Here is a 144,179-nt window from a genome sequence, read left to right as displayed (position 1 = left end):
GCCAAGCAAGCGAAACTGGTACCACTAAGCGATTGTCTGGAAGAGTATACCATCCCCTCACCAAGCTGGCTTTCAAATCTCCTTCAGCTTTCTCCTTCTCTACCTGAGTATAGGTGGGATAAGATCTTTCAATGTAGGATTCAACTTCTTGTGCCATATAGAGATAATAATCATTCCTATCCAGAGGCCGGTGTGCTGCCAATTTGGCCTCTCTATCAGCAAATCGATTGCCTTGTGCAACGAGTGTGTCTGCTTTCTGATGCCCCGGACAATGAATGACAGCTAAGGATTTGGGAAGTTGTGCAGCAGAAATCAGTCTTTTAATTAAAGGGGCATGTTGAATTGGTTTGCCTGTAGAATCAGTGAAGCCCCTTTCCTTGTAAATAGCTGCATGTGCTTGAATAGTCAAAAAGGCATATTTACTGTCTGTGTACACATTAATAGTCTTTTCTGTGGCTAATTCTAATGCTCGGATGAGTCCCCACAATTCAGCTGCTTGAGCACTGGTACCCACTGGAAGAGAGGCACTTTCAATAACTGCGTGTTGGCTAACTATAGCATATCCTGCATAACGAGCTCCATTCTCCATAAAGCTTGAGCCATCAGTAAACCATGTAAGCTGAGCATTTGGAAGAGGGGTGTCAGTCAAATCTGGTCTACAGGAATACTGATGATCTAACACATGTAGACAGTTATGCAGCGGAAGGGATGCATCAGGAATTGGCATAAGGGTAGCTGGATTGATCGTAGCACATTGGTGAAGACTTATCTGGGGGTTTTCTAACAGCAGAGCCTGATATTTATGCAATCTCTGGTTACTTATCCACAAGTGTCCTTTGTTTTCTAGGATTGTTTGCAACGCATGGGATGTATAGACTGCTACTTCTGAGGTAAAAGTCAGTTTGTTTGTGTCTCTCATAAGTTCTGCCACAGCGGCCAAAATTTTAAGACAGTGTGGCCAGCCTTGAGCCGGGCTGTCCAATTGTTTGGATAAGTAAGCCACTGGCCGTTGCCATGATCCTTGCTGTTGAGTTAATACCCCTATTGCCACATTCTGACGGACATCCACATAAAGACGAAAGGATTTGGAAAGGTCTGGCAACCCTAAAGCTGGAGAGGATGTAAGTGCTTCTTTTAAATGACTTAATGCATTTGTTTGTTCTTTGCCCCATTCAAACGGGTCTGTTTCTGCTCCCCGGGTTGAAGCATACAGGGGTTTGGCAAGTAAGGCAAAATTAGGAATCCACAAGCGACAAAAGCCCATGACTCCCAAAATGCCTCGCAGTTCTTTTCGATTTTTCGGTGGGGGCAGCTGCAAGATTGCCTGTTTCCTAGGTAATCCTAAATTTCTCTGACCTTGAGATAGTGTGTATCCCAAATACGTGACCTCTTTCTTTACTAATTGAGCCTTTTTTCTTGAAGCTCTGTATCCACAGTCTTTCAGTAATTCAAGGAGGGTTTGGGTATTTTTGAAACAGTTCTCCTGAGTGGTTCCTGTTACTAACACATCATCTACATATTGAAGGAGACAGTCCCCTTCCTGAACAGGTTGGAAGTATTGCAAGTCCTGAGCCAAGGCGTGCCCAAAAAGGGTAGGAGAATTCTTAAAGCCTTGGGGTAATCTGGTCCAGGTATACTGGCAATGTCTACGCAATTTAGAGTCTTTCCATTCAAAGGCAAACAAGTCTTGGCTATCAGGATGTAAGGGTATCGTGAAGAAAGCGTCTTTTAGGTCTATGACAGAAAACCATGCGGCTGAAGGAGGGATGGTCCCCAGCAAAACGTAGGGATTAGGCACTATCGCGTGTAGCGTGACCACGGCGGCGTTAATTAGGCGAAGATCTTGTGCCGGTCTCCAGCCCCCATCTGGTTTTTTTATGGGCAAAATTGCTGTATTCCATGGGGATTGAGTTTGTCTGAGTATCCCAGCAGCTAAGTATTTGTCAATTAAAACTTGAATGGCTTCTGCCGCTTCTTGAGGAACATAATACTGAGGGACTCTGATGGGCTTGTATCCTAATTTCAGTTTAACTTCTACTGGGGAGGCAAATTTTGCTAGCCCAGGGGGGTTATCTTCTGCCCACAGAGTAGGAACATTAAATTCTTTCCATAAACTTTCCTGAGTTGAATCTTGCATTAACATTAATCGCCAAGTTTCTTCCACTGGATGTGACACTGTTAAATACTGTCCATTTTCATTAAAGGACATGGTGGCTCTTAATTTAAAAAGTAGATCTCTTCCTAATAGAGGAACTGGGCATTCAGGCATATACAAGAATTGGTGTTCTACTAGGCCGTTCCCAACCTTGCATTTAACTGGTTTCAGGAGGCTGTGTGTGGCTGGGGTGCCTGACACTCCTTGGACTCTGACTTTTTCCTTTGACAAAGGGGCTACTTGTTTATTAACTACTGATCGGCTGGCTCCGGTATCAATCATCATGCGGACTTGACGTCCTCCCACCCATAAATCCATCATGGGCTCCGGGGGTGGGTCCGTGGGGCCCTGGCCTCTTCAGTCATCCCATTCCATTTCAGCCAGGCCGATTACTTCCTCATTCTGGTGTGACTGGCTGGGTGGAATGAATTGCCTGCCAGCCCCCCTTCTTCCTCTGCAATCTCCTCTATTTCCTCTCATGCTTCGTCCTCGAAAGACACCTCTCTGATTTCCTCTCATCATCTGTGATCCACGCCCATAGGATTCTTCTCTGGATTCCCTTCTCCTACGGGGACATTGTCTTTGCCAATGCCCCTCTTCTTTACAAATTGCACATTGATTGGGTCCCAAAATGACCCCCTCGAGTGCCAGAGCTAACATCTCTGTCTTCTTTCTCTCTTTAGCAGCCTGTCTTTTTTCCTCTTCTTTCTCTCTGTTCAGGTATACCTTTCTAGCCACTTCTAAAAGCTCAGTCGTGTTCTTGCCTAGTGCTCCGTCCAAGCGCTGTAATTTCTTTCTAATGTCTGGAGCACTCTGGCTAATAAAACGTTCATTTAACATAAATCTATTTGCTGGATCTTCTATGGGTATTCCAGTATTTATTTTATAAGATTCTACTAATCTGGTTAGAAAACTTTCAGGACTTTCATCTCTTTCTTGAAATATTGTTGCAGTCTTAGCGTAATTAACAGGACCTTTTGCAGCTTCTCTTAAACTGTTTAAGCACAAGAGGCGGTAATCATGTAATTGAGTTAAATGCTGAGCATTGTTTGCGTCCCACTGGGGGTCATTCTCAGCCCTCGCTCTTGTCTTGTCAGCTGCCTGATTCATATCAGGAAACATACGAGTTAATACCTTTTCTTTAGCAATCTTGAATTTTTCTCTATCTTCCATGGAGAGTAAGGTATTTAACAGTTGTTGAATATCTCCCCAGGTGGGCTTATGAGTTTGCATAATGGTGTTAAAAAGGTCTATAATTTCATATGGCTTTCGGCTAAACGGCCCATATTGCTGCTTCCAGTTGAGCAGGTCCGTAGTTGTAAATGGCTGGTACTGGAAAAGTGACCGGATCGCAGGGGGGCCTTGACCATTCATTTCATGAGTTAACATCTCCCTTAAGGGGGCCAGCGTTTCTGCTTTCTTAAGACTGGTTTGACTTCTAGTTCTGGAGCTTATAGGTTGAGATTCTCCATCTGTTTCTTCCCCTTCACTTTTGACTTCTCTTTTGACTTGCAAATGACACTTTTGAGGTTGAATAGTTTTTGGCGTTTCATTTGCTGGCAGTGGTGGGGAAAGGTTTGGTCTTGGGGGTATGGGATGAGGGGGAGCATAAGGGGGAGGGCGACTAACTTCTTCTTCTTCCTCCTGACTGAAAACTTTGTTTTTAGATATCTTTCTGTGGGTTTTATTTTTCTCTTTCATCAGGCACACTTTCACACACTCCTGCTGACATTTCTTAAGCCATGGGGGAGCTGCCTTTTGAGCAATCTGCCACTGGTCTATGTATGGAAACTGGTCCCAATGGCCCTCCCGAGTAATGACCCGATGTGCCTTGGATATCACTATTGGGTCCACTGACCCTTCTTCTGACCACCCTATGCCAAGAGCTGGCCATGTTTCTTTACATAACATCTCCAAGGTTTCGGGATTACACTGGGAGTCACCATAAGTTCCACTGTAGGCACTTTTGAAATTGGCTAACATACACTGCAACGGTGTCCGTGGGACACGGCTGTTTACCACCCCCATCCTAACAACACTACCCCTGGCTCACGACGCTGGACGTTCCGACAGTCGTCTATGAGAACCGCAGAGGTTTAACCACCCACGCCAAAGAAATTCCTCACTGGGAGCTTTAGGACGACACCTTGCTCCCTGGGGGGTTAATCACGCCCCCCCTTCCACCCAAAAGGGGTAGGTAACCTTTTTACTTATACTTGCCTGATGCTTTTCTTGTCCTGGTGGCCACCTGTGGAAAGGTACGGATCTGGTCTGACCTGAGGATCCTTGACTGGTCTGCTTCTTCACAGCAGGGCTCACGGCGTCTTCTCAGCGAAAGATTCTCTTAGACTTCAATGGAGTCTTTGTGGCCGGCCTGTGAACGTTTCCCTGGAAAGGCGTCGAATCCTGCCGGGAGCAGCCGTCAGGCAGAACAAGTGTCTTTGTTCCTCAGTCCCTTCGTGGTAACGCCAGAAAATGTTGTAGAAATAAAGAACTGAAGGACATTCCTGGGTCAGACAGATCTGTTTATTTTTGCGCAAAGATTCAGGGCTTTGTTTGAAAGTTGCAACCTGAATGAAGATTGGTCATTTTTCTATTACTTAAATATGTTTTCAAGACAAAGAGTCCCATGAGCCTTTTCCGGCTTCCATATATGGTTACATTAAAAATACATTTCACTTACATTACACTTTACTAATTATCAAACCATTACATGCTACTTAATACAATTATTTTGGCTATACATTTTCACTACTTCATGATTTAACCATTATACCTTAACTAACCCATCACTTCATGTTTTACTACTGTTCTTTAAAAGCTGTAATGTGTAAATGCAGAAATTATGACTATACTTTTAAACAATAAATAACTTTTTGCATCCCCTGTATCCGTCCAGATGTTCACATTTGATTCTGTTAAGAAGATGTATAGAATCAGAGAGTTGGACACAGGGCCATAGGTCAAGTGATTATGGGGACATCCATGAACTAATTGCTCATTTCTATTCACCAAACTCCATTCTTAACTTTTCTGCTGGATGACAGCTGAGCCTTATCAGAAGATATATTTAACTAATAAGGCAGTCCAGCTGCTTTTAGCCAGCACGTATCTTTAAGTGAATAGATGAGCTCATTCAAAGGTTGCTTAAAGTTCATAGGATTTGATCTGACTTTATATACCTGACTTGGAATGATTATTTCTTTTATTCACCTTTTATCTTCTCTTATTTATCCTGATGCCATCTCACTTTAACAAAGAATTGGGGATTTGCGGTGAAGAGCAGGGACTCTTCACCTGCTGCTTTGTGCCGTCACTAATGCACTGTTTTCCCCGGAATTTCATGTCAAGCGCAGCTGCTCCACAAACAAATAATGGATTAAAATGCCTCATGCAATGCAACAAAAGGACTAAAAGCGCAAAAGCTGCTAATTAGAATAATTTAACAGGTTTGCCATGCTGCGGTATTTATATAAACAGGCAGTTGAAATCTTCTCTGTCTTATGGAATGATTAGTTCCTGAGCATCGGAAGGATGTTTCTTTCATCCCAGCTGTGCAATTGGCATGAAAATAAAGAGGGCAGGAGGCTGACTAGTTTACCAGGTAAATTAATTTCCCCCTACCCCCCTTTTTTAGATACAGATGTTTTTCTTAAAAAGTCAACGCTCTCTTGACAGCCATTCAGGAAAGATCTGATATAGTGGAGCGAATGGAAAAGGACTACACAGGTCTGCTTCTTCTTCTGCAGACTCCTCCAGGCAACCTGCTAACTGGGGGAGAGAAGATGCCACAGTTATATATTTCAAGAACATAAAGAGATGGCATTGCTTTTCACTTGACCCTAATCCTTCCATCTATATTAATTGCTTACCGGTGCCAGTTCTATAATGGGGTTTGCCTGTTGCTTCTAGCACAAACCCTGCTGGACAGTCTGTTTAGTCTTTACCACCAGTTCCCGTTGCGAACCGGTAGTAAAAGTAAGTAGAACCCACTCCTGCTTCAGATCCATACTTAGAAGACACCACTCTTAATTTTGTTGATATTTTGTATTCAAACTTTACTAAAGATCTGATATTCTGTGCATGGCAATATCTATTTCTCAATGCCTTCTCCTTTACGACTCATCTTCTATTTATTTTTTCAGCACAGTGTCCATATTTATTTTGAATCTTAGGAAATACAACTACTTCAATTCTTCAACATTATCTCTAATGTTCATAATGCTGTAATGTTCATGCCGGTTCAAAATTTTCCTTAATATTTAACATAAACCCAGCATTATAAATTTCCATTTTTATTTTCGTAATGAGCTTTTCTAGGTCTTGTTTACTTCTGGCTAACAAAGTGATGTTGTTTGTTTAGCTCAAGCAGTTTTATTCCAACTGTCATCTGTTCCAATCTTGCCAATTTTATAATATATTCACTATAGAGATTAAGCAGACTATGGGGACAAAATGCATTTTTATCTCTTTCCCTTTCATATTTTGAAGCTCTCTGTTTCTTAAATATTTCTTCTTAACAGAGTTTCTTTTATGGTAAAGAGTCCATAAAAGAATTATCAATTTCATGGCATATCTATTAACCTTAATAGATTCCACATTCTGGAATTATCTAACCAGTCAAATGCCTTACTGAGCTAGAAAAGTAGCATTTGTCCTCTGCTTTATTCGTATTATGTCAGCTATCTGATCTTGTGTCTGATCTTGTATACGTGGCATTTCTCTTCCCATGAATGGCTCTATTCTTTGTGAGATCTTAAACAGAAGTTTGCTTGTCTGAGCAATTAGTGTCTTAGTTCAAAAACGTGTACGTGCACTTACATCTACTTTCTGATATTGATCCTATGTGGATTACATAAAAGCTGATTTAAACTTGACTATGGGATTTTTATTTTATTTATTTATTTTTGCATAAAGGATAACATTTTAGGAAGAGGATAGCTATTTGGTGTTTTAGATGAGGTGGGCAGCATGCTTAAAAGAGTGAAGGGGAGCAATACAGCCTTGACAATGGCAAATGGAAATTCCAGCCCAAAACAATGTTTCCGTAGCATGGCTGGCTGGGAATGGAGGTTGACAAGCATTGATTTAGAGTATGACTTACATTAAAAAAACAACTTTCTAGCTTTTGGACCAGGAAAGGCTTTCTGGAACAGGGAATACTTGTACACATTCATCTTTTCCGATCTCGAAGCCACACAGACCTGTTCCATATTTGTTGAGATGGAGTTGTTCACACTTAAAACTGCTTCTTCTGCGGTTTTAAATAGTTTTACAGGATATTTTATTTGCCATTTCTTATTATACAATGTATTTGATTACAGTATTGTAATTCTGATGTATGTGTAGAATCTGCATTTATATCGCTTGAAATAATGTTGTTGGCAATAAACAAAGAACACTCTTTGCAAAAAAAAATAAATCAATCAATAAACCTGTTACAATATTGTGGTCACCCAATTCAAATCCCCTCACTTTTACTTTATCAGCCAGGGAGACTCTTCCATTCATTTATTTATTTATTTATTATTTATTATTGAATTTCTATACCGCCCTACTCCCGAAAGACTCAGGGCGGTGCACAGCCATGAAATAAAACACATAGATATACAAAATTTAAAATCGAATAAAATGAATTAAATAAATTTGGCTGAATTAATACCCATAATTTAAAATACCCATATTTTAAAATCCATTAAAATTTAGAATTTACACTTAAAAGGGAGAAGATTTAGGCGAGGCCAGCTTGATGAAATAAAAGCGTCTTCAACTCGCGGTGGAAGGTGCGCAGATCCGGAATCCTCCGTATCTCTGGGGGGAGCTCATTCCAGATCGTCGGTGCCCCCACAGAGAAGGCTCTCCCCCTAGGGGCCGACAGCTGACATTGTTTGGCCGACGGCACCTGGAGGAGCCCCTCTCTGTGGGAGCGTACTGGTCGGTGGGAGGCTGATGATGGTAGTAGGCGGTCCCGTAAGTAACCAGGTCCCAAGCCATGGAGCACTTTAAAGGTGGTAACCAGAACCTTGAAGCGCACCCGGAAGACCACCAGGAGCCAGTGCAGCTCGCGCAGGAGAGGTGTTACATGGGAGCTCCATGTTGCTCCCATAACCACCCGCGCGGCCGCACTCTGCGCCAGTTGGAGCCTCCGGGTGCACCTCAAGGGGAGCCCCATGTAGAGAGCATTACAATAGTCCAGACGAGAGGTGACGAGGGCATGAGTGACTGTGCGTAACGAGTCCCGATCTAGAAAGGGACGCAACTGGCGAATCAGGCGAACCTGATGAAAAATCCTCCCGGTCACGGCCGTCAAGTGCTCTTCTAAAGACAGCCGTGAGTCCAGGAGGACGCCCAAGTTACGAGCCCTTTCCGTGGGGGCCAATGATTCGCCCCCAATAGCCAGCGATGGCGCCAGCTGACTATATCGGGATGTCGGAAACCACAGCCACTCGGTCTTGGATGGGTTGAGCCTGAGCCCGTTTCTCCCCATCCAGATCCGTACGGCCTCCAGGCACTGGGACATCACTTCAAGGGCATCGTTGGGGTGGTCCGGGGTGGAGATGTACAACTGGGTGTCATCAGCGTACAGATGGTACTTCACCCCGAAACCACGGATGATCTCGCCCAGCGGCTTTACATAAATGTTGAACAGAAGGGGCGAGAGAACCAATCCCTGCGGCACCCCACATATAAGGGGCCTCGGGGTCGATCTCTGCCCCCCTGTCAACACAGACTGCGACCGGTCAGAGAGAAAGGAGGAGAACCACCGTAAAACGGTGCCTCCCACCCCCAACCCTTCCAGCCGGTGCAGCATGATACCATGGTCGATGGTATCAAAAGCCGCTGAGAGGTCTAACAGGACCAGGACAGAGGAACAACCCCTGTCCCGAGCCCTCCAGAGATCATCAACCAACGCGACCAATGCCGTTTCCGTGCTGTACCCAGGCCTGAAGCCCGACTGGAACGGATCTAGATACGACGCTTCATCCAGGTACTGGGGTAGCTGTCGCGCAACCACACTCTCAACAACCTTCGCAACGAAGCAAAGGTTGGAGACTGGACAATAATTAGCCAATACTGCCGGGTCCAGGGAAGGCTTCTTGAGGAGAGGCCTTACCACCGCCTCTTTCAAGGCGGCGGGAAAGACACCCTCACCCAACGAAGCATTTATAATCCCCTGGAGCCAGCCTCGCGTCACCTCCCGGGAAGCCAGCACTAACCAGGAGGGACACGGGTCCAACAAACATGTGGTCGCGTTCAATCTACCCAGAATCCTGTCCACGTCATCTGGGGTCACAGGTTCAAACTCATCCCAGATAACAGTCTCAAGACCTGTCTCCGTCACCCTCGCTGGATCTATCCCGTCAGAGTCCAGACCTGCCCGAATCTGAGTGATTTTGTCATACAGATACTGAACAAAATCCTCGGCTCTTCCCTCCAAGGGGTCCTCCCGCGCTTCCTGGTGGAGCAGGGAGCGGGTCACCCTAAACAGGTCATGTTGGGCTGACATTTCTTTCTGTTGGTATTTAGACTTATTTGGGCAATTGACCGTATTTTGTTATTTTCTCTGATTCTTTCTCTTCCATTCTGCTGTCTCGAGGTACAGCAACATCTGCTATCCAGCCTTTTTTTCTTTCTTTCTTATCAATAGCTGTTAAGTCTGGGGAATTACATGACAGGTTTGAATTTTAAAGTCCCAGAGCACTTTAGCTTGTTCATTTTCTATTACTCTTATCTATTTTGTGGTCCCAGCCCTTCTTGCTTGCAGGCAGAGGATATTTCTTGCAAATATTCCATTTTCTGTTGTTGCCAGTTTGCCATGCTATTGTTTGCAATTGGTCTGTGCAATTTTCTTGTAGCAGCTAACTAAGAGGTCCACTGTTTCTTCAGCTTCTTTGCAGAGGCAGCACTTGCTGCCTGTAGCTGTCTTCTCAATTCTTTTGTTCTAAAGCCTTGGTCTTGATCTAAGCCAAAATTAGCCCCTCGGTCTCTTTCTTTAACTTTTCTGCTTCTCAGCCATTGCCGGATCTTGTTATCTGTTTTGCCTGCTATTTTTAAAGGTACTGGCTGTGTAACATTTTGCCTTTCCGTGTCTCTTCATTTGGACTTTCTGGTAGACCAGTTAGATCTCTCCAAAACTCAGTAAGCTTTTCTGGCATACTAGATTCAGTGCATGTTCCTTCAGAAATTCTTCCAATGACCTTTTTTTCTTCTTCAACTGTCTTGTGTACTTTCAATAGTCTACACCCACGAATGTTCCTTACTAAGTAGAAACTGTCAGTGTCCCTGTGTGATGAAGGGCATGATTCATTGTCATATAAATCCACTATTTCAACCGTGTATGTAATGACTGCAATTGTCTAGGTGTCAATTGCCTTGGTGGTAATTAATGAATAAAAAATAAAACTAGAACAATAGTTTTGGGTTTTGCCTGGGAATATATATGCAATTATTGCCTGGGAGTATAGATACAATAGTAGTTTTGCCTGGGAATCCAATCCTTTCTTAGACTGATGGTTGGCTAATATTGCCTGCCTTATCACTTGATATTCTACAACAGGGGTGAGGAGCTATGGCCCTTTTATGATCTGTGGACTTCAACTCCCAGAATTCCTGAGCTATCATGGTTGGCTGGCTCAGGAATTCTGGGAGTTGAGGCCCACAAGTCATAAAGGGGCCATAGTTCCCCACCTCTGTTCTACAAGAACAAGAGGAGATGGGATTCTTTAAAAGAGCTCCCTAGATCAGTGATGGCTAACCTTTTTGCTGTTATGTGCCAAAAGCGGGGGGAGCGTGGGGGGTCGCGCACATGCGTGCCCACACCCATAATTCAATGTGCCTCACCCCCTACGCATGCACATGCAACCCCCTTCCGCGCGACCCCCGCTTTTGGCACACAATAGGACAGTGGCCCCAGTAGGCCTGTTTTTCATCCTCCCCAGGCTCCAGAGGCTTTCTTGGAGCCTGGGGAGGGCGAAAACGGCCTTCCACACACACACCCTGGAGGCCCTCTTGGAGGCTGGAAACGGCACAATTCCCGACTTCTGGTGGGACCGGAAGGCCCGAAAATCAGATGGCTGGTGTGCGCATGTGCACTGGAGCTAAGATAGGGCAATGCTCGTGTGCCCACATATATGGCTCCGCGTACCACCTGTGGCATGTGTGCCATAGGTTCGCCATCATGGCCCTAGATAGACACAGCTTTCATCTTCAGCCTTACCCATGGGGAAGTGGATTATTTTTCTGCTGACATTGCTGTCTATCAATTCAGAAAGTAACAAAACACAACTGACTCCTGTTGAATGATTCTCCTTGTGAATGTCATCATTGGAGGAAACCACTTGCTCAGTGAACCATATGAAAGGTATGTTTGGTGTAGGTGGCTGATGACTCCTTCCTTTGTGCTTTTATTTATTTTACTAGCTTTATTTTTTATTATACTAGATCAGGGGTCAGCAACCTGTGGCTCTGGAGCCACATGCGGCTCTTTGGGCCTTCTGCTGTGGCTCCCTGTCAGGTGATCCCACCACTGGCTGCCCCACCCCTCTCCCTCCCCTCCCAGTCACTCCTCACCTGGCCTGAGAAGGTAAGGGTGACGGTGGGGGATGGAGAAGCGGCCAGGGCAGAGACAGGGAGATACAGAGAGAAGGGGAGAGATAGAGACATAGAGAGATACAGAGAGAGGGGGAGAGGGGAGAGAGAGGGAGGGAGGGGAGAGAGATGTCAAAAGGATTTTGTGGTTCCTGGTGTTTTTTAACCACTGGTTCTCTGCCCTAATGACCAGCTGGGTAGGCGTGGCTGGGGGGGGTCATGTGACTGGTGGAAGTGAGTGACATCAAGTTGACCACGCCCACCCAGGTTTTGTGGCTCCTGGTGTTTTCTTTTCTGTGGGAAATGGGTCCAAATGGCTCTTTGAGTATTTAAGGTTGCAGACCCCTGGACTAGATGTTGGTGGATGGTATCAGCTACCACATCAGCTAGTAATTTGAACGTTGTTGGTTAGCAGGTAATTGGCCTGCAGTTGTCTCTTTTATTGGATTTTTCATTATCAGGTAGATTCTATCAGATATTAACTAATCTTCAATTTCAGTTTCTTGTGGTTTGTTAAACTGCTTGGCAATGAGTGGGGTGGACCAGTCAGATGTTTCAACCAAAAACTATATAGTTCATCTTACCTGTTGCTGACCAATTCTTGATCTTCCTTGTCTTTTTCTCCAGCATTTCCACTGTTACTATATTCCATTTCAGTTTCTCTTTTATTCTTAGCCACCTCCTTGATCCAAGCTGCATTCTTGTTTTATTCCTTTGGGTTGCTCCATAGCCACACCCAGAATTGCACTGCATCTTCTTTGTCCAGCATTAACTGGTTCACTACAGTCTTTTCATTGGTGGATTACTGATTTGACTGAAATTGAAGATTCTTTACTTTTCTTGTTCTTCGGATTCTTTTTTTTTTTTCCCATCTTTTCTTGGTTTTTTTTCTCTCCATTTGATCTGAGCATGCTGATCTTATTTTCCAACTTGGTCTTCCATTTTGGTGATGCAATGTTTGGCCTTTTTTTTTTCTTGTTGTCTCTGCAATCTGAGCTACTTCTGGCAAGGCTTCAACTTCTTTCCCCTGGGCAGACCTTTATGATTCTTCCAATTCTTTATTGGAATACAAATACTTTATTTCATATCATAAATCAAGCTGAGCTGCTAGCCTCTGTTCTGTTATTTCTCATTTGGGATGTTGCTTTTTCCAGAGATGGAACATTCTTTTTAGATATCCTCTTCACATTGGATTGGATTTGTAATAATAGATTATCATTTCTTTGTTTTCAGTCTTGGTGTATTTGCAACAGTAAACAATTATTCTTCCAGTAGTTTTGCAGCTGCTGGCCCGGGTTGCTCAGCCAACAGTCCATAGTCCTGTAACCTACTTGTCCAAGAACTCCAACACCTAGTCCAGTCTTTGTTGACCTGAGTGATGGCTGATCTGGTATAGATGTTCATAAGATACATTTCATCATATTGTTTATGAGAGAAAAACTCTTTGGCTCCTTTGAAATGCTATGTCCAGGATGGTTGAGCCACTGGCACAGCATTCATGCTCCTCAAAGCACACACATGCTATCATTACACGTGCATGTTACTACTCTGTTTGCTCTAGGTTACTATGTTCCAGCAAACCTAGAGGTGGTATTCAGCAGGTTCTGACAAGTTCTGGAGAACCAGTAGCCAGTAGAAATTTTGAGTAGTTCGGAGAACCGGTAAATACAACCTCTGACTGGTCCCGCCCCGATTTATTCTTTGCCTCCCGAGTCCCTGCTGATTGGGAGGAAATGGGGATTTTGCAGTAACCTTCCCCTGGAGTGGGGAGGGAATGGAGATTTTACAGTATCCTTCCCCTGCCACTACCACCAAGCCATGCCCACCAAGCCATGCCACGCCCACCAGAACAGGTAGTAAAAAAATTTGAATCCCACCACTGAGCAAATCCATTGTGTTTTTCTTTTGACATAACTTCATGTCCTTTATAATAGTGCAAATTTTATTTAAAAGTCTTGATAAAATTGGCCAAAGCAAATTTTATTGTTTTATTCAACATACAATAGATTAAAACAAATATTCTATATTTGCTGCAAAATAAAAGAGGATAGTGTGTACCATGCTTAAAAATATATCAAGTGATTCAGTCAGCATACTGAATAGAACAGAACAGAATCAGAAACAAAACAGAGTTGGAAGGGACCTTGGAGGTCTTCTAGTCCAACCCCTACTGAGGCAGGAAACCGTACACCATTCAGATGTTGGTTATCCAACATCTTCTTTAAAATTTCCAGTGTTGGAGTATTCACGACTTCTGGACACAAGTTGTTCCACTGATTAATTGTTCTAACTGTCAGGAAATTTCTCCTTAGTTCTAAGTTGCTTCTCTCTTTGATTAGTTTCCACCCATTGCTTCTTGTCCTACCCTCAGGTGCTTTGGAAAATAGGTTGACTCCCTCTTCTTTGTGGCAGCCCCTGAGATATTGGAACACTGCTATCATGTCTCCCCTTTATATTATTCCTTTTATAATAGAAGACTCAAGAAAACAGTAGATTGAGCTAAAAAATATTCAGATTCCGGTAAGAATTTAAACTTATCCTTTCTCTTCCAAGCAGACCTTCATACAAATGATCATGATAGCTATTGCTCATAAGTAATATGCCAAATATGGAGAAAAAGTATTCAAGATTTATTCCATACATTTCTCTTTAACTCCATTGACAACATATCCAGATTTCAGTAAAGGTTAAAACCATAGAATTCAAGCCATAGAGAAAGAAATATCTTTACAGAATAAAAAATATTCTTTAATAAAAACTCAGCATCTTGCAACTTAAGGCAAGTTGAACAAAAAGTGCTGTGGATTTCGTGGTGCCAGAGTGCAACATTACAAAATCAAAAGGTGATAGAGACTACAAATAGACCTCTCTCTCTCTCTTTTTGAAAAATTAATGACTTCAGTAATACAGCTTTACTTCCAAAAAGATACTATTTGCAATACATTATGATGAATCTATCTCAGAGCTAAAAGAAGTTCTGGACTTAAGATTCAGAGAAAAAAGAATTTGGTAATAATACTTGGCAATCTCTATGGCAGCAGGCGCATTCTTATTAGCAAATACATTTTAATTAATGTATATTGGTAGCATAAAATCCTGGTAAGAATCTCATATATATCTTCTAAATTTTAAATAGTCTGGCAAATTGGAGGGGAACTTTTGTCTCTAATGGGAATGCGATAGTTTTAGATTCTTGGAAGGAGGTATTAAATCACATAAAACTAGATAGAAGATTGAACTATCTCCAAAATTAGGCTTACTCTACATATTTTCCAGTTAGAACAATTAATTGCAAAATGATAAAAATAATAATTTTATATTTTTTGCACTCAAATTAATTGTTACTTAATAGAAATAATTTGATAAAATCTCAGTGGAGAGATGACATGGTAAAAACTCTCGAATAAATCCACTAGAATACAAACCAAGGAAGTAAATTATTGTTCTACAAGGAATGGTAAGATTTCATTATTTATATAAGAGGTAAGTATCTTGGTAAGAGCTTGTATTAATAATTATGGGCAGGTTAAAATGTAGCTGCACTAAATAAATGAATTAAAAATATACATTTTTAAAAAGCAAACATCCATAATTAAGCTCTCTAGTAACCATGTCTACCTTAACAACTATTATAATGGCAAATATCTAATTCACAATGAAAATGTCATACAGCATAACTCAATCTGATCCCTGATATTGCTTTCAAAGAGCATTTTGTTGGACTTGCCACATCCCTTAACTATTTCTAAGCAACAACGATTTTCTGAAAAACATGAACAAGAATTACTTTCCTTTTGTGTAACTTATGATGTGCCCCACAACATTTAATATTATTAATTTTAAAAAAGCAATAAACACCCTTAGAAATGAATTAGAAAATCTTAGGAATAAAATTAATTGTACACTAAATATATGCCAAGCCAAATGCTTTACATAAATTAATAGCTCAATTAATTTATTCCTAAAACCCAATTAATCAGTCTGCTCGTTGAACATTTTATTAGAAATGTGAAATATTTTCCTGCAGATCTACAATAACAGGAAGGGATAGAAGCTACTGTTAAATGAAACCACATATTGTATAGAACTATTTTAAAATATTTTTGTGCTTAGTAATGGTGTATTACAAAGACCTGGTTGGCAAGGGTGGCAGTGTCACCCTCTCTGAAATGTATGGATATGAATATACAAATGTATGAACCTCCCTAATATATATGAAGATACCTCTAATTTGGATTTCTACTGATCCTGGCTTCTTCATGAGGAGGGTATTGTTTGCAATAGTGGCAAACAGCTGTAGCTAGGGTGTAGGATGAAAGTGGAGATGCGTTCTCACAACTCTTGTGGGTTGGTTTCTGAACGTTTCATTACCAAACTAGGTAACATCTTCAATGGAATTTGGGGAATGTCATTGTTGGTGTTCTTCTGCTTATAAGGGCTTCGTGTGGTCAGTAGGTCTTGTGTTGGGAGGGTCACATCAGGTGACAGTATTGTGATGGGTCAGGTGTGGGTCACATCAGGTGATGGTGTAATGGGTCAGGTGTGGGTCACATCAGGTGATGATGTTGTGAGAGGTCAAGTATGGGTCACATCAGATGAGGGTCTGAACACCAACACTAACATGCCCTAAATTTCGCTGAAGATATTATCTAGCCTGGTAATGAAACATTCAGAAATCAACCCACAAGCTCAGAGAACAAATCTCCATCCTTAGAGTATTGTTTGTTGGACTACTTTCAGGAGAGTATTAATCAACACCTCAGGAGTGGAGATCCTGTGGTATCCTCCCCACTTAAGAAACTTATTCCATCGCTAACCTCCTTTTTTAAAAAAAAGAGAGAGAAAGAAAAGTTTTATTGAAATTCTGATAACTGGGCAGTTATAGAGCAACTTAGAAAAATAAATATATTTCACTCAGAGTTCAGGTTTGAGCATAGTTCATTAGCTTTGTTAGGACCTGAATGGAGGTAGTGTATGCCATCTTGTCCCAGCAGCCTTTGATTCCATGATCATGGACTCTTTTTGGACCTGGAGATTAAAGACACTGTTCTACAATAGTTCTGTTCCTTCTTTAGTGGACAGAGAAATGCAGGATTGTTGGACTAGAGACGTTAACTAGTCAGTTACTACTACATGGGATGCCACAGGTTTGCTTCCATCCATCTTGTTATCTAATATCTACACAAACCCTATAGTAGAGGCCAGTTTGAGGGGCAACTGATGTTCCTCAACTTTATGCCCCAGACCAGGGCAGGCTGAATATGCTGCCCACATATTGCCTTAGTGCCTGGAGGCTACTAAATGTCAAACCCGTCACACACCTCACATAAAGACCGCATGGTTTTCACAGGTTCAGAGTAGGCAGGTTATTATATAGGAATAGGAATAGGAATAGGAATAGGAATAGGAATAGGAATAGGAATAGGAATAGAATTCTTTATTGGCCAAGTGTGATTGGACATACAAGGAATTTGTCTTTGGTGTATATGCTCTCAGTGTACATAAGGAGAATAAAATACATTCATCAAGAATAAAAAGATACAACACTTAGTAATAGTCAAGGTTACTAATAGGTAAGCTATTAAATCATATTAGGAAACAAATAAAAACAATATAAATTGAAAGTTACAATCAACATGGTTATAGTAGTAAGTTGGAAGAGATAGATACTAGTAAGGAAGAGAAGAATAATAGTAATACAGTCTTAGTAAATTATTTTACAGTATTATAGGAATTAGTTGTTAAGCAGAGTGATGGCATTTGGGAAAAAAATGTCCTTGTGTCTAATTGTTCTGGTGTGCAGTGCCCTATATAGCGTCGTTTTGAGGGTAGAAGTTGAAACAATTTATGTCCAGGATGTGAGGGGTCTGTAGCAGTTGTGGGATTCAAAAAAAATTACTACCAGTTCTGTGGGCTTGGTTTGGTGGGTGTGGCATGGCTTGGTGGGCGTGGCAGGGGAAGGATACTGTAAAATCTCCATTCCCAACTCACTCCAGAGGAAGGATACTGTAAAATCTCCATTCCCTCCCCACTCCAGGGAAGGTTACTGCAAAATCCCCATTTCCTCCGGATCAGCTGGGACTCAGGAGGCAGAGAATAGACAGGAGCGGGACCAGTCAGAGGTGGTATTTACCGTTTCTCTGAACTACTCAAAATTTCCGCTACCGGTTCTCCAGAACTGGTCAGAACCTGCTGAATACTACCTCTAGTCTGAAGATACTTTCACAGCCCTCTTTTTGACTTGTGCAGTATATAGATCCTCAGTGGAAGGCAGGTTGGTAGCAATTGTTTTTTCTGCAGTTCTAATTATCCGCTGAAGTCTGTGTTTGTCTTGTATGGTTGCAGAGTCAAACCAGACAGTTATGGAGGTACTAATGACAGACTCAATAATTCCTCTGTAGAACTGGATCAGCAGCTCTTTTTGACAAAAAATATTGACAAACTGGTCAGGTTATGGAATTTGGGGAAATCGATATGAGTCTCTTTCCTCTCGTTTAATAATGACCGCATTAAGATAGAGTTTCCCTATTGCTTTTCATCTTCTTTCTAATTGAGTGTTAGATAGTAGGAAAGGATTGCTTTTTTGATCCCATAAAATATCCCTCTGTTCTTTTTTCTGTCTAGGGTTGCCAGGTCTACTTCCAAAAAATAGTGGACAAGCGGGGGGGGGGAGGGTTAAGTAGTAAAAAAATAAATAAATAAATTACAATTAAATTATATATTTTCTTACAAACATTTTAACACGTATTAAAATAATCACTTCAAAACTTTACTTAAAATTCAAAACATCAAATATATTATAATAATATGTAAAATATTAAATTACATTTTACTTTGCTGTCGTGTGTATTTTTTATTTGACTGCGCAGCTTTGATCAATTCTTTGTGTTTAAAGAATAATTCTTTAATTGCAGTACAACGTTGAGAAATATTAAAAAATATACAAAGTTCACTTCGAACTGATACAAGCAGTCGGTTACGTTCGTCAGTCCACAAATTTCCCATGATGCTGAAAATTTTGTTCAACGTTTGCATTGGATACCGGAATTGATGCACAATACTGGAACAGTTTCAGTAAACTTGGAGCTGGCTCTTTCTTGAAAAAGTACGTCCACTTATCAAGGGATGAATCGCCCTGCAGATGAACATAAACTTCTTCTAAGGCAGAAATTTCATCGAAGAGAGTGTTGGGTGGAAGTTCTTCTCGCCATGGTGATAATAACTAGATGTTCGTCATTTCTTCTAAAGTTGGATGATTATTGCGATCAATTAGATTGAAACAACTTAGCATCTCATATACTGAATCGGTGAAATTATACCACTTTTCTAGGTACGCAATGGCTCTTTGATACACGTTGATGGCTTCTTTCTTGAACTTTTGCACGGCATTCTCAGGCAAATGTTTTTTACGTAATGCAAATAAAACTTTCATTCCAAAAAACTGCTCATCGTATTTTTTTTGCAAAGAATCACACAGCTTACACATGATAATGTGAAGATCACATGCAAGAATTTTCTTGCTTTCCAGCTTCAGTAGGGTGTCTTGCATTATTGACATGAAGAAGTGCGTGAAATATAAATACAATTCTGAAATTGTTGGTTCATCATCCTTTGCGAGTTCATTTTCCTGATCTGAAATAAGGTTCCAGATAACCTTATGGCACTCATCAGATCCAAGAGAAATAAAATACGATTTTAGAAGTATCCAGTTTAAAAGAAGTCTTTTGACCGCTTTAAACAAACTTAACCAACGTGTTGGAACATGGCGCAAAACTTCATGGAATTCTGACTCGCAAAACTCAAAAAATGATTTCAACTCTTCTCGTTTCTTTGCAGAATTCGAAAATTCGGCAAAAACCTTCAGCACTACATTTTCGATATCAAAAGATAACTGCTTTAATGCATTTTTTGCGCTGTTGTGTAAAATGTGATTATTGCAATGAGCATTCATCTTTGTCTCATTCTAACTTATGAAAAAAAAGACAAAACACGATTCTCCTATCCTTATTCTCTTAGACTGTACAGCTTTAGATTACGTACCATTTCATCATAAAGCTTTTGAATAAAAAAAATGTCCACTATTTTGTGAAAAAAAATAGTGAACATAATGTGAAAAAAAGTGGACTGTCTGCTCAAATAGTGGACACCTGGCAACCCTATTTCTGTCATGTTTTGGAAACATCCATTTTTACATCCAGTGCCAGAGATTTCCTCTCACAAGGACTCAATTGGAACGAAGTTGAACCTCAGCAATGAATGTCTTCCCCCAGCTCTATCTGGTACACTAGTTGTAATTTTACCTGGGGTGGTAGGATTCCACAATAGTAATTCATGTTTTTACATATTGTGGCTAGACTACTGCTATGTGCTATCCATGGATCTGTCCTAGAGGACCACCTGGAAGTTTTAATTAATCTAAAATATAATGGCTCCTATAGAGTGGTAGCTGGCACTTGTTACCATGAAAATACATCATTGTTTTGAATCCTGCCCTGGTTTTCAGTTAGCTTCTGAATGTAATTCAGTGTGTTAGTTGTTAAAGCCTATATGGCTTAATACTAAAGTATATCCAGAGCCATGTGCTCCAATAAAATCAACCTGATGTATTTATTCTGGGAGAAACTGCTCCTGCTCCATAAGCTCCTGCTACATTTCTGTGGCAGTGTCTACACTTTGGAGTTTCTGGAAGGGATATTTTCCCTACTGTTTTAGCATTCCAGGAACTATTGAAAACAGAATTGTTCTGGGAGATTATGGTGATGCATAGCATCAACAATGGATAATTGTAACTATGGTTTTATGATTTTACAAATCTGTAATTTTTATCTTTACCCTGGGTGTTTTATTTTTTATGTTCTCATTACGAGAAACCGCCAAGAGTCTTGAGAACGCAGTGGGTAATCAATCCAATATATAAATAAATAAATAATATATATTAATTTTTAAAATGCTGCACTACCGTATTATTATGGCTATGTCTACGAAAACATACATAAAGGCAATTCTTATCTAGCATTCTGCTATATTAAAAAAAACAAAAAGAAAAAGCAAGTGGAATCATTTAAATGGCTTCCTGGACGCATGGGTCTAATTTGCCATTAGAAAGAAATTAGGAAAGGAAAAAAGAAAATATGTAGGTGTGACTGCACATGTGTACACCAAACATATTGCATTCAGGATGTCACCGATGTTTTTCATGACTGTTCAGAACCAGGATTTGTATCAGTTGGGTTTCTGGATCAGAGAAACTTGGAATGTTTCCAAGGATAGATGTTTAAAGTGGGGAATATCCCTGTTTTTCGTGTGCAATTGATAACTGCTAATAAATTTTTAAGTGGTTTTTGCTTTTCCTGCCTTAATCCTCATTATAGGCTGGAATTCCGCTTATTTATTGTCTTTAGCTTATGCTTCTCAAATATTTTTTTTTAAATCAGTTGTATGTTGGTTTTACAAACTGAAAAGCTACATATCTACAACTCTGAAAAACACATTGCCCAAAGAAATAGTACAATGGTATCTTCGTACTCAACTGCTTTGAAACTCATCAAATTTGGTACTCAATGCATTTTGACATGAACATTTTGTCCCAGTACTCATTGTTTGTTTGGTACTAATGCACAAGCTAGAGCTTGTCAGTATCAGCTGCCTTATTACTCGCTATATTATTCTTTATGGGAAAACTTTGTTTGGTACTCATCCAGTACCAATTAACGATGAGTACCAAGGTACCAGAGTAATGGAGGAGGAAAATTGTTTCACTGACAAATCCCATCCCAAGCTTCACTCCATATCCTGAAAAAAATTAGAAACATTAGCAAAAGTATTCTTATCAAGTGTCTATGGAGATTCTCAGTCATCCAGGTGACTTTCTGGTACCAGAAAGTCCAGTTGCCTCTTGAAAAAAATCACCTTTGGGATATATTTATCAAAAGGCAGATAGAGATGTTATCTTGTTTTTTAATTATAAGACTGGAGGGTGGCCAGTGATCCCAGTTGTTTCTTCTGCCCCAAGAACCCACAGAAAATGGACTCAAACCCCATGCGAGACAGTGATTTTTTTTTAATGCTCCCTGTTAGTCAATTTAAAATATTTTTATAGCAGGGCATCTTGAATCAATGATTTCTTAAATCCCATTAATCTATGCAGCCTACTCTTTAGTAGCCTAGTAACAGAGGATCTCTGGTGGGTTTAAATATAGAGCAAAATTGGAATTATGTTTAAGACATTGACATGAAATAAAGATCAACATTCAAACGCAACAAGAAATCAAAATGCATCACATTGCAAAACAGAGATCAAAGGAGCTAGAGCCATACTGGGCCAGGGGGTCCAAACCTTTCTTATGGTTGGCTAATATTGCCTACCTTATCAGTTGATATTCTACAAGGACAAGAGGAGATGGGAATCTCAAGAGAGTTCCCTAGATAGATTCAGCTCCCATCTTCATCCTTACCCATGAGGAAAGCTGATTTTTCTTTCTGCTGACATTGCTGTCCTTCCATTCAGAAAGTAATAGAACACAATTGGCTCCTACTGAGTGATTCTCCTTGTGAATCGTTATCATTGGAGGAAGGCATTTGCTAAGTGAACTACATGCAAGTCATGTTTGATGTGGGTGGTTGATGGCTCTTTGCTTTGCATGGCATTGCAAAATTGAGATATCAGTGTTTAGGCTTAATGGGAAGAGGCCTAACCATCTGATACAGCTGCTTTATGGGCTCTCGTTGATCAGAATGTGATTGTAGATCCAGAGTCACACCTCTGAAACATTCCTCCCATTAAGCGAAGTAACATCGTCATGTTACTTTTGAATGAAGCATACACGCTGAATTGTATGAGAAAAAGAAAAATCTCTCTTAATGACTTGCCATTCTCCTTTTAAAGTTGTAAGGGGCAGAGAATTTACCGAACATCCGAAAAATGCTCAATCAGCATTAATGTGTAAAGATTGACAGGATCTCCTTTTTTTGCCAGCTAAGAAGCATCCTGATTCAGATATCCAAAACTGGGCTGCAAAAAAGCTAGATGAGCAATAGAAAAAACAGAGAGAGGAGAGGAGAGGAGAGGGGAGGGGAGGGGAGGGGAGGGGAGAGGAGAGGAGAGGAGAGGAGAGGAGAAGAGAAGAGAAGAGAAGAGAAGAGAAGAGAAGAGAAGAGAAGAGAAGAGAAGAGAAGAGAAGAGAAGAGAAGAGAAGAAGAGAGAAGAGAAAAGAAGAAAAGAAAAGAAAAGAAAAGAAAAGAAAAGAAAAGAAAAGAAAAGAAAAGAAAAGAAAAGAAAAGAAAAGAAAAAAAGAAGGAAAAAAGACAAGAAAAGAAAACTCTCATTGTTTGTCACTAAGTGATAGGTTGACTCGGTTTTTGCAGTTTATATAATAATCTACTCTTTTAAAAATTCTTTATACAAGGGAGCCATGAAGTTTATCAAACTTTTTTTTTCCATTTGGGTTATATACACTGCTGTGTTATGAATTCCCAGGATAGCTTCAAGCCATTATTTATTTATTTAATTTTTATAACTGTTCGTCTCGAATATGGGACTCTGTCACCATTGCCATCATTTCAGTGTATTATGGTTGGTTGCACAGTCAGTCAGATGTTTAGATTGGATCTGACAATTTTGTCCAACTATCAAGCTTCCCAAGGACCTGGAATAGGTAGGTGGTGGTGTTTTCAGGGGTTAAAGATATTGTCATAAATCAGTTCTCATCGGCCCTATTAATACTTTCTTTCCAGAAGTATAAGAGCAAAGGAAATTGCCCAACCCATACTATGTTACTGAACTTCATTTTAAGGTTTATCTTTCCTGAGAGGAAATGTTCACAACTCCCACCCCCCGTTCAGATTTTACTACAAAACTCTTTTTAAGACCTTAATTAATTCAGAAACAGAATAAATGGAAACTGAATATAAAATGATAAAATGGGATAAAATGACTATGACAGATTTATTCCTGTCCTTTGCCGCCATCTTGCTCTTAGGCCAGGCCTTCCTTACTTGGAATTCTAGAGTTGTGGTCCTTTGCAAAACCATGGGGAAAGAAGTCTGGTCTGCTGGAAGAAACCATCTTAACCTAGTGAGTTCATTCAAAGCAGTTGTCTATTGTTACGACTCAGTGAGGTTTGTGGAATTTAATGCCACAATTTCTCAACGTCTTTCTCACATGATCTTCATAGGCTAATGCACCCATGCAAAGCAATGCATGCATTGGTTGGATGAGGGTTTTTTTAAAAAAAAAGCCCAAATGGGTAACACTTGTTTTCAATGTTTATAGTAGGTCAACATGTAGAAGAGAGCCTGTGGGAAATAATACGGATTGAACTGACAAGATTTATCCATTTATTTCTTAGAGCTGGAGATGAGTCCTAGCAAGTTCAGAGCAATGGGTGCAGCCTAGGATTGTTGGTCAGGGTAGCATTATTAAGCTCTGTCTGTCTGTCTGTCTGTCTGTGTGTGTAGAGACGATTTCCATCTGAGGATGGAAGAAGAAATTGAGAAATGTTCTTATTTATATACCAGTGGTGCCATATATTTTGGCTCTATACATTTTGACTTGAGAGAACAGGAACCATTTTTCTTAAGCATCTTGGCCAATTCTGTAAAGCAACTTTCTTAGAGACTGGCCCACCATCACATCCCATCTGTGACTTCTTTGATCAAAGGAGCGCACCGTCCATCAGACTTACACTAAAAGGACCATTCTCTTGCCTCCAAGCTTAAATTTGGGGGGCCTCTCTTCCCTGAGATTCGAATAATGGCATCACAAGTTTTCTATGCATATGCCTGTTTAGATGCTTCTTGTTCAATTGGGTAAATCAATCAGTTGCTTGGATTTGTTCCAAATCTTTTACTCCGAGGATTATGTCAGATGATTTGTCAGATGTTTGATTTGCCCTCCAGGATTGAAAAATTATTACCCAAAACTGACATAAAAGGAACAGGCGGAGATAGGGTGAAATTTATGCTGCTTTCATATGAATGTAAACTAAAATTAAAAGAAAGGACAATCACTCTCTAATGCCGTTTTCCAGAGTCACCTCAGACAGCAAGATGAATGACATATAAATTTAATCAGTGGTGGGTTCTAACCGGCTTTACTACCGGTTCTCTTTGTGCACGCGCTTTGCGTGCTGGGCTAAAAATAAAGAAATATAAGGTAGGAATAACGCGGGGCGGGCAGGTGGGCCCAACTCCCTGACAAAGAGAATCGGTTCGGTGACATCATATCATCACCGCTACTGGCTCAGCCAAAATGAGCCGAAACGGGAGCAACCCACCACTGAATTTAATAAATGAAAAGTAGTAAACAAAAAAAATATTCATATTAGATGAAGGCACACACACACACACAGAGAAAATGTGAAATCTCCTTCACTGGTATTAACAAAAGTTTTAGGAGTAATTGATGTGAAATTGTTATGTGGTCTAAGGAATAATCACAGATATAAAAACAAATCAAAATAAACTTGACAAAAGAAGAATAGCAAAATGGAAAATATTATAATGGACAGATCTATATACAGCATCCCCTGTTTATTATGAGGGGGATTTGACAAGGATGGAATTCAAGGAAATCTAAAAGAAGACACATTCATTAAAAGGAGAACTATCTATCTATCTAGTAAAGGAATGAAACCCAAACATATCTAATTTGTGTTGCTTCTCCAGCTCACCATATGAGAAGTAATATAATAAATTTTGTAAAAGTTAAAATCTGCTTGAGTGTTTTTATTAACTACTGGCCATGGTATGTGTGCTGACACCCTCTATAAGTGGCACAAAGCACCATAATTGAATTGTGACAGTGGGGCCCAAAAACAAACTATACAACATATAGTGATACAGTGCCGAAATAGAGCCTATAATCTAGACTTTACTGACTTCCTGGCTGTGACAAATGAAGCAAAAAAATTATATCTGTAAACTAAACGTACATTTATAATATTTTAGATTTCATATTTCATATTTTATATTTTTGTTCCTTGTTTTTTTTTTAAATCAAAATGTGATATGAATGTGCCACACAATCAATCAATCCATACAAACATATATACATACATATACATACATGCTGTCTATCCCTGAAACTATAAGAAAAGCGAAAAAGAGAAACATGTAACAAGTCCTGAAAATAAGCCACAGGAATCCATGGCCTAATTTCAAGATCATCACAAGATGCAAGAGAAGAGAGAAGGGAGAACTGAATGCCCAGATGTCTTTAACAGAGCAATTATTAGCTATTTCTGCTTGCATTACTGTTGCAAAGAAACAGTAGAAATTAGAGAAAGCTGAAGAACGTGTGTGGCTCAACACCTTGATAAGAGACTAGATAATGAATAGTCTGAAGGTCCCGCTGAGTTGGTGTCTATTGCCTCTATTTCAAGTCAATGCTGTCCCCAAACTGCTCCCCAAGTAATGGATAACAGAGGTTTTACACAGCATGGAAGGTGTTAGAAGCTGGTATAATTAAGGAAAATGTAGGCCTGGCTTGCTTGTGGGTGAGGGCAAGAACGAAAGATTAAAGACACATTAGAAAAATATACTACAGGCAGTCCTCGAGTTATGACCGTAATGGAGCCTGCTCATTACAGTTACAAGTCATAATGGTTGTTAAGTGAGGCACCCACTTGTTTGCCGTGCTTAATGACCCCCACCCCTTCTCTCCCCGATACGTTTTTTAAGCAATTGGGACACTAAGTGGGGCATGGAGTATGTCGGGGTTAAGAGAAGGCCTGGGAAGCCTAGCACAGGCCCAGGTTAAGCTGTCCAGGGCACCCCAAGGCTTCTGAGGCCTCCCATACTCTGTTTCCCATTCCACCGGGTGTTGATTCTTAAAACGACTTTAACTGAAGCCATATTCTTTTTTACTTTGTTTTTAGGTTGCCATACATGGGGGGGAGAGGGGCTACGGGGTGTGGGATGTTTTCCTCCCATGTGCCAGACATAACAGCGAAAAGGCCCGTGGGAATCAAGGTCGCCTCAACGAGAGCTCGTAACTCTCATTGTGGAGGGAGTAGCTGAGCAAACTGCCATCTACCTGGTTGGCTAATGTGACCTGTGACAATAGGGTGGGTGGGTGGGGTGTCTATTTCTTTTATTCTAACAAACTGCGGGAAATATTTAGAGTTGGTTTCACATGAACGTGCCGGTATGATGCACCCAATAAAATGGATCTTTGAGAAAAGCTGCAGCCTCAGAGTCCTGTATAGATTGGGACCATTACTTGGAACTATGACACCGGGTCTTTGCAGACCTTGAGCTTCCTTCCCACCCAACTACTCAGCCAGAAATATCCAGTGGAATAGCTCAGGGTCTTAATCTTTGTACAGAAGCCTGCAATTTTCTTTAGATGAATTCTGTAGATAGATGTCATGCCTTAATCAGTGAGAGGGGTGGCATATAAATTTAATACAGGTAGTCCTTGACTTACGACCACAATTGACCCCAAATTTTATGTTGCTTACAAGACATTTGTAAGGGAGTTTTGCCCTATTTTACAACCTTTCTTTCCACAGTTGTTAAGTGAATCATTGCAGTTGTTAAACTAGTAACATGGTTGCTAAGTGAATCTGGTTTTCCCATTGACTTTGCTTGTCAGAAAGTCGGAAAAGGTGATTGATCACATGCAACCATCATAAATATGAATCAGTTGCCAAATGTGTGAATTTTGATCATGTGACCAAAGGGATGCTGCAATGGTCATAAGTGTGAAAAAATGTTCATAAGTCACTTTTTTTCACTGAGGTAACTTTGATCAGTCACTAAATGAATTGTTGTAAGTTGATTTACTACCTGTAAATAAATAAAATAAAATAAAAATTTCTGTAGTAATTTCAAGTTCAGCTGTCAGTGCAGAATTGGCTCTATGTAGGAAAAGGTTCTGGGGCTTAAAATGACTGGAAATCACTTTTTTTTAAGCCAGAAGTTTTTTCTATTCCTCATACTTTTGGGCTGATTGATTTGAAAATTAAGTGATGAGGAAAAAGGAGATCAGGCCATGCTTAGGGTCATTTCTCTCCATCCGACCTGCAGAAAGAAAAGAAAAAAGTCTCATCTGAAAGATATTTGGGAAAAAAATATCTTTGCAAATCAGAGCTTTGACTCTCAGTTATTATCATATTTTCACAAAGATAAATTCTATAGCAGCTTTTCATTTCCAATTATATTAAGACAAGTCTAATTACAAACCAAGACCCGCTGAGTGGGAAAGCATTAGTTTAAAAGGCATCGTTTCAGTATTAAATTTGTTAAGCATTTAATTATCAGAGATTTCACAACCAATTCTGCTGATTAATTGTTCTGCCATTCAAGCGGATTATTGCCCCATTCATGAAGCCTGAGTTGCTCAAGTCCATTTACCTTAAAAGGAAAATTGCACTGCTGGGTAGGATGATATTCTCTATGTATTGTTAAACATTTCACAACCATCAAGTTTAATGTTTTAATTCTTATTCCTGACCATTTTTAATGTTTTTTATGGTTTAATATTGTGTTTTTATTACATTGTTAGCTGCCCAAAGTTTTCTGGTAGTAAGATGGGTGGCATATAAATTAAATAAATAAAGAAAACTATCAGAAAAATGTTGGTTGTGAACAGATAATAATAGTATTATGGGAACAACATAGGGAGGACATCCTATATCTTGACTAATTCCCAGAGATAGTGAATGTTTAACTGGGAAAGAAACTTATCAGTTCAACAACAAAATATTTTAACATTATGGAATGTTAAAATTAGAGGCTACGTTTCACAAACTCTGTGCGACCTCCTGTCAGATCTGGAAGCCATCTCTTACATCTTTTACTTCAGGCCTGCCACATTTTCTGTTGTGGGAAACTGGGAGGGGAGATTGTATGGAGTGTGGAGGATATATAGTCAAAATAACATTCTTTCTCAGAAAGTCAAGGCCGCCTTGCCCTGCAGCTGTGATGAGGTGACTGGGAGTTATCTCCAGGTTTTGGATGGTGCCTGATTGGATCATGTGATGGACATGTGGAGTGTTGGGCAGGGGCTTGAACTTTCTTTTGGGTGGGGAAAACCTGGAAGCTTTCAGATTCGGGTTTTCCCCGATGTGCCAATATGACATCTCTAATAAAATGGAACTTTGAGGAAGCTCAAGCCTCAGAGTCTTATTTAGTTGGGGGTGTTACTTGGAACCCTGACATTAACCTGAACCCTTACAGAACTGACTAATGATGATGTATTTAGCACTGCATTTTAAAAAGATCTCCTTAGCTGACAAACTGATCATTCTCACTCACTAATTTATAAAAACCCTCAGTTTTAATCAAAGGAAACTTTATCGTATCAGATATGCCAATAGGACGGGATATTTGCAGCTCAGGGTTGAAGTGTGGGGTCCTTGGTGCTCCCATAGTATCAGGGTTTAATTGCAGAGCAGATAAGTTGCATAATTAATTAAACCGGGAAGTCCTGGATAGTTCTAAAGTTCAATTTATTATGCAGTCCACTTACACCCATAAAGTGCACTCACAACAGCATTTGGACAGGAAGCCAGCTGTGCCAAAACACTTGGTGCCAACCTTTCTAGCATCAAGCGTTGGTGGAAAACAAAAAAAAACAAGATTCACCTTCTCACCTTTTTATTCCCAGTCCTCCGCTGTTCCTGCCTGCACTTTGTTTATTTGACATTTGCCTATAAGAGTGGCTGTAGAGAATACAAAAGCTTACCAGTATCATTTTAATATTATGGAGTCCTGGAAGAAAACTACTCTAATTTTATGGAATTAGAGCAAATTAAAATAAGAGATAAAATCCAATATTTTACATTCTAAAAGCCTGGGGCAGTAGAAAGATCTTCAGTTGCTATCTGTATGTATACAGAGATGGTGCTACGGGAGCTTTCTAAATACAATCTCTGAATAATCTTTTTCCAGGCAATTTCCATCTTTTAATAGAATAGAATAGAATAGAATAGAATAGAATAGAATAGAATAGAATAGAATAGAATAGAATAGAATAGAATAGAATTCTTTATTGGCCAAGTGTGATTGGACACACAAGGAATTTGTCTTGGTGCATACGCTCTCGGAGTACATAAAAGAAAAGATACATTTGTCAAGAATCATAAGGTACAACACTTAATGATAGTCATAGGGAAACAGTCAATATAAATCTTAAGGATATCAGCAACAAAGTTACAGTCATACAGTCATAGTGGAAGGAGATGGGTGATGGGAATGATGAGAACATTAATAGTAGTGCAGACTTAGTAACTAGTTTGACAGTGTTGAGGGAATTATTTGTTTAGCAGAGTGATGGCGTTTGGGAAAAAACTGTTCTTGTGTCTAGTTGTTCTGGTGTGCAGTGCTCTATAGCATCATTTTGAGGGTAGGAGCTGAAACAGTTTATGTCCAGGATGCGAGGGGTCTGTAAATATTTTCACAGCCCTCTTTTTGACTTGTGCAGTATGCAGGTTCTCAATGAAAGGTAGGTTGGTAGCAATTGTTTTTTCTGCAGTTCTAATTATCCTCTGAAGTCTGTGTCTGTCTTGTTGGGTTGCAGAACCAAACCAGACAGTTAGAGAGATGCAGATGACAGACTCAATAATTCCTCTGTAGAACTGTATCAGCAGCTCTTTAAAGAGAAAATTATTTCAATTGTTAACATTACTTACATCGATCATTTACAGAATTCTTTCAATGCCATTGGTTTTATGGGAAGTTCTCCTAATATCCACATTTTTTTCATATGCTCTGCCCCCAGTTGCTGTTTATTGTATTTCATACAATTAATTGGCTTTTTTAAAAAGTTTAAATCTTTCAATTTTTTATGTTGCTTTCTTCTGCACCTCTCCTTAAAGACAAAAATAGGAAATGCTACTAAAAAAAAGAAAGATTAAAGAGGATGGTGATAGATGTAAATTAAGGATAAGCTACTATATATGTATCAGGATACAAATGCTGAAATGCAGTACCATAATTGAAAAAGAAATACAATGCCTCTCACCATAGTAGCCAGCCTGTGACAAGGACCTCTATATTTATTGAGCATATTGTCCAGGTGCAAACCATTAATAGATAACTTTAAAGTCCTTTCCTAAGATCATTTAGCTTAAAAATCAGTTTGGGACTGGATAGCTCTTCAAAAAAAGACCTACCTCATGTAGAGTAGAAATCTATTATTGTTAAATGAAGGTATCATAAATCTTTTTTTGGTGTGCTTTTAGTTTGACGTTTGGCTTTTTGTTAGACAGCCAGTAGCTTTGTACAGCATAAAATAGGCTTTTAGAGAAAAACATTCAAGTTAGGAATATAATTTTTGTATGAAAATTTATTGGAGAATGATGAAGGTGTGAAAGAAAATAAGATTTAATTTAGGACATGTCCTGATGATAGAAAAGCCTAATTTAGTTAATCCAAGTAATTTAAGGTAAATTATTTAAAAGCCTGTTTTGTGATTCCTTCCTGTGTGGAAAAAGAGAAGTAAGGTAAATATCTGAGATCAGAGTCAGAAGAAAAAGATAAATGAGAAGAAAGAAAGAAGCAATGGAAGCACAGAAAATATTAAATAACCAGTAAGGAGTATGCAATGTGAAGAATTACAAAGTAAGTCTTTTAAATGAAAAATGCAAAATTCTTCTGCTAACTGCACATCTATTTCCCTTAGTTATCAATATTTTTAGAGGTACACAAAGTCAGGGCATGCAAAGAGGAAGTCCAATATTCTCCTTCTCAATAACTTGCATCCTAATTTCATATCATATAAAAATGCTTTCTCTTCTTCTGCAATTCATTCTACTGTCCTCCTTTTATGCCCTTTTAGTATACAAGCATTTGTCTTGGATCCAACTTTCTTATGCTTGCATTTGGTTTGGTCTCATTCTATAGCTCATACGAAGAAGATCTAAGTGGATAGCATTTCTTTCTCCTTCAGCATAATCTGTCCTTAGTTCCTGTCACTTGCAAAAGAAGTGATGAATCAAAACATGGTGAAATATGAATTATTCCAAGATTGACACGGTTAAGCTAAATTTGTCTGCTAGGTTCTTCTAATCTATCATACAAGGAATGCAATAAGATTAAGCTTGCCTACATGCTGTTAAATCAGGCCAACCAAAAATGAAAATTAGTTTCTCTTCCAAACTGTTTTGTGTCCTAATTTTTCTCACCTGTTACAGGTAGGAATAAGATCATCAGAACACTAGGCATCAAGGAGGCTACTTGAAACTATAGGCCTAAAGTGCCATTTAGTGGATAGGATTCCCTCATCCTGTGCTGATCAAAGTAAAAAAAAATAAAATAAAGGTAAAGAATAAGTAAAAACAAAATGCATGTTGTCAATTACATATTGTATGTCTGACTTTGTCAATAATCTTATGGTAACAGATAAGCCAAACTTTGGTTAGGGAAATGAGCACTTAGATCCTTCTAAAAAGGATATTCAGCTATGAAACTGAATGCTGGGATAATCTCTGGATTGTAATCCAAATTAAGAGAAAAAGTGAGTGTGTTGTTGGATACCTACTCTCAACTATTAGGCTGTAAGCATAAAATATTTTAAATTCTGTAATTGCCCTTGGTCCTAAATGTCTGTTTCATCAATGGGAAGGGTGTTCTTCAAATGATGTTCTAGTTAGTAAGATAGGTATGTATTCCTATCCATCATAATAGATCTCCATACTCGTCCTGGATTCCTTGGAACTGTATCTTTGCCATCTTGTGTCTTCCCAACAAAACATACTGTTTCGTAAAATGTGGAGGCTGAAGATATATTGCAACTCTCGTATGCCCTCACTAGATCCCAAGCTAAAGACACTCAAGGGTGACAATGTATTATGACAGCATAAATGCCACACTGATAGTATCCAGTTGGTGATCGTATTAAAGGTGAGAAAACATTGGAAGAGTATGGCTGACATAGTTGCTTGCATGGAGTGTCTGGACCAATTAAAGGACATCAGGAGTCTTGGACTTGCATGTTTACCTCTGTGGAAAATTTTATTTTTTTTTGCTGCAATATTGGCTAGGAACCTGTTCTCAGTGCAAAAGATGCTTTGCTTACTTTCATAAAGCGATGACTGTGCATGGAAATAATAGCAAAGGTCAACAGTGGGGACACCTATAAATTGTGATGCATAAGACCGCAACACTTAAGGCAAAAATTGGCAACTTCATACTCACTGGGCATCAATGTCAGCCAAATAACCACAATTGAATAACCAAAATCTTGCAGAAGAGTCAAGTCTCATGAGATCTTGCTGATTTAGGCATTGGACAGGATGGATCCACCAGAAATTATGGAACAAAAGAAGTGACAAGTATAGACAGAAAAGTTGCATAGGCGAGCAGAAAAGCACTGTTTAGAGATTTTTTTTTCATGGTTTCTCATTGGTGCAGTAATTAGAGCCGAACGAGTGAGAAGTTTCTGTCATCAAAGTTACAACTTCCAAATATTGTCTGGGGTATGCAATGTTCAAACACACACATTCACAACAAAGACACTCACACATATGACAGTAAACAAAATCGCATAATGTATAGAAAAAAAACCCCAGGCATTTTACTTAAGGAACTAGAGAAGAATAGGATGACTGATTGAACCTGGAGATTTATAGAAATGCAGTCAGGGACTACGGTATTTACTTACAGTAGAAGGAATTTACGTCTCCAGGCGCAGATTAATTGCATCCTAAGGGGCTGAAGGAATTAGAAGGTAGTAATGTATAGCTGAACTCTTATATGTTATTTTTGAGAAGTCTTTGAGAACAGATGAAGTGCCAGATGACTCGAGATGAGCAAATATTATCTCTAGGTTGCTTTCTCTCTCAAGGATTTGCTAAAATAATGAAGATACCCATACAGTTACAAATGAGGCTTGTATGCAAAACTTGAAAAAGTAAACTATGGTATGTTTTAACTGTGAGCTGTTGAAGAAATTGAATCTAGCCTGGTTCACACTAAAACTAAAAATCTGGAAAAACATGCTTTATAAGACTTGATGGCTAGGTACATACTATTTACAGTTTATTTTGCTGGCCAAATAGCCTAACTATTGTTTCTTAATACTTCCCCCACACCTCAGCATAGGCACTGTGCTCTTTTGTGCTGATGTTCATTTTAATTTCCACAGAAAAATTAAAATGAGGAAATGTGGAGCAAGTTGTGAAAAGCAAGAAAGGTTAAGAATAATACAAACGCTGAAAAACAGAACTCCAGTCACAAACCAGACAGTTTTCAAAGTTCTTGAATAACAGGAATCATTTCACAAGAGACTTACAAGAGATGTAACCACGTATGACTTTGTATGATAAAGTGCATATTCATTTCACCTATAGTACGCTGAAGCGTTTAGAACCTGTGGCAAAAATGATAAAATCCTGTGCCATTGCAAAAGTTAATAGTCACCTGGACTGTTGCTCTGATTGGGTTGGATAATGTCAAGTACTGGGGCAATCAGGAGATTCAGGCAGGTCAAATGAGTATGAAGATTTATTGCAAACTTAAGTTCTCTACAAGAATCTGACCAACTGTCGGTCAAGGGAAATGAGCGGGAAATAAGGCATTCAAGGTGGGCTGGACTCTTGCAGGTGCACAGGGACTCGTGATTTATGATGCATTTAATCTCTCCCTTGGGCTCAGCCTGATCATCTCCTATAGATAGTGTCACAGTAAAGAAAAATCTTCATATGATCCTGGAAGACAAAAGCAGATGCTTTTTCTTAAATCCCCCAATCCTCACAGAACTGCGCTGGGAGGACTGCAGGCCCGCTAAAATAGGGTGCGGAGCTGCAGAGATAAGGAAATAAATACACAAAACATACCAGACTGCTTTCTCATCCAATGGGATGTTTTTACTAATTTATTTATTTTTTTCTCCATCAACAGAAAGAATCCTTCAATTTGTAATTAAGCAATTCTAAATTTGGTGCATTATCCTATATAATAGATGGACCGGCTCCAAGACAGAATGTAGTAGTCTGATCAAATGCAATTGGACAGAAAACAATTGGTTTATACTGAGGGACTTAGAGAAACTACTCCTTGTATTAAGAATAAAAGACATTGTAAACTGTCTTTTATATTCCAAAATAAGACCTTGAAAACCAGCTTAAATTTCAACTCTCATTATTTTATTACTGTTTTGGCTACATTCTCTACAATTTCAGCAGCATTTTGAAGAGACAGTTAATGTATCCTTATGTACAACAAAAACAAAATGGCTTGCAACATCAGAAACAAGAGCCACATTTTAACTGTACAATATTAAATGAAAAACCTGTGGTAATACAGCCTCCCTTTCTGCGACATGGACAAAGTTACATACAAGTATTCAGCATTATGAATATGACAAGAGGAATCTTGTATGGAAGAGAGATACTGCATTTGGAAAAAGGAAAAAAAAAACCTTACCATACAAGGCAATTAGAAAATGTTTCACATTTTAAAATATCTGTACAAGCCACAAGAGACATCTCTTTAGAGGAACATCTTCCCACCTTGTAGACAGTACTTCCAGAAACCGAGAATAACCATAAACAACTTCTACATCTAGTATCCACGTGCTTCAGTTCAGGAAACTGACTTGAACTGTACTGTATAGTTCCAACACAGATCGGTTTGACATGCCTTGATTGTTAATGAATTATCTACTTCCAGTCTCTCTAGGACTTTCAGCTGACTTGCACCTTAAGGAGGTTGTTTTGATTTTTTTTTGTTTTTGTTTTTTGCAAAAGCAAAAGCAACATCATTTAGCAGCAATTAAAAGCGCCTTCAATGAGACTTAAAAAAAATACAATATCCAATTAGAAAAAGCCATACTTTTAAACATTTGTACAGAAATAAGTTGCTGAATTTTTTTTTTAAACTGAAAATATGACATCTGTACAATACATTTACAATAAAATTAGAAGGGAATTTGTCATTATCCTGCATAGAAACATTAAACATGACCAATTTGCTTTTGGTTACATACACGGCCTTGTAAATCCTCCACAAAAAGCCTGGATAGCAGATAATCGGTTGACAATTCTGCTAAGTATCAAAATGCCACTTAAATAGTTGAGCTAGTTTCAAACTAGATTTTGCTCCCTCACTGGAACTGTTATTTTTATCCCTTTGAAAATACAGTCATTCAATCAACAAACATATTTTTAAAAACTTCGCACCAGCCCTACCCCCACCCAACCCCGATATTAAATCCCTTCTATCCACTGAAATTAAGAAACAAAGCTGTGTCACTCAACTTGACTTTGGTTTTTGAAATGTTGACTTCTTGGGAAGAAAGATTCTTTTATTTAGCTTTTTTCTTTATCTTGTCCAGGCACTGAGTTGTTGTTCTGTGCTCCATTTTCTTCTTTATTGAAATAATGAAAACTACCCCTCTTTATAAGAACTCTCCAGTATCAACCAAAAGGTTTTTTTTTTAAAGTAAAAAGAATATTTACAGTATTCCCTCCCTAGAAGTCCAAACACACATTTTCTTCAGTCTTAATAACACAGTACATCTGGTTGGGAGGCAGCGGGCAATGCTGTCCTTCCAAGTTTTCAAAGTGAACATCTAAAGTAAAGGTACCCTTCTCAGGTCATGATCCAGTCTCCTCAGAGAAACGACTTTTCTTTGAAGGGCCACAGTATAAAGACACCATTGTTAAATTTGTCCTGCTGTGTAAACAACGCTAACAGGATGCTTTCAAATGAAAGTCCACTGCAGCTAAATATCATGAAGGTGTCAAGCGAACCATCTTGGTGAAGAAGCTTCAGTAAGGAATAATGCTTGATATAGGTGGTGTGGGAGAGGCTGCCAGTCCAGTCATATGCAAGTTTCCTGAAGAGTTTGATCTTCTCATGTGTGGAAGTAGGTAAGCATCATTAGCCAGCTGATGGACATCAAACCGATCCTCCTTACGGTATGCCAAGCAACGCCTGATAAAGGCCTAGAAGGGGGGGGGAGGGAAACAGACAGCATGGTGTGGAATTAAATGCAGTTTGCTGATGGAATGTCAACCAACAGAATGTATTCCTCCTTTTTCTTCTGTCTCCCAAATGTGTCCTAGAGGCTTAGAGACCTCAAGTTGAAGAATATGTAGGTTTCTAATAGAAATCCATTCATGTAAATGTTGTAGCATAATATCAAATTTGAAATCTCTGATTCAAATTTGAAATCTCCGATTCAAATTTCAGTTTACATTGAATTTAGCAAATGTTTTCAACAAGCCATGCTTGGCTAGATTTGTTCAGCACCTCCTAACAAATTCAAGACTTGTGTTTCATTTATAGTCAACTATAATATGTTAAGTAATCAGAGATGCTAATTATAAATAACATTTTCCCACTAAAGTATTATTATGAAAATACAAGCCGGCCATAAATGAATTGCTCAACAATGTTGTATTAGGTATTTTTAATAGCAACATTATAATAGTGGGAGTAACATTGTTCTAAAATCTACTGAGTTCTAATTATAAATCATTGTAAAGGGATGGGAAATCAAAATCAGTTACTGATGTACATAATATTACATTGCCAATTAATTTTTAAAAACTTTTAATTCTGTGCCATTTCTCCCCGTTTTTTCCTTTTAAATGTTTTAATCTTGTTATTGGAAATATGTAGATAATGCTCAACAAGGCAGAAATTACTTACTTCTCCCAATCATCATTTACATAATAATCTTCAATAAAAATATAGAAAGCAAATTCAGAATAGCAATAAAGACTGTAAGAAAAATGTGTATATTATGTGTATATTAGTGTGCATGTAAGTTGGAAATTTAACCAAAATGGGCTCCCGAGCTCTGTTTTCAGCTGTGATGGCCTCCTGAAACCCTCTGCCAGCAAAAATGGAGCTTGCGGCCCTCGCGAGCTCCATTTTTGGCTGGATGGCATTCTGCAACCCTCTGCCAGTGAAAACAGAGCTCGCAAGGGCCACGTGAGCTCTGTTTTCACTGGCAGAGGTACTGCATGCCAGTCCTTCGCTGTTTCCAGGGTGGCCCCGCGGGCCAGATCTAAGCACCCTGCAGGCCAGATCCGGCCCCTGGGCCTTGAATTTGATACCCCTGCTGTAGTCGCTCATGAGTTTAGTGGCTTAGGAGCTGAGAAATCAACACTGTGTTCAAAACTACTGTGTACTCTTTATGGACATATAACCAGCAAAACAGGGTGGCTCAGTGGCTAAGATGAGCTTGTTGATCGAAAGGTCGGCAGTTCGAATCCCTAGCACCACGTAGCGGGGTGAGCTCCTGTTACTTGTCCCAGCTTCTGCCAACCTAGCAGTTTGAAAGCACGTAAAAAATGCAAGTAGAAAAATAGGGGCCACCTTTGGTGGGAAGGTAACAAACAGCGTTCTATGCGCCTTTGGTGTTTAGTCATGCCGGTCACATGACCACAGAGACATTTTTTGGACAGCACTGGCTCTTCAGCTTTGAAACAGAGATGAGCACCGCCCCCCCCCCCCCTAGAGTCAGGAACAACTAGCACGTATGTGCAAGGGGAACCTTTACCTTTAACCAGCAAAAGTCTCACTTTCTTAAACTCTCTGGGTACAATTCATTTGACCTAGGACAAGTCATTCTCTCTCAGCCCAATTCACCTCACTGGGTTGTTGTTGTGGGGAAAATGGGAGGAAGGTGTGTTGGATATGTTCACCACCTTGAGTTACTTGTAAAAATAATAAAGGGGGAATATAAAGCAATAATAAGCAAAGTTAAGTGGGATCTTGGGAATGGCAGGAAAGAACAATAAGTCACCTTTTTGTAATTTAAAAACACCTTAAAGTATTTTGACTTAAAAGCAAAAAGCTTAGCAAAACTGTCAATAGTTTGGATGCTTTTGAAATAGTAGCGGAAGAAGGATTTACAAGGATTAAAAAAGGATATGAAAGAAGAAACCTTTAAGAAGACTGAAAATTCTGTAGGACAACTGGCTGAAAATGTAAAAAAATTAATGACAAAGTAGAAGTTCTGGAAAGTAAGACAGAAGTTATAACTAGAGAGGTGGACAAAGATTTAGACAACTTGGCACAACTGGAACTGAGAAAAAACTATTTTTGTTTAAGCTTTAGAGCAGATCTGCCCACAGACCATGGTCTTTTGGTTGTTTCTATGAGACCCACGGTAATTCAAGAAGATCATGGGGAAGATATCAAGAGGGAAAATTTTTACATTTCTGACTTTTTAGATTGGGATGGAGATGACACAGAAAGAGAGATTGATAAGGTTTACAGGATCAATATATGATTTGCAAAATTAAGTAATGTTCCAAGGAATGTGTATGTTGTCATGAAGATGACTAGTGATCATGTTTTGCAGTAATATTATAATACTCGATTGAAGATTGAGAATGAGAACACAGATGTATTTAAGGAAATTCCAATTAGAATACTATGTAAAAAAAAGAATTTGGGGGGGGGGTGTTTCTGGTGTGATTTATAGTGACCCAATCTTCAAAGGAGTAGATATGGCATTGTGGCAGAAATCGACACCCAGAAGGCCAACACTGATCAATGAAATATCTCTGAATAAAGGAGAGATTGTGAGATAACCCACTTGTTATCTCACAGCTGCTCCTCATAGGTAAACAGTGGGAGGAACAATTTTTGCATTTTGCTTGCTAGCTGAGCAGCTGGGAGGCAAGAGATACAAGTTATAGAAAAAAAGAGAATCATGATGTAATCTTAGATAGGTTTGATTAGAATTGCAGTACAGCTGCCAAGAGGAAGATTGGAAGCCATTTATCTATATTTTCTTCTCATGCTTTCTGTTTCTATCTCCTTTTTTTCATAGTTCATTTTTCCATCTTCACATTTACTATACTTTACTATATTTTGCTTTCTTTGAATGTATTTATTACCAATGTAAAATCTTTCAAGTTTTTGTTTTTCAAAAAGTCCCTGTATTCCATCAGCAGACTGTTTTATTACATGCAAATCTGCTGTAGTGATTAAGAACTCATTTTCTTGGATCAAAAACCCTACAGTAGTGTCAAAATTGTGGAAACCTTTTGGGAAAAGTGTACTTTGAGGTTTGATGGCTAATAACACCCCCTTTTTTTGGAGTAGTACCCATAAAATTATATATCAATGGAAAGATAATTTAATCAAGAATTGTAATGCAACTAAGTTTGTTCAATTATCTGTGATCTATGAAAAATTATAGCCAAATGATCAGAAAAAGGAAGCACAACTTGCTTAGGTTGATATCGGGTAGCTTTCCTTCATCTGATTGTAGCCAATGAGCATAAGTGTTTAGCGAGCCAATCAGGTAGCCTGGTCAGCTTCAGCACATTAGTTTGCTGGTTTTGAGCATGCGCATGCGCTTTTTATCCCCTGCTTGGGGATAAAAAACAGCTCCTAAAGTACAGCTGAGAGGGAGCAGCAACGAGAAAAGCAGGCAAAGTACAGAGATCGCTTCACTCGCTAGCCCCTCGTTAGGGCTGAAAAAAAGCTTCTAAAACACAACTGAAAGTCAGAGGTAGTCGCTTCACTCACTAGCGCCTCATTAGGGCTGGAAAAAAAAGCTTCAAAAAAGCTACATTCAGAGTATATGACACACTCAAATTTTCAGTCGCTTTTTGGGGGGCGGGGGGGGGGGGAAAGAAGGTATGTCTTATACTCTGAAAAATACAGTAATGGTGCAAACAGTTGACTGGTTGTCCAGAAAACAATGTAAAATAGTATTATTAAGTGAACAAGGCTACAGTTATAAAGAAATTAGAAGAAAAATTTTTGGAAACTTAACCAAAGGTGGCATTTCTAAGTTTTTGAAGAGGTATAAGGAGACTCAGTCACTACAAAACCACTTTGGTAAAGGCAGGAAAAAGTGCACAACAGCAAGTGATGATGGAAGAATTAAGAGACTGTGCCTATGTGACAGAAGAAAATCATCTGGGTGTATACAAGATGAAATGGTGCAATGCAATGTGAAGTTGGGTGCAAGGACCGTTCGGCGCAGCTGCAGGAATTTGGCCTAAAATCTAGAATTCCACGAAAAAAACCACTTTTATCTCTCAAACAAAGGTTGAAAAGCATTACATTCTTGATTAAATTATCTTTCCATTGATATATAATTTTATGGTACTACTCCAAAAAAAAGTGGTGTTATTAGCCATCAAACCTCAAAAATACACTTCCCAAAAAGTTTCCACAATTTTGGCCACTACTTTATTTCTTCTAAAACTGAATGATTTGATTCATTAAGAGGTTCTGTATCATGCTCCCTTTTATATGTACTAATACTATCTTCAGAATTCCTCAGCTCAAAAATCTATCCAATGAGTACAACTATTCAGCGATTTGCACACCTGTAATATACATATAACACTTTGCTTGTTGAGATGGGATAATGTAAGTGTGTGGTAAACACAACTCCAGATATCAGCCTGTCTTTACTTTAGATTATCATCATTCTGGACTATTCAATTTCCAAATTTAGCATTCACAATATTTTATGTGTTCTTAGATGTGGAAGGTTGTTGGTAACAGAGTATTACCAATTTTGTCAGGAGCAAAGAAACTATAGAGGGAAAGAATGGAAGTATGGATTAGGGTAGATAATAAGCTACAGTGAAAAGGATGACATAGTTGGAAAGAAGCAGCACTATACAATATACAAATATTTAATCCAAGCCTAGAAGCACCAGGCAAGCCCAGTCTTGCTAAGCTCACAGAACTTGTTTAACTTGGATGGGACTACAAACAAAAATAGTGTACCTGAAGACATTCTTCTGTGAAAAGTAGAGAAAAAATGCAATATTCTCACTTCATGTGAAGAAGATAAAGAGGCCATTAACATGGAAAATTAAGCTAAGTATGGAGGAATTCTATGAATAAGTTTTCACTTGCCTCCACACAAGGACTAATAGTTAAACAAACCGAAACAAACTATTGCTGTTTAGTCAGAAATTATGGCTAAACCAACCAGAATGCCATGGCTGATTTTTTTCCTCAACAAACACCATTAAAACATGCCATTTTATTAGTTAGTTTGGAAGAAATAATGTATTTTTCGGAGTATAAGACGCAGCTTAGTTTTTGGGAAGGAAAATAGGGGGATGGGGGGAATCTGCCTACCAGGTATTCATCTGGATAGGGTCCTTAGTCTGGTCAGCTTCAGCACATTAGTTTGCTGGTTTTTATCCCCTGCTTGGGGATAAAAAACAGCTTCTAAAGCACAACTGATCTTTGGAGAGAGAAGCAATGAGAAAATCAGCAAACCACGGAGATCGCTTCACTCGCTAGTGCATTAGGACTGAAAAAAAGCTTCACAGCTGAGAGTCGGGCTGAAAAAAAGCTTCACAGCTGAGAGTCTGAGGGAGCAGGCAAAGCTTCACTGAAAAAAAGCTTAGCATTGGGATTGCTTCACTCGCTAGCGCCTCGCTAGGGCTGAAAAAAGCTTCAAAAAAGCTACATTCGGAGTATAAGACGCATCCAAATTTTCAGCCTCTTTTAGGAGGAAAAAAAGTGTGTCTTATACTCTGAAAAATACGGTAGATAAAACTTGCCCAGAACTATTTACATAAACACCCCAATCAGGTAAAACAAAGATTTAGGTTGGATAATCCCTTCTTTATGTTTCAGGAGATTTGTAATTTCTTTTAAATCAGAGATGTTTGAAATAATCTATGATTAAATTTTAAATTTAAATTTTAAATTAAATTAAATTAAAGTTTATAATGCACTGCTTGAAGCTGGCTTGTCGGAAAAGGAGTAGTGTTCATTTTAAACCATGTTTGATTTAGCATTACATGATGCATAGTTGACAATAGCAAATATAATTTTAAAACAGATGACAGTGATACTGTACTTTAGGATTTAGGACAATGTAACTGTACTTTAGGATTTTCTTCTAGAATTGAAAATTACAGAACAAAATAAATTGGCTTATCTAGTTAAGACTTCTGCAATTATTGATGTTCAAAGTATATTTAATGTCACTCATCTTTAGTTACACTTATTTTCTATTCAACAAGATCAATGTTTCAGAATTCTAGAGAATCATTTTCAGTATCTGATAATTTTCTCCAGCATCTGATAATAGATTTACATAAATTGGGGAATGTCTATGGAGATTCTCAGTCATCCAGGTCATGGTTGTCCTAAAGGTGCTTTTTCAAGAGCCAACTCGACTTTCTGTTTTTTATTTCAAGACATTTCACTTCTCATCCAAGAAGCTTCTTCAACTCTGACCTTCAGGTAGGGAATGGAAGGATTTATACTCCTTGCAGACAGCTGCCCATTTGCATTCTTTTAGAGAGTGGTTAAGGCCATCTGGAGGTTTATCTGTGTCATCAGGATCACCTGAGTAGTGCAAATGGGTGTCGAATTTTGCACTACTCAGGTGACCTTAATGAAACAGAAAAACCTCCAGGTGGCCTCAACGACTCTATAAAACAGGGGTGTCAAACTGGCGGCCCATGGACCGGATGCATCACACACAGGCCACGTCCACCCCAGCTCCGTGAAGGGGAAAAAAGTTACAGTATGTCACATGATGGGAACGTGATGTTTCAAGTTTGATACCCATGCTTTAAAAGAATGTAAATGACTGGCTGTCTGCAAGGAGTATAAATCCTTCCATTCCCCACCATCCAGTCTGAAGAAGCTTCTTGTATGAGAAGTGAAATGTCTTCAAAGAAAAACAAAGTCCAGTTGCTTCTTGAAAAAGCAATTTTGGAACATAAATTGGGGAAACACAGAAACTGTTTGAAAACTATGAATTTGCTTTTAAATGCATGAATTCCCATGTGAAATTAAAAAACAATTGTTATAAAAATTTAAATGCATTTTGTTTGTAATTAGCTTTAAATGTTTTGTCTGACTGAACCTCTTGTGTCAGAATATATCACTCTACCAGAATTGATGGTTGAACTTTTTACCTTGGCTTCATTGCTCACAACAGGCTTTACTGGGAATTGAACTTCAGTGGCTTTTAATATTGTGTTTTCTTGAAGTATATCTTGTTGTGATTGGTTATGGCCAAATGGCTGGAAAGAGGTAAAAAAAAATTCAGTTCATTATACTAAATATCCACATGCATATATTTGTTTTTAAAAAGAAACCTTATTTTTTAAAAATTATGCCATTTTAAAATATTTTAAAGTATTTTAGAACCACGAGAAATGAAAACAGGTGTAAGTTTAAAAGAGAGCCTAATTGGTGTAATGGTTCAAGCATTAGACTAGAAACTGGGATATTTTGAGTTCTAGTTCCACCTTGAGCACAAAGCCAGCTGGGCTGGCCTTAGGCCAACCACCTTTCTCAGCTCTAGGAAGAGGCAATAAGAAATTACTTCAAAAAATCTTGCCAGGGATTTGACCAGGCAGTCTCTGAGAGTTGGACACAATTGAACAGAAGAAAAAAAAATAAGCGTACTTGCCTGTACATATTTGATTAATTGAACTATGCTAGTCAAACTTTTATGTATGGAAAATTGCAGTTACTGTGCATGCTTACCTTTCGGCCATATAGACACTGGAAAAAGATTACTCCAACTGACCACACATCCACCTTGTTAGAAATTTTTGGTGGTTCTTTTCCTACAACAAAGCATTCTGGAGGCAAATACCTGAACGAAAACAAAAAAGGAAAAAAACTATTCAGGGTAAACAGGCATATGCCGTCCACCAGAACACTGATTTTTTTAAAAAAAAACCTAGTCAAAATGGTTAAGCACAAACATAAAACTAGCATGTAATGTTGTTAATGCAATTCATAATAACACCAAGTTATTTATTTATTATGTTTATATTAGAAGTTTATTAAAAGCTTTCAAGACCTGATATTGTTCACCTAAGCTTTTATTTCAATTATTATTATTAGTAGAAATAATATTATTTCAATCAGAATATAGAAAAACAAACAAAACATAGTCATTAGTATATAAACATGCTAAATCATTGACTCATAAGCTTGTCATACTAGTAAGAAACAAACTGTCTTAAAATTAAAACATTCAAAATCTGCATTTTAGGATCAGTTATATCTTTCTTCTCTGACTTGTGAACGACACTATTACATAAAATTGTGCTACGTTTATACATATTTCAATATCCAAGCAAGTAAAATGAAGCAAGTCACCCAAAGAAGTTATGAAATGTGGCAATTAGAATATGGAACTAATACTATACTATTTTACTAACTCTGCTGCTCCAGATCCACAAGGGTAGACTCTCTTAATTAAATGGAAATTTCCTGTTTTCTATGCAGCATTGCAGAGAGTCAGGCATTTCATCTTACTAATGAGCGTGCTCTTCTATGTGTAGGAGTTGTTAAGAGATAAACATACTAAGTTGGTTTATGTCAGCAATTTATTTCTTCGAAAGCAACTCCGAAGCAAAGAGGCCTATTTGGTGCTTTGAATCACTGACTCAAGACAAGAGTAATCCCGTTTAAAAGCAGTATGAATGAGCTTAATGAAGGAAAGCCAGTATTAAAGAATCAAATTCATATGGCTAGACTTTACTTTAACAAACATAAGCAAACAGTCCAAATCCTTAGCTCTATTTTCAATAGTCTGGACTTAAGACAGCATCTGGGGTCTTAAAAATAGTTCTTACAATTTAGATTATAACAGGGAGGTTAGAATATAAATCACACTGGGCTCCATAGAGAACTAAGCAAGGTTGCAGGAATGTACTGTATGAGCCACCTCTAGGTGAAAAGAAATTAAGTATTAGGGCACTGATGTACTGTACATTTTGAGGCACATATTTGGTATGTTTATTTCAGTTTCTAGAATGAAGAAAAACATTCCCCAGATGTTTGAAGTTTTGGACCTGTACAATATCTAGCTCATTTACAGACCAGTGATGCTGATGACATTTAGGTCTCTACAAAAAGGAGTGCTACTGATCTTGAATTATTAATCTTCATCTCAATATTTGTATATTGTGTAAAATCATTTAACTCTCTCCTCAAAGTAATTTCTGCTCGATAACAAATGATATCATCAATAAGAAATATGATTACAGCAATAGCTATTTTAGCAAACGAAAATCCCGTCCTTTTAATCTTTCTAGAGTACAAAGCCAAAACGCATGTTTTACTTTCTCAGTGTAGGGAGAACAAGTAAGGATATATCATAATAACTTATTACAAGCATTGGTTTCTAGTTCTAGCACGCAAGCTCAATTTACTCAGAGAGTAAATTTACTGAATTGTACCAAATCATGGTAGACCGAACTAGAAATTGAATTGATAAATTCAAAACCCAGGTTGGAAGTTGGTAAGATACACAACTGAGATGAATACAAGCCATTCTGAATGCTCACAAATTACCGTATTTTTCGAACTATAAGATGCACCGGAGTATAAGATGCACCAAGATTTCGAAGAGGTAAACAAGAAAAAAAAAAGTTTTTGCCCTCCCTGGGCCCCAGGAGCACTCTGCAGGCCTTCCAAACCCTCTGCGCAAACAGGATGTGCAAAGGGTTTGGGAGGCCTGCAGAGTGGTCCTGGGGGCTGGGGAGGGCAAAAACGTCCTTATTTTTGCGAAAAACAGGCCCGTTTTTTGCAAAAATGGGACGTGCAGGGCGGGGTTTCGGGGGGCCAAAAATGGCTGCATTCGGTGTATAAGGTGCACCAACATTTCCACCCTCTTTTAGAGGGGGAAAAAGTGTGTTTTATACTCCGAAAAGTACAGTACAACTTTATAGATCAAGTACATTCAACACACGGCCACATCTTCATGCATTTGCAATCACGATGCTTTTTTTTTTTCCTATGATGGAAAATGGCTTTGCCTGCACATGTCATTTATGTCATTTATGTACAGCTTACAAAGTTCTATAGCCACAATACAATGCTGCTTTAAGGTTCGGGGGGGGGGGGGACCTGTCCTTCATATGCTCTCGTTTGTTGCAAAGCTTTTTTCTCAAAGTATCTGCAGGGTACTAATACTGGTGAAACTTTGATAATTTCAACATCACAATTCAGAAATCAAATGTATGTTTGTCTCCCTTTTTCAATAGAACCAATGTTTTACGTTTAAGAAATATACAGCAATAGCACTTAGACTTATATACCGCTTCATAGTCCTTTTACAGCCCTCTCTAAGCAGTTTACACACTCAGCATATTGCCCCCAACAATCTGGGTCCTCATTTTACCCACCTCAGAAGGATGGAAGGCTGAGTCAACCTTGAGCCAGTCAAGACTGAACTACTGACAGTCAGCAGAATTAGCCTGCAATACTGCATTCTAATCACTGCACTACTACGGCGCTATATAAAAAGAAGGTGGCTGTTTCTTAGCCTGAATGTGTATATGAATGTGTTCAATATTAGAATATCTTCAGTGAATATTTCCAGTTTGTATTTGCATATTAGGTTTTTATTAAGCTCAGCATGATAAAATATAAATTCTGTTCCATTAAGGTATGAACTGAATTAGGCACGATACCAGTCTTTTTACTATATTTGTAGGGCAGATGTACATAAACTTTGTTATTCATGAGAATAACTAAAATGTCATTTAAAAAAAATTATTTCATTTTTTTTTGTTTAATAAAAGAAAAAAAGTTTGTGAAATAGAAAATAATATACCAGTAAGTCCCAGCTCCTTGTGAAGTCAGGTCCATTCCATCAACACCATAGCTATCATCATCCATTATTTTAGACAGGCCAAAATCTGTGATTTTTATTTCTCCACATGCTGTTCCATCAACCAAAAGGATGTTTCCTATCAAAAGAAGAAAATCTCATTATAAAAAGCAAGTCTAGCCCATTATAATGGCTTAACAACATTTCATTCAGATGATGAGAATGTAATCGTTTTTAGGGTTGAACAAAGGACTAAAGATGTGTTTCATGATTTGCAGAAGTATGAACAAAGCACCTCTCTTTGAATCATTCAAATACCCACATCTTTTAGAGTTCATGTGGCTGCTTCAAAAGTTGTTCCAATTCTCAATGCATATCCACATTTGCTTAGCTACTTTGCTTCATTGGTGGACCCTGGAAAAGTATTGTCTATGCTTACACAGACCCACAGAGTTAACAGAACGCAGCTTTCAAAGCAACCAACGAGCTTTACAGCTTCAGTGAATCTCTTATTCTGAGATACTCCGCTTTCAATTGCATTGCACAGCCCTAAAAATTTTACAGAACTGAAATATCTAACAGGCATGTTATAAATCACAAATAAACTATTCATAGAACTATCCCATGTAGCACTTGAAACCTTTGAAAGGCAATTTAATTACTTTATTTATTTATTAAATTTATGTGCTGCCCATCTCACCAGTCAGACAACCACTGGATGGCTGGCAGTTGGGAAAAAGTTAAAGTTCCCATATCTCAAACATCTTAAGTTCCTATATTTCAAGCCACAGAATGCATGCAAACTTTGTTGTTTACAATTAAGCCTACAAAAACTTTATATAAGGATTGGTATACATTTCATAAATTCAAATCCAAATTATGGATTTTTAAATAGATAATGCACTTTTGGGTATTGTAACAATTTCATGCTATTTGTACTAAATTTTATAGTTTTCGTGTATTAAGCATTTCATAGAAAAACAAAAGCTTCAAAAACTGGAAAACAATGCTTGCAATTATATTTGCATTATAATTTTGTTGTATTTCAGGTTTTTTTGATTGACTAAGCTCTGTAGCTACTGTATTTTGTTATTTCTATTTGTACATTATATTGAGTATCCACTGAGAAGCAGTCCAAAAAGAAAGCAACAAAATAAAATTATTTCCTGCCTATTCAAAAACAGACAGAAAATAATATTTCTACGCAGTGGAAGCAAATTAGGCTATTGTTATTTTATATTCCAGAATAAAAACTCTAATGTTGAGTGTATTACACAATAAAATAAGCAATATATTAACTCTATATATACATTAAGTAATTCAAATTAGGTCATAATTTCAGCAATATGTTATACTTAGCAGCCTCTTCCAATTTTTCTGCGTGGTAAGTTGGGTTGAGAGAATGAGAGGACCAAGTGAGACTCAATCTGCCTCTTCTTGTCCTAGTCTAACACCCTATGCTATCTCATTTTAAGGACAAAAATAGAAAACTCCCTTGTTAATAAGCATGAAGTGAATGATATATTTTATAAAAATGCTATATAAAAAGGAAGTTGTATTAATGTTTCTGACTTACCTGGTTTAAGATCATAATGTATAATGGGTGGTTTAATTTCATTGAGATATCGCAGTGCATTTACAATCTGCATTACAATGGACCTAGCTTCCTTCTCTGTCATTAGTTTATGTTGTTTGAGATAGAAATCCAAATCATTGCCTTCACAATATTCTAACACTGTACAAAACCTACAAGAGTAAACAAAGATAGTCCAGATAATAAAAACCTATTGATTTAAGCATAAAATAAAAATATGAAATTAACTGGATATTAAAAATATTAATATAATTCAAATTGCTCTTAATCAAAAAGGTATTATTTTATATACTTACGTATCTGTATCCAAGGAGAAGTAATCATAAAGTTTTACTATCCGTGGATGATCCAACTCTTTGTGTATTCTGTACTCTCTGCAGGCATGCCTTTCGAAAAAAAAGGGAATCATTAATCATGGATACTAGAGCGTCATTTTAACTTGCCACCAGAAGAAAGGTTTTTAAAAATGCTTACTTGTGGTAGTTTTCCTTTTTCTCATCTCTCCAGCTTTTGTTAAGTTGATGTATCTTCACAGCAGCATATCTTTGCTCATAAAGATCAAATGCCTGCAAAACCCATTAGATGACATTAGTAAACAGAAAAATACTGTTTCAAGTAAACAACTCCTAACACTTCCCTCTCCCATGTGAGTCTCTAGATTTTATTAATTGAAACATCTAAAATGGAGATAAGTAAAACTTGAAAAGTCAGCATTATGTGATAAAAAGTTGAATTTGGAATGTTGAAAGAGATTCTGGAGATAATTTTCTTTCGGTAATTCCAATAGGGAAGAGGTTGACAATTTGCCCTTTTTTTGTGTGTGCTATGATGATTAATCATAAAACACCTATTTTTCTAAAGGAAAATTGATCATGTTTACAATCTGATTTTTTAAAATTATAGACCCAGTTTTGTAAACTGCTTTGCAACTATGGTTTTTTCCCCCTTTTAATGACCCTGTAATACCTTGCATCGGGGTGGAGCAGAGGTGACTTTACAACTATATGATTAAAAATAAGTTTTAATTACCATCAATTGAATGTTTCATCCAAGATCATACACAATCTTAACTATAATTTACTGAGACAAGGTAATTTCATAACCTATGGTCCAAAACTTAACAAACCACAGCTCTATACCATTGATAAGAGTAGCCGAAACATCATGCTGTTGTTAATACAAATAAAAGTAAAAAGTTTCTAAGCTTCTCACAATAGTGCTAGAAGAAATATATTGCTTTAAACATATTAACAATGCCTTAGGAGGATTTCTTTAGAAGTGTGTTGGCAATCAATGTATACTTATAACACAAAAAGGAAGATATTACCTTATATACTTCACTAAATCCACCTCGACCAAGTAAATGAAGTAACAAATATCTCTCATTTAATGTTGGATGGTCTTTGAACCTTAAAAAAATTAAGCACAAAAGTGGTTTATAAACAAGACAGGGCTTTAAAGTTAGCGCTATCTACAGTGTTTAAACAAGCAAGGGGGAAGGAAAGAAAAAGTTGAAGAAAGCTACTTGCAGATGTAAGCACTTATTTTCATCTCTGTATAATGCAGGGAGTCTAAGATGGATCACATTAATATGCACCTGCCTGTGCCCCTCTGTTTAAAAATAAGAAGGAATCATAAGTTAATCAAAGATGGCATCTGGCAGGAGTCACTACATCTGGCTACTACAGAGGCAGATGGGTATCAGAGCCATTATGCTGTGAGCTCAACCAGAAGACTGGCATCTCTAAATTCCTCTTTTCCTTGAACTATTTCAATTCCTGCTAGTAAAGGACCATGGGTAAGATGCATGTCCACATTGTGCCCGTTCCCTCAAGCACACACAATTTTCATGGGAGAGAGTTAATCTGCTCCTACACTTATATTACTACTATTGTGGGAATCAATGGGAATTGAGGAGACAATAAAAGGCACCCCCTTCCTCCCACCCAGCAAATGCAGTGGGACGAAAGAGTACTATCTTCAGCTAAGAAGGATCTTGACAAATAACCATCCAGCTTCTGTTTGAAGGTTTGACTCTTTATTCTTAAAAAAAAAACCTCAGATAATCATTGCTATGGGTCATCCTTTCTACAAAAAGAACAGGATGCGTATCTGTAGAATATAGTTTCTCCACAGTCTCCTTTGCAACCTCTAATACCTGATGACATTTGGGAGTGCTCTACATGAAATTGGAGGAACTTAATCCAGTCCTTATATGAAAGGAGGAGCCATTCCCACCAAAATCAAACACAGATGGTCAAATGCCAAATCAGTTTGGCAGCAAAGGAGGACTATCTGAAAATAAGATACTATTTTCTACTACTTCAGAGGACTCTTGAGATGCATAAAAAGAAATTCGGAGCTTTTTTTTAATTGCTATGAACTACCACACAAACTTTCAGGATATAAAGAATTTAATGGGGTAGGGATATTAGAAAGGGAAAAGGAATGAAGTGGCTTGTTAAATCTCCTAATAGCGAATTTTCAAGTATCTTGAAGGAGGGAGGATTGCGAGGTAAGAAAAGTCTGCTCCCTGCATTATTTAGAGATATTTTAAGATGGTAAGAATGCAAATGAACAAGAGCACATTTTCCACTTTTTAAAATCATCATTAATAAGTGTATTCTGCCTTTTTAAGAAAAAAATTATCAGAATTACCTAAGGAAGTTAATATATATATATATTGTGTTATTTTATGTTTATTTCAAGAAAAACAAGAATGAAAAAGGAAGCCAAAACTGGCTAAGTAGGGTAACAGTATCTTTTGCTTATTTTTCTGTCACATTTTTCCAGAGCCAGTAAACATTGAGAAAATGAATATGGAACATTAAAATCTAGAACCTTACTGAGAATTATCTTCATTGTTTATTCTTTTGAGTTCTCGTATATGAAGATTTCTAACTCTTTCCAAACGTTCAAGTTCTGCTTGTATTTCAGCTTCTTCCTGCAAAATATGTTACAAAAATGAACAAGGAAAAAAACAACAATATTTTACCCACATCTCAACTGCAGTGGTGATAAAATAAAGCAACAAACTACTACTTTCATTTGTTGGACCCATTTTTTTATTCATCCCAATTAACAACTTTCAACCAATTTTGAGGACAAATATGCACTAGAGGAGAGATGTTGTTCTTCAAAAAAAAGGTGAGAGAAAGTAGGACAAAGGAACAATAGACACATCTGCATTGAGATTGAGGAAGATTCTAAAGTAGATAATACTAAAATGGTTCTGTCAGGAACAAAACCTTGTTTTATCTTGTTTTTGATCAAGTAAATTCCTTCATTGATTGCTAAATATCTGCCAAATGCATATGACATACTGATTAGCAAACTAATGAAGATGGTTGACATAAAATGGATATAGACGTTTTAGAAAAATATATTTATATTTGACATAAACACACACACATATAATCATGTGTCATATATTTATATTAAACTGGAACAAAAATGGAATGAAGTGTCACTAGTTTCTATCCTAGGTCCAACACCCTTTAATATTTTTATTAATATAAACACTTCCAGTCTGATTTACAGATGGCATAATTTTTTGTGGAATAGCTAATTTATTAAAAGACAGAAATAAAATTCAAAATTGTAGTATCAGTAAAAAAATATATTAAAGAGAGGAGTTATAAATAAAATAAATGTAAATGGCAACTAATGCAAAATTCATTTAGGAAACAAAAATCAAATGCATGGGCACAGAATAGGGGATGCCAAATAGTAAATTACAAAAAATATGAATAATGAAAAATATGACTATAAAAAAAGGCAAAACCAGTTTTAGTTGTATCAAGAGAAGCAAACTGTAGTTTCTGATTTCTGGGAAGTGAAATAAGCATTCTACTTCAGTGGTCCCCAATCTTTGCGGTTTGCTGGCCCGGCTGTGTGGGGAGGGAGACGGGTACTGGGTCGCGTGAGTGGCAGGCTGGTGCGCATGCGGCCCTTGTGCTTGCATGGCCCAATTCCAAATAGGCCACGGTCCGGTAGTTGGGGACCCCTGTTCTACTTTATTCTGTCTTGATCACTCCTTCCCTGCCTAGGAGCTTTGAATATTCTATTCAGTTCTCAGGATGAAACTTGCAAAAGGATTCAGACAAACAGATCTAGAAGCTAAACTACTTGATAATAAAGTGAAGAAACTGAGAATCTTGATAAGGAAAGAATGAGAGGGAATACGATAGCACTTTTAAAATAACTGATAGGATATTGCATAAAAGAAGCCCAAGATTTTTGGAGTACATGAAGTAATGGATTTATCTAGAGAAAGCTAAATTGCAACAGATTGTTAGAAAACATTTTCTAATAATAAAAACAGTTTTACTTTTGAACGAATTACAGAGAAAGAGCAGGCTCTTGTTCACTGGGTGTGTTCAAGCAGATGTCAGACAGCATCTGTCAGGAATATTTTAATTTAGATAGCTGCATTGAACAAGAAGTTGTATTGAATAGCTTAAATTATTCTTTGTGGCTTTTTTCATAGTACAAGAATATAAATTAAACTGAATTTCAGCTAGTTTCAAACCTAAGTAAAGTGAAAAGTTTCCTTGACTGACCAATCAAAATTAGTCCTACTCATTGGGCATGACAAGGAAATATATACATTGCTATAGGTGTCAATTTCCCCAGCATGTTTCTCATTTACAATCTTGGTATGACACAATAGATAATCAATATCTACTTTGGACATCAATCCAGATAATACTGGAGATATACAGTACCACTCATTGCTTAAAATCAATCAAGATTTTTTCGAGAAACTAAAAATTAACCACTTTTAAACAATGAAAAAAGTAATAGATCTCTTTTAACTATTTTGTTCTACATTTTCTTTGGATGTTGCTGATCTTAAAAAGCTCAGATGATATAAAAATATAATATTAGTGGGCAACCTTTTATTCTTTCCACAAGCAAGGTACTGTGATGGCCACAACTTTGAGGACAGGTTATAAGTACCACTCATTCAGCACCATTGTAACTTTGAACAGTTGCTGAACAAGTGGTTGCTAACTGACTATCTGTAGAGCAATGCACATATCTAATGTATTAATATAGACTACATTCCTATTTAGACAGAAAACATTTATGCTCCATTATATTAAGTAGAGAGAAAAGAGTTTCAGTTACTCTGCAATTTAGAATCTTAAGCAGCTGTGCCTTATCTAGGAATGAGAAGAAGAAGAGGGATGAACCCAAGCCTGCTATCTCCAACTGTAAATAATCATGCCAGTTCTGCTAAGAAATGTGACTGGGAATTGAAAAGAAAATACAAATGAATGCTAAAGAAATCCTTGCTTTTCTGAGTCTTTGTATAAAGTCTTGAAAAACTACAGTAAACCCCTACGACAAACTGTTGATGTACTATGTTAATATCCATCCTTTATTTATCTAATTTCATGTATTCGGGTACCAAGTCTTCTATTTGAAAATATTCATATTAAGGATGATTTATGTTATTTAGCATTCTTAGTTCTGAATATTCCAAAAAAGTTATTCTAACATTAAAGATCAGTGGTTTAGGGGGAAAATTATCTCCAAGGGTAATTTTGGCATATCCTAGGAATAATGGAGTAATTGGTAATTGCTTGTTTGAGAGTTGAAGATTCAGTGTATCCAAAATTTCAAATATGCTTTGAAGGCCTAGAATATCATCAATAGCACAATTGGGATATACATTCAAGTTGGAGGACAGGAAATCAAAAGAAAAATGCAAATTGAAGCACATTCAAACAACATGTATATACAGTAGTGGCCAAAATTGTGGAAACCTTTTGAAAAAAGTGTATTTTTGAGGTTTGATGACTAATAACACCACTTTTTGAGTAGTACCATAAAATTATATATCAATGGAGAGATAATTTAATCAAGAATGTAATGCTTTTCAATCTTTGAGAGATAAAAATAGCTTTTTTTGTGGAATTCTAGATTTTAGGCCAAATTCCTGCAGTCTGCGCAGAATTTTATGGTACTACTACAAAAAAAGTGGTATTATTAGCCATCAAACCTCAAAAATACACTTTTCCCAAAAGGTTTCACAATTTTGGCCACTATTGTAGTTGTGTATCAGGGATTATGGACACAGGTGTACAATCATCATCATATAAATGGTACAAAAAATATCAAAGGAACCCAGCATGATTGGATTAAATTCTGCAAAATTGTACATAATTTATTTTAATATTGAAGGTACTTTAACCATACTTATCTATGCGTAGTGATATAAAACACGCAGAGAGAGTGCAGAAAATGAACACGAATCCAAAATTAGGCCATGTTCATTTTGGTTTGATTTGTGCATATTCCTAGTTTTTGTTTGTTTGTTTGTTAATTCAGACAGATTATGACTAATAAAAGACTTATTAAATGAATTTTGGAAAAAATGTGAATTAGTATAAATTCAAAAAAAGGGAAGTGTAATCTAACATGGATTTCAAAACCAAATCTCTTCTTTGAATTGTGGAACACATATTTTCAGGAAAATGTAGCTTTTTTAATTATTTGTTGAAATCAAGTATCTATCAAACACTGCAGGTTGGTTTGATGACATTTATTTTTATTTGTGTATGTTCACTGTACACAGCCCTATGATAATTGTGTTTTGTTGATACATAATAATGGCATTTTTACAAGCATTTAAAATTAAATAACTATTACATGCACAATATGGAATTAAGGGAACAACTGTTTTTCTAGAAAGGAACAAAGATACGGGAGATGAAATTTAATAGGGTTGTTTCTTGTGTGATTATAGCACTTCAAACTAATCAAAACTAAGAGTGGATTAGGAAAAATTGATTACATTACATACCTTTTTGAGATGTCCCAATCTAAGCTTGAAAATTTCTTCTTGTTCATGATATTCTGCTAGGGTTAGCCTACAAGGGTAAATACAAGTAATAACATTTTAAAAATCAAATGGAAGATAATTGCATATAAAAACAATTGCTATTCTAAATACGAAGAAACCTGTACATGACTTGAAAATGATAAAAGCTTGTGCTTTGATGTGACACAAATGAAGCACCTCCATGCTATTCACTAAAATAGTTTGACATTTGGTCCTGCAATTGTTTTAGGAAATCTACTTACTGAAGTTCAGGCAACTTATAAAGCAGCCATAACTTTTTTTAGGTTCACCTAGAACACTGAAAAAAACAGTCTCTTTTAACCAACCTGAGACAGCTATGCTTCCCCGCCTCAATCAATATTGAAGTGTACCCAGCCCTATTTTGCAGACTTTGCAGAAACAACTGTGTCCTGAATAAGCAAGAGTTGAATGCAGAATTCAAGTATTTCAGAATCCAAATTAATTCCCTTCTCTCTCTCTGTCTGTCTGTCTCCAGGAGAACCAAATACTGACTTTCTTTAGTATTTCTGGTCTAAAGAGCTTCATATATTAGAAAAAAGAGAAGTGGTACTGGAGTTCTAATAATGGTGACACTAGAATTTTAATCTAATCTAGAAGTGATCCTGGAAATCCAATAATACTGAAGATCTAATAATGTGGGATTACCCATTAAGAACTATGCTTTGTTTGAACGCTAAACCACTGATTACCCTAAAAATAGTAGTTTCAAAGAGATTAAACTTTACAGATCAGGAACAAGATTTTAAGACTCGTCCAGAATAAAATCCTTCTATGAATTTGTTTTAAAGAGTATATTCAGACGTTGTGTTTAATTAAAATCTAGTCTAAGTTATACATTTCCATAAATATGGGTATTTATAGAAAACCAATTTTATTACAAGTCTGCCACCAAAATGATTATATAAGAAACAAGTTCTTTTTCAGAGGGGTGGGAGAAGCTATAATTAGCATGATCAAAAGAATTAGTTCCTTGTCTCTTTTGAATTTTATGGGGGAGAGCAAGCAAGGAACAAAAATGCTGTTCGCACACAAAAATAACCTTAAAAATAACCTAACTGTTCAGTACACACTGAAAATTGGGAGAAAATATAATTCCACTCTCTAGTATGGCCCCATTCACATTAATAATAATGAATTCCCACAGAGAAGACTGACTCCTGCTTTATCTAGTTATACTGTATGTATTGACACATGCACATGTGGGTTGTTATGTGTGTCAACAGTATCAAAATTCTGGGCATGTCCAGGTGATGAAACACCTTTCCTTTTCCAGAGCTTGTTAAAGGAGGGAGGGGTCACTTTGATCTCTTGCTCATGCCTGCCATTTGGCATTGCTGACCCTGTCACAGATGCCCCTGTATACATCCATTTGTCTTTAAGTAAATGTTCTGAGCTTACAGTTGTGGCAAATTGGGCCTAACAAATGGATCATTTTCTGCTCCATTGACGGCTTTGTTTTTCCTCTGTTTAGGCTCTGAATTGGCAGAAGGTGCTTGAGAATTATTTGTAGCTGGAGGTTTCCGTTTTGCCAGAAGTTTTCTTTGTCTTTCAATATCTTCTCTTTGTTGGTTTACCCACTCCTGTTGCCTGCAAATCAAAATATTGCCTTTAAACTGCAGAACTTCTTAAGAACAAGTTACATGTTTTATTAACTTCTGGCTTACTTGTTGCTTTTGGTTTATTGTGACCAGGCAGACTAATAGATCTGCTATATTGTGGATTTGAGATCTTTAACAAAAGACCAGCAAGTGTTTATAGACAATGGCCAATCTGAAATCTGTGATCTATACTTATAATAATCTTTATGGAAAGTGGTCAATACTCTCCTTTTGATTTTGACTCAATTAATGGTAGGAAGGTAGGTAGGTGAGAGAAGGAGAGAAGGAAGGAAGGAGGGGCAGTTAAGTGCTCTGTTTCTTTGATTTTCAAAACAGAATAATAACACTGTGTACAAAACCAGTCACAGCACTAGCTGTTTGAACTAATATAAATCAACCACTCCGGGGGAACTGATGATTACTAGCAATTTAAAAACAAAACATTGACTAACTTTACAAGATTCTGAAATGCAAAACCATCTGTCCACTGTTCAGTAAACGAAGCACCATGTCGAACAGTTGTAAAATGCCCAAGGCGTAATCTATCTTGCATACTTTTTTCTCTGCTTGCCAGCTTTTCTTGCGTGCTCTAAAAAACCAAAAAATTCAAGAGGTGTGACTTAACTGTTTCTGAAAAGGCAATTTCTTCTACTAATAAAAAATGATCTAGATCTGTGGCATTTTTAAAGTATTTTGTAATTTTATACAATTATTATTTTTTCCTAAAATATTAACGTTAATGTTTTTATTTACTGTATAGGACTCAGTAATCTTTATTCAAGCATTATTTAAGATTTTCTTAGATTAGAAACAACAGTTTGCTTCTATCACTTAGTATATTAGCTGAAATCATCAAAGCTAAACAGAATATCCTGTTTTAGTATCACAAGTGCCATACTACAGAGTTACAAATGTTTTTAAGACTGAAAAACTTCAAAATCTGAATTGTTAAAAAATAATTATGGACTTCACCACAATATGGCTGTCACAGGATACCCGTTTATTCAGTCAAGGTAGCCACAAACTGTTTTATTCAATGATTGGAAACTATTCCACCTATCAGCTGCCCTAATATTAGAGCATCTGACTGACTATGACAGGAAAGTGGAGAGCTCTCATAAGGTGTCAATAACAACAATTCTGTCAGTATTTTGATCTAAGGATTTTCTTACTAACTCAGTTTTGGTTGAACTACTTCTGGTCCCATCCTCTATTTACAAGGTCAAAGCAATGTTTCCTTTCCATAACATTCTAAACACAGATAAAATACAATCCAACTTACTTTTTCAATTAAAAGTTTCTTGCTCATTGAAATGCATTTATTTAATCTTTCTTTATATTTTTCAAGTAACTTTTGTTGTTCATCTATTTGCCGTCGTAGATCACAATTAGCCTAAGAATTAAATATACATATTATGAATACTGATTATAAATTACATATAAATAAAAGTACAGTTGTATCTTGTCTTGAAAACCTTGGCATTTATTTACAAAATAATTTGCAGCAGAAGTGAGGCTAAAGAATTCATTTTAAGCATATGGAAATGTGGGAGGACATTATATTTAGAACAAGATAAGCAAATTTTATGCCATTTTGTTTTTGTATTTTGAGTCAAATACAACTATATAAGTTACCATTTTAAAACAGCATATAGTTTCTCCTACTCCATTACTTTAGCACAGGTAATCCAATATTTCTATTAAACTTATTTCTATTAAACTTATTTTATTTAATAAAATAAATTTACCCTGAGCAAATCATCTATACGACCTTCTTTTTTTTCCAAGTCTTGATTTTTATTACTTTCAAGTGCAGTTAATTTCAACATTGTGAGATCAGTCTGTATAAAAAAAAATGGGGGGGGGGGAAGAAGAGAGAATGTAAAAACCAAGCAAATGCATATCACAACAGACTTTTCTAAGTAATTATTGATATCTTTCACCCAAACAAAACAACAATTTACCTTAGGAAGCCAGAGAAAAAAATTAGCACTATATAAATTTCTGTGGTTTTATTCAGAGAGCACTGACTGATGCTTAGATTATCCCTATGTATTAAAAACTCAAGCCTCTAAAATTTACAACAAAAAGCCAAAAACCTTCCAAACACAAGGAAAAGAAAGGGCAATCTGTCTCCCCACACCCTATTAGTGCAAATGTGTCAGAGTGTGCACAGTGTGACTGCTATTTTGAGACAACCCAGGAGCAAAATACAGTACAGAGTTTTTTCAAACAGTGGTTTATCTACAAGTTATATACAGTATACATACACGTGCTAAGCAAAGGCAGGCAATCAATCTTCAACTATAACAGGAAGCACACACGGAGAACAATGGAGATAGAACATGAGGAGAGAGAGAGACGCCCTCTAATAGCCACCCCTATATAGACAGCCTCTTAAAGTGATAACCTTGCTGACTCATCTCATTGCATCATCTTGGTTTACAGCCTTACAGCAGCTGGTCAGCTATTAAATCATCATTACCTTAACACTCCACCCATTTAAAGTTGAACAGCTGAGTGCTTTAACATATTCAGGATTATGTCCTTGCCTCCAGCTTTGGTTCCTACTCTTATTGCTACAAACGCTACTAGTACCATTACTACTACTGCTGCTGCTGGAACTACTTTTAATTCCATTATCTACTGACTCTGTACACTTTGTCTCATTGATCTCCATTACATCCTGTTTACCATCCCTTGGCTGGATACCGTTACTTTCTTTTTTCACTAGCTCAGTTTCCTCACTTTGGTTTATCTGCCTGCCTGTCATTCTCTTTAACTTTGGCTTCCTCCATTTATCTCATTGTTCCTTCGGTACTAGCCAAGATCCTATCTCTTGGTTTTTACGGGGTTCATTATGAATACCACCTACTCTAACCCCACCAGCTTTGAATCTCCCAGGAAGTAAACTAGGGGTGGGTTCTACTTACTTTTACTACCGGTTCGCAGCGTATGCTCTTCTGCGCATGCACAGGAGCGTTTTGATGACGTCGGGGTCAGTGAGCGGAGCCTCCCGCCGGTTTACTACCGGTTCTATAGAACCGGTGCGAACCGGGGGCAACCCACCACTGAAGTAAACCTTTATTATACCCTTCAGGTCTCCTAGGTATACCTCTGTTTGTTTGTCTTGGGTTTTTCTTACTCACAGGATACACCCTGAACTTTGACTCCTTACAAATAGTACAATCCAAATATACATTACATTTCTTTAACTTCAGCTCCTCAGCTAGGTCTGGCATCCTTTTCAATACATTAAAACTTGCATGCCCCAATCTCCTATGTAACAGATGTATGCAACTGTCATGTGTGGGAGCTTTCGTAAGTACACATGCACAATTATTTTCTTGCCTTCCCAGAACGTACAGGTCATCCTTCTTAAACTCTCATGCACATATCCTTCCACCTTTCCTGATGGAGTACTGCCCTCCTGCAAACAGTATTTCATAACCCTGCCTGTCTAACCTAGATACACTTGACAGATTATGATCTAATGCAGGTACATACACGTTACCTTCCCCTTTTACAGCAGCTCTTTGACCATTAGCCAGACTAACATATATCTGGTTTCAAAACAGAAAACTTTTGTGAATTATTAGCAATATGCTGACTCGCCCCACTGTCCAACACCCAAGTGTTCCTAGTGTGTTCAGACACTGTTGCTGCCAGGGAAAACGATGCTGGAGAACCTCTCCTCATTTGTTGAGTAGTCCTGCACCCTTGTCTTGCTGCTCCTCTGTTTCTCCTCTCTGTCCTCTAACTCAAGGAATGTCCTTCTCATATCCTGCAGATGTGTGGACATGCTCTCCCCCAGCGTCAACTGTGCTTTATACCAGGGGTCACCAACCTTTCGGACCTCAGGGACCACTAAATTCATAATTTTAAATCCCACGGACCACTAATATGATCTGCCTAACGACTGGCTGGGTGGGTGTGGCTAGGTGGTCATATGACTGGGTGGGCGTGGCCAACTCAATGTCACTCATGTCAAGGGGCAACTTGCCAGACTCTACTCGCCCCTACCCTCCCAGCCACTCCTCGCCTCCCTGCCTGGGCTCCTTAGGGCCCCAACAGGAAACTGTTGTTGGAGCTAAGCAGCCACCATGAGAAAGAGTTGGCAAAACAGCTGCTCAGCTTAAACTGGATCTGACCGAGGAGGAAGTTCAGCAGAAGCACCTCACTGAGGACAACGAGCATAGGCTTTCCAAGCAGAGGGAAGACCTGCGGGAGTGCAAGGCCAGGAACAGGCGCCTGGAGGCTCAGTTCCAGGCCATGATGCAGTCCCACTAGAACGAGGTCCTCGGGCTCTTCGCCATCAGCGGCACTTCCCTCCAGTCTTCGCCCAAAGCCCCACACCAGGAGGCTGAAGCAGACCCCAAGTCGGAATTTCTGCCCCCCTTTGACCCACACAAAAAGACCCTGAAGGGGGAGACTCTCTGTAGCAACACAAACATTCATTGCACATATCCGGCCCAGGGGCTGTCGTTTGAGGGTCCCTGATTTAGTGCAATATAAAAAATGCAAATAATTTTTCTGCAAACCACCAAAATGTTCTTGCGGACCACCAGTAGTCCACGGACCACCGGTTGGTGACAGCTGCTTTATACAATGTCCTTTTTTTTTTTTTTTTAATTTGATTTATATGCCGCCCTTCTCCGGAGACTCAGGGCGGCTTACAATGTGCTCAGCAATAGCCTTCATACTTTTGTATATTTTATACAAAGTCAGCTTATTGCCCCCACAAACTGGGTCCTCATTTAACCTACCTTAGAAAGGATGGAAGGCTGAGTCAACCTTGAGCCTTGGAGAGATTCGAACCAGCAGTAAATTGCAGGCAGCTGTGTTAATAACAGGGTGCTTTAAACCACTGTAGTACCAAGGCTCTTTGTCAGCCACACTTTACTGCACGCAGTCTCTCTAACATACACAGTGCGCAAAGCCTCCAAACACTCTTTCGCAGACTGGAGATCCCTTAAATGTATCAGCTGATTGTCCTTTAAAGCCAGAATTATGCTGGCTAGTGCCTTTTTATTTCTTCTCTGGTCCCTATCGTCCAGGACTGCTGGTGGATTAGAAACAATTGTCCACAACTCCTCCCTCCACAGGTACATCTCCATCTTCACATTCCAGGAGAGGTAGTTTGTCTCATTCAGCTGAGACACCAAGAAACTTCCTCCCATTACTCCAAGGGAGGCCATGTGCCTGCTCTCTTTCACTAGCCACTAACCATTATCAAACCATGTTGCACAACCCCTCTGGCTCTGGTGCAAGCTCACACTGGGTTTCTCTTCTCTCTGGTCTTTCTAGTCGCTCTCTCTGAAATGGGCCCATAACCTGTCAGAATGTGCACAGTGTGACTGCTATTTTGAGACAACCCAGGAGCAAAATACAGTTTTTTCAAACAGTGGTTTATCTACAAGTTATATACAGTATACATAAACATGCTAAGCAAAGGCAGGCAATCAATCTTCAACTATAATAGGAAGCACATACGGAGAACTACAATGGAGATAGAACATGAGGAGAGAAAGACTCCCTCTAATGGCCACTCCTCTACGGACAGCCTCTTAAAGTGATAACCTTGCTGACTCATTCTCATTGCATCATCTTGGTTTACAGCCTTACAGCAGCTGGTCAGCTATTAAATCATCATTACCTTAACAAAATGTATCTTAACAGCTTTTGTTATTCGAACAACCAAGAAGCAAGTTAATGTGCCATAAATTATTTGTGTCAACAAAAAAGTCAGTTCAAGGTCCAGTCAAAAATTTAACTTTAACAGAAATTTCAGAGATAAAAAAATTCAGATGTACTAATGAAGAGAACCCATGATAAAATGTCCATTGACATAATAGTTTTATGTCTAATCTTTATCAAAAACGAAACAGCCTTATAATCAGAGCTGTATATGCTGTTCAGACTCTGAAGGAAGGAGACGAGTCAACATGACACCATGCCGCTCAATCCCAATTAGCTGACCCAGGATTATCATGATTGATGGCATCAAAAGCTGCCAAGAGGTCAAATAGAGTAAGGATGGACACACTATCCACATACTAGAGGTTATCCAAAAGCATGGCCAATGCCATTTTCATCCTATACCCAGGTCTGAATCCTGACTGATACGATTCAGATACTCTGTTTCCTCCAAGGTCCATCTTCTCTACCAACTTCCCCTCAAAAGGGAGATGAGATACTGGACAAAACCGTCTAGTGGGATCTAGCTATGGCCTCTAGAGGAGGGGGTGAACCAAGGACTCTTGAAGAGGTAAAGTAACAATCCCCTTCTTTACAGAAAAAAATAATCACTCCCAGAATCCACTCACACAACATCCCTCGGCCTGTTTTAACAAGCCAGGAGCAGTGGTGGGTTCTAAAAATTTTTACTACCGGTTCTGTGGGTATGGCTAGGTGGGGGACGTGACTGATTGGGCATGGCCAACATGACATCACTCACGCACTCAGTCACATGACCGTCCCCAAGCCACACCCACAGAAAAGGTGGCTAAAATTTTTGCGACTTTTTTACACTTTTTTTTGGACACTCCGGCCCCATATCCAGGTCAGGATGCGGTGGGGTGGCAGTGGTCGTCTCGGTTTTCCCTCCATTGCTCTTCCAGGCTGAAAAGTGCCCCTTCTCACCTCTGATGGGCCTTCCCCATGGTTGCAGCTGGAGCAACCCACTCCGCCGGCTCAGGGCAGCGCACTCAGGTGCAGCCCAAATGAGCCGAGGAACTGCGGGGAGCTTCCCACATGTTGCACCCCCCTCCCAGCCTTCGCCCCGCGCTGCTGCACCATTTCTGGGCGCCCTGCTCACCAGGCTGCCCCTGTCCCTGTTGCGGATCCAACGGCAGCGGCTTCAGGAGACGCTGGCGGCCCGGAGGCACGGGCGAAGGCTGGGAGGGGTGCAACACACGAGAGGCTCCCCACAGTTCCTCGGCTTGTCTGGGCTGCACCTGAGCCCGCTGCCCTGGGCCGGTGGACGGAGGCACTCCTCCCGAGCCAGATCTTTCCGGATTTGACTTTGAGGCGCAGTTCATGGCTGCTACATTTCGCTGTGCTGCCCTAGCGAAGGGGAAAAAACAGCCACTGGAGAGCACACAGAGCTGCTCCAGTCCACGTGTTCTCCAGGTCAGCGGTTATTTCTCTCCTTCGTTGCTCTTTATGGGAAAGCGTTTGGCGCAGCACAGTAAAATTTAGCAGCCATGAGCTGCGCTTTCCTCCAAGTCTCATTCGAAAAGCTCTGTGCAGAGAGAAGCACCTGTTTCCCTCTGCCGCCCACAGCGCTTAGAGGAAAGCACGGCTCATGGCTGCTACTGGGCTGCTCCAATCCCTGTCACGACTCCAACAGCAGCGGCTTTGGGAGATGCTGGCGGCACAGAGGCATGGGCGAAGACTGGGAGGGGGTGCAACACACAGGGGGCTGAGTCTGCTCTCCTTCGCCTCCCCACAGTTCTTTACCCGTCCCAGAGAGCTCGGTCTACGCCTCCCTCTGACCCGGCCATCTGCCTCACCGGCGTCGCTCCTGAGCGAACTCTTCCGCCCTCGGCTTTGCAAAGCAGCTCTCAAAGAGAAAGAAGCGGGCGTGGCGCACCCAGAGCTGCCGCTTCTTCACAACAGTCGAGGACGTCTTCCGCTTGGAGCTCCAAGCTGGGGGGGGGGGCTGCAATGGCAGCAGCTTCGGGGGCTCCTTCCCTCAGTGGTTCGTTTTCTTTTACCTCGTCTAGGCAACTTTGTCATTCAAGGCTCCTCCGTGCCTTTTGATCTTTCTCGGGCGCAGAGAAAAGCGACTCTGTGAAGGAACTGAACCTGCTGGAAGCCGAGAGGCTTCTTTTCCAGCCAGCCACTGGCGCACAGTGCCAGAAAGACCTCCGGTCGCTGCCGCCATCTTTGCGTATGCGCAGCTTTCTTCTCACCGGCTGAAGGACTTTTCGGGGCCCTGCAGCCAGGCGGCTGAAAGGATTCTTTGCTCCGGTCAGCTTACTGTCCAACGGATGTGTCAGGTGGGCAAGCGAGCAGCAACTGGGGGACCAGTTCAGGGGTGTGGCCTGGCTGCCATTACTACCGGTTCAGAGAACTAGTTCCTAAAGTTACTACCTATTCGGTAGAACCGGTTCGGCCCGGTTCTACCGAATAGGTAGTAACTTGCCAGGAGGGATATAGATCTAAAGAGCAGGTGGCTGAGCTCACAGTCCTGAGGACCCTGTCCACTTCCTCAAGACCAACAGGTTCAAACCATTCCCAGATAACTGGACAAGATTCCACCCCAAGAACCACCTTTGAACCTGTAATAAGGCCAGCATCCAACTGGGAACAAATCCAGGTGTCTTTATCTGACAGACACTGTGGAAGTTCCTCCACGCAGTTAAATGTTGGGGATATCCCTTGTAAGAGGTCCTCCTTTTTACCCAAGAACATTTGTGTCACTTGAAACAGGGTTGCAGAGCAGCAATCTGTGGATGCTATAAGAGCAGAGAAATTCTGACACTGCACCACCTTTACCACCAGGTAAGCCTTAACAGTGGCTCTAACTCATCTTTGATTAGTTTGTTCCTTGTTTTTGTTATTGTGAATAGATAATCCTAATAGTAATGACCAGCATTTTTTTCCTCCCTTTCTTCCGTTTCATTCATCACCTGATGTTTCCAATTTAACTATGAGTCGTGGAAACTTAAATCCCAAAGCAAATGTTTTGAAATATTTTCAATATTTTTAAAATAAATATCTCCTAGCAGAACACTTGATATTACAGTGGAGAGGGTTGAAAACACACAGACATTAAGAATGCTTTCTTTCTAGACATCACCAGTATTTCACTGCACCACGTGGTTCACTTTTGTTATGGAGACCTACAGATTCATTGCAAAGGCACTTTCAGAAATATGGAGATAGAAATGGCGAGAAAAAGATTAATGAAACTAATTAATGCCTTCATTCATTCATTTACTTAGCACTAAATAGATACTGAGAATTCAAGATACACACCTGAGTGATTTTAAACGATAACTGTTTGGGTTGCGTAACAGGGTGGTCCCCAAAAGACAATGCTGTAGGAGAGGGGCTGTTTTGCCGAACCTAGATATACAAACAGTATTTATCATATTATCAGAACACTGGAAGAAATCTTTATAAATATCTGCATTAGGGTTTTCTATGGGTCAATGGGTGACAATCATATAACAGGCAAGAATTTTATTTTTCATTCTCTAAATCTAAAGGTATCTATGATGCACAAGAACCATGATATATTATTGCAAAGTGGGTTTTTTTAAATCAATAAAAATAAAGCATCTTAGAAACACCACAGAGGATCAAGAAATTTATTTGATTTTTCTTGAATATAATCACTCCTGAAGAAAGAAACACTTTACAGATCACTATATAAATGCAGTAACCATGCCATGAAAGTTCCAAAAACTGTTGGACAATGGATATTCCCATGGTACTATGTTCTTTGTACAATAGCTGGTTGACTTACATTTCCCCTGCTATAAAGGAACACAATGGAAAAAAACACTGAGAGCATTTGCTCGTTTCAAATTCTTCCAGTAGCAACTATTGTCCATTACAACAAGAAGAAATTGTGTTAAGTTTCAGTAAGCAATGCAGCAACTTCAAGAAACTAAAACGGATGTGGGATGAAAGGCATTTACCACATAATAATCAGGAAACATTATTATTGCTATTGATGAACTAAGTTGATTTGTCTATTTTTAGCTGTCTGAAGCTTTATGTAACCACAACCAAAGGGGCAGATAAGGACATCCAGAGAATTCACCCAAGAACAAGTGCTTGTCACTTTGCTAGATTGTTGGCTAGGAAGGATGCACTATCCATGGATATAGATATAGATGGTAACAATTTGTATGGTTTTAAAATCTCTGCTGTTCATTAAAGTAGCTTGTCTGATTTCAACTTCTGGATGAATCTGAAAGAAAGCTAATGGTGCTCTAAGAAATTGGTAAAATATATAGCAAAATATAGTTTTCTTTTATGGTAATAATGAAAGAGGAAATATTTTATCAGTGCCGAATAAAATAACCAGGACAAGAAAAAAAATGGGATGGGGATTCTTTTCAGTGAATTTTTTCCCCCAAGTAAAACTGGAAACAACAATTATTATTTTTTTTTAAAAAAATGAATACTTTCCCTTATATATAAGTCATATAATTGCAAAGACTGTTTACCTCCCTTGGATATTGCAACTTTTCTCCCTGAATTTTCAGGGTTTTTTTTAATTTTTTAATAGTTTATTAATGTTTTCCCCCAGTTGATGAAGCAAAAGCAACCACAAAACTCCTCAATAAAAAAAATGCTTTCATCTTCCAAGATTACGCCACTGTGAAGTAGCAGTAGGACTCAATGGACCACATTTGAACGTTCAGGACTTTAAATTTATTTAGGCTATGGAACAACATCTAGCATATTAGTTTATTTTTAGACTTCTTTCTTTATATTTCCTTGCAATGGCCCTTCATAATATGATTTTTGGCATTTCTTATAAGTATCGACTTACAAGTATCTCCTGCTACAGACCAGACATCATAAACAAAGAAAATTAATACTATTAATTCTACAGGTTTATTGCCAAGTAATTGGTCACTAAAGACATAAAACAATAGGATAAACAATTTTGCTCAAACAACATAATATAAAAACAGCCTCAGTAATACTAGTTTCAAAGATGCATGAGACATTCTATATTGCATGCTGATTAATGATGCCTGTAGATTATACTTACAGAAGAAGGGGCGGAATGTGAATTTTGAGGAGAACGAATTGCAGGAGGCATTCCTCTTACTGGACTAGACCCATTTCCACCTTGATACTAAGGGAGGAAAAAGATGCATATTTACTTAAGCATCAATTAATGGCAAACAATCAACTCTTATTTCTCCATTATAATTCACTATTTAAGGCAAAATTGTTGCTTTCCATCTATTGTTAGTTTTATTCTTAATATGATTATTAGATTATTATTGATGTTAATTTCAGCAAAAAGTAACACTAACAACAATAACATGATCTGCCAATTTTGTACAACGGTTTTTATTTTTTTTTAACTTCACTTTTGCTAAATTCTGAGTGGTACTAAATTCTAGGCATGCCTAAACTATGCATAATGAAAGTATTAAAAGAAATAGTTTTGAAGAAACAGGTATCTTCTCAAGAGATGTAAATAACCTGCCTTGTAAGATTTTTGTTTCTTTGATTTATGTCTGACTCTAGAGTGACACTGGGCATTTCACTATATAACAGACATTATATAGTACAATATAGACAGCCAAAAGCAAGATAAACAAAGAAGTAATTATATATATTGACATATAAATTTATATCCAAACACTTCTCACAAGGGATCCTAGAGATCCTAGTTCAGGGCTTGGGGGTCAAAGGTCCTCTGGAATGCCATCAGTTCCAGTTCTTGCATTATGTGACATTTATTTATTTATTTGTGTTTGTTTATTTGTTTAAATCTGTATGGCCGTCCACTCGCTCTCAGTGACTCTGTGTGGCTTACAAAAATAAAAACCCAATCTACAAACAATAAAAAAAATAATAACCTCCCCCCCCCCCCATGACAAAATCAGACAAGCCACTTGATGGGCTCCATCTCACTCCACCCCCAGGCCCATTGACAAAACCAGGTCTTCAGGAACTTGGAAAAGAGTGTCAAACTGGAGGTCAATTTAATCTCTGCAGGAATGTTCCAAAGAGAGGGAGCCACCACAGAGAGGGCCCTTCTTCTAGGTCCTACCAGATGTATTAGGTCCTACCATAAGTATCTCCTTAGGAGAGGGGACCTGCAACATTCTTTGCCTCACTGGTCCGGTGAGTTAAGTACTATTATTAAATAGTACAAAGGAGAAACTCCATAAATAAGCTGAAACAATTGCCTCAAGTTTATAAACATAGAACTAAAATTGAAGAAATTGCCATAGGTCAATGGCTTCGTAATGCATAAGGTTGAAGTAGAACAGTTTTATCCACATTCTCTGCAATCCCATACTGGTAGGTTTTTCGTAAATACTCCCATTAGAAAATTGTACTTTAGATCACAGGTATAGTTTAAAACTCAGAGTGGCTTATCAAACTTTCCACGGGCTCAACTTGATCACTGCTAGCATATGTGAACTCTCAAATGAACACCCTTTTAGTTCTATGTCTTCAATTCATGTACGTTGAAAGGGCATCAATAGCACAAAATCAAAACTGTATGGTTAAAAAACTGAAGACAAATTTGCCTTTCTGAAGTTTGCTATAGCTCAAGAAAGCCTTCTTAAAATTAATATCAGATGTCCCATTTAAATTTTCTTTAACACTACTGGGTAAATCAAGACCTATAATTTTTGATATCAAGTACCATCTGGATATGAAATAAGCACAATTAAAACAAAGCTGAACTTTAATTACTAATAATATCAATCTATAGGAAGACTATCATATCAATAATTGACTATATCAATTATTCTATAGGAATAATATCAGTAGGAATATATTCCTTGTGCATCCCCCAATTTCTAGTAAAATGTTAGAAAACCTTACAGAGCTATTTCAAGGCACATACAGAGGGAAGGGAGAGAAATATTAAAGGAAAACCACATCGTGAAAAGGGAAGTCTGGTTATATACTACTGGATTCAGCCCAACACTATAGGCTATCAATGACTAAATGGAAAAGCAATCTATACATTTTTAATACACACTCCTCTCTTTATGTGGGCACAGGAAGTTAACAGGAACATTTAGCTATGCTAGTACTTTCTGTCAAACCATTTGTATATTAGTCTTTGTAAAGCTGGGGATTTCTACTTAATTTCATGCAGACAGTTGTGTTAATTTAGCCAGCTTCTCCACCAAACATCCATAGGTTGGATGCCTAATACAACTTCAGATTTTTTTTCTCATCTTGGGTAAGAGAGATGGTTAGGGTTAGGGTGAGTTCTATATGTATGGAAAATGATATGCCATAATTAAATCAAAGAGAAGCTGTATTTTTATCACCAGGAGCCTAACTTTTCAGGTGAGAAAAATATAATAATACAACTTGATCCCCAAATTGCTATAAGGACCTAGTTTTAAACAGGATAAAGAAATATAAGAAAATGCCAACTTTTGGGAGAGAAAACTGAAAACATCTAGTGAAAGGGAAGGCATCAACAATCCCCAGAAACAATACACAAGCTCTTAAACTGTTATTCTAGCATAACATCTAGAATAACATCCAAGTTAAAAAAAAAACCTCTCATTATGTAGGGTCATTAAGATTGATAGGATCCTTGATTAATGTTTGTACGCTGGGATTACTGAACAAGAAAAGCAAAACTAAAACTGCAAGAGTCTCTACAGTTTGCCTTTCCTATGTTTCTTGATCTCTTCAGGGCCCAAGACATGTATCAGCAAACAAAATGATCTGATATACCATATTTTTGCCAGAAAATTCTACTACTGGCTACTACTGTAGCAACAGTAATGATATGAAATCTGAAATGTTTTATCTGTTCCAAGGGACAAGGGGAGCCTTGAAATACATATCATTCCAATCCTATCATCTTTTGTACTATCCCATTTTCCAAATATTTTTATGCAGAAAAGATTGTCTATAATTAATATACATGATGAAAAGAAGACAGATAAACGAGTTTGTTATCTTTTTCAAGCTTCCATAGTTGACTTAAAAATAGAGTGGAAGTCTTTTTAATACAATCAGCATAAAACACTAAACTTATAATCTTCCTTTTGATATTTGCTATTCAGACCAAAACAAACTACAAGGCAGGTTCAAAATTGGCTACAATTCCTAAAATACCTCTCAACTATGCAGCTTAATAATACAATTTGTGGTTCAGAATACCCAATCCATTCTCATCTGTTTTAGCATTATGTTGTAAGAAAGCCTCGTTTTTTAGCTTGCCTGTTTGAAAGCCAAAAAATAATTTCACAATTTTGGATTGTGAATGAAGGCAAGCTAATTGAAAGAACCCAAAACAATTATTTGCACTAAGGGCTCCACTGCTATTATAAACAATAATGGAGTGCAATCAATTACATACTTAATTATGGAAAAGTCATTAAAATATATCAAGCAGATATCCTGGAAAAGAATGGGGGTGGAGGATATATACATTGTTATTTAAATTCAAAAACTGACTCTAGGTAGCTTCAATAAACAAACAAACAAAAGATAAACAACATAAAACAATAAATAGCCCTTAATTGGCAATCAGCAATTTAAAATTATTCTCATGATGGGAAATCCAACCATTTTGACTTCAATATATAAGGCTGGGCTTAAAAGGTATTCTAATGGCCAAAAGAGTTGGGATCAATTGTATGTTGGTGGAGGAGACTGTTCTAGAGCAGGGGTCCCAACTCCCAGTCCGTAGCCTGGTGTTGGACTGTAGCCCATTTGGAACTAGGCCATGGAAGTGGTGGGCAAGTGCGCGCAAAGCAGCATTTATGAAAGCGGTGCGCATGCACAAAACCATCCCCTCTCCTGCCCCTCCCCCCTGGTCCACTGTAGCAATTCACTTAACAACTGTGGCAAGAAATGTAGTAAAGTGGGGCAAAACAACAATTGTATTCCTTAGCAATGGAAATGTTGGTCTCAATTGTGACTGTAAGTTGAGGACTACCTACTGAGCTTACTATTCTCTGATATGGCACAATATAAGTAATACAAGAATTTAGAGTCAGTAGGCAATAGTTTGAAGCCAGCAGGCAATGGTTTGGATTGATAGTACTTAAAATAATAAGTATAATTTTGAATTCTAGGCACTTACTGCACATGAATATTTATGTATGCTATGAAACCATATTATGAGCTCCATTTTAAAACTACTTTTTAAAAATAGATAACAGGTAATTTCCTATCAAATGAAGTATACTTTAATGTATGAATACTTTTTAATCAGAATCAAAATAAAAGATCATATCAACAAAATAATTTGTATTAAAATTGAACTTACCTCAAAATAGTCACTAATTTTGTGCCCACGTCCCCCAATGTTTTTCCCTGCAACAAAGTCAAGGTTAAGAAAAAATAGTGGGATAAATTTTAAAAACTATAAACAAAGTCACTTATATTTCCTAAAAGGTTCCTTACAGCGTATTGTTTTAATTTGGCAAGTATTTAAATAAAATTTGCTAAATATATCTGAGAAAGGAAAGTATGAGAAACATCTTTTATCAACGTTTCAGTATCTGAAGAAATGAACACTATGAAAAAAAATAGATTAGTTATTTATTGTTATGTGTCTTACAAGACCAATAAAGCATTATACTTTTAAAATATTATTTTAAAATATTATTATTATTATTATTAATAATAATAATAATATTAAAATATTATTTATAATTTATTATAAAATTAAATTTATAAAATTAAAAACGTCTAATCAAACTCCTTAATTTGAAAATATTTTCGTCTGATACTTCCAAAGGAGTTCACTTAAAAGGCCTGAAAGTCTATAAAGTAAGAACAATCTTTACTAAATGCCATTATGATAAGCTTTTTTCTTAAGTTAACATTTTATTTTGTCTCACAAAATATTTAAAATATTTGAAGGAAAAATATGAGCACAATGTTAATAATTTACCTGGTAACCATAAAAGTAAAGAGTCATTCAAACCACTATCTTGTTCAAAATACCGTTAGGATCAATAACTTACTAACAACTCTGATAGATATCATTTTTGTTATAATATTAATTACGGAGAGCGGGGTTGTTTGTTTGTTTTTGGCAGTCCAGCTATGAAATGTGGATAATTATTAAAGGAACCATGAAACAGAAAAAGACCACAATCTCTTATACTTCAAAAAGCTGAACCTTTACTGAATATGGCATTTTGATCAGCTGACAACTTTCATTCATACTATCAAATTGATTCTATAGTAATATATTTTACCTTGACTGCTTTCACTCTGGTTTTCTGCTTTCCTTTTTCTACCCCTTGAAGACTCCAATTGTTTTTTCTCAGGAGTCTGACAAAAAAAAAATAAAACATGTTTTTTCAACAAATAAGAAGAGTTAACAATTAATCTACATGCTGTATATCTGTACCAAAAAGAAGCAAAAAAGCATAATGTATTTCTATAACTCATGTATTACTTTTGTAATACAAAACTCTGTAATTACCTATTTACCATATGTAATTACATAATTACCAAGATTACATCATTGTATTAGAACACAGAATTTATCTCAGATAATTTAAAAAAATAAAATAAAATGCTTGTATAGAAATACCAAAAATATCCTTAAATATTGGTCTCTGAACAAATACAAGTACTCTGTTATAAACAAAAAAACCCATTAAGGGCCTTTCCACAGGGTTCATTTAAAGTCCTTTCTGTTTGTTAATGAAATTATACATTAACTTTAACCAAGGAAAGAAAAAGTGGAAACATACCATGCAGCAAAGTATGCAGCACCAGGATAGAGGTATTATCAGCATACAGACTGCACCACAGATATCAAATACAAGGTAATGAAGGCATGAATAACTATCCCTGAGAACCCCAGCTCTAAAAGTGGACATAATAGGCAGACCAGCTTGGAAATAAGCAAAGTGTTCCATAGCCACAGCCTCTACCTGGTGCTCCAATAGGAGCCATGAATCCAGGGTGGATAAAAATCAATGATTTTTTTTAAAAAATCAAAAAAATCGGATTTTTTTTATTTAAATCGGATTGTTTTGATTTTTATTGAATTTATTTTAATAAAAAACTTTTGGGGTAAAAATCTATCGTAAGATAGTTTTCTATTTAAGATACATAAATAATTTAGTTTATTCAGCATGAAATGGAGCGTAGTTATGTAGCACAAGGCTGTATATTCTGCAACACTGGGACTATCGGTGAGTCAACAGCGGGTCAAAGGAATAGCAGAGATGACAGTTGCTCTTTAAAAATTATGATTAAAATTGAGTTGATTTAAATCAAGTCTTTTTACTAGTGATTTAAATCATGATTTAAATCAAATCCACCCTGCATGAATCTATGAGAACTCTCAAGTTATGCACCTGTCCCTTTAAGAAGATAGATACAACTCTTTTAGAGTCAGATACAAGCAAACTTACTAGATGAACAGCAACTTCAACTTTTTGGAAGTTAGTTACAGCTTCATATTTTAGTTTCTAGATCAGGGATGTCAAACTCAATGTCGACCCTGAAGTTGGCCAAACTGTAGCCATTTTCTTTTTGGTAGTTTTTTTCTAGGGAGGTTTCTCTTCTCACTACTTCAGGGCTGACACAGCCTGGAGCGAAGAGGCCAGGGAGGGGGGTATAGAGATAGATGGGATGTGTAGAAAATTATTTCCCCTGGGAATCAAGGACGTTGGTGCAGGTGTTTGAAAGGTGGAGACTGAGGTCACCTAGCAACTGGATTGTATGCTGATTGGACCATGTGACTGGATACTCTGGGAGGAAGTGACAAAGTTTTAATTAGGTGTAAAACTGGCGGGAATTTAGAGCCGGTTTTCTATCAGGAATGTGCCAATTTGATATGTCCCAATAAAATGTCCTTTGAGGAATTTGCCTGCCTTGGAGTTCTTATTGAATAGGAGGTATTACTTGGAACCTTGACACTCAATTTCATTGAGGGCCACATCAGGGCTGTGGGTGACCTCGGGGGGCTGGGTGGGCATGGCTGACTGGTGGGTGTGGCCAACTGGATGGGCATGGCCAGCTTGACACCACTCACGGAGCATGGCCGATTGGGTGGGCATGACCGACTGGGTGGGTGTGGCCAGCTTGATGCCACTCTCCAAACTGCTGGCAAGTTTCCTCTTCGCATTGGGTAGATCAGGCCGAAGCCACACTGGCCCAATGTTTCCTCTTCACATTGGGTAGACTGGGCCAAAGCCACGCTAGCCTGATATTTCTTCTTCACATTGAGTAGACCAGGCCAAAGCCATGCTGGCCCAATATTTCCTCTTTGCACTGGGTAGACCTGGCCGAAGCGACATGGGCTGGCCCCTTATATTTTCCAGGATAGCCCTGTGGGCCGGATATGATCCAACTCGCAGGTCTTGTGTTTGACACCCCTGTTCTAGATAATAAATCAAGAGATCTACTGTATCTTCTGCTTGGCCTAAGATAGAGATATAATACAGGGTACCATCAGCAAACTAATAATATCTCACCCTAAACAGATGGACGAGCTATCTCAGCATTTCAACATAGCTTTTAAAAAACACAGAGAACAAAAAAATGAAACTATAGCAGCTCATATAGGAGCAGCCAAGGTCTTATTCATTCATCCATCATTACCATGGTCTGAACTGTCCACTCAGGTAAGAGTGTAATCACTATAAAATTATGCCAATCTCAGCCCTTGCAGCTGATCCAGAAGAATACTATGATTGATTGTACTGAATGCCAATGAGAAATCTAATGCCAGAATAGCTGTACTTCCTTTATTTAGATCTTGACAGAGCACATCAACAAAAGGGAGCAATGTGCCTTCCATCCCACATTCAGGTCTGATATCCGAAAGCAGCAGATCAGGTAATCCTTCTCATCTAGCACTCCTGTATCTGCGTTCCAACCACCTTTTGCAAAATCTTCCCTAAAAAGGCATTCAAAATATTGCATATATTGTCCAGACCAGTCAGATATTTAGATGGTCTCTTCCTGAAGGAATACACCACCACATCTTTCAAGGCTATAATATTCTTCTCTTAAGGAGTCATTAATCATGTCCCAAATCCAATCATTCCCTCAACTTTCATTGCTTGACAAAACCAGGTGGCAGGTTTCCAGCCCACCGTTCACTAAATTCATAGTTCATCATGGAATCACCCGGATCGGCAGTCAAGGAGAGGGCACAACTGGAGGTGGTATGTGAAGCTGTGTCAGATTTTATTTATTTAAAAGGATTATATTTTATTCAATATAGTGGCTAACAACAGCAACACAGAAATTATAAGGCAAGAATCCCACACAATTAAGACCATCAAGGCAACACAGCACTCTCATGCTGGTAGACAATTGTAGAGAATGAAGTAAGATGATCTTGACATATCATCTTGGCTAAACAAGAAAAAGAACCCTAAACAAAAACAATTACAGCGGCAAAATGATTAAACTGTTTTTTAAGTCCAGAGTAAAGAAATAACATTCAGAAGCAATTAAGGCAGGCACCTCCATAATTCACTGGAGTAGAAGAAAGGTGATATATATACCATAATCGGACTTGCACGATTCTATTATAACAGCCAAATACAATAGAAGTAGTTCTGGTCTTCTAGTACAGTTTTCCTGGTCTGGTTTATCTGACCTGGGCTTAACTCCTATCCTGGACAGGAGTGGGGGGGGATTGCCTCCACATTTCAGAGGTCAACCATTATTCATGACAGAACTGCCAGAAAACACTGAGTTATAGTCCCACTTTAGGCAAGAAAGCCTGCTGGGTGACTTTCGTTGAGTCACTCTCTCTTAGCCCAACTCATCTCACAGGGTGAAAATAGGAGAAGAACGTTTTGTAGGTATGTTTGCCTCCTTGAATTACTTATAAAAGTATTAAAGGCAGTGTTAGATCTACTATCACACCACTTCAGCCAGCTTCACTTTGATGGCAGCCTGCTATAAAGTATGGGAGGGGGGAAATAGGGAAGGGGAATGATAGGAACCAGAAGTGCCAACCAAAGACAATGGTTGAACGATCCAAAGACATAGGCATGGGAACGGAATGTGATCGGAATGCGAACCAAAGAGGCACCAAACTTTTAAACCGCTATCCAAAACCACCAGTTTGAACATCATTGGACATTGGGGGGCTGAGAGAAGGGGAAAACTATCAGCTTTATGAAGGAATTCTCAGATCTGGCTTTACATACACTGTAACCACTTGGTTTTAGTAAAAGTATAGAGTTTGCTACGAATAGAGTCGGGGGACTTTCTTTCCTAAATCCCCAAACTGGGACAGGTCTAAAAGGCAGGATAAAAATAATCTTTAAAAAATCCCCAAGTGCTGACTGGAACATAGGAGTTGTTTAAAATAAATCAAAGCCCTCCCAAGACAAATAGAACTGGTTTCATTCTTCAAATGCAGTCCTTATCTACATTTAATTTTCAGACAGTTTGAGCATAATCATAAGTCATCAGAAAATTAATATTCTTGCCATTTTCAAATTATTACTGTGGTTTGAATCTCAATACTTCAATTTATAGGACATTTTCTATCAGCTGAACTGGGATAGAGGAGAGAGGGTGGTTGTCTCTTTTTCCTACAACCTCACAAACATCATCAACATCTATTCCTACAGAATTTGGGAATCTTTCAGAACAAATCTGGAGTAAAGAAAAAGGAAGAAGAAAGTCTACCAAGTCAAGCAGCCTGATTTTAACATACAACCTTAACCTACATGGTCAATACCTAAATAAGTTGAAACCATTTATTAAATGGACTGCTTAATTAGAGCATTTTCAGTAATTTCTAAATCATGAAGATACAGGATTGAATATCTTGTTTTCGGTTTTAGAAATGTGAAAATAAAGTTCCCTATAGTTATTAGATTGAAAAAAAATGTCAAATTATCACAACAGAAATGCAGATATACAAAAAGACAGACCTCTCTTATTTACAATTCTTAAGGTTAAAAATGTTATCAATTTAAAATAAAATTTTCAGATATTTGATCAGATTGGATTGTATTCATAATAGTACCCTGAATAAATCAACAATCTTGTAAGCAACATATCCTTTTATTCACCTAATAAATAAATAAGCTTGTTAAAACAAGTTTAAAATACATGGCTTATTCACCTTATTCTCTCCCACATGCTGTGTGTATATATTCTTTTTTTACAAAACTATTAAGAAAATTTGAATGGCTCATAATTTTATCCAAAAACTTCATTTGCTTAAAAAAAAATCAGTTAATTCACAATTAAACAATACATCATTTTGAAATAATCTTCCTGTGCATCAATTCTGACAGGATGTGCATCAGTTTTTTCCGTATCTTTAATGCAAATATTCTAATTATAATTAGCTAGGAAACCCTCTTAAATGTGTCTATCTTTTACTGAACTCGGTAATATAAATGACAGGTTAGAAATTCTCACTTAAATATTTTTAACTACTTCATACCTCAGATTCTTTGTCACTTAGAGATCCCAAGCTGCCAAAACTGTGGTTGGAACTCTCATTATTAGTTGAAGCCTAAAGAATAAATAAAAGAAAGAAAAGCATCAAATGTGTAAAATTGCTAATTGTAAATCAAATAATGCATCACTAATAGATTTCATGGTTTGAAAAATGAATGATTATACACACATACTCTGGTTATCACATGTGTAGAGCTGTGGAACAAGCAGTAACAATTGCAACTGTTTACAGAGGTCTATGTGAGAAATAAGATTCTATATGTCAAATGTAGTTACAATTATATTTTACACTATTTTTCATTATAGAAGGAAAATTGTGTACAATAATGATAATAGGTATAATGAAATATCATTTACTAACAATAAAAAACTAAGAGTTTAAAACCAACAATTAAAAATAAGCAAACAATTATGTCAATGAATACAATCATTTAAGGGCTAAGTAAATAAAAACATTTTAAGTTTCTTGTGAAAAACACTCCATAATAAAAGCAAGCTTAGTCTCACTGGAATTTTATCCAATAAATTGGGCAACAGGAAAGAAAATGCCCTCTCAACCACTACCCATGGTTTGGTCAGCAGTGAAGTCTGCAACAGGGGTGAAATGCTCCCGGTTCGGACTGGCTCTGGCGAGTAGGTAGCGATGGCGGCGGGTAGTTCGGAGAACCAGTAGCAAAAATCCCTGCCCCCGCCCCCCATGCCCAGCTGAGTCACGCGATCATCAGAGGCTTTTTTTCTTTTAAATGCCTCTGACGATCCAAGCTCTGACGATCCCAGTTGAGTTGCCTGCCGATCAGGCAACTCAGCTTGGATTGTCAGAGCCATTTAAAAGAAAGAAGTTTTTTCTTTTAAATGGCTCTGACGATCCAAGCTCTGACGATCCAAGCTCTGACGATCCCAGCTGAGTTGCCTGATTGGCAGAGGGTTTTTTAAAAACCCTCTGATGATCAGGCAACTCAGCTGGGATCGTCAGAGCTTTTTGAAAGCATTTTTTTACATGGTTTTACATGTAAAAAAATGGTTTTAAAAGTAGAAAAAATTTGGCCACGCCAACCCAGTCACATTTATTTATTTTTTTTATTTTATAAAATTTGTATGACGCCCTATATCCGAGGACTCAGGGCGGCTCACAACGACAATCGACCAAGAGACTGTTAAAACCAACAAATATACATAAAAAATCAAAAAAGTATTTTAAAAATTAAAAAATACTACCCCATCAGCCCAAGCCGGGGGACATAAATAGCCAGGTTTTTAATTCACGTCAGAAGGTACGAAGGTGAGGGGCCAACCGGAGTTCCAACAGAAGTTGATTCCAAAGGGTGGGGGCACTCACAGAGAAGGTTCTGCCCCTGGATGTCGCCAGCCGACATTGTCTAGCCGACGGCACCGAGTAGGCCCTCTCTGTGAGAGCATACCGGGCGATGGGAAGTTGACGCTGGTTGCAGGTGGTCCAACAAATAGCCTGGACCTAAGCCATGAAGGGCTTTATAGGTTAACATCAGCACCTTGAATCTCACCCGGAGGGCAACCGGCAACCGATGCAAGCCGCGCAGGAGTGGTGTAATATGGGAGTATCGGGTCCCTCCCGCAACAACCCACACGGCCGCATTCTGCACCAGCTGAAGCCTCCGGGTGGTCTTCATGGGCAGCCCCAGGTAGAGAGCATTGCAGTAGTCGATCCAGGAGGTGACTAGCACATGAGTGACTATGTGTAGGGCATCTCGGTCCAAGTATGGGCGCAACTGGCGCACCAGGCAAACGCCCCCATGGTCACGGCCGTGATATGATCCTCCAGACTCAGCCATGAATCCAAGAGGACGCCCAAGTTGTGCGCCTTGTCTATGGGGGGGCAACACCTGACCCCCAAAAGACAGCGTTGGAACCTCTTGCTCGGCCCGAGATGCCGGTATCCACAGCCACTCGGTCTTGGCCGAGTTAAGTCGAAGCCTGTTACTCCCCATCCAGATCCATACCGCTTCCAGGCACCGGGACATCACGTCGAGGGCATCACTGGGCTGGTTCGGGGTGGATATAAAAAGCTGGGTATCATCAGCATACTGATGATACCCCACCCCAAAACCACGGATGATCTCTCCCAGCGGCTTCATGTAAATGTTGAACAGAAGGGGCGAGAGGACCGACCCCTGGGGCACCCCACAAGTGAGGGGCCTCATGGCCGACCTCTGCCCCCCTGCCAATACTGCTTGCGTATGACCCGAGAGGTAGGAAGCGAACCACCGTAAAACAGTGCCGCCCATTCCCAACCCCTCGAGGCGTCGCAGCATGATACCATGGTCGATGGTATCAAAAGCCGCCGAAAGATCTAATAGGACCAGGATCAAGGAATGACCTCTGTCCCGAGCCCTCCAGAGAGCATCCACCAGTGCGACCAATGCCGTCTCTGTGCTGTAACCGGGCCTGTAACCCGATTGGCACAGATCGAGGTAATCTGCTTCATCCAGGGCCACCGGAAACTGACGTGCCACCACGCTCTCAACAACCTTCGCCAATAAGCGAAGGTTGGAGACCAGACGAAAGTTGCCCAAAATGGTTTGATCCAAGGCAGGTTTCTTAAGGAAGGGCCTAACCACTGCCTCCTTCAAGGCGGCGGGAAAATTCCCTCCATCCAAGGATGCGGTTATCACTGCCTGGATCCAACTGTGTGTCACCTCCCGAGCTGCATAAACCAGCCAGGAGGGACACGGGTCCAGTATGCAAGTGGTCGCACACATTACCTCCCCCATCAAGCCACGCCCACAGAACCAGAAGTAACAAATTTTAGATTTCCCCACTGGTCTGCAACATACCAAAATAGTGCAAAAATGAGGACACACCCAATAATGTCTTGATAGAAAATCCCATTCTTACATATTTGTACAATATCCCATTATCTGACACAAGTATGAAAGTGTGGTATTTGTATTATGATGATCAAATTATTTCATTATCTGCTCACTTTACTACTGTCCTACAGAAACCAATGGAGATCATCGGATAACACACTTGCTCCTGTAGAGAAAATGAATGTCTGAATGTGCTTCCTGTATCAACATCAAAGTATAGTATAGTATAGCCTTTTTTTGTCATAGTACATCATATATACAATGAAATTGGTTTAGCCTCTCTGGTGCAATCCATAACAGAAAATACAAAACAACATAAATAGTATAAAGAATAATCCCTATACAAGTAATTGGAAAAAAAAGACTAGTCATACGTTTCCATATGTGCGTGGAGTGATTGTGATTGTGTTTAAGAGTCTGACAGCCCATGGATAGAAGCTACTTTTAAACCTGTTTGTCCGGCTGGCTACGCTTCGATGTCTTCTGCTCGATGGTAGAAGCGAAAAGAGACACTGGCCAGGATGTGAATCATCCCTAAATATCTTCCTTACTCTGCTGAAACAGTGAGACCTGGCGATGTCATCTAGTGGTGTTAGAGGGCAACCAATGGTTTCTTGTGCCGAATTGATCACTCTCTATAGTGCTTTCCTGTCTGCAGCTGTTAGACCAGCATACCATACTGTTATACAGTATGTGAGGACACTTTCTATTGTAGACCGATAGAAAGAAGTCATCAGCCATTGTTCCACCTGATTTTTCCACAGGACTCTAAGGAAATGAAGTCTCTGTTGAGCCTTACTAAACACCAGGGACGTGTTGCTTTTCCAGGTGAGATCTTGACTAATGAGCACTCCCAAGAATTTAAAAGAGGAAACCCCCTCCATACAGCCCCCTCGATGTACAGTGGGGCAGATTCTTCTCTGTGCTTCCGGAAATCTAGCACCATCTCGTCTTGCTAGTATTTAGATGTAAGTTGTTTTTTGATGTGGATACCTTCTGGACTTCTTCCCTGTATGCTGATTTGTCCCCTCCAGTTATAAGCTTCAACACTGTTGTGTCGTCTGAAAACTTTATTATAGTGTTAGATGGATTCGAGGATATGCAGTCATATGTATACAGCGAGTACAGGAAGGGGCTGAGCACGCAGCCCTGAGGGGAGCCTGTGCTGAGTTTCAGGGTGGAAGATGTCAGAGACCCAACCCTTACTGTTTGTCGACGGTCCGTCAGGAAGTCTCTGACCCAGTCACAAATGAAGGGAGGGAAATTCAGGTCAGTCAGCTTTTCAATGAGAATGCCTGGTAAGATGGTATTAAAGGCCAAGCTATAGTCTATAAAAAGCATTCTCATATAGTTCCCAGATTTCTCGAGGTGCCTCAATGCAGTATGTAGAGCAGTGGCGATGGTATCTTCTGTAGACCTGTTGCTTCTATAAGCAAACTGGTATTGATCAAAATTTAGTGGAAGACAGGACCTGAGGTGTTGTAGAACCAATCTCTCAAAGCACTTCATCACTATAGACATCAGTGGATTGGGTTTATAGTCATTCAGGCTATTTTTGGCTGCTTTCTTTGGAACTGGAATGATTGTGGCTGCTTTCAAGCAAGATGGAACTCTAGCCAATTGCAGGGAGATGTTAAAAATCCTTGTCAGGACCCCTGTTAACTGGTCAGCGCAGATTTTTACCACTTTCTCCAGCACTCTGTCTGGACCTGCATCTTTGTTGGGATTTACGACCTTCAGCACAGCTCTCACTTGATGTTCATGCAGGTTGAGTGGCTGGAGATTAGAGGGCCTTTGAGCTGGAGCCACAGAGACAGGTCTTTTAACCTCAAAGCGGGTGAAGAAGCTATTCAGCTCCTCCACCAGCAGGGCATCAGTGTTGGCTGTTTTCATCGTATTTCCCTTATAATTGGTTAGATGTTGCAACCCCTACCACACTTGTCTTGGGTTATTATCACCCCAAGACAGGTGTGGTAGGGGTTGTAACATCTAACCAATTATAAGGGAAATGCAGTATTAAAAGCTGCTGAAAAATTAAAAGAAATACTAAGATCACAATCTTCTTACCCTCCTCCACTAAAGTGAGGGGTTCTTGTTCATTGCATCTTTTTGATTGATACATACCAAAAGTACTTCTAAATCCACCTATAAGATAAGACCTGAAAATAGCAATAGTACTTAGATTTATATACCACTACATAGTGCTTTACAGACTCTCTAAGTAGTTTAAAGTGTCAGCATATTGCCCCCAACAATCTGAGTCCTCATTTTACCAACTTTGGAAGGATGGAAGGCTGAGTCAACCTTGAGCCCCATCAGGATCGAACTCCTGGCTGTGGGCAGAATTAGTTTACAATACTGCATTCTAACCACTGTGCCACCATGGTTCAGGGTTCGTTGCAATCACACGCACAACTGCACACAATCCATATTAATTGTATAACGAAGTATCAACCCTCTGAATTTATTTTGAATACAGTAGTCCACATTCCTTTTTACCTTTGCTCCAACGCTACAGCTTCCCGTACTTCCAGTACTGCCACTCACAACTCCAGTAAATCTAGCCTCTAACAGTTCTTGCCTTCTTGGATCCAGGCTATGAAGCTCATCCATTGCACCTATAAAACATGTTTACTTCATTACACAACTGCAAATGATTTTATGTAACCATGAACAATCCTACTATTTCCCCCCAAATTTAAATGAAATTTTGCATTATGGAATATCTTTTTCCAGGAGAAATGCATGTGTTAAATGCAGAACACAAAGTTTCAGAAAAGAAAAAAAAAAGATGCAAATTAGAAAGAAAGAAATTCATATGAAATTCATAATACAAAATTCAGTAATTTATAAATCTTCAAATATATCAACAGTGGGAAATAGTCAATTGAACCAAAAAAAAGCAAGACTATAGAAACGTTAAGTACATTATCTGCATTTTCCTCCATTTGTAGAAGATGTAGTAGAGATCTCTAGTCACACAAATAATAGTTTTTTTCATCAAAGAACTCCAAGGGCTTGAGATAAATAATGTTTATAAATTCTAGAATTTACTGACAAATTGAAAACAAAGTGGGTCCAGATGGAATCTATTCATAGTTCTAAAAGCATTCAAACACAAAATTGCTGATCTAACAATTTATTCAAAATATGTTTTTGAGAACTAGAAAGTGATTAATATGTCAAATTTTAAAAAAGAATCCAACAAATTACAGGCTGTTTAGCTTAAAAATAACTTTTTCATTGTGATTCACTTAATGGCCCACTATGCACTGTGCACTATGCACAAGTCTACAATTTGAGGCACCACAAATTAATGACCCTCCCAAAAATTGTGGAACACATCCCTAAATTCCAAGTGTAATTTTTAATGTGAAGAAAAAGAAAAATTAATAAAGCACAAGAAACAATTCAACATTAGCTAAATTTAAATAATGCAATGTCATTTATCTCCCCCAACTTAGATCTATAACTCAATACAGCAGTCTTACCTCTAGTTTCAAAAACTTACAATTTCAATAATAGATTACCACCACCCAGCACCAGTTCAGGGGTTCCTCCCCCCCCCAGGGGAAAGGGAGGTAGAGAGAAAGATAGAGAGGGAGGAAAAGAGAGAGAAAGAGGGAGGGAGGGGAAAAGAGAGAGGCAGAGAGAGAGAGAGGGCAGGAGGGAGAGGGAGGGAGGGAGGGAAAGAGAGAGAGAGAGAGAAAGAGAAAGAGAAAGAGAAAGAGAAAGAGAAAGAGAAAGAGAAAGAGAAAGAGAAAGAGAAAGAGAAAGAGAAAGAGAAAGAGAAAGAGAAAGAGAAAGAGAAAGAGAAAGAGAGGGAGGGAGAGGGAGGGAGAGAAAGAGAGAGGGGGAAAGAGAGAGAAGGAAAGAGAGGAGAGAGAGAGAGAGGGGGAAAGAGAAATTATATTACAAAAGTTTTTCTTTTTTACTGTTGCTAAGTGTAATATTTCAAAAGCAGAAAAAATGAAAGGGCATAAAAATGCATTTATCATATTTTTCTTAGAACAATTAGCTGAACGCTGCCTTGTTTATCATTATTTTAGGTAGTAAAACCTCAGTATTCGGGTTAAATTGCCATGTTGGCACTTTGCGATAAATAAGTGGGTTTTGGCTTGCAGTTTGGGCAATTATCTCTAAAAGGTTCACCATTATTGCCCTAGACCAGGGGTGAGCAATTGTGGCTCTTTTACAACCTGTGGACTTCAACTTCCAGAATTCCTGAGACAGCTGTCTCAGGAATTCTGGGAGTTGAAGTCCACAGGTTGTAAAAGAGCCACAATTGCCCATCCCTGCTCTAGACCAAGTCAAGTGCAAAAACATTAGAAAATTCCTAGAAGCCTGGCATTCAGACAAATCAGTCATCAACAGGCATAGAGAGATAAAGAAATCTACATATCATTCAAAAGAAGCAATCAAAGCCAAAAAGGAAACAAAAAGACCTAAACATCCCCTCAACAGCAATCAACACCCAGATGAGCAGAGATTGACAATAAAAGTAACACTAGACCAACAATCAAGAACTAAACAATACCCCCATCAAGGAACTACCAACTCAGACAAACAAGCTAACAGTAAACAACAGCCTAATCAAAGAACCACTGAAACGACTCCCACCAATGGTGAAAGAGCAAGTTACTAGTATATAAAATGAAAGCAAAACCCACTCCCTTCTAGCATTGATGTTACTGGTGGTAATGAAATATCTACAAGAAAACAACCACATTCAGAGAGCATCAAGGACTCCACAATTATATTACATTAGCTTTGTTTACCAATAGCAATAGCATTTAGATTTATATACTGCCACATAGCACTTTATAACACTCTCTGGGTGGTTTACTATGTAAGCATTATTTGTATACTGCCTCCAACAATCTGGGTCCCAATTTTACCTACCTTAGGAGGTAAGTCAACCTTGAGCCCCATCAGGATCAAACTCCAGACTGTGGGCAGTGTTTGCCTGAAATACCGCACTTTAACTACCGTATTTTTCAGAGTATAAGACACACCGGAGTATAAGATGCACCTTAGTTTTTGGGGAGGAAAATAAGAAAAAAGCTGATTGGCAGGTGGATCAGCCTCCCGGAATACCCCCAATCAACTGTTTCCAGAGGTGACTTTTAGCAACAGGTTCGTTTGTTGTGAGCTCTGTGCCTTGCTTTTTTTTCTGCCTCTGAAAGCCTCCAAAACAGAGGTTTTTTTGAAGCTTCTTTCAGAGGCTGAAGCTCTGTTTGGAGGCTTTTTTTTCTGAAGCTTCTTTCAGAGGCTTTTTTCAACCTCTGAAACCTCCGTTTGAGAGGCTGAGTGGGGCTACACCCAGTATAAAACGCACCCAGATTTTCACCCTCTTTTTTGGGGGGGAAAGGTGCATCTTATACTCTGAAAAATATGGTACTATGCTACCACTGGTTAAACATATTTAAATGTTATTTAAATAATGTTTAAATGTTACCAAGATCTATCTAAAAGACAGCACTACATTCTATATCATTTTTACAGGCCTAGAAGAAAATTCTTGAATGCTAGGGTTCAAATGAGAAGTATCTTCTCTCAATAAATTTTCTTCCAATCATGATTTCTTCTCATTTCAAACACCCACGATCACTGAAATGCAAGGCTCTAATAAATGAATCAATACTGTTTTATTTTATGTATCTTCATAAAATTTCATATGTATCGTTTCCTCTTCTGAAGCCCTCTAACCTTTGAATGTCAAAAAGAAGTAATATTGTGCAGAATGCATCCTACATATTCCAGAATCCCACACAATTAAGACCATCAAGGCAACACAGCACTCTCATGCTGGTAGACAATTGTAGAGAATGAAGTAAGATGATCTTGACATATCATCTTGGCTAAACAAGAAAAAGAACCCTAAACAAAAACAATTACAGAGGCAAAATGATTAAACTGTTTTTTAAGTCCAGAGTAAAGAAATAACATTCAGAAGCAATTAAGACAGGCACCTCCATAATTCACTGGAGTAGAAGAAAGGTGATATATATACCATAATCGGACTTGCACGATTCTATTATAACAGCCAAATACAATAGAAGTAGTTCTGGTCTTCTAGTACAGTTTTCCTGGTCTGGTTTATCTGACCTGGGCTTAACTCCTATCCTGGACAGGAGTGGGGGGGGATTGCCTCCACATTTCAGAGGTCAACCATTATTCATGAAAGAACTGCCAGAAAACACTGAGTTATAGTCCCACTTTAGGCAAGAAAGCCTGCTGGGTGACTTTCGTTGAGTCACTCTCTCTCAGCCCAACTCATCTAACAGGGTGAAAATAGGAGAAGAACGTTTTGTAGGTATGTTTGCCTCCTTGAATTACTTATAAAAGTATTTTTAATGACGGTTTTTGTGTGTTAATTTTCAGCTAAATTTCAGCGTTCCATGTACCAAAATTATTCTATCTCTCAGTATTTTCCAAACAGTATGGCTTTTTTCAAGAGATAATATGACCAAACCTAAATATGAAACATTTCTTATCAAATCAGGGCCAACATGAACATGAACATGAAACACAATGAGGTATCAGATTATAGTGCCTGAATATTTTTTTAATGAGTTCTCCCTAAATATTCACTTGCTGTAATTAAATTGCAGAAAGTAAGTTGTATTACAAAATAAAGCCACTCTGATATATGGTTAAGGTATCAGACTAAAATCTGTGAGGTTGAGAGTTCTAGTCCCACCTAGAACCAGTCAAGATGTTGACCTTGGGCCACTCACATTTTCTCAATCCTAGGTAGGAGATAATGGTAAAACATTTCTGAAAAACCTTGCCCAAAAAAACTTTAGGGACTAATCCAGGCAGTCACTAGAAGTCAAAAACCGAATTGAAAGCACTAATATACTATATATCATATATATCTATATCTATATCTATATCTATATCTATCTATCTATCTATCTATCTATCTATCTATCTATCTATCTATCTATCATCTATCTATCTATCTATCTATCTATCTATCTATCTATCTATCTATAAATTAGCACATGCATGAAGCTTGATACATTAAAAAATGTTAAACTCCTCCTCCTAACACTGTTCCAGCAATCTAAATAAGTATAGTTGAGAATTATATCAATTTTCACAAGATGCTAATGTAGCTACTCTAATATTATTTTACTAGGCCAGTGATGGCTAACCTTTTTGCTGTCGCATGCCAAAAGTGGGGGGAGTTGGGGGGGAATTGCGTGCGCACGTGCCCACACCCATAATTCAATGTGCTCCGTCCCCCCATGCATGCGCGCGTGACCCCCCCTGCTTTTGGCACTCGATGGCATGGTGGGCCCAGTAGGCCCATTTTTTGCCCTCCCCAGGCTCCAGAGGCTTTCTAGGAGCCTGGGGAGGGCGAAAACGGCCTTCCCCACCCCCCCAGGGGCTCTCCGGAGGCCCAGAAACAGTCCGTTTCCCGACTTCCAATGGGCCCGGAAGGCCCGAAAATCAGCTGGCCAGCAATGCTCGCGTGCCCACAGATATGGCTCCGTGTGCCACCTGTGGCACCTGTGCCATAGGTTCGCCATCATGGTACTTAGGCTGTACAAATTTCTGTGTACACATCATGCAACAAATGAAAAGTCCATGCTCAAACCCAAGCAGTGCATTTGGTCTGTATGAGGCCTAAAACGTGTGTGCTTTATTCAGGCTTGAACCAAAAATACATACAGGAGACTATGGAGAAAAAGTAATGGTAACTACAATGACAATACGTACCTGAACAGACATAAAGGAAAACAAAACACTCAGAAGGTTGTGTGTTAGGTATGCTATGCTTGAATTCAAGCACTGCAATGGTGGCTCAGGAGAAAGAAGATATTGTCCCTCCTCCATTTTCAAATTTAGTAAAAAAATTATATATTTTCTTAATTAATTTTTCATCAGAATTCAACAGTATCTGATTGAAGGCTGTCTGTCCTTTATAAAAGCCGTACATTCTCCATGGCTCCATCTGGGAGCGCGGGAGGACCCCTTGCAGGGCCGAGCTGAGGATTTTGTACAGTATCTGGATGATAAAATAACTCAGATTCGGGAAGACTTGGCCACTGACTGGGTTAGTTCAGACGAGATAACTGAGGCAGGCCTTGAGAATGTTATCTGGGAGGAGTTCGATCCTGTGGCTCCCGAGGACGTGGACAGGATCTTGGGACGGCTGAACGCCACCACATGTTTATTGGACCCATGTCCCTCCTGGTTGGTGCTGGCTTCCCGGGAGGTTACACGAGGCTGGCTCCAGGGAATTATCAATGCTTCTTTGAGTGAGGGTGTCCTGCCGGCCGCCTTGAAAGAGGCGGTGGTGAGGCCTCTCCTCAAGAAGCCATCCCTGGATCCGGCTGTTTTGGCTAATTATCGTCCAGTCTCCAACCTTCGCTTTATTGCGAAGGTTGTTGAGAGTGTGGTGGCGCGACAGCTTCCACAGTACCTGGATGAAGCTGTCTATTTGGATCCGCTCCAGTCCGGCTTCAGACCTGGGTACAGCACGGAAACGGCATTGGTCGCGTTGGTGGATGATCTCTGGAGGGCTCGGGATAGGGGTTACTCCTCTATCCTGGTCCTGTTAGACCTCTCAGCGGCTTTTGATACCATCGACCATGGTATCATGTTGCGCCGGCTGGAGGGACTGGGAGTGGGGGGCACCGTTTTGCGGTGGTTCTCCTCCTATCTCTCCGACCGGTCGCAATCCGTGTTGACAGGGGGGCAGCGGTCGACCCCGAGGCGCCTTGTTTGTGGGGTGCCACAAGGGTCGGTCCTCTCGCCCCTCCTGTTCAACATTTATGTGAAGCCGCTGGGTGAGATCATCCGTGGTTTTGGGGTGGAGTTCCATCAGTACGCTGATGATACTCAGCTGTACATCTCCACCCCAGACCATCCCAACGATGCCTTGGAAGTGATGTCCCAGTGCCTGGAGGCCGTGCGGGTCTGGATGGGGAGAAACAGGCTTCGACTCAACCCTTCCAAGACCGAGTGGCTGTGGCTGCCGGCGTCCCGGTATAGCCAGCTGACGCCATCGCTGGTTATTGGGGGCGAATCATTGGCCCCCACGGAAAGGGCCCACAACTTGGGCGTCCTCCTGGACGCATGGCTGTCTTTAGAAGGGCATATGACAGCCGTGGCCAGGGGGGCTTTTTATCAGGTTTGCCTGATACGCCAGTTGCGCCCCTTTCTGGATCGGGACTCCCTACGCACAGTCACTCAAGCACTCGTCACCTCTCGTCTGGACTATTGTAACGCTCTCTACATGGGGCTCCCCTTGGGGTACACCCGGAGGCTCCAACTGGTGCAGAATGCGGCTGCACGGGGGATTATGGGAGCGACTGGGCGCTCCCATGTGACTCCTCTCCTGCGCGAGCTGCATTGGCTTCCGGTGGACTTCCGGGTGCGCTTCAAGGTGTTGGTGATCACCTTTAAAGCGCTCCATGGCTTAGGGCCAGGGTACTTACGGGACCGCCTTCTGCCACCAATAGCCTCCCACCGGCCAGTTCGCTCCCACAGAGAGGGCCTCCTCAGGGTGCCATCAGCTAGACAATGCCGGCTGGCGACCCCCAGGAGGAGAGCCTTCTCTGTGGTGGCACCTACCCTTTGGAACAATCTACCCCCAGAAATATGAGTGATCTCCGACCTCCGGACCTTTCGTCGGGCCCTAAAAACTCATCTCTTTCAGTTAGCCGGTCTCTCTTGATTTTATGATTTTATGGTTGGTTTTAAATTTTGATATGGATTTTAAATTGATAAATTTTAAACTATGGGCCAAATTTAATTATTTTAAATCTATTTTTTAATCGCACTTATGTATAAATGTTTTTTATTTTGGCTGTTCACCGCCCTGAGTCCGAAAGGAGAAGGGCGGTATAGAAATTCGAATAATAAATAAATAAATAAATAAATAAATAAATAAATAAAATGGCGCTGGGTGGAGAGAATCCAGTTGCTCTCTCTTACCCTTGACTTGCCCGCAGCAGCACGGAGGGGACTCAGTCCCTGCCCAGCTTCGCCTGTGCACACTGTTTGCGGCTCGCGCATTAGCGCAGGAGGAGAAAGAAGCCACAGCAGCAGTTAACCTCAGCGGTCTGCCTGCCTTCCTTTCAGATTTCAGTCCCTGCCCAGATTCATCTGGGCACACTGATTGCAGCCAGAGAGCTTAGCGCTCTTCTTGCTGAGCCGCGGCAGCTGTCACCCAGTCTGGGTTTGCCTGCCTTTACCGTGTACCTGCCTGTCATTGCCTCGAGGCAACATGGCAACTCTGGAGCCTTCCCACAGCAAGGCTCCGTAGGACAGGGAGGTTAGGGAGCTTCCTCTGCCTCCTTCAGATCACAGCCAGGGCTCATCCATTCGAGCCTCAACTGCAAGTGGATTAAAGTTGCTGCCAGCACCAGAGGCACTAAGGCAGCTGAAAAAGACACCCAGAGGCGTCAAGATCATAGAAAGGGAGTTAGCCAAGGCAGAAAAGGAGGCGAAGAAACAGGGTGAGCCAGCTCCTCATTCAGTGAGACTTGTCATCCCCCTCCCTTTGGAAAGAGAACCGTTGGGCAATTTTGAAAAGACAAGCCTCTCCCAGCCTCTTTCTTACCAAGCCTTGTCACCAGATGTCGCTGGTGAGCTGAATTTCCCTACTGACAGGGAAGGCTCAGTTTATGAAGTTTTTTCTGCTGCAGCCTCAATGGTGCCTCATTCAGCTGTGCAGGGCCATTTTTCTAGATCAGGTTCCAGGGGCGACCTTTATGCCAACTGCAGCTGGCCTCTGCCAAGGTGAGAATATTGAGTCAGGAATTTCTGACCAATTGCAATTGCTTATTTCCCAGGCAATTGCGCAGGGGATACCTGTATCGCCTCAGGAAATTTCTCATCCTTCGCCCCAGCATTTGCCACCTTTGGCTCAAGTTCCCTGGTCAGAACCCCAGGGGCTTCCTTCCCAGGCACCCTCCATTCAGAGTGGGGATTCCTCAGGGGAGGAAGAGGATATTACGGTTTTGTTAGGCGATGAGGGGATGGCTCCAGATCCATCACCCTTCACTGGCATCTTTCGGCCTGAATTATTTCAGTCTTTGCTCCACAAAGACCGGGGTCTTTGGGGTCTGATCCTGTCCCTGAGACAGCTCCCAAGGCATAGGACTCCGGTTGCATGCTCTTTTCGGATCCAACCGTGGAGCAGGAAGTAGTTCCTTCGCCCAAGCTCTTCTTGGATGTTGTCGAGAGGCAGTGGACCCAGCCTGGATCAGGGCCTCCTCCTACAGGCACGGAGAAGAAACTATATAATGTGGCTGCAGACTTTTCACAGGTTCTGCAAACGCCAGAGATAGATGGCCCGGTGGCAGCCTTACACTCTACTGCCATCATTCCTTCTGATGCCATTGACTGACTTAAGTCGGAGGATAAAAAGGCAGAATTAAGCCTCTGCAAGGCACACCAGGCGGCGGCCTGGGCGGTGAAGGCTGCCACCTCCGCTTCATTTTTTAACCATGCCTCCCTGCTTTGACTCCGCCAACTGCGAGGGTGGCCCCAGATGATGTCTGGTTTCACCAAGACATCAATAAGTTGATGGCAGCTGCTGAAGTTTCAGATGATGCTACATTGAATGTGGCAAAGTTCGCATCTCGGTCCATTGCCTCTGCTGTGACAGATCATTGCTTGCTATGGCTCTGCCATTGGCAAACCAACAATAAGAATAAATGGAAGCTGGCATGTGCTCCCTTTAGAGGTAGCAAGCTGTTCGGTGCGACGTTAGAGCCAATCCTAGTGGACACCAGGGACAGAGGCAAGACCATGTCCACTATGTTCAGGCGAGGGGAGCGAAGACCAGCTCCCTATTTCCGGTTGCAGCCCTTTCGGGCCTCTGATGTCAGGCCTGCATACCAGCAGCCCCAGAGATCATTTTCTAGTCGACAGAACAGACTGTCTGATAGAACAGGCTTTCGATACCGTCAACCATTTCCAGGCAAGCGACCCTTTTGCGGGGCAGCCGGTCACCCCTTCAGGCGATCCAAGTGACTGCACAGCCGATCAGCCCATCGGCGGCTGACTCAGCCTCTATTTCCATCAATGGGAGGCTAAACATCAGACAACTGGGTCTTCAGCACGGTGAGGTTGGGCTTGGCCCTAGAGTTCCTCTCCACCACCACCCCAGAGTTCTTCATCCGCTGTCCTGTCACAGGACACAGTAAAGAGAGGATTGATGGAAATAGCCATCCAGTATCAGCAGGAGATCCAGGCCATACAGCCGGTCCCTCTGGCCCAACAGGGGCTGGGATTTTATTCAATCCTGTTCCTCATCCCAAAGAACTCAGGGGGGGAGGGGTCAAGAGCAATTCTAGATCTAAAACGGCTCAACAGATACCTCACCCACAAAAAATTCAAAATGCAGTCATTACAGCTAATACTGGAGAGCATCCATGGGGGCGACTTCCTTACCTCCATAGACTTGACGGAGGCGTACCTACATGTACCTATTCTGCCCGCTCATCGGCAGTACCTCCGATTCTCTTACAAAGACAGACACTACCAATACAAGGCTTTGCCCTTCAGCCTGTCATCGGCACCTCAGACATTCACAAAGGTGTTGGCAACATTAGCAGCCCACCTAAGGACTTTACCAATCAGGTCCAGTGTTACCTGGATGATATTTTGATTCAGTCCTCTTCCGAGCTTCAAGCAGAGCAGACCTTGAGGACAATGATCCAGGTACTACAGGACCATGGCTTTTCAATCAACACCAAGAAACGCCACCTTTCTCCGACCACCAGACTGCTCCATCTGGGGGCAATCATAGACACTTCTCAGTGCGTGGTTTCCCTCTCACCGGAGCATCAAGACAGCTTGCGGACCTTAGCCGGATGTATCCGGACAGAAGGTACAGTATCTCTAGCCCTCCTGTCACAATTACTGGGGAAGATGGTGTCCTGTATTGCCATCGTACCTTGGGCACGTCTTCATACCAGGACCCTGCAATGGTTCCTCTTGCCTTACCAGAAGTCAGGCAGGGGCAACTCAGCCCTCAGGGTCCGGGTCCCATGGAAAGTCCTTCTCCTTCCATTGGTGGTTGTCCCAGGTCCTCAACAGGGGATGCCTGTTCAAAGAGTCCATGTGACCATCACGACAGATGCTAGCCTCTTCGGTTGGGGGGGCCCATCTCCAGTCACTGATGGCTCAGGGCAGGTGGACTCAAACGGACCTGAGCCACAATATTGATTGGCTGGAGCTCAGGGCAGTGCACCTGGCTCTCTGGCGATTCCAGAGTACTGTAACCAGACAACATGTATTGATTTTGACGAACAACGTGGCCACCAAGGCCCACATCAACCGCCAAGGGGGGACTCATTCTCATGGAAGAGGCCATGCATCTGGGCCTCTGGGCAGAGAGTCATCTTCTGTCCATTCGGGCAGAACATGTATCGGGGGTGCAGAATGTGCAGGCAGATTGCCTAAGCAGAGTGACAATAGATCAGTCAGAATGGTGTCTGCACCCCTCACTGTTTCAAGAACTGGTAGGTCACTTAGGCATCCCAGTCCTAGATTTATTTTTATTATTTATTTATTATTTATTTTTTATTTATTATTATTTATTTATTTATTTATTTATTTATTTATTTATTTATTTATTTATTATTATTTATTTATTAAATTTCTATGCCGCCCCTCTCCGGAGACTCAGGGCAGCTCCTGGATTCCCTCCACCATTGCCATGAGAAAGAACGTTCAGGTAGGACCAACGTCTCTTTTCATGTCTTTAATCATATCTAGATTGTATTTGCAATAGAGGCCACCATGGTAACTTAATACCTTAATAATTTCTCTCTTAATACCTTATAACTTAATTAAGTCTTTAAGCTCTTGTTTAGATTTTAATTTCCCTTCAGTGTCCAAAATGTCTTTATATGTCACAATTTTTTCAAATTTCACCAGACATGGATATGTAAACGTTTCCATCATTGAGAGCCATTCTGGGATTCTCAAATAGATCTTAAATTTTATTTTTCCCCATACAGATAATGGACGTTGGTCTTACCTGATACGTCCTTTCTCTGTCAGGAGGAAATGGCAGTCAGGCTGGGGAGATGCTCCGTTTATGCGTATGACCGAGTCTGTCCATCAAATAAGCTCCACCCTCCTGGGCCTCTCCAGTTATTCGGCGAGGGCGAAGGCGCAGACTCATGGGACGTGTCTTCCTGAAATGAGAAAGAATTAGAAGGCCACCCATCCTGCCCACCAACCGGACCGGATACAGTAGAGCGGGGCTGACTGCCATTTCCTCCTGACAGAGAAAGGACATATCAGGTAAGACCAACATCCATTCTCCTGATTGGAGGGAAACGGCAGTCAGGCTGGGGACATACCAAAGCTCCATGTCCACCAGGGAGGGTGAACTCCGGTCCGGCTCTCCTCAAACTTGATGGACCGATTGGAGGACGCGTCTGCCGAACGAGGCGTCTGACGAAGCAAACGAGTCCACTCTGTAATGCCGTACGAAAGGACTAAGGCTGGTCCACGTGGAGGCCCGGCAGACTTCCTCAAGTGATGCCTGGGTGGACCAGGCAGCCGAGGTGGAAGCACTCCTGGTTGAGTGCGCCGTGATGCATTGTGGTATGGGCACATCCGCATGGCGGTAGGCTAGCACGATAGTGGCCCTGATCCACCAACCCAAAGTGGGCCCCGCCACGCGGGAACCGATGTTCGTGGGCTGGAAGGCGACGAAAAGAGCTTCCGTCTTGCGGATAGGGACAGTCCGGGCGATATAGATTTTCAGAGCCCTGCGGATGTCCAAGGTGTGCCAGGAGCATTCCAAGCGATGCGACGGACAAGGGCAGAAATTTGGAAGAACGAGCTCTTGGGCATGGTGGAAGGTAGAGTTCACCTTGGTCAAAAATGCGGGGTCGAGGCACAGAACGACTCTGTCGTTATGAAAAATACACAGATCTGCTTGGATGGATAGTGCCGCCAGCTCAGAGATGCGGCGGGCTGACGTGATTGCCACCAGGAAGGATACCTTCAAGGAGAGAAAGAGAAGTGAAACCTGGCGAAGAGGCTCGAATGGAGGAGACATGAGGGCATTGAGGACCCTGTTGAGGTTCCAGGTGGGAAAGTGATGAATGACCAGGGGACGTAGGTTAGCCGCCCCCCGGAGGAAGTTCCGGATGATGGGATGCCGTGAGAGGGTTTCCGTTGATCCACATGCCAGAACCGAAGCGATGGCGGCTACCTGGCAGCGAAGGGTGTTTGGTGCCAGGCCCTTCTCGAACCCCTCCTGGAGAAAGGTTAACACGTGAGTGATGGTGGCTGAGGTTGGAGACACCGAGTTCTTGGAACACAAGGAGAAGGAGCGCCATGTGGCCTCATAGATACGAGTCATGGAAGGGCGGCGAGCGGCCTGAATGGTGGAGATGACCTGTGGTGGTAACCTGGCCTCAGTCAAGATGAGCCACTCAACCGCCAGACGGTTAAGGGAAGCCAGGTGGGGTCCGGATGGAGAAGAGCCCCGAGACAGGTGCAGCATGGACTCTGGAATACGCCAAGGAGGCGCTACTGACAGAGACACTAAGTCTGCATACCATGGCCGTCTGGGCCAATGTGGAGCAAGGAGAATGAGCTCTGCCCTCTCATCGAGCTATTTCCGTATCACCCTGGGGATCACAGGGATGGGAGGGAATGCGTACAGCAGGCCGGGCGGCCACCAGCTGCGGAAGGCGTTCGTAGCCTCAGCCCCGGGTTCCGGGTACCTGGTGAAATAACATGGAACCTGATGGTTTGTCCGGGACGCGGAAAGGTCCAGTAAGGGAGTCCCAAATCTGGCCACTATGTTCCGAAAAAGGGAGGGGGGATGCTCCACTCCCCTTGGTCCACAAGGTTCCGGCTGAGGGCGTCCGCCTGGACATTCACAGAACCTGAAATGTAGTCCGCCTTGATGGAGGTTAGGTGTATTTCGGCCCAGAGACCCAGTAGGCGGGCCTTGTCCATCAGGGACCTCGAGCGGGTGCCCCCCAACTTGTTGATGTGGGCCTTGGCGGTCGTGTTGTCCGTGAGGACCAGGACGTCCTTCCCCTCCACTAGGTCCTGGAATTGAATGAGTGCAAGTTGAATGCCCACAATTCCAACAAGTTGATGTTGAGGAGAGACTCCTGGGCTGACCACTGACCTTGGGCCATGTGATGGAGGAGATGGGCACCCCACCCCGTAAGACTGGCATCTGTGGTGAGCTGGATCCGCACAGGTTCCCTGTAACAGGTGCCTCAAGAAATGGCGCTCAAAATCCACCAGTGTAATGAACTCAGAACTGGGTCCGGGAGTTGCAGATGGACAAGAGAAGTGTCCCGTTGGGCCTTTTGGAATGGCAGTAGGAGCCACTGAAGTTCCCTGCTATGTAAGCGAGACCACGGTGTGATGCCAAAAGTAGACACCATTTTGCCCAAGAGACGGGAAAGAATTAAAACAGTAGCTGAACCAGTGGTAAGGCACTTGAGAACTAAGGAACGAAGGCTGTCTTGACGGTCAGGAGACAGGAGAACCATGGACAATTCAGTGTCAATGAGAGCCCCCAAGTGAAGAATGCGGGTGGATGGTGAGAGGTGACTCTTAGGCCAATTAATAGAAAAGCCGTGGGCCTGCAGAGAGGCCAGGACAGTAGAGAGGTCCCTATGGGCCTCTAGGGGGGAGGAAGAAAGAACTAAAATGTCATCTAAATAAAACTGGAGTCGGACGGGTTGAGAACAAATGTGGCCAATAAGGACGGCCATAATTTTCGTAAATACCCTAGGTGCCGAGGAAAGCCCAAAGGGAAGGGCCTTATATTGGTAGTGTTTACCCATAAAACAAAAATGCAGGAATTGGCGGTGGGCGGGTAATATGGGCACATGGAGGTAAGCCTCCGTTAAATCAACAGATGAAAGAAAATCCCCAGGTTGTACGGATTCAAGAATAGAGGAAAGGGATTGCATCTTGAACTGGCGATATATTATGTGCCGATTCAATGATTTAAGATCTAAAATGGCCCTCCAACCGCCTGAAGACTTCTTGACAATGAATAGATGGGAGTAAAACCCCTGACCCTGCTGGTGAAGGGGGACCTGCTGAATAGCTTCAATTTGGAGTAGGTGGTCTATGGCGGCTGAAACGAGGTCATGTTTGGACCTGTCCTGGGAAACAGGACAGGCAAGAAACCGTGAAGGAGGTAGGGAATGAAACTCTAAGGATAGCCCAGAGGAAATGATGCTAAGCACCCAGGAGTCATTAGTGGAAGTTTCCCATTGAGTAGAAAAAAGAGACAGACGTTCACCAATGGGAGGGGAGGAGGAGTGATTATCTGGGTCTCCTAGAGAGGTGCCCCCACCCCCCGCGAGATGAACGTCGAGGTGGGAGCCTAGACCCCTGTCTGACCTGAAAGTCCTGCTGAGATCTGGAAGCAAAGGACCGTTGAAATCGAGGTTGGAATGATGAAGAGTTGGAGGCCCGAAAGGACTGGTACCTAGAGTGAGTAGAATAACGAGATTCCCCTCGTCGGGAAGCAGGGGGAAGGATCTTACATCTGTCCCTTGTTTCAATGAGGAGTGGATCCAAAGAGGAACCGAAAAGATTCCCGGCTAAGTAAGGAGAAGAAGCAAGTTGCCATTTACTGCGCATGTCCACCTGCCAATTGCGGAGCCACAAGAGGCAGTGAGAGGTCACGGTAGAAAGTAGAGCTCTAGCAGAAAATCTGGTGGCGTTGAGTGTTGCATCGGCTGAGTATTCGAGAGCCGTCGAAATCTTATTCATGTCTTGGTGAGACCTGGAATCAGAGAGAGGAAGACAGGCCTGGAGCTGTTTAAGCCAGAGCAAGGCCGCCCTGTTGAAAAAGGAAGCTGAAGTCGACGCCCGTATGGACCAGGCGGTAGCAAGGTGACCCTTGAGAAGTGTCTTCTCAGCTCACTTGTCTTCTGGCCGGAGAGAGTCTTCGCTGGACCGGTGAGATGTGAAGTATTGGTGAGGGCTACAATGGGAGGATCCACTGCGGGCGGTTGGAGAAGGTCCGCTAGAGGAGCCGCCAAGTTGTAGAGCCGCTTGTCTAATCCGTTAGGACTAGGAGCAGCTCCAGGAAGAGCCCATTGTCGCTGGAGAACATCTGTAAACAGCTTCGGAGCCGGGATGGTCTCTGGATCAATGATGGGTTCCACAAACATGGCCGTTGCAGGGTCGCTAAGAGAGGAAGTCCCAGCTGCAGAAGGTGGGTCTCCCAAGCGAGTAGTGGCAATCACTTTAAACAGGAGGGAACGGAAGACCTGAGGTCTGAACAGGCCAATGAACGAGGGTTGATCTGAACTTAATCCCTCATCATCCGACCAGGCCTGTTCCTGGAAGTCATCAGCCTCAGAGACTGAAGCCTGGTCCGCTGAGGACTGAGATTCGATGCGGTCATGTTCGGAAAGAGAGTCCTCCAGATCCCAGGACTGGGTCTGTTGAAGGGCACATGGGGCTGCCGATACCGGGCTCTGATGAAGGCACTTAGCCAGGCTTTGTCTTATTGCCCTGGATATAATGGCCTCTAAAGAATCAGCCATGGTGGCCAGAGTTGGGGCCTGAGCCGGTGGTGGGTTAGCTTGATGTGGTGCCGTATCGTGGCCCTGCAACAGGCAATGACGAGCCTGGGATAATTATCTACCAGCCGGTAGATACGAGCCGATCCCGGCTGCTTTTGATGAAGGAGAACAGTGTAGTCACAGAGGGAAACTCGGAGGCTGGAAGACACGTCTTGTCAGTGTAGACCGAGTCGAATAACTAGAGAGGCTCAGGAGGGCGGAGCTTATTTGATGGACAGACTCGGTCATACGCATAGACGGAGCGTCTCCCCAGCCTGACTGCCGTTTCCCTCCAATCAGGAGAATAGTGAGTTTCTTATGTAGTGATTTTGAAAGTATCTGTGAATTTTAGTCTTCTTATACCATAAGGTGTGCCATCCCAGTAGAAGATATTGTCAAGGCTGGATTGAAGAACAGGTGGGACAATCAATTATGCTGTAGTGGAATTCAAACATGGACCCTAAGCAAAGGTCATGCAAAAGATACAAAGGCCACATAAACACAGCAAGGAGAAAGGGGTGATGTGCATCAGTCTTGTGCTAAACGCCCTGTTAAGACTCCTCTGAATTTTGACTCAGCTGAAATCTGGAACCACCAAATGCCTTGGTTTTTAGTTTCCTGAATTGTGACCCAGTTGGAATAGCTGCCTTCACAGTGTTTGTTCTGTACACAAATACATATATTTTTCATGGACAAAATTATTTTACTGAACTTCAATACAATAATTCTTTATTTAGCAAAAGTTCATTCTGCAGCACTTTTGTGCAATTACAAAAGAACGTTCTAGTAGTTACTGCTTACCTATATCCGCAACAATCTCTCATCCTTATGGATAAACGGTCTCCAAAACCTATGGAGTAGTGTAATGATCCATCAGAACTGCCTGCCAGATCAGCTATATCCAAATCAAAAGGTGACAAGGTATTTTATCATTATGCTTTATATCCACAGGACCTTAAAGAGGAAACTGTCTCTCTGAAAAAGCAACTTATTTATAGCATTTTTTTTATCCTGCTCTTCAGGCAGAAGTACTCTCAGAGAAGCTTATATAAAAATCAATGAAAAAAACTTTCTACCAAAAAATTCCTACCAACGGGGATATTATTTTAAGAAACATGACACAAAAAAGAAAAGAGATGAGGGAGAAGGAGAAAAATAACAAATCCAGGTTACAAAGGGAAATGTTAGTTCTTAAATAATACCAGCTGCTTATAGTTCAGGGAGAGGCCAAGCCTGAGGGAGGTGCTATATCTGCAAGACTGAAGAAATCTTCCCCTTCCCAAGTGATTTCTCTCCCTCTGAAACTAAAGCTGTTACAGCTGCTATGTACTGTAGCAAGTGGATGTTGTTTCGATTTTGACAATAAACCACTAATATTCACAACGCATGGTGGTTTTCCTGTCAGGATTTGCAACATTAACAGTTTAACATTACTCGTAATGTAGCTTACGAGTACAACACTTCCTTGGATTAATCCTCCTGATTGTTTTACTTAGCTGAAAATACAAATCTGTAAACTCTAGGAACAAAAGTGAAGGAGTACAGTGAAATGGGACTAAGATTAAATATTTAAAAAGATGGAACTCATGACAACAAATACGCCAATTAGTTTTAGAATTGAGAAGGAAGATACTGAAGTGGGAGATAGTTTCTGCCTTTTACAATAAACTATCAACAATAAAAGAATCAGCAGTCAAGAAATAAGCCACAAATTAGCACTTGGTAGAGCAGCAAAGTTGGTCTTGAAAAATATATTCAGATACCACAAATAATATATTCAGATACCATACCTACAAAAATCAGAATCATGCAGGGAATGGTTTTCCCTATGACATTCTATGAAAGCAAAAGATGGACCCTGATGTAGCAGGATAGAAAGAGTATTAAAACTTTTAAATGTATATAAAAATGTATGGAGGAAGCAGATCTGGAGCTTTTCCAGTCAAGATTCAGACAGGTTTATAATACCCAACATTGGTTATGTTTATGGATGATCTCTAGATAGATATGGTGCATCCATCCTTGCCCTTCTAGATCTCTCGGATACCTATTTGATGACCTGGTATTTAACCCTGGGAGCTGCTTTTGAAGAATACTCAGAAGCTTCAACTGGTGTAGAAGGTGGTCTTGCACAACCTTGGAGGCTCTGACGTTTCCCCATATAACACTAACGCTGTGTGAGATACAGTAGCTCAGAGCATGCTTCTCGGTAGAGTTCCAGATTCTGGTTAATACTCTGAAAGGCCTACATGGTATGAACCTGGCTATTTTCAAGTCTGTTTCTCTGGATGTGTCTGCACATTCCTTCAAATCTAACAGAGAAGATACCCACCAGGTCCCTTCTCTTCAATAGTGTGATCTTGAGATAGGCTTCTCAGCATGTAGATTTGTTGAAATTATCATTGTTTACATGAGAAATTGCACAGATGCTTTTTCCACAAAAATGAAGAGATATGAAGATTTCTAACATTCTCAATGGCAATGTACACATATAAACCTATTTATTTTTTATACAGATAACAAACTTCATGTTGTAATCTAATTCAATTTTACTTGGGGCCTTAAGAGTTGCTGGACAGCATACAAATTTAATAAATAATTCATTCACAGGTTTATTCCTATTCTGAGCTAAAGATTATCGAATTCTGATGTCACTATATTTTCTAGATTTTAAATTTTTGACCATATCAAATATATAAAACTGATTCAAAATTGATACAAAAACACAACTAGATACAAAGAAAACAATAGAACATGTATATTTTCTAGACATGAATAAAATGATGCCTAAAGCTTTTGCCAGTTTTCATACATGATTTTCAAGTATAGTGAGCATTTAATCTCACATAAGAGAACAAGATTTAAAGATCACAGTAATTTTTGTTTTAACTATACAAATAATTGGTATAGTTTTCTTAGTAGCAACTGTTCTGGAAAAAAATTGTGTTCTCATTCACCAAGGATTATCACTGCAACTTTTTCAAAGCTGTGACAATTTCTGTTCTTACATTCTAAGTTTCTAATCTTAGAAAGTTTCTTTGCAACTAGCTGATTCAAAACAAGAATTATATTAAATTACGTATGTCCAAGCTTCAACCTATTTTCATTGTAACATATTCTAAATGCACGTTATTGATATATACATATTAACATTTTCTAAAATCTGATTCATAACCAGATAATGTAGATAGAAATGGAATTTGAAAGCTTACTGTATTATTTTGGAACATTTCCTAGCCATAGAGACTGAATCATATGTTTGTGCAGTTGTAGAATATTGTCCCAGAACAGCTTGAGCATAAATCCTTGGTTTCTGCTTTCATATCATTTGCAATATGAAATATTCCAATGTTCATTATTCAGAAAAATATTTTTTTCATAAGAACAGCTAAATAAGCCCTAAGGTGCTCCATCTCAAAGTACAGCTGAGAAGATAATGTCGTAAAGCTATTGCTGCTGGGACTGAAGAAAAGAAAGCTACTATTTTCACTAAGGAAGAACATATTTTCCATGTCCCACAAAGCTAAACATTGACCTAGGCTCAATCCATGACCTTTGCCATTATTTTTGTATGTAAGATTTGGTTCCTTGCACTCTCTTCACAGCTGGTTATGTCAGGAATGAGAGAAGTGAAACAATTATCATACAGACTGTAAATAATTACTGCTGCATTAATTTACAAGAAAAGAAATGTAATTCCATTCTTGGAATACCAAACAGTATATTGTATTCTTTCCTGAAACAAAGTTTAGTGCTTCAAATGCCAAACACTATTTAAAAGTGAGTTCTCTTGTGCTCAACAGAGTATTCCAAGTTAAGGAAGGATTGAATATTAAAAAGAATCAGTGTAGACATTTTAAATTTTGAGTTGTAGAAGCAAATTTATATTTGCCCTCCCTCCAAACAGGATACATATTTAAAATGTTATGTACTATACTGGCATCCAGTTTTCAAATATCCATTTTTCCTTTTTTTATATATAATACCGTGTTTTAACAGCCTTCCTATTGTTTTCATGATTTTGAGTAGAAATTTATTGTTTATATCCCTTTCCCTTGGGACAAGCAAAAATAAAAAAATAGAAACTGCGGTGGAATGTAGTCTGGATTCCCAGGAGGGAGGGGCTGCATTCCAGAGGGCCAAGAGAAAGCAAAGCTTAGATAGTCTGGTTGGGAGAAAGAGAGTTAAGATAGTTCTTCTCTAGAAGTCTCAGAGTGTATCTTTAATGATGTAGTAGTTGCGTTTATTTCGCAAAGTTTCTGTCTATAGGTGAGGAATAATAAAAGGAAGCTCCTTAGAAATAACTCTGCATGTCTTTGTTTTTTGAAGCCTGAGCAAACCACAAATAGTAACCAATATCAGTATTTCATGACGACATGTATAGTCACATTACTAGGCACAATTAACAACTTACCTCATATTCTGAACCAAGAAAAGCTTTTAGATGTTTTAAGGAGACTCTTTTACAGACTGAGTTATAGTATTCTAACCATGATAAAAACCATATTCGTAAAGAAATTAGTAGTAATAAAAGATAAGGAGGAAACCAAGAAAAAAGCATGTAAGAAAATTAAGATAGAATAAATAGTAACATTGTGAGCTTTTCAATTTCTTTCCAAGTATAAAAGAAAGCATGGCAAAGGTTACATCCTGACTCCTAACAGCTAGAGTAGCATTTGTAAGAGATAGTCAGTCATCTAACATTGAGCCTTGTTTATCATTAATATATCCCTTTTCATCATAGATAGGGCAATAGGATAATGTCTTCCACATAGAGATACCACCAGGCAGAGGAAATTCCAGTGAATGTTTACAAAATCTCCCTTCAAAGTATGTGGTGGCAGATGGTCGGACAGTAAACAAAGGTAAAATCCTCCTTCAAAGAAATGCTGGATATGGTGACCCAATACTAGGAGGGGCTTCTATTTTTCTTATAATGGTATCAAGATGAAAACTTTGAAATTGTACCATCATCTCTACAGGTATTCCATTCCAAAAAGTTTATCTCTGATGTACAGCTTTAAAACTAAACTCTCCTAAAGGGGGGCAGGGAGCCTTTGAAATCTAAATCAGTACCAGGGCACAGACTAAACAATTTACTGATATCCAACTAGGATTCCATCCAGAGCATAGAATGCATCTCTTTCTGAAAATTACAAATATTTCCCTTATTGAAAATTGGTCTTTGTTCAATTAGCTTGCAGTAAGAATTACCCTTGATTTAGATGAAGATCCAGAAGTTCTCACATGTAGATTTTCCTTCATATTATTACTGGGTGTTTTTTTCTTGAACAATGTTTTCTCACTTTGTACAAACTACTATATTTTAGTTTGTTATGGGATTATTAATATTCATGAACAGCTGTGAAGGAAATCAAAGGGAATCAGCTGATAGTTAAAGGGAAAAATGGCTAAATAAATAGCTTTCCTGGACAGGGTTGTAGTTTACTGCACGTGAAGAAACTGGTACAAACCTTAGAAACCAAAATAGTTATAAAAAGTCCTAAACAGCTTGAGGTCAGGATACCTGAAAAAAACCTTTCCCCATATAAATCTGGAATACCACCTCCTTAAAAATAAACTATACGTTGACTGTTCTACAATCTAAACATATGCCAAAATAATTTTATTTACCTTGGCATCTACCTGAAATCCTTGCATGATGCAATTGAACTAATTATCACTACTGTTGTGTCTGCTTTTTAATGTTTTCATATTATTTTATTTATATTCATGTGTAATTCTAATTCAATATTCCTCTCAATATTGAATGACCAGTAATGTAAAATTTACATTAAAATATACTAGACAACCCATGCCCCACTGAATCATTTCAGAGATATTTCCTTACCTAAATGACCAAAGAAAGGCAAAAAAGCAGTGGGAGTAACTTCCAACTTCCTGCCAGCTTCCCCATTGAATTTCATTTGCATGGAGCATCAGAAATCTTCCTTCCTTCCTTCCTTCTTCCTTCCTTCCTTCCCTCCCTCCCTCGTGAAAAGCTTGCAAGGAAAAAAAAATCAGTGGGGAAGCCAGCAGGAAGAGCAAGTTCAAAGCTAGCAGGCAGGTAAATGACTACTACTGAGTGGGGGAGCAGCGAGATGGTATACATAAGGAAGGATACATATGGCTCTGTGAGAGATGTCACACAGGTCAGGTAGGATGGATGGAGGTGCATGAAAGGTGCCTTGCAGGTTGGGGACAGATGGGCCACAAATGTCAGGAAGGTTGCCTAGGGATACCTGAGAGTGTGTAAGAGGTTTTGTAAGAGTCAAGGATAGTGCACAGGAGAGCAATTTGCATCAGAGAGGAGACACAGCGGGGCAGGCAGCATGGATCAGAAAGAGCATACAAGGGTGTGTGAGAGGTGACATGCAGATCAGAAAGGGTATGTGTGCAGGGGTGCACTAGAGATGCCATGCAGGTCAGGGAGAATACACAGGGGTAATGCAGGTCAGGAAAGGTGCATGTGAGTGTTCAAGAGGTATCATACTATCAAGGAAGGGATTGAGAGGTAGCATGGGCTAGGAAGATAAACAATGTTACCTCCCTCCCTCTTCCTCTTTTCCTTCCCAGAAGATAGGTAAGCAACTGGAGTTGAGCAGGGGAGGAAAAAAGGAATTTTGTGAGTTGTTGGGAAACATCACAGAAAATTAAAATTGACCATGTATTGCAGCAGGCAAAGAGCATTGAAGCCACAACTTTCCCAAATTTAATTTCCTCAGGAGGAATGAATCCCAACATTCTATAAGTCAGCCTATTTGAGATATGTTTGCTGACAAAGTTTTGCCTTATGATGCACTGCTTCTCCCAGTTTAAGATTATGGACCTGATAGTTTTAGGTAGTACTACATACAGTAATGTCCATGCATTGTTATTATTGTTCATCTACCCAAATCTCAAAAATGTTTTTCAAAGATTCAGGTCAAAGCAAGCTTCAAAGTATTCATCATATGAAAACCTAATTATAGTGTAATTTAGTTTTAATAAATATTATCTAAATCAGAAAATTATCTACCAAGTTTAATTACTTCAATGGAACATTAACTATAAACACTGTTCTTCCTAAAAATCAAGCAAAAATTGATTCTTCAAAATCTTGGCCTGTGTTTTATTATCTAGTTTCTAAAACAAAACAAAAAAATGATTTAAATACTTTGATAGCAATGTAATTGCATACCATTCAGATCAAATACCAGATCATAAGACCAATTGTCCCCAAAATAGAACACATTCTCTCATATACAAGAAGTATTCAAGGTTAAAAATTTATTTAGTTCTGACTCCAGGTTCTCTTCACTTAACTCCCAAATTTATTCTACAATGGAAAGGTATTCTAAATAGAACACACAACAGATTAATTATGGAGTAACTGCAATTTCTTTAGTATGCCAAAGACTGTTTACACTGACTGGACAACAATTCCAGAAGGCACTGAGATGCTGTTGCTTCCAGTTATCCATTCTATGATAAGTACCTCTTTCACCCACAGACATCTCTACTGGGACAGATAATTTTACCAAGCAAACATTTGCATGATGAATATGCTGTTGTCTATAACCATAACAAGAGGCCATAGAATCACAGTTCTATTACATCTTTTGTGACAAAGAAAATAACTAATTTGGATTTGCTGTTTTCTTAGAGCTACACAGATAACTTGGTGAAACCAAATCACTACATGTTTCTCCCAAGTTGTAAAAATTTTATCTGGAATTCTGGGCAAGCCAGTACAAGCTTGACTGTAGGTTTACACTAACCTGCAAAAACACTTATTACTTCCCAGCTTTGGAAAGCATGGAGCTGGAGTGATATATTTCACATACTATGTCTCATAGGAGAAGCCGCTGATTAATATTTATGTTCTTTGATCTTTGGAAATAATTGTAAAACAGGGTAGCAACGGTTAGGAATGTTACGTATAACGGCTAATTGTGTTATAACTTTTCTTGGCTGTGTGTCAGGCAAAGAGCAGCAATCTACTATTGGCTTCTTCCCGATTTAACCCTTCGATACTGCAGTAATTATCATAGATAACTAATGAGATTTCTCTCTACAGTTTCTCTGTATTTTTTTTTTTTATTTTCCAAACAATTTGATTAGCATATCCCACATTTTAAAAAATTATCAGCGAATACCTTATGAGCTCTTACATATTCTTGTATTGTAGAGCATCAATGCAGCTACTATACAGGTATTCCTCGACTTACAGCAGTTCATTTAGTTACCGTTCGAAGTTACTATGACACTGAAAAAAGGGACTTGCGACCGTTTTTCACACTTAAACTGTTGCAACATCCCCATGGTCAGGTGATCAAACACCTGGCAACTGACTAATATCTGTGACAGTTGCAGTGTCTCAGGGTCACATGACCTTTTGCAACCTTCCGACAAGTAAAACCAATGGGCTAGCCAGATTCACTTAATAACTGTCTCACTTGGCAACAGAAATTTTGGGCTCAATCGTGGTCATAACATACTACCTGTATGTTCTAAATTCTATACTGAAAAGCAATTATCTTGCTTTGGCTATTTTATAACCAAAGACTACCAAACACTTCTGGTCTATCATAAAATATGACGGTAAGTTTTGATATGGTGATGACACCTCAAATAAAAGACCTGTTCAAATACAGATCTACTGCCTATTAATGTAATTTCCTTTCTCTCAATTAGAATTCCTAGTGTTGAGAGCTGACTGTGATTTTGGCGAAGAATTCTGTCCTTCCATTTGTTTGTGTTTCCTTGACAATCTTTCAATCTGAAAGTTACAATGAACTTTTATTCCCGATTTCTTTGCATTTTAAACATGACTACTATCGAATAAGCCAAATTGATCAGTAGGAAAAAAAATACTTCATTTTTTACTTGACATTGAATGAGTTTTACTTTTTTCTGTTTAACGTGCATAAAATATATCAAATATTTCATACTGATAAAGACAAAAATGATTTTGTCCTTGAAGCGGAACACTGTTTTAATTTTAAAAATTGTCAGAAAATGTTCATAATGACTATTGTGAGAACTTGCAAATGAAGGTGTATATTAAATATTAAAGTATATTAAAGTATTCAAAGTATAAAGTATAAAATGAAGATTTGTAAATTTCACTCCTAAATTTTAATTCATAAAATATGACAATTTTTGAGAATTATCCATTTATGTATTAAACCAAATTTTAAATGAATTGTAATAATTAAAGGTTAATAATTTTATGATCAATAAGTAATTGATAAATGCTTTTAATTTAATGCAGCTAATATCAAACATCTAATTTTCATCTGGGCTCAAGATTACAGGTAAATTTTATTTACTGATTGTAACAGAATAAAATTGCGTAACTATATAGTTGAATTGCATTAATGAACATAAAATTATGTATGTGGGCATACTCACTGAAAAGGTCCTATTATCCAATGAAAAATGTACTTATTCCAAGAATTCGAGTATCCTAAGAAAATCATCCAATGGCCATTTCAGCTGTTGGGCAAATTTGTAAAATATAGATTTAGAGATCAAAACCTATTGAATGTAAAAACAATTTTAAGAGCCAATTATATTTAAGTAGTGGTCAATTCATGATAATTAGATCCAAGTTACTGTAACTGCTATATAGTGAATTATTTTGTTCACTTCAAGGTAGATACTATGACTCCTTCAAAGTCATATTACTACCCAGTTTCCCAATGTCTTCTTAATGGATAGGGCTTTAAACTAAAATTGGAAGCATATTTAACATTTAAGAAAATTACTTTTACGTTCTTGTTAGGCAAAGCAATCCATGACAATAACTGATGCAAAAGACTCAGCAATTAGTTTCCTTAGAGGCTGGGGCATTTTTGTTTTTTTTAAGCTGGAATTTTATTATTTTGGTTATTATTTGGAGAGCCAGTTTGGTCTAGTGGTTAAGGTACCATGCTAGAAAGCAAAATAATGTAAAAATAATAAAATCAGGATATATATGTATACTATATGTGTATATATGTACATGTACATGTATAATGTATGTATATTATGTTCATATGTATATGTATATAAAATTTGACCATATTTTATACAAAGATGAAACACAATTATCATTCTGAGTAGGATCAAATGAAAAGAAACAAAATAGAATAGAATAGAATTCTTTATTGGACAAGTGTGATTGGACACTCAAAGAATTTGTCTTTGGTGCATATGCTCTCAGTGTACATAAAAAGACAAGACACATTTGTCAAGAATCACAAGGCACAACACCCAGTGTTGTTTTTAGAAGATAAATCGCGTGTGTTACATACATTTTGGATGCCCAACTACAATTTTCTTCTTGCTCTAGTGACTTCCTCATCCATTTCCAAAATTTATTTGTCTGTTTGTTTGTTTGTTTAATTTATATTGCCACCTATTCACCCATGACGACTCAAGGAGGCTTACAGAATATAAAACCTCATTTAAAACAATAAAACTAAAAAAAGAATCAAATAAATTAATATAATACATAAAATCACCCCCACCCCTACAATAACAATTTAATTTATTGTTAAATAAACAAAAGTGAAAATTACACTAATAGTATTCTTTTTGAATGTTTCAACTGCTTATCAAGAAGTAAAGTTTCTAACATAATGTATAGAATAAAAAAGAGCACTAGGATTTCAAATCTCTAGAACGGCATTATAAAATTTATGCAAACCATCAAGAAAAAGCAAATTCTGGCACCTTAATATGATTCAACTGAGATCTAACTTTGATCCATGATATGGTGCTCTAAAATGTCCTAGTGGATTTATTCAATCCTTCCTTAACTTTTGCTTTTCACTCAATTATGATTTACTGAAATATTAAGCTTAGCACTAGCTACAACTTCTCATGTTTTCAAATGACACTTCATATAGCCATTTTAAATATGGATAGCAAAAGCTACACTTAACCTTCATCTAAAAAAGAAGGGAAGCTTCCTGAAGAAACTATAATCTGATATCAAAACATTTCTATTCCTATAGGCAGAATTCAACTTAAACATTTTGCATATACACAATTCTGATGTATAGCTTTATCTTACCACATTGATTCCCACATTCTTTATTTCTTGCTGTTGCTTTCTAATGTTGAATTTTAAATTATAAGTTCCTCAATCAAGCCTGTATTTTTACTGATTCTGTAAACATATTCTATAGTACAGCAGCATTTAAAGCCATCAGATTGTTAAATATAACTTCAAAAGATCTAAGGGTACACAATAAAATGTTGACTTTAAGAATTTAAGTAAGCAACATGAAAAACTTCAAAAATGCTGTACACTAACCTCAGTGTCTGATGGCATTCACCATGCACCTTGCTCTATTATTCTGAAAATCATGCAAACCAGGATAAATTTAACATTGTGTATTAAAATAGCACACCTATAGTCAACTATCACAAAGATAAATTCCCTTCACTGAAATTTGCATTGGGTAATAAGAGTTTAATGTGCTGACATCACAATGTTCTTTTATGACATTCATATCTTTTTGCTCTTTCAGGATTCACCAAATATTCAGTAGTCAGAACTAGGTCTATTAAACAATTCAAGATACGGTAATACAAACCGTACCACTAACTAAAAAGTTAATTGTCATAAAATTCTTATTATGGCATACATTTTCAGACTATAGCACAGTTGCATTAGATGAGTGAATTGTCTATCTTAGAGTATAATTTTTCTTTGATTAGGAGCCACAGGGCGACAGACAGAGCAGGATCAGCAATATAATTGCAACTTTAGAGGAGGATAGTAACTTTCTGTTGGGTCAGGTTGCTGGTCTTACTCAGAATTTAAGACTAAACTCCACAAAATCAGACATAAGGATTAATTCCAATTCAATACTTTTCACATATATATGTTAAAATAGAAGACATTATTATCAAATCTACATAAATCATAGACCTAGGTATATTAAATCATTAGATATTTAATCCTGATTAACTGTATAATCCATAATTAGTTGAGTTTATTACATGTTATACCTCGTTTGGCTTACAGTATTATATGAATCAAGATCAAATATTTCAGATTATAATTTTTCCTAATCATTCTAACTATTTGTCCTCAATTGTTCCCTTTATCTGACATGCTTTTTCTTTTTTTCTTTCTTTTCCTGTCCATGAGTTCTCTTTTATTCTACATGAGTATCTGGGATCTTATAAAAGTTTTGGGTCACAGCCAGTGGTGAAATCTAAAATTTGTTACTACCGGTTCTGTGGGCATGGCTAGGGGGTGGAGGGGCGGGGGGGGGGTAATGTGACGGTGGGCGTGGCCTTTTTTTTTTTAACTTTTAAAACCATTTTTTCTACAACCTCTTCAACGAAGAGGTTGTTAAAAAATGCTTTCAAAAGGCTCTGACGATCCCAGCTGAGTTGCCTGATCGGCAGAGGCTTTTTTTCTTTTAAAAGCCTCTGCCGATCAGGCAACTCAGCTGGGATCGTCAGAGGCTTTTTTTTTTTTACTTTTAAAAGCATTTTTTCGGCCGAAGAGGTTGTAGAAAATTTTTTAAATTTTTTTTTCAAAAAGCCTCTGATGATTGCACAGCTCAGCTGGGCGGGGGGGGGGGCAGGGATTTTTTCTACTGGTTCTCCGAACCACCCGCCTCCATCGCTACTGGATCGGCCAATCCGGACCGAACCAGGAGCATTTCAACCCTGGTCACAGCTCCCCAAATGATGCTGAAAGTTACAATCTAACAGAAACATACTTACAAGTTCATATCCGTCATGAAGTTTTGATTATAAGCAGCAGCAGCAATGGTCTTTCCATTGTTAAAATTGAACACGGAGAAAGAAGGAGAGAAAAAGTTGACAGATACCTTTAAATTATGAATCTGGAGATTATTATAATCACTATGAGTACAATGGATTACAAGGAGAACCACTGAGTCAATCCTGGAACAAATAAAGACCGGTTCTTCTTTTGTAGGGATGTTCAACAAGCAGGAACATATTCTGGATTTGTGATGCAAGCAAATGATGGACTAGAAAATTTGGCAAAGATTAGCAAGGTTCAACTAATTGACTAATAGAGTATGCTGGAAAATAGAATCACATCAAATAGGACAATTACAAACATAAAGGAAAAATATTGATTTAAATGTAGATACTTACAATCCACCAAGTTTTTACAATAATCAAGATATAAATATTCGTTTGTACCAATAATCCAAGATCTTTGGTGATGCAATTCAAGTAGCAATTGTACTGCAAACGTATGGCTGCTTAAAAATATTTGTTTCACATGACAGAGCCAAAATCTCCTGTCCCCTTTTATAGCACAATCGCTCCACTTCCATGATCTGTCTAGATGTTTCTGTAACGTCTTATATGTCCATAGAGGAAATTATTTGGCCCTAATTGGCACAACTGTTGGCAGACATATAAACATCCCAACTAAAAGTCGACTTGTTTCTGTTCAGATTCAGAGGTAGAACCTGTCTCACAAATACTATTAAAATGTCCATGGTACACACCCAAATGACAATCAAGTTTAATACTTCCAATTGTTAACAACTCTAGTTGCCATTGTGACCAGGAGGCTGTTTATCTTTCTTCTGAGTGACTACTCTTCAGGAACTTCTAAGAAACTTAGAAACTTCCAAGAAGATTGCAAAATTTTTAGCAACAAGCTATAGATGTTGGAAACTGTCTAGTTCTTCCTTCATGCTATTAACTGTTAGCTGTTAATTGCTTTACGATTTTCTTGCAATTTAAAATTTTCCTTTTATAGTTATTTTGTTCCATACTGGTCTTTTACTGTGTTTGGTTTTGGACCATAAATAAATGTTGCACTGAGATATTAAGATGTTTTAATATCTTACAATAATATTAAGAGTTATACAAAAATATTAAGCAAAATCATCAATCTGAAATCTAACAGTAGTTTTATCCATATTTATTTCTAAACAGTTCCCAATGAATAAAATTAAATTTCTGCACACACATAAACATAGCTAAGTCATCAAGATTTTCAAGAATGAAGAACTGCTAACTATTGGGTAAAATTGATGCTTTTTTTGTAATGGGAAAATATATCCTTATAAATTAAAATATATTTAATTTAAATTAAAGAACATTAATTGAAAAGTGACTGCATTTTATAAGGCATAACATAAGAATATCAAAATACATATGGCCTAATTATATTAATAATTTCAACCTGTAATTAAGGACCATTGGTAGTCTGCAATGATCCAAGAGGCGGGGGGGGGGGGATAATATAATATAGAAGGTAATACGATCTGTAGGCCGTAATATATTTATGCTAAATTCTTGCTTTTTTTTCCCTACGCTCGTTAAAAATGGTTTCTTGTAAGTAACATTTGTAATGAATCCCATTTAATGTTTAATACTAATGACTATTATCCTTCTGAACTAATTCTACAGCGTTTTGTGATACTGAATTCTCCCAGGACAAAAAAACCCTAAATCTATGAAGAATGAAAATATCTGCATACTTTCCCTCCATGCATGGCAACCACTGAAACTAAAAATATAATAGTCCCAATTTGTGTTCTTTTAACTAAGCAAAGATCATCAACCAACCTAGCAAGCTTTCTTCACTTGGAACAAAGTTTAAGAGGGTGATAATCAAGAATTTAAATAACCTATGATTTCTTCATATCTACCAATGTTGTGAGAAATAAGCAGAGAGTTAGTGGTCCTCAGGTCAAGGCTGGCATCATTCTAACACCAGCTGCTCAGCTTCATGAGCTTCAAGCACATAATAAAAATCTATTAAGTTATAATAAGAATGGGAAGAAAAAGCTACAGTTTGACCTTCTTTGTGTATAAGAATATGGAAGCATAAGACACTTATCCATACAGGAAATGGGCAATCAATTGTTTAGTTTGGCTTTATGCTTGTTTGCAACAAAGCTAATTATCAAACCAAGCTATGTCTGAAAGACTTCAAATGAGTCTCAATCAGGAGCCTAATTCAGGCAAGTAAAATCAGGAGGTCTATAAATTATTGCCAAGTCCCTTGTCTGGGGAGGCTGCCATAGTACTAGAAGCTGCATCTATCAAGTGTAAGAATTGTAGCAATGGAAAGTACATTGAGTAAAATAAAATGCATATTTCTGTGAAAAGAAATAATCACAGGATATATTTTAAATGTAAATGACTATACCCTTGTTTTTCATTAAGAAAAAAAATATGAAAATATGCTATTCTGTAGATTCAAACTCTGTATACCACAATTAGCCAAAATTGTTTTGAGAGCCCATTCTGAGTTCCAATGTCATTATAATTGTTCATAATTCAAATTATGCAGCACCACATCAGTGAATTTGATTCAGATTTAAGTATAAGCGAAGACACTAACCATTCTATATTCTATAATCTTTATTTGACAGGCAATTAGGTGCTTGTTTACAAAAAAGCAACCTGAAAAACAATTTATAAAATTTAGTGAGATAGGTTTTAATATTTTAAAGAGAAAACCATATGCCCAAGATATAGAAAGATTTTTCCATAAAAGGGATCATGCAAGTAGATTCATGTGCTGTATAACTTGGGTTTTCAAGCAGGGTGGATTTGATTTAAATCAAGTTGATTTAAATCACAATTTAAATCATGATTTAAATCACTAGTAAAAAGGCTTGATTTAAATCAATTCGATTTAAGTCATAATTTTTAAAGAGCAGCTGACATCTCTTTTCTGGCAGTGGCTCCTCCTCTGACCCGCTGTTGATTCACCAACAGTCCCAATATTGCAGAATATACAGCCTCATGCTACATAACTAAGGTCCATTTCATGCTGATTAAACTAAATTATTAATGTATCTTAAATAGAAAACTATCTTTAGATAGATTTTTACTCCCAAAGCATTTTATTAAAATAAATTTGATAAAAATAAAAAAAATCCGATTTAAATAAAAAAAATCCGATTTAAATAAAAAAAAATCCGATTTAAATAAAAAAAATCTGATTTTTTTGATTTTCTTAAAAAAATTTAAAAAAATCTGATTTTTTTGATTTTTTAAAAAAAATCATTGATTTTTATCCACCCTGTTTTCAAGCTAAATAACAATAGACTAACACATAACACACAATATACTAAACCATTAAGTATCATTTACAAATCACAATGGTTGGGTTCACAAGACTCTAAGTTAAAACTAACCAAGTTATATATCAGCTTAGTGCACTGTATGATTCAACCAACTTCTTGCTTAAATAGATTTTGCCAATTCCTGAAAACAAATTAAAGGGATTCCTGTGACTCCATACATGGATTATGAGGTGACTACTGCAATATAAAGTTTAATAAAGAAATTTATCTAGTAATCACAACACAATAAAAATGTCAAAGTTTAAATTCAAGATAAAAAGATTTTTAAAACATTCTAAGATGCACTGATCGTTTTAGTGTTACATATTTTTGAATGTCAGTTATAACGATAGTTAAATAAATAAATAAATAAATAAATAAATAAATAAATAAATAAATAAATAAATAAATAAAGTTTAACAATAGTTAAACCTTTCAACCAATAAATATATACCAGATCCCAAAGCAAACCACAGCTTATCATGGTTCATTAATCCCCCCTTTTTTCTGATCAGTACTCTAAAAAACTTTGCTTTGCCTGCACTCTTTTTTTGAAAATGTCTTTCTTTTGCAAGCATCAACTAATGTAGCCTGTGATGGCCTGGTTGGCTGAAGCCACCTCCATGACAATTTGGATAAGGACAGACTTGTTCTTCCCTCCATCCCCTATGTTTGCAAAACAAAACCATTGCAAGTCCATGGGGAATGAAAATAAAGTGGGAGCAGCAAAGTCTTCAGATACTCATGCAATCTATGTGGATTTCCCAGTGGACTAGTGATTGCTTAACCACAAATTACAATTACTCCTGATTTAGTTGACACACCAAAATAACATATAATGTTATACACTATGGCCGTGATGGCACACAGAGCCATCTCTCTGGGCACGCCAGCCATCGCCCATTGTTCTTTCAAGTTCCGGCACACATATGCGCGCTAGCCAGCTGGTCTTTGCGTGCGTGGGAGCACCAGAAACTGGAAGAGCAGCTTCCTGGCACGCATGCGTGCACTGGTAAGTTGCGTTTCCGGTGTGCGCCAATCAGCTGGTCTTCACGCGCACATGCCTGCCAGAAACTGCAAGACCAGATGACCAATGCGTATGCGTGTGTCAGAAACTGGAAGCTCAGTTTCACAGCGCACACATGCGTGCCGGGGAACTACTTTTCAGGTTTCCGGTGCTCCCACATGTGCAAACACCAGCTGGAAGAGCAACGGGTAATGGCTGCGTGCCTGGAGAGATGGCTCTGTGAGATGGCACTCAATGCCAAAAAGGTTCACCAACCCTGCGTTATAGTTAAGAAAAAGTAAGTAAATCACAATCTAATCTGTGCTTGAGGTTCATATACCATGTTAAGGCTAACTAAAGCATAGCCTACTAAAGGTTATCGTGTGACCTTTGCTTACCGGATACACATCCTAGTCATTCAAAAGGACCCTGCAGTTATACCATTTTGCCATGTATCTGTGAACACAATCTGTGGTTCTAGTATTACAACATGTGGCCAGCTTCTAACCTCCAAACCAGACTGGAAATACAGGGCAAGTAGTAGCCTTTGAGAAATGTAAAGTCAAAAATTCCAGCTTTTAACCTGCTATTAATAGTTAACAAAAACAACAAAATTTGTTACCATTAATAATCTTGTTTTCAGATTCTCATTAAAGTAAACTTAAAAATGGTGTTGTGGATACAATGGAGTATATAAGATGATGGTGCATAATTATTAACTTGGCTTTTTGCTTACATACATATTTTGTATTATATATGTATTATGTATGTAAATTTGTATTAAATACATATTTTGTATTTTCTCAAAGCATTAATATGGTTACATTTTCGATCTAGTGAACTACCTAATGACTGGGTACGTACAGCCTACTAAGTAAAAAATAAGTCACATCATGAATTAGTCATATAAATTATTTTCAATAATTTGATGTGTTAAAATATGTGTAAGTCATGAAATTTGATTCATATAGGTTTAGAGCAGCACGTTTATCCATTCAAAGATGCCCAAATTCAGGAAACTTTTTAATTATTAATTACAAATTTACTAATTTTGAAATAGTGAAAGTTCCTTCACATATTTAAATTTCATTCTTTCTGAAATTTTATTTTGTAAATTTTGTAAGTTTACTCTTTTATTTAAAGAAATATTCATTATCACAAGCTGCCAAACAATATTTTTTAAAGTTTTTACAATTAGATACTGCCTAGCAATGAAAATCAACTTAATAATAAAAAGTTGATTCTTTGCTAGGCAGTATCTAATTGTAAAAACCTTTACTATTATCATCATCTCAAAATGCCAATAACTGAAGAGGGGGCATGTTTTTATCTCTCAGCTCTCTCAGCAACTTGTGATTGGCAGATCAAAGACAATAAATATACATACAGAAATACAGGTAGTCCTTGACTTACAATAGTTCATTTAGTGACCATTTGAAATTACAACAGCACTGAAAAAAGTGACATGACTGTTTTTCACACTTACAACCACTGCAGCATCCCCAAGGTCATATGATCAAAATTCAGATACTTGATAACTGACTCATATTTATGACAGTTGCAGTATTCCAGGTCATGTGATCAACTTTTGTGAACTTCTGACAAGCAAAGACAATGGGGAAGCCAGATTCACTTAACAACCCTCTTACTAATTTAACAACTGCAGTGATTCACTTACCAGCCATGGCAAGAAAGATCGTAAAATGGAGCAAAATTCACTGAAAAAATATCTCGCTTAGCAACAGAAATTTTGGGCTCAACTGAGTTCATAAATCAGAACTACCTGTAATCACTTTCAGGTAATAGCATCCCTCTTAGCATCATAACTAATCTTATGCAAATCCAACATTTTGTTTGCAGACATTTAAAAACAGACACTAGTTCTTAATCCCAATCATAACTAGTTTCAATTTTCATTTTATAAAAATATCCTGAAAATATTAACATTTTGAAATGTTGAGACAGACCACTAGGACATCTAACCCTAACTCCTGCTCAGTGCTGGGCCTCAAATAAAGCATCCCAGACAGATGCTGTCTAGTATCAACCTGAATGCATCCAATGAAGATGTATTTACTAACCTTTTGGATAACTGGTCCTGCTACTGAACTGGTCTTCCTGTTAAGAAATTATCTGTCTTCCTACAACTTAAATCAATTATTTCATATTCTGCACTCCGGGACAAGAGAAACCCAGTCTTGACTTTCTTTTATATAACATTCTTTCAAAAATTTAGGAGCGCTATCACATTCTGCTCGGTCATTATTTCTCAAATTTAAACATGCTCAGCTCCAATCTCTCTTCATAAGACTTATCATGTAGCCTTGTAATTATCCTTGCTGCCCTTCTTCTGCATCTATTCCAGCCTGAGTCATTAAAATATGACCAAAACAGAAATGATTTAATATGTAACATGCAAATCTAACTGTAATACAATACAGAGGAACAATTACTTCTTCTAATTTAGAAGTTCTTTTTTGATGCAAAGTGAAATTGTTTTGATCATTTTTGCAGTCACCTCACACTGCTGGCTTATATTTACTTTGCAATCAATTATTTCAGTAGTAGTTTCTCTCATACTCTCTCATATCATTATTAAAACAGGTTACTTTCTCTTTTGTACTTGCACATTTGCTTTGTTTCTTAAGTGAAGAATTATGCATGTGTCTCTTTTTAATTTCATTATGTTACTTTCAGCTTTTTCTATAAGCTATCACAATAATTTTGAATTGTATTAGTTATAGAAATGAGTACTCTTGAGTGGCAGGTACAAACAGAACAAGTGCAACATGCTCTATACGGGAATGTCCTTGAAAATAATAACAACTGGTCCAGTATAAAGCAGTGCAAATAATTTTGGGTACCCCAAGTCTGCCCATGTTACACTGTTGCTGTGCAAGCTGCACTGGTTTTCAATTTCTTTCTGGATGCAATTCAAGGTACGGTACAAATTATCACTTAAAATTTGTGGGATCATCTCTTCCCTGAGGTTACCTGCCATTCTACCAGATCAGGTAATATGGTCCCATCCCTGGTCCTTTCTCTTATATTGTTGTTTTATAACATTGTAAGCCATTCAGAGTCTCTTGACAGTGAAATGGACAGCATATATATTTAATAAATAATAATAAATATTACCAACTAGACAATGTGCCTGCTTGGTAATCTTCCCTGTGCTTTGGAACATCATTCCCCTTGAGATCTGGGCCTTCTGATAAACTCTCAAGTCCTATTTTTTCTTACAAGTAAAGGTATACAGGTATATTCAGCCATATAGTAGGGTACTATATGGCTGAAGTCCAGAAAAATCATTTATAGATATGAAGGTTGTGTTGTTCTGAGGGCCACCCCAGACCACCCCAACGATGCCCTTGATGTGATGTCCCGCTGCCTGGAGGCCGTGCGGGCCTGGATGGGGAGGAACAGGCTCAGACTCAACCCCTCCAAGACCGAGTGGCTGTGGCTCCCGGCGCCCCGATATAGTCAGCAGGTGCCATCGCTGACTATTGGGGGTGAATCTTTGCCCCCCACGGAGAGGGCTCGCAATCTGGGTGTCCTCCTGGATGCACGGCTGTCTTTAGAAGAGCATATGACGGCCGTGGCCAGGAGGGCCTTTTATCAGGTTCGCCTGATTCGCCAGTTGCAGCCCTTTCTGGATCGGGACGCCCTGCGCACGGTCACTCATGCCCTTGTTACTTCCCGGTTGGACTATTGTAATGCTCTCTACATGGGGCTCCCCTTGAAGAGCACTCGGAGGCTCCAGCTGGTCCAGAATGCGGCCGCGCGGGTGGTTATGGGCGCAACCCGTTATGCCCATGTGACACCCCTCCTGCGCGAGCTGCACTGGCTCCCGGTGGTCTTCCGGGTGCGATTCAAGGTGTTGGTTACCACCTTTAAAGCGCTCCATGGCATAGGACCCGGGTACCTCCGAGACCGTCTTCTGCCACCAATAGCCTCCCACCGACCAGTTCGTTCCCACAGAGAGGGTCTCCTCAGGGTGCCGTCAGCCAAGTTATGTCGGCTGGCGACGCCCAGGGGGAGGGCCTTCTCTGTGGGAGCCCCAGCCCTGTGGAATGAACTGCCCCCGGAAATTCGTAAGATATCTGACCTCCGGGTGTTTTGCTGCGCATTGAAGACCCTGTTGTTCCGCCAGGCCGGACTATCAATACAATAGTTTTAAATTGGGGTATTTAAATTTATTGGGGTTTTAAATTTGAGCCATTTATTTAATTATTTTAAATTTTATATCATTGTTTTGTTTGTGTTTTTAAATAGGCTGTACACCGCCCTGAGTCCTTCGGGAGAAGGGCGGTATAGAAATAAAATTATTATTATTATTATTATTATTATTATTATTAGGAGTTTTAGGTTAGTTCTATGCTTTTATTATTGTTTGTAAATTGCCCAAGATTATGCTGCATAACAGCAGGGTTATATAAATTTTAATAAATAAAATTTAAAATCACAATCCATAACATAAAATAATACCAAATAAAATTGCAACCCGTTTTCACCAAAAATCAATAAATAACATTCATTGATAGCCTTCCATGGTACTATGGGTATCACTGAACCAGAAGATTCACAACAATAGAAACAATATGGCTTTCTAATCTTAGATAAATACAGATATATGATAAAAGAAATACTGTCCCTTACTAATGAGCATTAAGAGAAATGTTCTAGTGGTAAGAGATAATAAATACTGGTACACTCTGCCTAAAACAATGAACAATAGCATGTATGTACACAGCAATTATGCCAAAATGACATACATGTGAGGATGTCATCATGTAAAAGCAACCCATGTACTTATATCCTGATGTCTGAATTGTCACTTACATTTTTGCCATTTGTCCACCTCCATACAAATGCCCATAGGAAATAATTCCACCCTGTATAAGACTTTCAAAAAGGGGGAGGACAAACCAATAGAGAGGGTTCAATTGATTCCTGCCCTGGACTAGGTGAGCCATAAAGACAATTTAAATGGATGCATTCTATAATTTTGTAATATAAGATGCAGCAGTTCTTACTACAACTTACAGGTTATAAATACCTGCTGAGTTACTGTTGGCCATGCATAGTACATAGCCTTAATTGATGGAGACCACATTCCTTTAAAAACAGTGGCACTAACTTTTTGAGTAATCATGCATGGGATTAATATATATTAAGGGATCACCCCTCAGAATCCCAATTCTGACATTCAGTGAGAAAGTGGCCCATTTTGGACAGCATGATTTCATTTTCTTCACAAATCAAGAAATTAGTGTGGAAATAAAGCTCTCTGAAAGGCAAACCACTCATACCTTCCACTAACTTGCCCTCACAAAGCATATCTAAATCATACAAAAATGCATCATTCTGAGGTACTTTAAAGGTGAGGAACAAGAAGCAGTTTACCACTCACTTCCCTTTATACCTCTAAATGCTACCCACAAGAAACCTTCCTTCAAAAATCAGATAAAAAATACCAGGATTAAAAAACATTATCACTGGAAGACATCCCGTGACATGCCAACAAATAGAGTTGCAGGCCCTAGTTAAAAATGTACTGCATTCATAAAATTGTATGCTTGATATTTTCAAAAAATGTTTAAAATATTACCTCTTTCTCAAAGTCTGATATTTTATGATACTCTAAATCTTTACTTCTGCAATTAGTGAAATATTTCATATTTGTTAAGTATCCCAGTGATTTTAAGGAATGGCATCTTCCAATCTAGCCACCTCATGTGCTCTTCAAAAATTACAAATACTTAATGATTTTTAGAAATCCTTAAATGAAAGCTATGCTTTATATGTATGTTCATTTTTGTTGCATATAATACTTGAATTATGACAATAAAAATTTCTGTTGCTGAGCAAGACAGTTAAGTGAGTTTTGCCCCATTTTGCGACATTTCTTGCCACAGTTGTTAAGTGAATCACTGCAATTAAATTAGTAACAAAGTTGTTACGTGAATCTGGCTTCCCCATTGACTTTGCTTGTCAAAATGTTGCAAAAGATGACCACATGATCCGTGACACTCCAACCATCATAAGTATGAGTCAAGCATCTGAATTTTGATCACACAACCATGGGGATGCTGCAATGGTTGTGTCAAAAATGGTCATGTCAGTTTTCAGTGGTGTTGTAATCTCAAATGGTCACTAAATGAATGGTTGTAAATTTAGGACTATCTGTATGTTTGTTTTATACAACTTGAAAAGTGAATGTAGAGAGTTTAGAGGGTTATTGTCTGTGATCAGCGAGCAACTAGAAAGAATTACAAGTATGCTGCCCAATTTTAAAAATGACACAGTAAAGGCAGGCAATTATTTTTGTTCAATGGCCACTTCCTCTGGAAGTGATCTATTGAGGACAGCATGTCAACAGCGGGTGAGGCCTAAGCAAGCAGTGGGCAGGGCCTAAGATAAAAGTTGGGGTTATCTATTTCTAAACCTCCTTTCTGTTTCTCATGTCCATTTGTTTCTTTTTAATATTTTATTCTGATTTTCTCTGTATCCCCCACCCCACCAATCTGCAAGTTAGGACAAGATGCTCTTTTTATTGCCACAGCATGAAATGGCTGTTTGTAGAGAACTTTTGAATTTTAGAGAACTTTTGAATTTAGGCCAACATTATTACCATATACTTACACCTATCCATGCTGCCTGTTTTATGTTAATGAGTTTCATTATACATTGGTTATTGACCACAAGAAAAAAAAAATATTTCTTCTTCTAGGACAAGGCCTTTGTTAAATTAATCTGAGACCTCCATATGGTTTTAGTTCTGTTGATTGTTCACCCTGTTCTACAGTGTCACATTTTTTTCATAAGCTTTATTATTATAATGAAAGATGCAAGGGGAACTCATAGGTTTATAACAAGTACTAAAGGTCAGATGAGGGTGGATTAAAGTTCTCATGTGACATGGAAATTATCTTTGTATCTCTGAAGTAATATTTCTAGCTCCCAATGCCAGAGATAAACTTTAATGCCAGTAAATTGTCTTTTGAAAGAGTTACTGAAGCAATTACTATCCATGATGGCCTTGCAAGTTGAATTAACAAAATGAGAAAACCAACATCTCAGCACAGTAGATAAATATTAGGTACAGCAAGTACTGCAAATAGGAAATGCAGCCAGAAAATGGCTAAGGTCTATTTATGTATTTCAAACAATATAAATAAGTAGTTAGACAGGTTTATTGATCTAAAAATAAAGACTGACCCAATATTAAAGATTACTATACATATTAATGGAGTTAACCAGTTAGCCAACTGTGCGTTAGCAGCAGCTTAATAAACCTGGTTCAAACTAATATATACAACTTTAGCTTTTCAAAGTTTAATTTCCCTAAAGAAACCAGAAAGAACCGAATGTCATATCATTCAATGTATTAATACATGATATAAATCAAACAATTTCAGGTATTTTCTATACTACCTTCATTTCAAACAGAGCTTAGCATTTTCAGCTTCCTATCTAGGAACGTGTGCAAAAATGACATAATTCATACACGTCCAAATGGGGGAAACAAGATAGATACTTCCACCATGTATGGCCAGATTCGAATTATTTTCAGATCAGACCTTTTAAGATGCTACTGACAAAAATACCAACAATTTTCTTTATCATGTAAATGTATTTTGAACTGGAAATATCTAGTTCCTCAAAAACAATGTAATATTTCTCATATTTAAAGTTTATGTACTTCTCAGGAACTGCTTATTTTAGAAACACACTTATACAACCCCCAAACAAAAGGCAAAAGGCACTGAATTCACTGGAGTAAGCACTGTGGTCAGAGAGCTATCAAAACCCAAAAATCATGAATATGCAGTATTCATTCTTCCAATATACCATATGTTGTTGAATCAAAGTTCCTTTATATCCCCTGCTCACCAACATTTTAAGTAAAATTAATCATTTCATAAAGCAGTATAATTGCTACATCTTGTGGCAACACAGTTTAATGCAAGAAAGAAGGGGGGGAATGGACAAACAATAAAAAAGACTTGTTTGCACATAACCTTCATACAGATATTCCCTGCAAACACCCACAACACCCTGCTCTCTCACTGTCGTTCTGCTAGGAGAGGGTGGGGGAAGGAAAAGAGGGAGGGAAGAAAAGGGGAAAAATCGTCTAAGATGCAATGGAGAAAAGGGGGAAAGTTGCAGTTATTCTGCGCCCCGGATTTTAACACATCTCCCTTCACTTCTGCGAGAAACCTACGGCTGAAGAAAGTCTCTTCCCTGTATCAATAAGTGCGTCGATCTTTGTCTCTTTTCCACCATCCTGCACCTCCATGATGCCAGAACGATTCGACCCTTTTTTTTCATTTAAGCAACAGCCACGTTCATCACCATTATCACCATCAGAGGAGGGGGGGGGGGGAAGAGCCGCCTTTTTTTTTTTTATTTGCAACAAGAAATAATCAACTACGGGGGAGGGGGGAGAGAAATTTGCAAAATTATTTCCCTTTTGTTAAAAAAAAAAAACCAGAAAAGAAAAAAAAATCAGTTTAAAAACAAAGAGGAGGAAGGTTATCCATGGAAGACCCCTTATTTGTCAAGGAACTGTTGGAGGCATTAAAATCTACCCTCTTCCTAACAAGCACCGAAAAGTGAGCGGGTGGAAGGAATTAAGTCGACCCCGAGGGGTGGGGTGGGGGGGGGAGTCTGGAATAAATGGCTACATTAGGGCTGGAGTTTTCCTGCCTTGGAGGGAGGAAGGAAGGGGGGGGGGGCAGAGTCTAGACCTTCCACCCTCGGATGCAGAAGGAAGACATTTCTCGCCTCTTCTCGCTGCCCTCGTCGCGCACTCGGCCCCGGCAAGCCAGGCACTGGCCTCAGGCGGCGGCGGAGCCTGCCGAGGTTGCTGATGCTATTGACACCGCCGTGCCCCTCCCTCCCTAAGGGCCCATTCCCCACATCAGCCAGTCATCTTCCTCCTCCTCACCTCCCCTTCCCCGCCGCGGAAAAGCTGAGCCTTTTTGAGCGCTTTCCCTTCTTCGCCTATTTACCTTCCTTGAGCGGCGTGTTGTTATGGAGCAGGGAGGCCGCCGCTGAGGCCGCCACGGCCGCCGCCGCCGCCGCTGCTGCTGTCGCCGCTGCCGCCGCCGCCGCCGCGGAGCAGCCCTGCAGGCTCGGTGGGGACGTGGAGAGCCGGGACCAAGATGGCGGCCCCTCCAAACTTCCACTGCTACTTTGGACACTCATCAAGCTACTTTCTTGGAGCCCGGCGGCAGCCGCCGGGGGCAGCAGCACTTGGGGAAGAGGCGGCGCGGCGGCGGAGACGCGACCAGCAACCCGGCCGCCACTGCCACCGCCGCCGCCGCGGTCATGGCCGGGAGTGGGACGGAGGAAGCGGGGAGCGGGGATCCCCGGACGCGGGAACACGGCGGCGGGGCTGCGGGGGAGGCCGCCGCGCGTCCGGGCAGGAGCTCCCGTGTCGTCCGACAGGCGGCCGAGCAAACGCGGCGTCGGCGTCTCAGGCCGGAGCAACCTGCCCACACCTCTGCACTGCGTCGCCTCGGAGCAGCCTCCAATGTGGAAGACGGAGGAAATCCTCTCTCCGCCTAACCTTCTCCCCTGCTAGGGTGCGGGCGGCAGGGAGGGGTCATGCGCAGAGACGATCGCGGGCTGGCAAATGGTGAGGGAACGGCGACGCCGGCGTGCCGCTCTCGATGTTGCTGCTGCTGCTGTGCATCTCGGCGGTAGCGCTGGCGGCCCCTCCAGCTCGCCTGGGAGAAGGACGGCGCACGCAGTCGGCTGGGGCACCTGCTCCTCCCCCTGCTCCTCCATACAGCAGGCCGTCGCGCCGCCCTGCGACGCGCCCTCTTTGGCCTGGTGGAGAGCGGCTCGGCGGCTGAGACGGTCCCGCAGTGCCTGGCCTGGCTTGCCTCCCACCCGGCGCGCCTCGCACGCCCTCCGTTCAGCGGCCGCAGCCGAAGCCGCCGCCTTGCTTGCTTTGGACCCACCGGGGGAATCAGTCGGTCGCCGTGTTGCCCGCGCGGCTCTCCCTGCGGGCAACTTTGGCAACTCGTTTTCCATAAAATGTGGCCGCCCCACCCTCACCCCCACCAGGGTGTTCAAAGTTGCTGTCCGCATAGAGGAGAAAGTACGTTCCAAGGGGAGGAAAAAACAAATCATTTTTTTAAAAAAATTTAAAAAAAATAAACACAAAAAGCAGCGATGGGGAATCTTGCTTTTCCAAAGATTGAATTGCCTGGCTGTTGGATGGGACTTGATGTCCAGCAATTTCTGGAGGGCCCCAGGTTAAAAAATGGGATTGTAGTACGAATTAATACAAGATCGACCCATGAATGGAGTGGCTATGTTCAGGAGCAATATATCTTTGAATGCCAAATGCTATGATCAATAAAAGCAGGTTGCCATTTTCTCTGCTTTCTGACCTCCTGTAAAAATCTGTATGACAACTGCTAGGAACAGCATGCTAAATTAGACTGGGTTTTACCTAGTAGGTAGGACGACAATTAGAATCAACTTGACAGCACACTTTTAAAAAAAAATCACTACCACCACCAACTATTGATCTCAATAGTTATTTAGAAGTATGGATATTACTCAGCCAAACTTTCGCCTGATAATTTAGAAATCACTGCCAGATGACTCTGAATAATCTGCCTGATTTTGATAGGGCAGATACGATTCTTGATTACATTGTTCTGCAATAATTAACTTGGAATAACAGCCACTTTTGCATTTTCATGATTCAGATTTTTACTCATTTTTGTGCCTATGTTGAAATGGGAAGATTTATTTATGTGCAAAAACTGATGACATTTTTCCTGTACCTATTAAAATCACTGAATACAATAGAAAATGGAACAAAAGGAGCTGAATATTTCAGGGGGATTATTTTGATAGAATCATAAAAAATCATTAAATTCTCATAATAACAGGAAAGATTTTGCTGAGTGACTTAAAAATAGTAATTAATATCCCTGGTAAACATTACATTGCATTACATATGTAGGAAATATTAGGGACCGCTATGCAAAATATTCTTTTTCTAAAGCTCTCTTGCTCTGCCAAGCCTCAAATGACAGATCTATCCAAAGAAGGAAAAGTAATGTAACATGGGTGCCTTCAGGTCCCAAACCCAGTGGTGGGTTGCTACCGGTTTGCCCTGGATCCGGCAAACCGGTGGCAGTGGGAGGCTCCACCCACCCGCCCGGACAGAAGCGGCGCGCACATGCCCACAAGCGAACCAGTAGCAATGGGTTTTGAAATCTGCCCCTGCCCAAACCATATACAGGTAGTCCTTGACTTACAACCACATTTGAGCCCAAAATTGATGTTGCTGAGAAATTTGTTAAGTGAGTTTTGCACCATTTTATGACTTTTCTTGCCACATTTTGTTAAGTGAATCACTGCAGTTGTTAAATTATAACACTTGTTAATTGAACCAGGGGTTTCCCATTGTTTTTGCTTGTCAGAAGGTCACAAAAAGTGATCAAATGACCTTGGGATACAGCAATGGTCATAAATGTGAAGCAGTTGTCAAGCATCTGAATGTAAATCGCATGACCATGGGAATACTGCAAAGGTCATGAGTGTAAAAAATGATCATGTCACTTTTTTCAGTGCCATTGTAACTTTGAACAGTCACTAAATGAACTGTTTTAAGTCGAGGACTACCTGTAGTGCAAAGATGTTTGAACTGTATTCTCCAACATATTTTTCACAGGGTCTGCTGGCTAGGGCAAGTTCAATTATCATACCTCATTTGGATGTTTAAATATGAGATTAGATTCCATCCAATGTTACGTGGTGGACTTATGTTCACAAATCTTCGAAATATAGTTCCTCTCATTCCCTGTGCAATCTCGATGTGCACTCCAAATAAGCTCCCGAGAGTCCCCTGAACGATATGTGTGTCTTCAGGGAAGAGAAGAAGAAAAAATAATTGTTCTACCAATGAAATCCATTATACTGTTAGAAAGAGTTAAATTGGTTTTAAAACCAGACCACTAGGTCACAAAGATAGTTGGTTTATTTATGAGCCATGAAACTAGGGCTACCTGATTTGGGATACAAAAATCTGGATGGCTATTTTGTTTGCTACCATCTAACCGTAATCCGGGTTTTTGCGGCCGGATTAGTAGCAAACCAATCCCATTAATATTGCTGCCACATTTTAGATCAATGCAGTTTTTGGACAATCTTAATATGATAATATATAGCAATAAAAGAGCTGCTGATTCAGTTCTACAGAGGAATTATTTAGTCTATCATCTGCACCTCTATAACTGTCTGGTTTGGCTCTGCAACCAAACAAGACAGACACAGACTTCAACGGATAATTAGAACTGCAGAAAAAACAATTGCTACCAATCTGCCTTCCATTGAGGACCTATATACTGCACAAGTCAAAAAGAAGGCTGAGAAAATATCTACAGATCCCTCACATCCTGGACATATATTGTTTCAGCTTCTATCCTCAAAAATGACACTATAGGGCACTGTACACCAGAGACGACTAGACACAAGGACAGTTTTTTCCCGAATGCCATCACTCTGCTAAACAACTAATTCCCACAACACTGTCAAACTATTTACTAAGATTATTACTATTCTTCTCATCCTTCCTATTACCTATCTCCTCCCACTTATGACTATAACCATGATGCTTGTATTTATACAATTTATCTTTTCTGTTTGTTTCCTGGTATGATTTGATTGCTTATTAGTAACCTATGACTATCACTAAGTGTTGTATCTTATGATTCTCGATGAATGTGGTTTTTTTTTTCCTTTTATGTACTCTGAGAGTATATGCATATATGATTGGGTGTCCAATCACACTTGGAGAATTCACACAATAAAGAATTCTGTTCTATTCTATTCTATTCTATAATCTAGTCTAGATACTACTAGTGTAGAGATGAATAAAGTAAGAGAAGTCTCAACTGATGTACAAGCTCAGGAAACAAACTTTATAGGCTACTGATGTTTTTTTGAAAATCCAAAGCAAAGCTTTGCCACTTATCACCTTGATAATAACAGCTGTTAAAACAAATTATAGGGCACACAGTCTGTAAAATTATCTTGATTGTAAACCTGTAGATTCTACAACATGTTTTTGATTTGTTGTCCACAATTTGCTTTTTGATCCTGTTGCATATATTCATTTTCAATTAGATTTGCCTTCTTTTTGTACAACCAGCATGAACCAGCCCATGCTCCCATACAAGTAGCCCAGTCTCCCATGTTGGGGTAGAAATAACACTTTTCCAGATATTTGGATGACCTACTAAATGAATCCATTCTAAGGACTTCCACATCTTGCTAAACTGCTAACTCCTATTGATTTCCAATACCATCCTGTCTGCTACATTCAGAGCCTTCTATAAGGCCTATAACAAGGTCTTCCATTAAATCCTTATTGACAACATGGTAAAATGTGGGCAAAACAAAATTAGTTTTAGGTGGCTTTGGATCAACCTGCCAAAAGTTCTCAGTTCAAATAGATTCTGTCCTTTTCATAAATGACAGGTGTGGGTATAGAGGTGATGTTTATTAAATGTGCAGATTAAGCAAAGCTGGAAGGAAATAGTTACTTGGAAAACAATTGACAAGGTGAAGAATTCACTAATAGAATACATTCATTTGTCATAACAGGTTAAAAAACCCTGCTATGCTATGTCTAGGAATAAATAAATTTAATATGCAGAAAACTAGCATTTCTCACTGCCCACAAGATATTTTCATGGAAATATTCATGGAAATATTTTATTTAGTTCTGGATGCAACTATAGGATTTGGATATATTCCTGAATATTAAAATGGGACAAAGCCATGATCTTTAATACATCATTTGTAGGACACTATTTTCTCGTGATGTTGTTTGCTTTAAAATTTGCTCCAGAAGTATTTTATACAAAAGTACAATATAGGATGAGGTTCCAGCTGTGAGAATAAATATATTCTGGTAGAAGCTAAAGTAAAGAAGAATATGATCAGATGTTATGACAAACTCTAGAGAGGGCCTGAGCAGACATTGAAATTTAAAAAGCAGTAATGTACATTCAGAATGAAAAAGACTCGCCTACTTGGGGGAAATAATACCTGGAAAATGGGATGCAAATTGATCTAGTGAGAATAAGAGTAATCTGGAACACATCACCCCCAGCAAGTGGATATATTGAAATCCTGCCAAAGCACATAATAACCTTAGAATTCTCATTTAAAGAAAGAAAGGAACAAAAAAAAATAATAATAAGGGGATGGATGTAAGGCTTTTGCAAAGCTAAAAAAGTTGTTCGAAACAACTGCCACTCTTAGGCTTTTTGATAGCAATAGCAGATAGATCAAATTGTCCTTTGTCCTTTAAAAAATAGTTTTTGAATAATGTATTCATGTATAAATGATTATTGGAAGTTTGTAACATGCATAGAAGTGTCACAAAGATGGAAACATGGACAACTGAGTTCACGCTCAGCTTATGGATGGGAAAAGTATTATGTTTGTGTAGTCAAGTTTTTATATATTCAAAGTTTGAAAATGGCCACAGCAAGCCTTTGGTAACTATGGTTAGAAAATGCCTAGCTAGCATATGTCTCAGATTTCACATAATGTTCTTCTCAGTTGCAGTTGCTGAATTTTAATCCTGGTAAAGTTTGATGAATGTGGAACTTTGCCCAGTGCAGTTGATCAAATTAATTGATTCTTACATATAATATCCATGATTCAAGGTGTTAGTTATCACCTTTAAAGCGCTCCATGGCTTAGGACCTGGGTACCTACGAGACCGTCTTTTGCCACCAATAGCCTCCCACCGACCAGTTCGTTCTCACAGGGAGGGACTACTCAGGGTACCGTCAGTCAAATTATGTCGACTGGCGACTCCCAGGGGGAGGGCCTTCTCTGTGGGGGCTCCAACCCTTTGGAATGAACTGCCCCCGGAGATACGGAATATCCCTGATCTCCGTGCTTTCCGCCGTGCCCTCAAGACCCTGATGTTCCAACAGGCAGGTCTAAACATACAAACATGCAAATGATTTTTTAAATGTTATCTAATTCTGGGTTTTATTTAATTGACCAAACTAAGTAACAATTTTAATTAGCAATTTTATGATGTTTGTGTGTCTATATTTTTCTTGACTGTACACCGCCTTGAGTCCTACGGGAGAAAGGCGGTATAGAAATATAATAAATAAATAAATAAATAAATAAATGACTAAACTACTCAGTCATATTTGAAGTAGGTTTAAATTTGTTTAGAGTCACCACTATAGCTAGCCAGTGTATTGTCTCTATGTTCTGTTTTATTATGCATTATAAAGATTGGTAAAATTTTTAGTTAACAGACGGTAGGAAGGGTGACTTAAGTTTCAATATGTTACATCCCAAATTGCTAATAGAAACTGGATTATATGATTCAGGAGGGTCATCAGGACTTAAAAAAATACAAAAGGGAGACTCGGAAAGTCTTATATTGGCCAAACATGAATTTGAACATGTTCATTAATGTAAAATATACTGAATAAATCAACCCTAGAACAAAAAAAAGAACTGTTAGTAGGTGATGCAATATAATAACCATTATATAAAATGATTGATTATATTTACTCTAGCAGAAAACAGTGTTCTAGTTTATTTTTCTTACTATATTAAGATAGGACAGTGAGATTCTAATTACAGGTTAGAATAAGACATTCAGGCATATTTTTCTTTAAACCTGGGATACCTTACAAAATTGCTTTAGAGAAACTATAAATTAAGTGTTTCTCTTCACCTGACCCATTTGATTGGGAGGTTAACATGTTGTACAAAAAAGAAAGGGTTGATTGATGTATCCACTATCCCCACAGAAGTTAGATTTTCCTTCAAATAGACACAGTTTCTTAGAGGTTAAAGTAGTTCCCCACCCCACTGAATATCTATCATACAGACATGTGTTTAAGGAATTAACTAGTTCTTCCTGCTTCGGAAATCAAGACAGTGTCCTAGAGAGGCTCCATAACAATGGGCAATAAGAGCATAATCTCTACTGCCATTGTGATTTTTGCCTCCCTGTAACCTCCCTAGTGGGGAGGGTGGAAAATGGACAGCAATGGATGGAAATAGAAAGGATCCACAATTGTGACAGTGTTTTTATGTTCCAGAAAAAGAAAATACAATCAGGTCAGATCAGATCAGATCAGATCAAAGGTAAATGAACCAGAAAGCAGTGGTTTCCTAGGATTCCTTAGGATAGCTAGGAGCACTATAAAACTGGCCAGCATTCAGAATCCAGGTATCTGGACTTATGATATCTTGCACTCAGCCTGTTTACAAAGATGAGTGAGTTAATTGGGTGAGGAGTGGCTGGATCATTGTGCCATGGGGGAAAAACCACTGAGTGCAAGATATCTGTAGCCTAATATGCTTATCGAAAACAGAGTCAAAAATCTTTTTAATAATATTGCAAAAAGTTACTGCTTTGAAGGAATAACATTAGCTTTAATATATATTCATATAAAGAGGACGGGGGAGGGAGAGAGCTCAGTTGCCATGATATATAGCTCAAAACCTTTTTGAAATCTTGAACAAAAAATCAGGCAGAGACAGATAAAATGATTTATGGATATAGGATAATAAATCAGGTGAAACAAAAATAATCCTTTGATAATTGTTCTGAAGTATTTTCATGCATTAAAAACTCATCTACATTTGTATTTTCAGAGGCAATTCCTGGATTCAAAAAGCAGGTGTGTTTTGTTAAGATCGTTCCTTAAACTTATGAATGTATCTTTTCTTTTATGTACACTGAGAGTGTATGCACCAAGACAAATTCCTTGTATGTCCAATCACACTTGGCCAATAAAGAATTCTATTCTATGAAGTACTAATTCAGAATGGCGCTTCTGTTGATATAACAAAGGTATTTGTAACTTATTCCTGAGGAATGTGAGACCTGAAGAAGCAACAACAAACTGGATGAGAGGCCTAAAAAAGGGTGAAACTATTGTTAGAAACCAGTCTTGATTGGTTCCACAGAGATCAAGCTCAATATGTAGAGTAGAATACTAATTACTGAGTACTACTAATGTCAGGTTTACTTTTTTTAAAGTCATTTCTTTTCAGAACTCATAGTGCTGTTGCTTCTTAGGAAAACAGTACATCATACAAAAAGCAAATTAAAGGTGGAAAGGAAGCACATTTTAACTAAGCATTAGGGAAAATGTATTAATATTGAGCAGTGTTTGACAGTCTAGAAAGGGAAAAATTTTCATTTACTTTTTAGATACTTAAGCAGTATCTAAAAGTATTAATTACCCAGCTGCCAGGGATCACTTTCTCCGACTGGGTTCATACATTTTGCTAAGCTTATACCACATAAACCACATTATGGCTTTCACATGAATTCAGTTTCTTTCTCTTTTTCCCTATCGTGTTTTTTTTTTTTAATTTTACAAAAGCCTTCACATTAAGACATCCCCTTAGCAGGGGAATTACCTCTATATATTTCTGATGATTAACCCTCAAGAGAATCTGCTAATATCTGCCAATGATTAACTCCTTGTGAGAAAATATCAACTAGCTATTAACAATCAGTCTTCCAAACAACTATAACATTTTGCACTTATTCTCAGAAATTAAGGTCTTTTACAACAAAGAGCTTTTCCTGAGCTTGCGGCAGGAACATCAAGGACAAGCCTCAAATGGCTTAACTGTTTTTATTGCAGTAACAAGAAGTCCCAATAATAAAGCAATTCAGCTACTGCCAAATCCAGCTCAGGGTTTAAATCTCAGACTTCTTTTCCTGCTCTTGTGTGGTAATGCATTTCCTTCTTTCTTGACATGGAAGGCACCTGTATTGTGTTTTGAAATGAACCTATCTGGTCTTAGGCTCTTCATTCCAGCCTTGTCAACTTAAGCCTTCACAATGTTGTTTCATCTGCTAAAGATGCACGTTCAGGGTTTAAATGCAGAAAGAAAGGAAGTGAAGGGAATAAACTAGAAGGGCTGCAACTTGGCTAGCTGAGAGCAGAGGAAACCCATCCCAGCTTGCATGGAGGAGAGCCTGGATCAGTGGTGGGTTGCCCCTGGTTCGGACTGGTTCGCAAGAACCGGTAGTAAAACCAGCAGTAAAACCGGTGGGAGGCCCTGCCCACCACCCTGGATGTCATCATCAGTGATCTGCACATGCGCAGAAGCAAGGCGTGTGCGCAAGCGAAGCATGCGCCCACGAGTGATCCTGTTGCGAACCAGTGGTAAAGGTAAGTAGAACCCACCCCTGGCCTGGATAGTAGAAAAATGCAAAAGTAGAAGTCTCCTAATTGTTGGACTCAACTCCTGATGACTTCATAGGCTTATCTAGCCAGTTTCCTTGAAAACAGTAGAGAAGTAATTGGCCATTGCCTTCATCCAGGATATCTTAAGTTTCTGTTCTTGTTCAGGGTGTGGCATTTCCTGACAGTGTCCCTTTCAAGTGTTTAACCAAACATGAACTTATTTGGCTTCTGACTCCAGACATGGTAAGATGTTGGGATACAAGATTGGCTCTGGACTGCTATCATCAAGAGCTGGAAAGAGCTCTTGTTTACCTATATAAGATATATTATAAATTAATAGATTGATAGAAGGGAAAGGAAAATATACATATACATTTGTGTGATTATGTGTGGGATAATAGTTTGTGTGACTGGTATATTCAGAGGGGAGATCAATTTCATATATGCAGATATTTTATAGGCAGGCCATTTTAATAAATAGTTTCTTTTTCTGATTCTCCCCCTTTTAAAACCAGTTTGTAGTCACTATTTACACACACTTATTCAACCATAGGGTTATGGGGAGAGGGAAACATACCCTAGGATTATTTGAGTTGGCTGGATTTGGCAATTTTAGGTTGACAAGGTGGAGAAACTGAGCATTTTGTTTGTGTTTATATCTTTCTTCACTTGAGGTGATTTAAAAAAAAAACCTCCAAAATTTTTATGTAATTGTTCAATAGAAGTGTAGTGCCTTTATAGAAACCTCCCTACTATTGGAATAAATAGGAAACCCACCCTGAAATGTAGCCCCACCTATAACTGAATCAAAAGATGCCCCTACTTTGCCACACAAAACCTAAAACTTGGTAGGAAGTGCTATTTTATATGTGGGTTGAATGGAAAGTAATGCCTCCACATCCATAATTTGTTTAAATATAGAGATTGTAATAAATGAAGCCAGAAGACTGTCCTTGAAATGAAGTTTTTGTTACTTGTATCTACTCCATCATATGTCAACCTTTCAGGATAAACTTGGCCAGGAAACTGATATCATAACAAATACGAGAACTCTACTTTAATGATACAAGCTATAATAAAAGAATATTGAAGGCTGTTTTGTGAGCTGTCAAAATGCAGTAAAGAAATTCCTCAACTTTATAGCATAACAATTACTGACAAATTTCAGATCTTGAAGGTTTCACTTCTGCTATCAGCATTCAAGGAACATATCTTATCAAACTCTTCCAATATTGAACAACATCAATGATGTATAGGCAGTTCTTGACTTACGACCAGTCACTTAGCAACTGAAGTTACAACAGACCTCCAAAAGCTACTTATGACCTGGTTCCAATGGCCGTTGCCACTCCATGCAATCACATGACCACATTTTGGACATATGGCAATCTGCATTTATAGCTGTTTGCAGTATCCTATGGCCCCATTACTGCAATTTACAACATTTTTGCACAAACGAGTATACTTCCAATTTTCAGCAAAAATGCCCCAACAAACAATGGGTTTGCTTAATGACTGCCACAAAAAATGGTTGCAAAGACAGATTGGTTGCATGATGACTTTGCAATCATCATGACTTAATGATCATAATGGCAGGGTTTATTATTGTCCTAAATTGAGGACTATCTGTAAGCCACACTTTTCTGTGAAAAACCAAGCTTCATAACACTTTCCTTTTGAGTGAGCCACCAATTCTTAATCAGTTTACCAACTTTTTCATGTCAAACTCATTGGCTTGTCACTAATTATCTACTTCATTCTTGATCGTGTAATCAGGTCTTCCTGGTTCACCATCTTTATATTTTTGGGCTCATGAAAACATAGTATTCATGTCATCATACTCATTGTTCCGCCAGGCCGGGCTATCAACTTAATAATTTTAAATTGGGGTATTTTAAATTTTTGGGGTTTTAAATCGGCCAAATCTATTTAATTATTTTAATTTTTAATTATTGTTGTGTCTTGTGTTTTTAAATTGGCTGTACACCGCCCTGAGTCCTTCGGGAGAAGGGCGGTATAGAAATAAAATTATTATTATTATTATTATTATTATTATTATTATTATTATTATTATTATTATTATTATTATTATTATTATCCCCATAAACAATTTGCATTCATGGGTGAATTTCAATTCAAGGAACCGCTTTGGTTATCAATTCAATTGCAGTGTGTCGCTTAAGGTACACTGACAAGCACTCACTGCAAGTTTCCATGTCACAAACAATAGCAACACAATATTTTCTCATAGCGGTTTTTTGCCAACTGAAGTAAAAACAGATGTAAAAGACTCATGAAAGGTTCCATCTAGTGCATCAGTTGGCAATGTATAACATCAAAGGAATTGCTTTTCATTCAGCCCTTATAGATTATTGATCTGGTGTTTAATTTGTATGGATGCCCAAGAAGATTGAGATACATGTTATAGCAAATTGGAAGCAAGCAAGATGTATTTTTCAGCATTTGATTTTCTTCAGCATGTGTTAATAAACTGATATCAGTCTTAAGCAATTAATTACCTCCTCAAGCCTGTAAGATAGATTTTTAGCTTATCTTGGAAGTATCTTGTCATGCGCCTTAATGTAGGTACCATATATACTATGTTATCATAGCGTACCAACCATTTAACATGCTGAGGATCTATTTGAATTGTTAATAATGCAGTTTTGGACCACTATATTTTCTACACAAACTAATTTTACAAACAAAAACATAGACACATAAATAACAAATTAGGATTTTTTCAAAGGCATCCAAGTTTTTCAGCAATTATATCTTCCCATTTTTTGTTCCAATCAATGATTGTATTATCAAAAAAGTATAAGAGGGCCTTCCCCAATTCATGGGTAATTTAAAAAAACCTCCATCTTGGTATAGGTAACTACCATTATGAGAGCCAGTTTGGTCTAGTGGTTAAAACATCAGATTACAATTTAGGAGATGAGTTCTACTCCCATTTTAGGCACGAAGCCAGTTGGGTGACTCTGAGTCAGTTCCTCTCTCTCAGCCCTAAGGAGCAGCAAACCACTTCCAAAAATCTTCCCAAAAATACTGCAGGGACTTGTCCAAACAATTGCCAGAGGAGTCAAGGCTGACTTGAAGGCATCCAAAAACCCACCATCGCTCCATCTTTTATGCTCTTTGGTGGCGTTATGATTTATTTGTAAATCCAAATCCTATTAATGGATCTTCTGTAGGCATTCATGCCTTATTTGAATATTGAGTTGTTGCTGTTATTTGTCATTCTAATGTTGAGCAATTTCCTCATACCAGATTAATCACTGTCTTCCAAAATTGTTCAAAATTGTTACAAGTGAAAAGGTTTTCAGGAACAAACAAAAGCTTATCATCATAAGCATTGTTACCAAGATGTATGGAAAGCTTTATGAAATAACATATCTGCAAAATTATATCTTACATCATTAGTAAACTTATGGTAAAACAACAGATTATTCTTAATATGAAAGGAGAAACAGTTACTTTAGAGATACTGGCTGCATTTTAACTGCTGCAGCCATTAGTCCTAAATTGCAAGCCTTAAAGGTAGATAATGTCTTGAATTCCCCAGAGTTTGTAATCTGAGTTGGAATTAGATCTAATAGATTCACACTAGCTGTGTTTTCATCACACACTAAGCCAAAAAGCTCAGTTAAAGTATGTATACTGTTATTTTACTACTATCTCATCATAAATTGCCATTGGTTCAGATTTGATAAAGTAGTAAAGCTAAACTTACCATATTATCTAAATATGGAGCAAAAAAATACAGTTTTTGCTTTATGGGAACTAGAATTTGGAATCAAAATTTATGGAACATTTAAATTCTGAAAAACCAGAATGGTTGCTTTTCATTTTACTGAAGTAATAGCCCTAAAACTCTGAATTACAAATAGTTAAAATGGTGGTATCCATGTGTTTGTTAACTGGGCTGTGGGGCATATTTCATAATATATGCAAAGCCACTTTTAGGCCAATTTGTGAGTGAACAAGGTGAATTTTTTTTTAAAGGATACATTCACTTACCTTCCCTCCCTTCCAGGAAATAAAAACCTTCACAATTGATGTTATAAAAACTCTTTAATCTAATTCCTAAATAGACTTTAAACACAAGTTAATTGCTAAAAAAAAAGCTTTTTGCTGCTCTGGCACACATAAATTGTTTTGTTCTACACAGAAATTGTGAGTTTATGTTCTTACCTGAAGACCTTTTAACCTAGAATCAAAAACATATTTGTATGTGTGTATGTGTTTTAGCCCCTTCTCCCATCTAAATTTCAAGACCCTTTATTTTGGGAGAATAATTCTAGCTGGAGGTTAATATATAACAATTATAAAAAGATGGATAATAGAATTCTATAAAATAAAACAGATGGAGCTAGGCCTTATCTAAGTTTGGAAATGAATCCGCAGAAAGGGAACCAGGAGAGATTTGTTCAAGGTGAATTAGGATAATTTGATTCCTAAACACACCTTCTTTAAGTGTTGTGTTCTCTTGATTTAGAATGTGGTCTGAAGTTCACTCTTCTATATAAAAAACAACAGAGAGATGGTTTAATGTTCAGTCTAGGTCCCAATCATGTTCCTTTTTCCCCAGATATGAAATGTTGAATGAATTCAACTTAATTTGGCACTATTTTTTTTGTCTAGGCAATCCATTCCATGAATATTTCATAACATTTGTTCTTGTAACTCCCAAATAGCTGTGCTTTGGAATGTCGAGTGTTTTATTGTCTGTAAAATATTGCTAAATGCTTTCCAAGTATTCCAACTAACAATTAAATTCTAATTCAGCTTCCTGCTGAAATTGGGAAGCCTACAAAAGGGAGCAAGTTTGCATGCATGCTTAGAAGGACATACATATATATTTTATATACATGTATGTATATGCAAAACAGGCATTTGTCATGTTTTTCTACTTAACTGAATTCATAGTCCAAATGATAGTAAAAGAGAGATACCTAACTCAAAAGAAAAGATCTGTGTCCATAAAATTAGGTTTTTCCAGAGGGACAATAAATATCTGCTTTTAATTATTTGTGTAATAGAAACTTTATATGAATAAGAATTCTGGTTAGCTTTGGAAATTGACACACTGAAATTCTACAAATGGCTTCAGCCCAACCTGATTTCTCTCTGCCAGCAGGAATAATCTAAAAACATCCTCAAATTCAAGCAAGAAGTATCTATTTTTGGATTGATTTGCCTCTTGCTTCTTCATGCTAGCTTTGAACTAAATTTGGTTCATTTTGTGATTTCACTCTTATTTCCCTTCCAGAAATCAGTTCTGGGGTTCTTTTCATTATAATTAAATTGAGGAATTGTTTATGTAGAGACTGGAAATCACCTGATTCAATATATTATTTGAGGTACTTTCCTGGAATAATATACAATTTTTTTTTAAAAGGGTCAACCAGACCCTGGAGACTGCCCCAGTATCAATTTTGTGAATGCATTATGGACGGGCAAGAAGATAGTCTGTCAGTAAATACCTGTTTGAATCATCTTATAGTAGATTCAGGGAAGCTTGTGTGATAAATAGCAAAACCTTCCTGAAGTGCCAAAATATGATAGAAGGAAAAAAATTATATCTAAAGGGGAAAATATATTACCACATATTATATAAATTGAAAGATATATTTGAAAAAAAAACAAGGAAATGTACAGGGTGAGCCACTGAGCATTCCAAGACTTCAGAAGACATCCGGTAGCAGCTTTTTCAACTAATATTCATATTCTACTGGAAGTCTCATTCCCATAACATTTAATTGGGTATAGAAGTACATCATATGTCAGATATTGCCTGCATATGATGCACCAGAGACTAGAAGGGGTTAAGTCTTTACAGACATCACATATGACTATATCAGCCAATGAACTCTCTTATTGGACTCTTACCTAGAAACCACTTGGATATCTTCCCCTTTTTCCCTCTCTCTCATTTATCTCTCAGCGAGACAACGCATGAACTTCTCTCTCCTCTCAACATCTGAGTCATACAGTTAGGGTAAAAATACAACAGGACACCCTGTTCATTATTGTATGCATATATATATTTGTAAATAATAAAAACAACCTTTTGTACCTGAAGCTGTATTGACCAAATAACTTCCTCATAGAACCGAATGAGCACGACCATCAATATATATCTGATAAATGGTAGCAGATGATGAAAAATTATTGCTCAGGTCTATGAATTTTTTTTTGTAAATTTTAAAATCATAGAACGATTTTTCCTAACATGGAATCCTTGAACCTGAACGAATTATCTTTACAAGAGATTGATGCATTAACTGTATCCTTAACAAAACAGCACCAATCATTATCCAAAAGACTAAAAAAACTTTCTATTGAAGCTACGCAGCAAGTACAAACCTCTTCACAAAAGGACCCAATTTTTTTTTCTCCTCTTCACCCGAACACCGAAAGAACAGACCCACGCTTACAACAACCTTGCTTCGATCTCAATTCTACTCCACCTTGTGACTATCATCAAGGACTTCAACCTTCTGAATCCCTTGTATGTTCCAACCCTATAACTTCAGACCAACTTTTATTTTCTCAAGCTTCTCCAAAACAGCATTTATATCAAGCTTTATATGCGACAGGCCTACTAAATGCAGGCTGGACTCCTCAAAGGACTCTTGAACTGTTAAACACCCTTTCAACCTCACCAGACCTGGTAAGCGACAATTTTTTGCTTCAACCCATAGATTCCCAGACTGACTTTTTAAACACCCATTATATTAAAAATCCTCCCTCCCCACCTTTTGACTTTATTGCTTCCAATATGGCTTCCATCTTCCCCGAAAGCATGGCTTCAAATATGGCTGACAAAATGGCCGCCCCCACACTCCACCATGCGGTCCACAAAATGGCCGACAATTTATATGACCACACTTTAAACAAAATGACATCTACCACTTCAGACCACAAGGTCTCAACCAACCCCCTTACCCCCATACATCCTACTACCCACCCCACAACTGGAGATATTCAGACTAATTCCCTACTAATTCTTCATCCAGAGCACTGAGTTCGAATCCTCCCAATTTTTTTTTCAATTTTCAGAATTTTTCTATTTTTGCCGCCGCTGCAGATCTCCCCATCTATATTTCTACTGATACCAATATTGTCTCCAATGTAAAAAGATCCTTTTCAGTCTTTGCAGCCGCCGCCTTGCTCCCCCCCTTATCGCCGCTGCCGCTGCCGCCTCCAACACTACAGATGCCCTGTCCAAACAACAAATTCACACGATTTTTGCAGCCTTTGCATCAAAAGCCAACCTACCTTCTACAGCAGCCGACGCCGTCACAGCAGCTCTTCCGAATCAAACTTCAACCACCACCTCCATTATTCCTCCTATCATTGAATCACCTACAACATCTTCTCTCACACCAAACAACTCCAATCAACAATCCGACATTCAATTACCTATCTCTGCTGACAGTAATTCATTTCAGCCTTCTATTACTGTAAAATATAATGATTTAAATATTGAAACTAATAATTCTTTGTCTTTGTCTACTAATGTAAATTTATCTTTAGAAATTGAAACTGTTTTGCAACATTTTAAACAACATGGCCCATTACCTTTATCACCAAACTTCAAAAAATTACAAACCTCAGGTAATAATTTCCCTACTTGGGAACAAGAAACTCATTTACATCTTTTAAGAGAAGGCACATTTCTTATAATTGAATGTCCCCCTAATAAACCTTGGTCATCTGACTTAACTTTTCTTCACAATAGTATTTATGCCACTCTTATGTCAACTTTAGAAAGTGATATTGTTCATTCTCTACCTACAGGTTTTACTGCACAAGAACTATGGCAATACTTACAAAAACATTACAACAAACCCTCGCCTGCAACTATCGCTACTCTTGCCGGTAACTTTTATAGCACCATGTATAAACCTGGCACATCTATGGCCAAACATCTTTTCCACCTCGAATCCATGCGAAAACAACTGATTCAACGCAATCATCCTGTACCTGAAATTGCCATGATTGGTATATTTTCAATTCTATTAAACACATCCCTGGTTGGTCAGGATTCATTAATAGTCTCCACTCCTTACCCCCCCCCCACATGTACACCGTCGCTGAAATCAAATCCAAATCAATAGATGAAGATAGAAGACTCTATTATACTGACAGATACCCTACTTCTTTTGACCACCCTTTTTACCCTAAACATGATTCCCATCCTTCACATTCTTCACACAAACCCTTCTACCAAAACTGGCAGAAACACCCCTCTCAATATCAACATAATTTTAATTATTGTAACTATAGAGAACATTATCATACCTACAACTCCTATCCTCCACACGGTGACAACACCACCCACACTCATGATACAAGGGGATACACCCCTACAGACAAGACTAACAAAAGAAATCACACTATCAAAGAACATACTGAACCTAAAAGATCCATGCCCACTGAATTTTACATTAGAAAGGGTCTCACACACAAAGATCATAAAGACAGAAGGGGACAACATACTGAACAATCTATATATTCTAACTCTGAATCCCAAACATTTGGCATCTTTCCCAACACCCAACAATACCTGCGTGACACCACGCACCTATGGGTCATCGATTCTGGAAGCATACACCATACCACCAATAACAAATCCATATTATATGATATTCACCCAACCAATATTTCTATTACAGCAGCAAATGGTACTTCCAATACAGTTGAATATGAAGGATCTATCTTTATACCTGGTATAGGGGACATTAATCAAGTACTCTATACACCTACCTTTGGCCACAATATTTTGAGTACTTCAAAATTAGGTAAAATCGGTTTTAAAGTATCTCTTGATGATCAACACGGTTTTATAAAATCCAAACATGATAACACTATTGTTGCTAATATTTCTGTCATTAATGATTTACCTTTTCTTATTCCAGATTCCTTTACATCATCCTCATCCACGACTCAACTACCTCAATCCTCATCGAGACCTGACCCTGATAATCATCCCGACCGTACCCCTGACACCCACCACGAAGGTAACACACCTCACCATACCAATACAC

The 144,179-nt window shown here is 39.0% G+C and overlaps 1 protein-coding gene across 5 annotated transcripts; it reads right to left on the bottom strand.

Annotated features, from left to right (window-relative positions):
* Positions 1 to 34,811: 34,811 nt before the first annotated feature.
* On the bottom strand, positions 34,812 to 126,524 carry TLK1 (tousled like kinase 1). 5 transcript variants are annotated; one of them, XM_070936789.1, is made up of 22 exons: positions 125,899 to 125,956; positions 109,208 to 109,291; positions 83,760 to 83,878; positions 78,398 to 78,469; positions 73,209 to 73,284; positions 72,269 to 72,315; positions 68,042 to 68,128; positions 66,286 to 66,375; positions 59,049 to 59,141; positions 58,583 to 58,693; positions 57,753 to 57,889; positions 57,101 to 57,289; positions 55,643 to 55,709; positions 51,675 to 51,772; positions 50,156 to 50,237; positions 49,303 to 49,394; positions 49,125 to 49,214; positions 48,811 to 48,980; positions 47,238 to 47,373; positions 44,150 to 44,261; positions 43,573 to 43,680; positions 34,812 to 36,636 (listed from the first exon to the last, which is right to left on the bottom strand). In XM_070936789.1, exons 3-22 carry the CDS (start codon positions 83,871 to 83,873, stop codon positions 36,460 to 36,462), a joined length of 2,148 nt encoding a protein of 715 aa, XP_070792890.1. In that variant the 5' UTR covers positions 83,874 to 83,878; positions 109,208 to 109,291; positions 125,899 to 125,956; the 3' UTR covers positions 34,812 to 36,459. The 5 variants fall into 5 exon arrangements, with proteins under 5 accessions (XP_070792890.1, XP_070792806.1, XP_070792725.1 ...); XM_070936705.1 differs by lacking the exon at positions 125,899 to 125,956 and adding an exon at positions 111,099 to 111,185; XM_070936624.1 differs by lacking the exon at positions 109,208 to 109,291 and having other exon boundaries at positions 125,899 to 126,524.
* Between the last annotated feature and the right edge of the window lie 17,655 nt (positions 126,525 to 144,179).

This window comes from Pituophis catenifer, unplaced genomic scaffold, assembly GCF_029215685.1.
Source record: "Pituophis catenifer annectens isolate HBS135680 unplaced genomic scaffold, rPitCat1.0.hap2 SCAF_1, whole genome shotgun sequence".
In the NCBI taxonomy this organism is placed as follows: Eukaryota; Metazoa; Chordata; class Lepidosauria; order Squamata; family Colubridae; genus Pituophis; species Pituophis catenifer.
The sequence above is the reverse complement of the archived record's forward strand: the minus strand, read 5'-3'. Positions and strand labels throughout refer to the sequence as shown.

Bases quoted from the DNA above. Each gene is read 5' to 3' on its own strand.
- TLK1 (XM_070936624.1), bottom strand. From the start codon at position 126,094: ATGAGTGTCCAAAGTAGCAGTGGAAGTTTGGAGGGGCCGCCATCTTGG. The intron at 59,142-66,285 runs GTGTGTATCTTG...TTTTTTATACAG, and splicing joins TATCGTTTAAAATCACTCAG to ACTGATCTCACAATGTTGAA. The intron at 51,773-55,642 runs GTATGTAATGTA...CATATTTTGCAG, and splicing joins GATTGGGACATCTCAAAAAG to GAAGAAGCTGAAATACAAGC.